The sequence below is a fragment of the Phaethon aethereus genome, assembly GCF_964289735.1.
Source record: "Phaethon aethereus genome assembly, chromosome: 2".
Classification (NCBI taxonomy): Eukaryota; Metazoa; Chordata; class Aves; order Phaethontiformes; family Phaethontidae; genus Phaethon; species Phaethon aethereus.
This window is the reverse complement of record NC_138582.1, coordinates 23,640,203-23,784,381: the sequence shown is the minus strand read 5'-3', so window position 1 is coordinate 23,784,381 and position 144,179 is coordinate 23,640,203. Positions and strand designations below refer to the sequence as shown.

At 40.9% G+C, this 144,179-nt stretch overlaps 2 protein-coding genes across 2 annotated transcripts; both read right to left on the bottom strand.

The window, feature by feature from the left end:
- Positions 1–8,345: 8,345 nt before the first annotated feature.
- RRM2B (ribonucleotide reductase regulatory TP53 inducible subunit M2B) lies at positions 8,346–32,301 on the bottom strand (the record flags this gene model as incomplete). Its single annotated transcript, XM_082015193.1, has 9 exons — positions 8,346–8,498; positions 8,968–9,081; positions 10,165–10,269; positions 13,459–13,592; positions 15,963–16,057; positions 16,977–17,110; positions 18,070–18,186; positions 19,843–19,998; positions 32,248–32,301. The coding sequence occupies 9 exons, from the start codon at positions 32,299–32,301 to the stop codon at positions 8,346–8,348; spliced, it is 1,062 nt and encodes a 353-aa protein (XP_081871319.1).
- A 7,783-nt stretch (positions 32,302–40,084) lies between these two features.
- Positions 40,085–129,380, bottom strand: UBR5 (ubiquitin protein ligase E3 component n-recognin 5; the record flags this gene model as incomplete). The annotated part of the gene is made up of 59 exons (XM_081996629.1): positions 40,085–40,297; positions 41,423–41,508; positions 42,116–42,260; positions 43,647–43,760; positions 44,165–44,320; positions 45,693–45,777; positions 46,176–46,351; positions 46,652–46,712; positions 46,946–47,076; positions 47,370–47,514; positions 48,036–48,147; positions 48,727–48,970; positions 49,241–49,339; positions 49,456–49,576; positions 50,188–50,408; positions 51,001–51,114; positions 51,214–51,386; positions 51,970–52,043; positions 54,073–54,303; positions 54,689–54,900; positions 57,097–57,365; positions 57,721–57,978; positions 58,894–59,021; positions 60,155–60,270; positions 62,058–62,181; positions 62,420–62,659; positions 63,184–63,344; positions 64,640–64,769; positions 64,870–64,996; positions 65,077–65,195; positions 65,291–65,437; positions 66,392–66,483; positions 66,912–67,060; positions 67,949–68,046; positions 68,384–68,507; positions 68,950–69,045; positions 69,440–69,591; positions 71,086–71,212; positions 75,317–75,527; positions 76,645–76,842; positions 77,759–77,913; positions 78,121–78,232; positions 78,328–78,471; positions 83,751–83,863; positions 85,415–85,524; positions 86,322–86,506; positions 87,363–87,480; positions 89,469–89,623; positions 90,410–90,520; positions 90,602–90,718; positions 95,313–95,524; positions 97,532–97,681; positions 104,464–104,623; positions 106,810–106,999; positions 110,012–110,131; positions 110,933–111,009; positions 111,180–111,261; positions 111,761–111,805; positions 129,319–129,380. 59 exons carry the CDS (start codon positions 129,378–129,380, stop codon positions 40,085–40,087), a joined length of 8,397 nt encoding a protein of 2,798 aa, XP_081852755.1.
- Between the last annotated feature and the right edge of the window lie 14,799 nt (positions 129,381–144,179).

Here is a 144,179-nt window from a genome sequence, read left to right as displayed (position 1 = left end):
TTTAATTATACGGAGGAATTGCTATCCCAAAGTGAATAAAAACAGAGAGCGGAAAAAAGAAAATGGAAAAAATCAAGACAGAGGGAAAAATACAATTATTTTTTAATTATACGGAGGAATTGCTATCCACTGATTTTCTGTTGCACACAGGCCATGTCCTAGTGTGAAAATGTCTGTGTTTACTCAGCAGCTGCCTGCAGTGTTTCCCCCTGGGTTTTGGTTTTTTCTGGCCTCAGCAGCCTACCGGGAGCTGTAAAACATCCCGCCTGTGCCGGATGCAGGATGCGCATCCCATGGCTGTGACCGCTGCCTTATAGCTCAGGAGGACATGGGGGACAAGGAGGAAGGCTCAGCAGCTCACACCTCCGCCCGGCCGCCATCCTTTCGAAGGTGACTCCAAAGGCAGGAGACATCCTCGCTTCACCCTCAAACCCTGCTCGGTGTGGGAGAAGCTGGGAAAACATTTTTGGGCCCTACACCCTGCTCAGCTAACAAGAGGAGTTAAGCAGACTGGTCCAGCTGCTTGGAAGGGGCTTTTAACAACGGGAATCTTGGAGAAACGAACCAAGAAATTATTTTTCCAGGGTGTTCATCCAAACACGTGGCAGATACAGTAGTGGCTGTAGGATGGAGTAGCTGCAGCCTGCCTCCACACACGGTCCCATTAGCCCGCAGAGGGATGAGTAAACAGGAGACGGAGGGTACCACGAGGAGCGAGGCAGCTCTGCCAGGGCTTGTCCTAACGCCTATCTCTGAAGCAGGCAATTACACACCCTACGAATGAAGTCATTCAATAAACACATTCAGTTCTCCCGTCAGCCTAACAGGCTGTAATTTACCTCTATTTCCCTTCAAATTGAAAGAAGAAAGAAATCCGTAACTGGCAGGCAAGCCTCTTCTCATATGGCAGAAATGCTCGCTATTACAGCTCTAAACCCCTACTCCCTTGCACCATGGCTTTTGTCATGCCGGGCTGCCCTGGGACCCCACAACCAAGATCTGAACAGCCTTTACGCACTAACCCGGCTTAAATTCATTAACAGAAACTCTTCTCCATAGCTAGCTAGACAGGAGGAACTCACCAGCCGAGACATATTTCAAAGAAGCCCCCCGTGCTTTCCTGGAGCCTCATTTAAAGCCCATTCTCCCCTACAGCTCCGGCAGCCCAGAACTCCTCCTACCAGCAGAGCTAAGATGTCCAAGAGAGAGGCAGGTGTTGGGGGAGTTTCCATGCATTGAAAGGTGGCCGAGATGTCTCTGGACCCAGCTCTGGTCTGGAGGAGCTGCCCCGCAGCTGCCACTCTCCCAGAGGAGACCCCCAAGTCCTGCCCCATGCCATAAGGAACAGGACACTTCAAAGCAAGTTTATGCTTGGAAAAACTTAACTCAGTAGCAAATAAACCAGTAAAGTCCCACAGAAATGCTTTTAAATGCTAGAGACCTAGTAATGAAACACTCGGTTTGGTAGACAATCGTATTTTTTCCAAAGCTGTAAATAATCTCAGTGACAGGATCTAAAAGCCTTCTGCCTCCTGCGTCCACCCGGGCTTGCCCGCATGCACCGGCCCTGCTTTGGGGAATGAGGGTCTCTCCACCGAGAGGGCTGTGGCTCGGAGCAGAGGGATCTCAGTCCTTTGCTATTGCCACTGCCAAGTTCAGAGTGGCGACAGCCACGGTGGGGCTGAAACTCTCGGGGCTCAGGCCTCCCCCTGAGGGGGAGAGCAGGTCTGCTCTGGGCTTCTCAAGTTTAACACTGGCAGTAAATTTTCCCAGCACTAGTGATTTTCCAGGCCCCCAAAGCTGCTTCTGCCATGACTTCCAACTGAGCAGATGCACTAGTATTAATATTCAGTACTATTACTGAATACTTCTTAGTCAATATTTGTGTTGTTCACCATCGGGTTCAGATCCCCACAGTCGGGGTGATGGAGCCATCAGGAAAGTGAGTGCAGGACACGAATGACCATAGGATCTTTGGGTTGGAAGGGACCTTTAAAGGTCATCTAGTCCAACCCCCCTGCAGTGAGCAGGGACATCTTCAATTAGACCAGGTTGTTCAGAGCCCCGTCCAACTTGACCTTCAATGTTTCCAGGGATGGGGCACCTACCACCTCCCTGGGCAACCTGTGCCAGTGTTTTACCACCCTCATTGTGAAAAATGTCTTCCTTCTATCTAGTCTAAATCTGCCCTCTTTTAGTTTAAAACCATTACCCCTTGTCCTATGGCTACTGGACCTGCTAAAAAGTCTGTCCCCATCTGCACAGGTCTGTATACGATGATCATTTTTGTCGCACGACTAGTAGGCATTTAAGCAATGAGGAGTGAACTGGCTGTCACTCTCTCTGTCACCAGCACATCTTCTGCCTGTCATATTTTTCCTACCCAAGGCATGTCACAGCCTCCCGGAGCCCCCAGCCCTTCCCTGGGTGGTCCCAGTCTCCTAGGACGTGGCAGAGGTGTCACCTCAGTCTGCCTTCAATTAATCATTTCAAAACTGGCTGTGCAAGCAGCCAAACAGCCCATCCCACCCTGGAGATCCCCAGGGCAGAGGCCAGTGAAGGTGACCACCATCAGCACGCAGTGGGCCCCGGACAGACCGTTTGGTAACAGACCTGCAGACAGGGCATGGGTGGAGAGCCTCAACAACCTCCCGTACCGTAGTGTCACCGGCTGTGGACAGCATTCTTGCATTTCCCCATAAAACAACCTGAGTATAATCTCTTCCGAACCACGTCCACGGGCTCAGAAACAGCAACGGGCAGCCAAACTTCTCCTGCAGCTCTCAAGCTCGAGTTAGCTTGCGGTGCCAGAGGCTTTCATCGGATGAGTAAAAACTATTTGCACGTTGAGACTTGTTCTTAACACTTCTCCTGGGTCTGCCAACTGACAAGAAAAAAAAAATCCCATCAACTACTCTGCCGTTCACCCAGAAGCTGCAGTGAGATTTTGGGAGCTTCCTCACTGTAAGGAGTAACTTACAGATGACCTGAGACAGGACCTTGTTTAGGGGGCTTGAAAAAAATCCCCCCAAAACCACACCAGCCACATGAGCGCACAGCCTGCTCCGAGCCCAGGCTGGGGCGAGCCAACACGGTTCTCGTCAGCATCTGCCCGCGGTTTGCCAGCCCCGTGCTTCACCACAGACCTTCCACCTGGCGCTGGCGCTGCGCGGGGCTCCCCGCAGGGCCTAGGGAGGGCCAGTCCAAGCCAGGCAGGGCTTCAGCCTAAGCTGCAGCTGAAAGGTCACGGCATCACCACGCCAGCCATCACGCAGAGTGGGCAGAGAAGCAACCGTGCAGAGCTGCTTATGGCGTCCCAGCAGCTTCGTTTCTTTGTGTAGCCACCGAGTAGGAGTGGTGGCATGACATTTAGGAGGGACTTGCAGGGACAGGCTTTGAACAGATCACATAGCAAGCCATCCAGCACCCACTGTGCCTGGCAAGGATTTTTTCTGACATTCACCGGACACCTGAGGGACTAGAGCCAAAGTCGGTCCCCACTAGTGAAGTCATGGAAGCATCCAAAATACCTTCTTTTCATCAAACCATTGACCTCGTTTCATCATCTGTTGGTGATGACCTCTTCTTGCCTCTGCAGCGAGAGGCACTCACTAAAGGAACAGGCACCTCCAAGGCGCAAAGGTGGCCTGTCCCCATGGCAGGAGTCGACACGTCACCCTTGATGCCAGGCTGGTCCACACAGCTCGCTGTGGCAACTCTCCTTCTCGTACTACGAGCTTACTAGAGATGCTGCAGCAGTTACCCAGGGCCATTTCCAGGGTAACATTAGCCAAACTGTGTGCTAGAGCAAAAAAAAAGGGATTGACGTTACGGATTTGTCCCCACAAACCCACCAGCAGCCACACTAGAGCCAATGCAGTGATGAACGGCACAGACACAGCGACAGCAGTCCCAGGGGAAGGACGTTTCTCGGGTAAGCCCTTCAAGCAGATTTGGGAAGAAGGATCTGCAGTGCCCCCAGTCAGCAGAACTCTGCCAGAAGCTGCGCTCTCAGCAGCAGTGCTGCCTGCCATAGAAATCTCATGTCTGTCACTCACAAATCCTCTTTTATTTCATTAGAAGGGTCAAAATGCAACACGGAATTCCCAAGCCCGTCCGCGCAGCTACACTCAACCAGCCAAAGACCAAAGTTACTGTTCTTCAAAGCAGGCACGTGTGCTCCACACTGGCCAAACACATTCCAGAGATTTACCTGTATTTTAAGCTGAAAAAACCTCAGCTTAAGATTTTTGTTAGCAGAGCACAGCTCTAGCCTCGTGGCTTGGGCAGCCTTGGTTGCTAGAGCCAGATTACGTATGATGGGATGGGAGAAGCGTCTGGCTCTGCCGCTGCCGTCATCTGCGCCCAGGTGGGCAGGGCAGGCAGCTGCCAGCAAACCAGGAATAGTATCTCTTAACAGCAACATTACACGGACAAGCGTCCATCTTACCCTTCTGCTCTAGGGAGAGGGTTTGCTGAGACCCAACGTTCAAAGGCTTCTCCCCTCAACTCTGCTTTTGCGTATGTGTAGTGTGTACGTCTATGTGTACTGGACATATACATCAGTGTGTACATATATAAAGTTTACAGACGCACATGCGTATTTCTGCAGAGCGCAGTGCGGAGAGCGATCCCTGGTCGCACAAGCACCTTCCTGGCAAACACATACTCTGGTACACTGTAATATTAACACATCAGCATCTCCGGCGGCTGTTTCTCTCCCAGAAGGAGCTCTAGAGAACATAGTGACAGAAACATTAATTTTTGCTAACTCAAGGGCTCCACCAGGAGGAAAACCAGCCTGGATCATGCCCTCGGAAGGGCTAGCGGGAAGGTGCTGCTCTGGCAGGCTGGGGAGCGACTCTCCTCAGGCAGGGAGGCCAGACTTGCTGTTTAACAACGTCCGAAGGCAAGGACGAGAAACGTGGCAGAACTGGACGAGCGCAGCGTCAGCCAGCCTGGGGATGGCTACAGCTCCAGGCGCGCTGCCGCGCGCATGGCGTCCTCACCAGCTGCAAACACCTCACCAGTCCAGCAACGCAGCCTGCGGGCTGTCAAGAAACACTGAGAAAGAGGTTGCTAATCGCCCTGTCTTCACTCACTTTCTTTTCTTTCCCAGCAAGGGCTGGGAATAGTCACTGATCTACTGCGCTCCACAATGGTTTCATGACCGAGAGCAGGGCTGGGCACAGGCTGTCCGCTTGTGGCCAGTGCTACCCAAGTCACGGGTTTTGCGAGGACCCATCTCTCTGCTTGAGTGAGAACAGCGGGAGGTAGAGAGGCTGTTCTGGATGTTAAAAGGTGGGACTCCCCTCGCAGCCCCCCCGAGTCAGGTTTCTGCTCACCTGACCATCGCAGACACATCCTTCACCATGAGGGGAACCCCTCCAGAAGCACCTTCGCCGTCCCGCTGGCTATAGAGGGAGTCATGCACCAGCTTTGGACTCCAACCCAGAGCACACAGACTATTCGTCGAAGGCATGCACCACAACTTCTCTCCCACACACACCCCCACATCCGGCTTTTTAAGCACAACGGCCACAGCGTGAGATGCGCAGAGCCAGACCCAGCTTGCCCACCAGAGCCCTCAGAGGCACATGGTTTCTGCCCAAGACCCAGCCCTGGTGGGAAGGGGAGGGACCTTGTGCCCTTCAAGCCAGTCTCAAGGAGGCACAAAGGGGCAGCAGGGCCAAGACTTTTGACTTGACAGCCCTGAGGGCGCGGATGCCATCATCAGGTGTGAAGCTCCGCCAGCTCAGACCCAGCGGCCCGGCGCTTGGCTGCAGGCAGGCCCGGCTGCCCCAGCTCAGGGGGATGAACCCCACGATGCTGCGCCCAGGCACAGTCAGGGCGCCGACCCAAGGGTGCGATGCCTTTGATATATCAGACACCAGCCACCAAAACCACATTTTCGGAGCGTTTCTTCTTTGAATCTAAGGGACTCCCAAGAGATTTCTCCTTGAGCCAGAAAATTCCAGAAAAATAGTGTTTGTTTGCTCCCTAGGCTGCAAACCCCATTCCCAGGAACAAGAAACAGCAAGCTGAGAGCTCACAAAGCGCAAGACAGCATATGGAGCACTCGTAAGGTTCTCCCACGACCCAAAAGCTGTGAACACCGACTTACTCTGGCATGGCCCAATTTCATCATTTTGGATTTCACAAGAAAGCATGTAACTAGCAAACAAAGGCATGCTCCTCTCCATGTTCAAGTTTTATTGAAACTACACACATTTTACACACAAATGGAGTGGGAACTGTTGTACCAGACTTTGGTATCTCTTACACATTCACAGAACCTGAGCACATAGCAGTCTCCTATTTGAATATTCTGTATACTCTCACCTTAATTCACAATACTCAAAACAAATGCTTTTTCATACTTTTAGCAACATAAAAATAGGTTCCATTCCTCCAACAGCAGACCCATTTACAACATTTTCTCTCTCTCCCTAACAAACATAGTATTTCCAAAAGGTGCTGGATTTTCTCTCCGAGTCCATAATTCTCTTGCAGTGGCAGGACATTAGTGAGGGACACCAGTTCCAGATTTTCTCTGTAGTCTCCAGGTCCTCCTCTGCCCTCCCCAAGTACCTTATACCAAATGATGCAGGCTCTTCTCTAGGAAAAAAAGCTGTCCTGTTTCCATGCTCATTACATACTCATGATCTTTTACTGAGACCAGACAAAGAGAGTCAGCTTTGCTGCTTATTTTTACACCAGGGACAACTGTTCACTAGGAACTATGCTAAGGCAGTGGACCTATTTTATGGAACTCGGGTACCCAGGGCTATGGCTGACCTGGGCTGGCAGGGAAACAACTCTTATACCACACCATCATCAATAACCCAGAGGTGTCAGCTCATCTCATGCCAGACACACCAAAAGCAGCACAAGATGTTTGCAACAATAAGACAGACATATAAAAGCTCTTATACAAATTACTGAACATTACAAAAAAAAATGCTTGCGTTTAATAAAGCAGAACCCTTTGTCTAGCTCATGTACACTCACTTCACCTTTGAAAAAAATGAGCATATCTTTTTGCAAATAATCCACCTACAACTGAATAGTATCCCTTCCATCTGTACCACTGCAGTGTTAGCCACTCTTCAATTGCTCCATTGTCTGCATGTGACATCAAGAAATTAAAAAAAGTTTTCAGGCACACACTGGAACACACAAAAACCAAAACGCAGTCCTTTGTAAGATGCTGCTAATCCATACTACTTCAAGATTTGTTTTTGAAAGGTTTAATACCTCCTCCAGAAGCTCTTCTGTGACAACGGTTTCAATGGTTCACATTAAACACATGATGTGAAGTACCGTCATACATTACTGGTGCTGCCTAACGGTCCAAGTAGTATGTTTGTAGCACCCCAAGGGATAATCCCTTGGAATAATATGCCTTCTCTCCCATCAATGCACAAGTGAAACCAAGAATGGGAGAGTATCATATCACCCAGCACAACAGAGGGAAGACAGACAACACCCAGAGCTGTCTGTTCATGTCAGATGCCAACTGCAATTCAGAGCTGCTTAATAAGGCACTTGTTCAGAAAAGCAGGGACAAACAGGCAGCACAAGCCAAAGAACTATAGGATATGTTTTTTCTCCATATTAACAGGCTTACCTTTTCAAAGATCATTCAAAGCCCACTGACCTGCTCAATAACAGCTGTAAAACAAAAAATTTATGTATTTGATTTAAACTCCTACCAACAGCCATAGGGTTTGCAACCAGAGTAAAAATGTTCTGAGACAGAATCCAGGTTAACAGGGAGATCAAACTATATCCCTGGGTTTAATAAGATTTTATAGTTCATACCTTATTAATGTCTACCCACATTCACTTATAACTCTATCTGCGGCAGGAAGAAAGGGAAGAGCTTTTACTCTAGACCAAATCTATAAAGATGAAAATAGAAACCATGAAAATAATTTATAGCAACATATACACATAGAGTGATACCTCATCTGATCCTCAGATTAAAATACTATAACATGAGGTAAATACGCAGTTTGCTTTCTTAAAACACTACCAGAGTCTTCAAAGAGTAGTAGTATCCAGGTAATTTTTAAAGACAGCAATCACAGGAGATGAGTCAAGCGAATCTTAAAAAGGCCATCCTTTTAAAAAGCCATATAAATTTTTTTAAAAAGGACACCCCTCCTTTTTTTTTTTTTTAATGACACAGAGAGAAATACATTTACTCCTCAGACAAACAACATGAAAACCCAGGAAAAAAATCCCAGTAAACTCCAATTCCAGGAAAGGAAATGAAGACAACTTCACAGCAGAAAGTGAGATGGGGAGAGGCAAACAGTCACTGTTAGTTTGCCAAGTTATCAAAAATCTGCATCCAGAGTGAAGACATTGTCCATGGTTTCTGCCATAACAGCAAAACGTTGATATTCCGAAACCCGCTTCTCAAAGAAATTTGTTTTTCCTTCCAGAGAAATATTCTCCATGAAATCAAAAGGATTTTCTGCATGAAAGACCTGGGGAAGGGAAACATTACACTGGTGACTCTGATAGGGTAACAATGCTTTAAAAAACCCCAACAAACAAAACAGCCAAGCCTTTTCAAACTAGACTTGCTGTAATATGCTGTAGAATCTATGGACATCTATGTAAGCAAATCCAGTACTGCCACTCCCCAGGAGTTTGGTCCACAGTGAAGACCCGCGTAAGGTGCTTATCATCCTTCAAGGACTGCAGCACTTGAGCACAGCATAAGTTTCCCATTACAAACCTGCAGAGCAACTGAAGGGGAACAATGGCCTAAATTGTTCTTCCTCTTTTAAATAGTGAAGCATATATATTAATGCTGTTGTTTCGTCTGTCACTCACAGAAAGCGCAAGTGCTAAATACAGCCTTCTCCCAGGCACATTAAGAGAGTGCTTTGTGCTGACGGCTTTTCTGGGCTGTCCTGGCAGGCCAGCATTTTGGGCACTTGCATCTCTTACCTTTGAGAACCCAAGCTCCATTAGTAGCCGGTCTGCGACAAATTCAATATATTGTTTCATCAAAGTGCAATTCATTCCGATCAGACCTACAGGTAACGCCTCTGTTAGAAACTCCTAGAAGTTAAAATACAGATGACATTTAGAGAAATTAAATTTAAGAAGAGAAAAGGAGACAAGCCACCTGTGTTCACAGTAACACAATTTCTGATATTCCAGGCTGCCCAAGCAGTTGTTTGAATAAATAACTTGCTTCACTAAACTCAACAAGTATCTTCTGTTTTCAGTACTTCTTTGATTCTTTCTTTATTTTTAGCATGTCTTTCCGGAAAAGGCACAATAATTTTTATTACTGCCCCACTCATCTGCCTTCCCACCCCCCCTAAGATCCCAAGCTTCAGTGTAAGCTTTAGCTCCAAGTTCAATAAAATCTACAGATCATACTAGTGGTAGGAGGAATAGATCTAGAAATTTCCAGTTTTCCTTGGCTTCCAGCCATTATAGAATGACACATCGGAGAGGATTGTGATATATATGAGTGCTGAACCCAGCCATGTATATGTTTAGGCACCGATATAATACCTGTCAATATTGTGAGGCAAAGCTGGGGCATTCATCATCATCACAGTAGTTAGATGACAACAGAAAAGAAAGACTAAACCACAATCCTAACAAAGACTTAGCAGTGCAGAAATTTGAAACTGCAAATGGGTAGCACTTCATGTGAAAGAATCTGACGGCAGCCTCATAAAAAGTCAGAACCCAGCACAGTACACATGGCCAGAACAGGCCCTGTCTTCTCCTGAGGACAAGCAGGGGTGTGTATACAGTAGGGAGAAACAAAGATCCTGAAATGACAGAGGTAAACAAACTCTTCTCTAAGAAACAGTTGCAGTTGGACTAGATGATTGCTGTAGGTCCCTTCCAGCTGGAGCTATCCTGGTCTATACTAAGACAGACAGCCTTTCTTCCATCAGCTGCCAGCTTCAGTTTCTCCCAGTTGCTTCACAACTGAATCAGAAAGTCTCTGACTCTTACTGTCACCATTAAGGAAGAGGGAAAGGATGGCATAATGCACCAGGGATCCATGCCCGAGCCAAGTATCAAATATGGAATCCCAAAAGTTAGAAGTTAATTTGTTTATTTTTGCACATAAGGCTGGTCCTGTGCTGCCCACGATGCTGTCACAGCCAGGCTTACCTGCTCAATTTCGACAGCATTAATGATGATCTCACGGACCCGCTCTTCTGACGGTCTGTTCACTAAATAATGGAACATTAGACAAGCAAAATCACAGTGTAGACCCTGAAATAACAGAACAATAAAAATAAGTCAGTTTTTCTCTCCTCCACATAGTTTGCTCTTACTTTGAGACAGCCTCATTCAGGTTGAAGCTTCCTAGCCTTCTGCTGCTTTGACAGTCTTAACGTTACAATGTGTAGCAGGCACTTTTAGTTTACAACCCAGTTAGTAACATCTGAAATGCAACACATGCCACCCATGCCAAAATAATGCTCAGCATACATGTTTCTCACATAATTATTTTTGGGAGCTGCTGTACTGTGATGAATCCTACACAGAGCCCTGCTGGGTCCCTGCCTCCCATCAGAGATTTTTTTGCAGAAAGACTTTTGCAGAAAGACTTTTGCAAGACCTTCAAAACTACCTGCCAGTTAACAGGTTCATTTGCTCTCCGCTGCGAGATACCTGTACAGAAATACTTAAGTTCTTTTAGTAGCATTTCTTCCCTTGCTTCTCTTCACAGCATTTTCAGAAAGGAAGATTCAAATTGCAGTCACCAAATCCAAGATTAACAAATCATCTCTCCACACAATGTGCAGTTACTGTAAGGAATTTGCTACCACAATGCTCATAGGTTTGTAATACTTAAGGCTACCATGCCCCAACTCAACCCACCTTCACGTTTCACCCTGCTATCCTGCACAAAGCCCAGTAAATTGCATTCACTCCCAAGATTTCCAGAAAAGCCTCCAGGCACCATAAGACAACATCAGGGGACGAGCAATCCCTCACAGTCTGAGCAGGGTACCAGACAGCTGCTCCAAGAAGTGCCTCAGTTTCTATTTGAGCTTGCCTGGCTACAGCTTGAGCCTCTGGCTTCAGCCATACCCGCTGCTAGACTAAAGGTGCACTGTGCTACTGTCTCTCCTCTCGACAGCAAGGTGCTGATTACAGCCTATAAGCACCATGAGGGCACATCCAGAGTGAAAACCAGTCAGAAGGAGTTGGCAGACTACGGGCTATGAGACCATCTAGTGCTGTGTTAACAAGGGTTAAAACAAAAAACCAAGAAGTGAAAACTTTTCTGGAAAGGCTACAAAATCCTTGTGCTGCAGGTCGTGAAACAGCCCTGAAACAACGTAATTTGGGAAATACTCCCTCTCTAGGGACAGCATCAGCTGCCTGCTGCAAGGGCTTCCCATGGTTTGTCCAGGGCAACATCACCAGCACGATGCAGGACGTGCCTGGCTTCTCACATCAACTGATGCACTCTGCTGGCTGGTGCTCCCAGCAGCTTTGCACCTTTAAGAATCAGAGATGCACCAGCTCAAAAAACAGCCTGGGAACAGAGTCTGCAGCTCAGAAAAACATATTGAGCATTAACCATTTATCTGTTCAGGTGCATCAGAAAACAGTTTGTGTAGTTTTCCATTGTGGATTCTTTTTGCTGCCAGTTTTTGTAGCAGCATTTCCTGGTTTTTGATGCAGGTGCTGTGTGCACCAAGCCTCACCCTTCATAACAGCTCTGCAGTTGGAATTATGCCAGCGGAACTCAAGAAAAATTCAGTCTTTTGGTGCTTGACTCTGCAGAGAAGTAGTTACACTGCTGTATAGAGGAACTTACATCTCTTTCACCTGCAAGTGATCCTTCTCACAAACAAATACTTCCTTGTTCGAATGGGTCAGTTCATAATGACTCACAGAAACAAGACACAAGGAAGGTCAAGGCTGAAGAACTGTTTGGTTTTACTTACTGATCATATCACTTTCTTCAAAAGTGTCTTTTTTAATTAAAGACATCTTGTAGAATGCCTCTTTTCAAATCAGTTTATCTAAGCCATGGAAATTATTTCCATTATGATAAAGCTCTTCATTCTTTCAGACCAGCTCTGGTAAGTTCAAACCACTAGCATGTTTATACTGCATACAAAACTGGTCCTTCCGCTTTTTCAGTGCTGACAGCGCTGTAAATTGTGCAGTGCCTTAAAGACAGGCCTCAACCGTAAGCAACTGCTGCCAACTGGCAGGCAGCGGTGCAGGAAGTGGTGAAAAGAAAAGGCACTTGTCAGCACGCAGCCTGTCACGTTCGGTGTGCTGCCGCACAGCCCCGCAGACACACCACAGCTTCGGCTAAGCAGCACTCCCCTCTGATGCAGACCTGTAGCTGCCCCCTCCCAGGAGATCCTATCACTGTGCAGTAACACACAAACATGGAGAGGAACGGTATCCGCTGCTCCTGCAGCGACCTGCCACAGCCGGCCAGGCGACAGATGCAGCAGCCCGCCTGCAAGCTCTGCGACCCACAACTAGGGGCAGATGGGGAGTGGTCCAAGGAGGCCACTTGAACCTGACAGATGCAGTTAAGGCAGAGCAAGGCTCAGAGTCACGTCCTAGCTAGGTCCTTGCCCAAGCCAGCCTCCACGGCAGCTGGGGACCGTGCAATTCCACACCAGTCCTTGGGCAGCCAGGCCTTTGCCTCCTTTCACAGCACAGGAAAACAAATATCCCCTTCTCTCCAAAAAAGTCCACCTTTCTGATCATATTATGCATTGGGGTATTGCTAATATTTATGTTTACTCCCTTTAAAAACAGTTATTTCTGGTGGGGGTCATAGCAGCACCTAGGCTTTAAGTTCATTAGTAACTTATAGCTAGAAGTCTGCTTTTCTCCCCTTTTTACAAATATTCTGGGAAGAGCCTGCTCCTTTGCAGGACTCCAATCTTCCTACACGTCAGCAGTTACAGCTCCTCTGTCAGGCTGCAGAAACAGGGTCGGGCACTGCTCTGGGGAAAGGAAGTCTCTCCTCTGTGCTGCCTAGGAGATGATGTTAAAGCAGATGCAGAAGGCTTACTGCAGGAGAAGCTCTAGGGAGCATGGCCTGCAGTTACCTGGCAGGTAACCAGGACCTCTGTCCTACCAGGACAGTGGACCTTCCCTGGAAAACTCTGCTGCTGACACTGGCTAGCAGAGAACCTACTCAGACTTCTACCACCTACTTGGCCTCCAGCACCATCAGCATTAAAAAGGCTCTGTTGTACCCAGAAATGCATCGCCTACTTGCTGACGGATTCATTTTTTCACTGGTTCCTACACAACCACTGCTTTCTGCCCTCTTAAACTTGCCTCCAACCCTCCCTGCCACCAAGAGGTGGGCCGCTCTGGCAAGACTACAGGACCTTTATGAATATAATTCTGCCTTTCCCCCGAAACTTACTTTCCTTCCCAGACAGTATGTAGGACATGACACATTACCTCATCTCTGCTTATAAGTTCATTGGAGAAAGTCAGTCCAGGCATCAGGCCCCTCTTCTTCAGCCAAAATATAGCAGCAAAGGAACCCGAAAAGAAGATGCCTTCAACTGCAGCAAAGGCAACCACTCTCTCACCTGTTTAACATAACACATTTTCAGTTAGACACAAAATAGTGTATTGCTTGTCAGCAAGATGCACCATTTGCATCAGACAGACCAATGCTGTAGAGGAACAATCCCCTTTGCAGCAACCAGGTGCTGTATCTGACCACATCTTTCAGCAGATCCTAAGGCATACAGGGTCTACACACGCAACAGCACTTAACCACAGGCAACCCCAGCAGAACTGAAGAACCAGGGCACCCACTGAAACTGCCACAAGTCAGAAGGGAGAGAACATAATTGCCCAAAGTGGCCAAGACATTAGTACTCCTTTATCTTTGTTTCCTAAAAGGCAGGAAAATGGCTGTGTAACTAATAGACAAAACTGAGAGAAGAGCCGATCTATAAATTAAACAAAAAACCCTACACCTTCATTTCTGCTTGTTGAGAATCTACATAAAAAAACATATTCTTACAAGAGTGGAACAACACAGAACATAACTCATCAAGACACAAATAATTTTATGTTACCCCACCTTTCACCCAAGGTGGGCATAGCGTTATTGGTCCCAGTTCTCCTTGTTCTCTACAGGAAGGTATTTCTTCAGACTACAAGACCATCTGACTACTTGGTGAAGACGCACCATTCCATGTACTCTATTTTAAACAATTTCACAAGATCCTTGGGTATATTCTAACATGAAGAGCTTTTGCATTAAGTGCTGGTGTCTTTTCCCAGTGAGAACTGCATAGAATTTTGTTTAAAAAACAAAATAACCCCAAAATAGCCACATATTCCACTTCCTCAATGAGATGCAAATGCCATCTGCTGGCTCATCTGAAGAAATTCAAGTTACAAAAAAAGCGTGAAGTTACTAAGGAAAGAATTTGTCTGGCAACACTAAAAATCTCCTAGGTTACTTCTAGAGAGCAGTGGAGGAAGGCTGCTCATACAGTATAGGTTTAATGAAGCACAAGACTGAATACCAATATGGTTTTTACTACATTCCACCTGACTAGCTATCATACAAGTGAGTTACACTGTACACTGAAACAAAAATCGCCCATCAGCAGCACCCCATAACCTGAGCACACAGTGGGAGGCTGAGACCCACAGAACAGATACAGCAACTGAACTCTCAGCATAAGAAATCAACCAAAGCTATGGTGACCCGGTTTGCAGGCCAGGTCCCCAAGCTGGAAGGAAACACCACAAACAAGCCAACTAGCCACCTTCATATACCATATCATGTAATCCATATCTGTAAGACCCAGGCTCCCCAAATGTTTTAACCTTGGGAAGTTTTCTCACTAAGATGAAAAAATAGAGGAGTAGAAATGTACTTTACAAAAATTTGGATAGGATGCATGAAGTTTGGGGGCAGGGATGGGGGGGAACATTGCTTTTTTAGTTAGGGAACCTTCTGATTCCTGGCACACCCCATGCTGCTGGGAGCCAAATGAAGGAGATGAAGAAGAGACTCCACACACAGCAAGCAAAGCCAGACTGGGGAGGCAGCAGGATGCTCCAGGACAGGAGAATCCACAGCTACAAAAAGAACCCCACTTAAACAAGAGCTCTGAATGACAGATGCTGCCAAGAATGATATTCAGATTTATTTTGTTCATCTGGCTGAATCTCTCCATCTCCTACACTTTCTCTAAGTATAGAGGATGTTTGGTTTAGAAAATTCACCAGAGTCTGCCCACTATTCATTTCAGCTACAACACATCCTTCAGAGTCAACACTGTGAACTGAATGCAGAACACCGGAAAGGATGCCCGGCACCATGCTGATGGCAGCTGAGCCAGTGTCCCAGCTCTGAAATGAGATACAAAAACTAGAAGCCTGGTCCCAACAGCAAACCAGAAAGACCAGAGATAGATGGTTCTTGAATCTTTTTTGCCCAGGCTCAGTCATACTGTTACAAAAAAAGGCTAACATCACACACAAATTTGTCTATATGAACACGAACACAGAAAAAGCCTGGGCTTGCAAGAAAAAAGCCTGGAGTTGCCCGGTTCTGAACACTGGAGTACAAAATAGGAGCCAGCTGGAAGTAATAGTTAGAAAACAAGGTCTTACAAGCAAAAACTGAAGAAACTAGGGTTATTTGGCATAAAGACCAAAAAAAAAAAAAAAAAAAAAAAGAGAAAGAAACCCAAAAGCATTCTTCATAACATGATTCTAGAGGGCACTGCCATTACTGTATTGCTTTAGCTGAAGATAAAAACATACATGCTCACCAGAAGTTACTTCTAGTTCTTTAGTTAAACCAGAGACCCACAAGCTACTATATCATCTGTGGAGAATTTCATCTCACGTTCCAGGGATGCAGCTCACTCCCAGAGGATTAGTTTGTGACATGTGTAACAGAAACAAGTTTTTAAGATGCTACACACCAAAAGTGGATTCTCTGTCTTCAATCCACTTCAGAGCCCAGTCTGCTTTTTTCTTGACACAAGGCATTGTTTCAATAGCATTAAATAAGAAATCCCTATGAAGAAAACACAGAGAAGACATCAAAACAATAAGAAGTGATTTATGTACATCTGCCCTGGTTGCCCCTACTGGCTTCACCAGACAGAGGAACCCATTACGCTAGGCTCTGAACTAACCCAAGTAATAGACTGTTCGCACCCCAAAGGGGTGATGATCTCTGATAACCAGGGCACAGGGAGGCAGATGTGCAGAAAGCGACAAACCCAAGGTCTCAGAGGAGGCGAGCTGCAGAGGTGGGAAGTGAACTCAAACGTCCCGTCCCAGGAGTGCCCACCGGCCAGACCATGCTGCCTCTCGTACTTCAAGCCAGATGGCAGCCGCTTCCTACCCACTGAGATAAACCTCACCTTGCCCAACTCCACAAAAGGAACTGGACAATCCCCATGAGCACAGGCTCTGTTCCCATGCTAAACACCTGAAAGGAAACCTTGCAGTCCTCCCACTGTCACCACACAGGATGCAACCGTAGGAAACCAAGCTCTGCTCGACCACCACCACGGTGCAGTCTCTGAGGGAAAGTGCTTCTTTTCAAATGTATTACCACTTGGACTAGGAAGCTCTCCAGACAACAAAGGTGATGGGCAAGCACCTCAGGAGCACAATAACCATAAGGAGCTTGTCTAACCTTTAACAACATTTCACATAGTCCACACTTTCTGCGATCTAAGATTTATACAAATATTAACTATTTATATTATTAACAAATATTGATGCTCCCACACAAGTCTGTTGGTCAGTAACACTCCTCTCCATTTTGGGGGTCAGGCATACAGGCCTTGAAAGCTTTAACAAACCGTCCCCAACTGCCCCAGTAAGTCAGTATGAAACAGAAGACAGCTGCTGCTGTCGAGCCACACTGCCACTGGCCTAGGTAACAGATTTCCCATGGGTCTGTAACACATCCAGAGGTTTACCTTTTCGCAGGATCTTTGATGTAGGTGTCTATGAGCAAGCTGTACATCTCTGAGTGAACATTCTCAATGAGAATCTGAAAGCCATAGAAACAACGAGCTTCTGGGACCTGCACCTCCTGACTAAAACGTGCCACCTACCAAAACCAGAAAGTGTGGCAATGAGTACAGTAAAACCAGTTCTGCATGACAATACTCTAAACAAGAGAGACATTAGATCTCTACCACAGAGAAAGGATGGGAGCAGTTCAGCCCTCCTTTGTTCACAGATATGTCAACAGGATAGGTGTGGTGCAGAAGAAAATAAAGCAAGCTAGCTAGAAGTAAATACATGTGCTGTGCATATCAGATGGAGAGCTGCAGTGAAGCATGAGGGCACATGTACACAGGAGGAGAACAGAAAAATATTGGAATAGTAAACACTTCATATTGAACAAATCCTCAGACTTTTTGTTCATCATTAAAAAAACGTAAACAGCGTGACATAAGGCATGTTCATACAATATATGCACATATACTATGACATTCTACACGTTACAGACATTCAAGATCTAAACTGGGCATTTGCCATCAGATACCACTGATAACCTGTGGTGAGACATTCTGCAGCCCAGAAATAGTTTCAGCAGAAGATTTCCCCACCTTTTTAGCAGCACCCACCTGCAGCCCTAAAAGATTCTAGGATGCCGTTCAGCAAGAGCAAAATGGGTATTACCAAAAGGAAGAATACAGAGCATGGCACAGCCCAAGCCCTCCCTACTTCTCATCTAACACAAGTACAGGAAGGACAGTGGCATTCTGTTAATTCACTAAGAAATGCAGATCAACACAGCCAGGCAGAAGGCCGAGCTTAAAAACTGTGTCCAAGAGTGATGTGATTTGGAGTCTTGCTGACTACAGTTGACCCAATTTAACTCAGTCACTGGCCCCAGCAAAACAAGCTGCTTATTCCCCTTGGCAAAGGTGAGATGATGGGAGGAAAAAAAAAAAAAGTACACATTTAATAAACTTATGCATTAATGTGAGAAAACCAAAATGAAAAGCCAATAAGCCAATAAAATGATAAGTATTCAAGCCCTCTGTAAAGCTTTCTCACCAGGTTTTCATTTACAATTCCATCACTGGCTGCAAAAAATGCCAGAACATGAGAGATAAAGTATTTTTCATCTGCTTTCAACTTGTTCCAGTGAGGAAGGTCCTTTGATAAATCAACCTAATGAAAAGAAAAAAGAAAACATGATTGCCCGTTTGAGTTTGTCATTCTGTAAGAATGAACGCAGCATAGTGAAGTAACTGAGGCAGAGTTTTGGTGTCTGCTCTCAAATCTTTACATGTAGAGAATTTAAATACATGTGGTTGTAAAAGACAACAGACACACTGCAGTATTGCTGTCTTCCTCTGCAACAGTAACATCACGTGTTTACTTCACAGTTTACATTTTTGTAATTTGGAATAAAAATCAGTGCCTATTGAACTATAAATAAATGAGATTGTGAAAAGAATTAGTATCTTCTTGTCATGAGTATGAACATGCCCCAACAAGCGGAGCTCACCCTGTGACACTTAAACCCTACTTGAAGTAAATGCTGATACTCCGAGAAACCTATACCCAGGTGTCCCAGAAGATGGACTGAGAAGACTTCTGCCTTTGGCAGGTGTTCAGCCTCCATCCCACCAAAGAATGGCATGGGGCGAATGCTGTGCAACTGCTCTTGTCTACCAGACTGAATTCTAGCCAAGGTAGAAAACCACAACTTCCTTGCATAGGCCTTTTTTGTTTGTTTGTTTGTAGGGTTTTCTGAACCACCGCAGCAGTTAAGTAGGACCAGATGTGAAAAATATGGAGGCCTAAAAACTTACATATATATATGTGTGTGCGTGTATATAAACACATACATGCACGAACCAATTTTAGTTAACTCTCCAGTTCATTTGGAAATGCACCGACAGATGGTAGAACAGTGGAAGAAGGAACCAGTCATATGGTCAAAGGGCAATGCCGATCAGGCAGGAGTTTAAAAGCCTTTTCTTTAGTAGCTTAAATCACCCCCTGCTGCAACAGGGCAGCAAGCCTCCCAGGCAGGCAATGGAATAGCACTTCTACAGACAGCTGCTCCTCGCCATGCCAGGCTGCTTTCTGGCCTATTTAGAGCCTCCCAGTGCTTTCAGCTCACTCCTCTGCAATTGCAGATCATTGCTCACAAACAAGCAAAGGCTGCAGAAGCTTCGAGTTGGAACAATCAGCTCAGCTGGAAGGTAATCTCTCCACATCAGTGCAGTGTTCAGAAGCCTCCACTGCTGCAAGCGTAGCGAGCCAAGTACTGCTAAGGTCTGGCTAACCAGCAACCTCAGGGAAAAACTTACAGCTTGCATTATAACATGGGGCAGGCATCTAACCAGGGCAATCCAGAGTCAATTAGAAAAATTTTTATCAAGTGTCCCTGATTACCACCATCTTTCTGGAAAATAGGTGCTTAACATTAAAGAACAGCATGCACATGAAAGTGCCCAGTACACTTTACATGGGCAAGGAATTAGTTGCAGATACAGAGACCACAGTAGGGTAGGAGCTATCTGATCACAAATCAGAGCTACCTGACTTAGGCTCCCTCTGTAACCAAGGACATGCCCCAGGATACAATTCCACCTTGTCCTAAACCAAACACCTAACCTGCTCCGCTGAGTCGCCCTGTGGAAGCAGCTTGCTTTCCACCATCCACGAAGGGAGGCCTGCTCTGGTGCAGGCGCCTCATGTTCAATGCAATTAACTCCAACCCTTACAACACAGACGCCAGCAGCAGAGCTACAAAGGAAGCGCCAGGACCCCGGTCTGAGCGCCTTGTGCCAACCCACTGGCCCCAGGGCTCACCTCTTCTGCCGTCCAAAAGGAGGCCTGAGCCTGTTTATACATTTTCCATATGTCTGGGTACTGGATGGGGAAGATGACGAACCGGCGGGGGTTTTTTCTGAGAAGAGGCTCCTCGTCAGTGTCCAAGCCATTTTCAGCAGCACTCGGAGAGGGGCTCTGAAGGTAGAACACAGTTCTGGTTAAGGCTGTCATTACGTATTCCTCCCCTTCTTCATATCCCAAAGGTGTGATTCAAAAGCCAGCCGTGTCACACAGACACTCACCTGCCCTCCTCGGGTGGCCGCACTACCCGTCCCCAGGGTACCTGCCCCCTCGCCCTCCATCCGTGCCGCCGCTGCTGGGGTGGCAGCGCTGCCTGTGTCCGCCTGGCTCTGCCCGGCACTGCTCCCACCAGCTACCCCCATCCCAGGTGTGCCGGCGCCAGGAAGCGCCCGGCGCCTGCGTGCCAAGGAGAAAGCCCTTCTGCAGCGCGAGGAGGAAGTCTGCCCCGGGAGACGACATCAGCCGCTGCGGTACTGCACGTGGGGAGGTAAGCGCAAGGTCACCGCACGCTGCCGCCAGCCCGCATCCAGCACAGCTCCGCGGGGCTCACCGCCCAGGTTAGCTCCAAATCATTCGCTTCACATCGAGCCACTCAGGCCTGGATGGACTTTCTTAAAAATGCCAGGAAATCACAGCAACTAATCCCGTTTAGTAGAGGAACAGCCCTGTGCCACAGCGAGTCTCTGCACGGAGGTTCTTGTATGCAACCCTGCGGTGAGCAGAAGGCAGCCCGCACACCCGTGTGGGGTTGGAGGCCACTCTGATGGAGGCTGTCCCTCAAGTGCCGCTATGAAGCTCTGTGCCTCTCTTTCCAACAGCAGGCAGCAAGAAAACCCCTGCCTGGAGTCACCCATCCCCACCCCGCAACCCCTGCACATAGCTCTTCTTCAGAGAGTGACCAGCCTGGCCGAGGTGGGCACAGCTGACTTTTAGGAGATGGGCCAGTGAGGAGCAGCACAGAGAGGGCACTCCATGGGCCCTCATCTCGCCTCCAGCTGCGGACATCTGCTCCCGGGATCAACGCCAGACAGCATCCCTGCTAGGTGCATCACTGAGCACCAACTGACGACAACCGTTGTGAAGAGCTGTCAGGACACCATGCCACAGCCTCTCCAGAAGGGCTGGCAACTCACAGTGATCGAGAGTTTAGCCAGCAGAATGCCTTTCTGCGTCGGTTCTGGGATCCTGCTGACACTGCTGTAGGGGATAACTAACCACAGGCAGTATACGAGGTATTACATATAATATGGCAGGGAAGGGGAGCAAAAGGCTTTGAATATCATTGGTTCTACACTCCTGGGAGATGCCAAATTCCTTTCCTGACCCAGTCTCCTAGTAACCACTCACATAATAAAAAGTAATCCTTTACTTCAATTTGGAAAATACCCTCAAGCAAATAATTCTACTCACATTTAAAAAAAAACAAACAAAAAACAAACACACATGCACACAGCATAGCTGGCATACGTACCACAGATTCCCAAAGAAAACACATCAGGAAGCACATTCTGGGTTACAAGTTTACCACTTTATTATAATTTTAAATATTACTCACTTACATGAGACAAATTTCCCAGCATCATCTTGTGGAGTCTCTGCTGAAGCCCATGAGAGTGCAAGACCTTTTGTATTTCCCAGGACACAGAGACAGTTGCAGTAACCCACTGGAAGTGTCACAGCGGAGAATCTGGGCCCAGCGGGGATGGCACCCTGCCTTAGCACACACCTTCTCAGGGCCTGCCATGCAGCTAGCATTTCCATCTGCTTCCGCACCAGCCGTCACCCTTGAAAAAGGAAACACCAGAAATCTTCCTTGTTAGCCCAGTGTTTTCCTTATCAAACCCCTTCTGTACTGCCTGGGGACCCTCCCCAGGTATTTATTTCAGCCTAACAAGGTGGACTAACAGTTACTAACCTCAGCCTTGATGTTCCTGAGCCATTCAAAAGCCAGCATGCAGGGCCCATAATGCAAGGACATAACTTGAAAAATACTTCTGGTATACAGAAATGAAGCAGAGCACAGGAAAAGCAAAGTTCCAGCATGGCAGGAAACTGGAGACCAACACTGAGACAAGGAGCACTCGATATTTTTCCAACGGTCTTTAAGAGCTGCCATGCCACAGGCCACAGAGAGAGGGGTCAACACACCTGAAATACTGTCAGTGCACAGTGAGACAGAAAGGCGAGAGAAGACAAAAAGGCCCATGATACAGCGTATATGCTCTGGAGAGCCCTAATGCCAAGAAAGGAGAAGGATGGTTTCTAGAAGCCAAGACTCAGAGTGGTGGCACGACCCTGAGAATGATCACCACACAGAACTGCAAAATTATAGAAGTCTTTAAAAAAAAAAAAAAAGTGGGTTTATTTTTTTTTTTATTTTAAAAAAAGGAAGGGCCAGCCCACAGAGACTACAGCATACTGGAACCTCCCCCTCGACCCACCTCCCCTAGCCCCTTCTGGGGACAGACAGGCTCCATTTCCAAGTTGTCAAGCAGGCTATGAATCAGTCCTGCCTTTCTCTGTTTTAGTTTCCTTTCCTCTTAGCTAAAGTTTTATCAGACTAATACTCATTACCTAGCCTGTTTATTAATGCAGTATGCGTCTTGTGATTTACCTTAATAGTGTTAGTGCATTTTAAAATGCTACTATTCCTCATTAGATTGCTGCCATTCTAAAGTTACACAAAACACAAAAATATCCTATGTTAAATCATCACACCAAGATCCCTGCACTTAAATCCTCTAGTCATAATCTGTTGAAAAAATCTGGGACTAGCAGTGGATTCAGCCACACCTAGACTCCTCTCTGAGAAGGCGTTTAGAAAGTAAAGGGGTCCACTCTGAACCTCGTGACTCAACAGGATGGTCTCCCCTATCTTCTTTCCCTGATCCACTGATAAATCACACAGCCCCGATTCTGACTTGATTTTCCTGACCGTGTGTAAATCATTCCTCCCAATCCACATGTACATCATTCCAACCCAAATCTGATCTAATTTCTAGTTATATGCTTCTCCATAACTAACAGAGTGGACCTTGCCACCGAATCCTGTTAAGTTGCACTTTTTGCAGATTCATATTAAAATCATTTGCCTTCTAATACCTTTGGCCGTGATTCTTTAAGCAGCCTAAACCACTTATCTGCAACAAACTGGCACAGCTGGCAGGATGGCAAGTGGTATAACCGATTACTTAAAAAAGTATGGAGTAAGTCTGAGTCCCAAATTCTCAAAAGAATGGGCTTGTGATAACTGGCATGATTGGAAAGCCGTGAAAAAACAGCTAAAGGAGGCCAGGGGCCACATAAAGGATGGAAAAGGAGAAGGAATTATTTGCAAAATGTTTTTGCAAAATTATTTGCACCTGCCTAGAAGCTGCTTGTCAGGATAGGGAGAACAATAAAAGGGAGCAGGACCTAAAGAAAGATACGGAAGGCAGGAAAAGAACTGAATTATTACTGTCCTTGAAAATTGAGCAGCTGCAGAAACAGTTACAGAATGAAAATGAAAAAAAAAAAAAAAACAACAAAAGTTGCAGGAAAAAGTTGAAATTATGCTTATATGGGCTCCCCATCCCCCTGACATTGTGCAGATTAGGAAATTCATTGTATTCCCTGAAGATTGGGACGAGAACCCATGGGGTGACTCCAACAATAATGAACCAGAGAAAAACTATTCTTTCAGTCCTTCAAATTCCCCTGTCTGTGAAGTCAAGCCCATTATAATAACAGAGGAAACCACAGGACCTCGAGGTGGAGCAGGAGATTGTACCCGAAAAACAATCCTATTCGATCCAACCCAGATGGCTAATTTACAAGAACACTACGGCCATAAGCCAGGCAAAACTGAGACTGAGTATTTACGGTGAGTATGTTTAACTGGGGGAGATAGAATCTTGCTAAATGGTAATGAGGCCAGAGGATCTGGGGGTCCTGGTGTCTTTTTAAATGCTGTCCCTGTACTCCCAAATGATCCCCACTCAATCCCAAGCAGAGTGGCATATTGGGCTGGTGGAATAGATATATGGGAGAGCAGAGAGCCTCTGTTAATACCCATCAAACCTTTAAATGATCTCTCCACAGGTATTACAGAAGCTGTCTATATCCAAGCTATGCATGAACATGGCCTCCCCAGTGTTCCTATATCAGCAGTTGTAAATCATGAAATGCTAAAGTCATTAATAAAGAGAGCCCACGCTGCACTCAAACCTTATGTCATTGCAAAATGAGGTGAAATTAGAAGAGATAACAGATTTCAATGCCCCATTAGACATAAGGAATGTTGGTGATGAACAGGAAGACAAACTAATACACAGAAATCTCCCTACCTGGTCAACACTTATGAATGGTATCATAAATCATGGGTGAGAAATAGGATGGGGTGATTTACCTAAGGAAAGCAGAACTACAGGTCGTAACGTTAAACAACTTAAACACCTCAAAATAGTTCCCAAGGATTGGAACCCATTGATCATCAGCCCAGAGCTCAGAGGTGGAGAGAACTATATGATCAATCATTAGCATTAGGCATCCTGATTCAAGCTACAATTCAAAGACAATCTACTAGCACTATCCAGGATCTAATTCATGCATTCCAGAGACACAATCAGAGAGGAAACACTCTTAACACTGAGACACCAATACCAGCTCTGAGAGGGAATGATAACTCTTTCCCCCCCCAAAACTAAAGATCAAAAAACAAATAGTTCCTGGATGACAATTGGGTCTGTCTGTCTAGCAAGTGGAACCCTATCAATGGATAAATAACAACAGTCCATATATTTTGATCCCAGTTGGTCCTTGACAACAATTAATAAAATTTCTAATAGATACAGGAGCACAAATTTCAGTATTAACACTATAGGATGCTGAGAAACAGGGTATACAACCCAGACAGCAAAGAGTTAAAATCACTGGCATAAACGGAGCTAGTGCTGTTTGCCAAACTGCCAAGGTCAATTTATGGCTCCTCTGCTCCCTTTTCAGTTAAAGATCACGATGAAAATATTTTGGGTTTCAATGTTTTCAATGGCTGAACCTGGCCTCTGCCAGACAGCAGCGTGTGGTCCTTCAACTGAAAAATCGACCCCAAGCCTGATAAAATGCAGAAGGCTACAAGTGTGGGTACTCCGCGCAGCCCCTGTGCTCCCAGGTTCAAAAAATTACTAACATCCCGCAGTATCCGATTCCTGCTGCAGCACGAAATGGAACTTCTGAGGTAATAGCAGATTTGGAAAAATGACAAATCATCTCCAGAAACCACTCCTCATATAATTCACCTGTTTGGCCAGCCAGAAAACTGGATGGGAGATGGAGATTAACTATTGATTACCAGCGCTTAAATGCTAACACAGCCCCACTAACAGCTGCAGTACCTGATATTGCAACTCTAACAGCCACGCTTCAAGCAGCCGCACACCTGTGGACGGCAGCACTAGACATAAAAAATAGGTTCTTTCTGGTCCTCTTACAAGAAAAGGATAAAGAGAAATTTGCTTTTACTTGGGAAGGCGTACAATACACCTTTAACAGACTCCCACAGGGATATAAACATGCACCCACGATTGCTCATGCTGCGCTTGCTGAACTTTTCCAGGCAGTCGTACTCCCTCAAGATGTGAAACTGTACCAATATATAGGTGATATTCTAATCAGAGGGACCTCCCCTGAAAAGGTGGGGGAAGCAGCAACAGCAGTGTGGCAAGCACTATACCAATCAGAAGCTGAAATCCCACCTGAAAAATGTCAGGGATCAAGCAGAGAAACAAAATTTTTAGGTACTTGGTGAACTGCAGGTAGCGCAGCAATTCCACTGGACACCTTAAATAAAATAGAAAAATTGCAGATGCCCCACTCTTGAAAAGAACTACAACAGCTTATGGGTACTCTAGGATATTGAGGAAAACATGTACCTGGATTTTCTACCATTGTTTGTCCACTGTACTCACTTTTATGAAAGGGAAAATCATGAAAATGGGACCCAGAACATGAAGGCAATCAAAACCTTAATACAGGAATTAAAAACATACCAGTCACTGGGACCAGTACACCCCCATGACCCTATTATAGCAGAATGGAGTTTTGCTGAACATGGTACTTACTGTAATCTACTCCAAACTGGCCCTGAAGGACCAAAGAGACCTTTCAGCTGGACTGCACCACGTAAAGAGACAGAACAGAGATATTCCTAATGGGAAAAGCAACTTTTATCTTTAGTCCAAGCAGTAAAACAAGCTGAGCAAATACATCAGGGACAACTCGTTCAGACTAGAGGGGCATTTAACCTGTTAGAAACAGTCCTAAAGGGAACTGCTCCCCAAAAAGGAATTGCACAGAAGTCTACAGGCAGAAAGCAGTATGCCTATTTGACAGGAGTAGCAGATGAACTGCAATTAACAGAAGGATATACTAAAGCTTCAAAATTACAGATTCCTATAAGTGCAGACCCACTAGCGTTACAACAACCTTCTAAACCTTCACCAATTTTAGATGCACCTGCTCTTATCGAGGGCACACCTACAGAAAACATTTGGTTCACCGATGCCTCAGTAAAAAGGATAAATGATAAATGGCAATACAGGGCTGTTGCATTAGAAATTACCACTGGCAAACAAATAATAGAAGAAGGTGAAAGCAGCGCACAAGCGGGAGAATTAAGAGCAGTTATTCTAGCAACACAAAACAGGGTGTAAGTCGTATACGTAGACTCCTACACCGTGTGTGCTGGTGCCACACAATGGCTCTGTCGGTGGAAATCACTGAACTGGGAAGTGAATAGATCTCCAGTTTGGCGAACTCAAGACTGGCAATTATTATTAAGTATAGCCAGGAAAATGCCATTCAAGATAGGATGGGTGAAAGCTCATGCTAAGGATAATAAACCAGCCACAAACTGGAACCAAAAGGTGGATGAGTTAACAAAGATTAAAAAAAAAAAAAAATCACCTTAGATTCTGAGTGGTATTGACTGGGAGAATGGTTACATCAAGATCTAGCCACACAGGTAAAGCAGTACTTTGCTGCACAAAGCAAAGGCCGGCCTATAAAGAGAAAAGCTTGTGGAACTATCCTTACAGAATGTCCCCAGCGTAGACTAAAGCTACAAGCAGATCACTCTGCTAAACCACCACCTCTACATATCAATGAAGGGAAAACTTTATGGTCTACATGGCAAATTGAGTATATCAGACCACTCAAATCCTCTGCAGGTTATCAATATGTCCTCACAGCAGTAGAAATACTTTCCAGTTTGCTTATGGCAACTAAGTGTCAGAAAGCAAATTGACCAAATACAATACGAGGACTATCATCCTGGTTCTCCAGCCTACCTACTCCTGACATCATCCAAAGCAGTAACAGCTCACATTTTTCATGCAAAGAGGGTCAAGAATGGGCAAAACAAGAAGGAATTCAATGGGTATTCCACACTCCATATTACCCTCAATCAAATGGGATGGTAGAAAGAGCTAATGACTTACTGAAAAAGGGTCTTGAGCCACAAAAGGCCCAATGAGATACTCAACTTTCCAAAGTGCTTCATCAATTAAATAATCGATATGGGCCCACTGGGAGCCCAGTGAGTCGAGCATTCTTTTCAAAGGCTAAGCCTAGTGCTCCACCTGCTGAGCAAAGAAAGTATCTGACAACACTACAACCAGGACAACCTGTAATGGTTAACTGACCACCCATTGGCACTTGTGCCCATGACTCTAATTAAACCTTGTGGCCTACATGCCTGGGAAGCTACTGATGGTAATGGTGCAAAACACAGAATTAGTGCACAATGGATTTATCCTGGATCATAAAAAGGGGTAACCTGGTCGGCCTTCCCCACCAAAACATTCTTTTATTTTACAGGAGAAAATGGACCTACCTCGATGGCAGCAACGACAACAGCAGAATGCTCTCAACTCAACCTTGCTTTCCCTCTTAATGGGGATAAGTATGATCTTTCCAACTTAGGCACAGAATCTTTGGGACAATGCACTACTAAACTACACTGGAAGTGTTAAGATCCAACCAAAAAATAAGACAGACCTGAATCTTGCTACTTCTGTCATGCATGGAAACGAGGCATATCTAGAGAATGACTGAAGATGGGAGACACTGCATAACCAAAATATTAAAATCTCTCATAACAACAATGACATTTGTCAAATATTATCACTTCAGGCCACACCAGGGGAAGAAATAAAAATTGGGTGTCAGGCAATCAATGAATCTACCCACAAAAAAATGCACTGAAATTAAAACATATTATACAAATTTTTCTGAACCAAAGACAATGAGAAATCTTGCTATAAGATACCAGAACCAGACTGCTGGTACAATTTCACTTTTACACAATCTATTCTCGCACTCTGCCTTTGGAGTAATCATGACCATAGAATCTTTGGGTTGGAAGGAACCTTTAAAGGTCATGTAGTCCAACCCCCCTACAATAACCAGGGGCATCTTCATCTATATCAGGTTGCTCAGAGCCCTATCCAATCTGACCTAGAATGTTTCCAGCGATGGGGCATCTACCACTTCTCTCGGCAACCTGTGCCACTGTTTCATCATCCACATTGTGAAAAAATTTCTTCCTTCTATCTAGTCTAAATCTACCCTCTTTTAGTTTAAAGCCATTACCCCTTGTCCTATTGCAACAGGCCATGCTAACTGTTGATGTTGATGCATGTGTTACACAGGAACAACAGGGATTTATCTGTGAAAGTAATACCATCAAGGCTCAAGACATCTGTCTTGATACTGAGCAAAATGTTTGCCATTTTGAAGTACACCCCAATGAAACCCCTGAAACTGTGCTAGTATATATTGCGCATAGATGTGTTTGTAGAAGAACCCTTTGTGATTCTATATTTGCAGATGACGCCACTGTAAAGAGAAGTAACCATTCAAACATTGTAACTTTTCAAAAATTATGGGATGATACTTTAATTATTCATCTCCTATCACATCTTATCAATTGTTACAATTTAATTATACATTGAGTCTCAAGATTTATTGCCTACCCCTATTGGAATAAATCTCACATTGGTGAGAAAACTGTTGCTACACAATGACCTACATCAACTGCTAGAACACCTCCGAAACAATGGACACAAAACTCTTAACCACCGTTCATCATGATGGGAGGAGATACACCGTGTCTTGGAAAGAGCGAAGAAAGATGGGGACGACCACCGGTGGGACACTCTAATGGTCTCCCACAGTAACTGAAACTCTGAATCGGATGCTACACCCCATCATGATTCTAACTTTTGTTATACTATGTTCATTGTCAAACATTGTTCTATACATCAAAACTTTGCACTTGACACATCAGATTATGCTATTACAAGAACCTCCTCATGTATACAATGCTGTTTAATACCTAACATAAAAATTTCCCTAAAATTACAACAGGAATATAACATTGCTGTGTTTATAAGCACAGAGGCAAGAGGAGACCACACCACCACACTGTGAGAAAGACGTGGATTGACTTCAGTCAGGGTGAGGACTGTGGTGGTGCATTTCTTCCCTCACCTTGCACGTGCAGCTCTCAATAAGCCTTGGCCTGGGAGCAGAGAGTTTGGCAGTTGAGAGCTCCTTGACGGTGCCAAGCACTCTTGAGTAGCTAAGGCAGACAACGGTACTGACAGCCTCAGGACTATCAGTTGCAGGAGTAACTAATCCTCCTCCAATAGCGCCAGAACATATTTTGTCTAATTGTCACCTGGACAGATCAGTGCCAGTGTCGCTGGAATTTCAAGAATTCTAGCAATTACCAGCAAATGATTTGTGGCAAGGGTGGAAATTTACTGATGCCTAGAGTCAACCACCTCCCGACCCCATAAACAGTGGTTCTCAGCAAGACCCTTTGCGCTCTCCTGGACCGCAGCAGGCTGTGACCAGCATCTTCCTCCAAGCAGGACACCTCTCAAGAGCTCATGAACTCTCAAGTTAAAAGTTCAGAAGACCATCACTCAAGACTGACAAGAAGACTGGGCTGAAATCCCTGCTCCTTGAGACTCAACCCTCACCCATTGAGAAATGCAAAGGCATTCAATGTGAGTATCTTCCTGAACTCAAGGGGAATTTTTAACAGGTATAACTTTGTATATATCTGTGGGTGTGTGTAATTAGAGAATCTTGTGAAGTTTTAACTAAGTTGCTGTGTTATTAGGCTTTATTAGACAATTATATAATCCAAGATTGTGATTTACCTTAATAGTGTTAGTGCATTTTAGATTGCTACTATTCCTCATTAGATCGCTGCCATTCTAAAGTTACACAAAACACAAAAATATCCTATGTTAAATCATCACACCAAGATCCCTGCACTTAAATCCTCTAGTCATAATCTGTTGAAAAAATCTGGGACTAGTAGTGGATTCAGCCACACCTAGACTCCTCTCTGAGAAGGCGTTTAGAAAGTAAAGGGGTCCACTCTGAACCTCATGATGCAACAGGATGGTCTCCCCTATCTTCTTTCCCTGATCCACTGATAAATCACACAGCCCCGATTCTGACTTGATTTTCCTGACCATGTGTAAATCATTCCTCCCAATCCACATGTACATCATTCCAACCCAAATCTGATCTAATTTCTAGTTGTATGCTTCTCCATAACTAATAGAGTGGACCTTGCCACCGAATCCTGTTAAGTTGCACTTTTTGCAGATTCATATTAAAATCATTTGCCTTCTAATACCTTTGGCAATGATTCTTTAAGCAGCCTAAACCACTCATTCGTGACAAGACTACACAATCTCTGTAAGCAACCTGTGCGAGCATTTGACCACCTTCACAATAAACAAGTGTTTTCTTACGTGGAAATGGAACCTCCTGTGTTTCAGTGTGTGCCCATTGCCTCTGGTCCCATCATGGGGCACCAATGAGAAGAGCCTGGCTCCATCTCCTTTATTCCCTCCATCAGGTATTTACAAATATCTATTAGATCCCCCAGAGCCTCTTCTTCCCTAGGCTGAACAGACCCAGCACTAGCAGCCTCTCTTCGTACAACACGTGCTCCAGTCTCTTAATCATCAGCCATTTGCTGGACACGCTCCAGTACATCATATCCCAGTTATTCTGCAGCTGCTAAAGATAACTCTGCTGGTGATGACAATAAACCCAATGGACAACAAAGACTGCCTAGTGGTACTGAAGCTCTTTCCATTAATTTCAAATTCATCAAACGAAGAAACAATTAATATATATACATATGTACAACCACTCCCCCACAGCAATAGCTGTTGGGCTACATGTGCATCTGTTACATGCCCTACATCAATAGTAGCTAAAGGCACTGGCAGAGACAGCACTCTGATGTAGCACATACCATCTCATGGTATGCGACCATAAGCCCTGGTAAGAGGCTGCATGTGCATCCCATGAGGTCCCAAAGGCCTCCTGCCAGCCCTGGGCAGCACAGGCCATGCTAGCAGTGAGACTGGGAACATCACCTGCACTCCCGGCAGCGATGCCTTCCACTGCACAGCAGCTGCAGAGCACAACGCCTGCTGCTTCTGCACGCCCGAGGGGATTCACAGGACTAACCACTTGCCTCTGGCAGGCCAGAGCAAGCGCCTCTTCATTGTGGGTACAGCAAGCCACTGCTCACAGAGGGATTTTTACGGCTGTATTTAACACAGCACACTCCAGTTTCTGGAAACTTGAGTACTGCTGAGACATGAAGCCTTGGGAAGATCTGATGGGTTTATCTGCCACAAAGATCCTTTACCCTCGTACACCTCAGCCTGGCTTCGCATGGTCGAACCAGAGAGAAGCCTGAATGGAGCTCGGACACCTCCTGGGGGCAGACTCTCCGGGCCCACAGGGACTGGGAAGACAGGAGCACCCAGCAACACCCATGCCTGCCTGCATGGCAGCTCGGGGCAGAGGGAACAAGCTCTGCCTTCCCCGCCCCAGGCGGGCACAGCTCTGCAAGCCCAGACCCCCGCAGGGCGGCAGGGCCCCGCGCCAGGCCCTGGTCCTGGCTGACTGCAGTCGCCCACCACACGAACGTTTCCAGTGCTCCCCGTGGCCCTCCGAGCCCGAGCGGCACAAGGACGCGAGGGCGACCCTGCGCCCTTTCCAGGGCTAGCCCAGGCGCCGCCACGGAGCCGTGCCAGCAGAGCCCCACGGCGGGCAGGGGCGAAGCCACGGCCGCCGGGACGCCTCCGTGCCGGCGGTACGGGAGGCCGCAGAGCCCAGCGGAGCCGGCGGGTCGGGCAGGGCCCCGGCCGGGCAGGTGTCTGCAAGGCCGGAGACGCGACAGCGCTGGGCAGGGCTGCGTTGCCAACGCCCGCGCTGCTTCCCGCAGACACCCGCACGCCCACGGCGCGCGGGGCCCCACCGCCCCGGCCTCCGCCTTACCCGCTCCGGCCCGGCCGCCTCCTGAAGGGCCGCTCGCCCCCGGCTCTCGCCCATGGCCTGCGGGGACTGGGCCGCGAGAGGGCGGTGCCGGTTGAAGGGGGAACGGCCGCGGCCGCTCCTCCTCTCCGGGGCGGGGCGGGGCGGGGCGGGCGGAGAAGGGCGGCGGCGGCACCCTGGGCTCCGCTGCAGCGCCTGGGTGCGGTCTGCCTCGGCCGCGGGCACTAAGGCGGCCGCCGGGCAGGCTCCGCCGCTGCCCCGTTGGGCTGACGGTGGTGAAGGGCTCAGCCGTACCCGGCCTCCAGCGAGGCTGTTCTGTGAAGGGGCAGGTGCCCGAGCCGCGTTCTGGTCCCGTTTGCGCCAGCTTGCCCTGGTCTCCGGGCCCTCACTGCTGCCCAGGCAGACGGGGACCGAACGGTGAGGGAGGCGGAGCACTGACTGCAACTCCTGAGCTAATGCAGACCTCAGAACACGCTCCAGTAACTGCGTAACAGACCTACGTAGTTGTAGCGCTCGCAGGGGCCCGCGGGGGCAAACACGGTCAGTGAAAGCACTATCGCCACTTCTTTCTGTCGTTTCTTGCAAGCAGAGTTTTCATCCAGAGCTGGGAACCATCAGAGTTCAGTGGTTTCCTCTTCCTTCCCCATCCCAAAGCTGGCCAGGCCCTTCGCGCCCCTTTCCTTTAGACGTGGGTCATTTACCAAAACAATCCAACAGTCCATAGGAAAAAAAAAAAAGAAAAGTGCCACCCACAGCCTGGTTTGTCACAAAGACCTGAAATCAAAGACACAAATCTAAAAGCAAACACCAGTGAGCAAGAACTAAAAGTTTATGAGCACCAAGTCAGTCGGGCAGCACAAGAGCAGGACAGAGCCGCTCTTCAGGGGCCCAGAGAAATGCCTGGAGCCCAGGGGGGTCCCTTCAGGAGGAGGAGGAGGACCTGGAGGCCTGGCATTCCTCAGTGGAGATGAGTCCATAGACACTGTGCACCATCCCCGTGACTGCTGCCCGGTGCTCCCCAGTCCAAGCGCTGGCCAAACACGCCCAACGGCCCCGCAGCCAGGGAAGGTACAGAGTGCACAGGTAGAGGCTTCCAGGGATTCTGGTCTCCTTTTCCTTGGCCCGGGAGCAGAGAGTTTGGCAAGGTAACCTTGGGTTTTGTTAGTTCTCTGTCACTAAGAATTTCAGAATTTTTTTTTCAAAGGCACCTGGCCACCACAGAGCGACCGAGACCTCCTCTCTGCCTATTTGCCGAGCATGGGAAGTGGGAGCTGGGCTCCTCCAGACCCATCTTGCCCCCTGCGGGTTTTTTATGCCTTGTGAGAGGAGCTCCAGCCTCACCAGGGCAGGGGGTGAGGAAAGTTAATTGGCGAGATCTGTGGAGCACAGGTGACCATGCTGGTCCTGAGCACAAGAACAGCTTTGTTTTTCTTCCATTGAGTTTTCTGAGGAGCAGAAACACGTGCCTAAGCAGCAAGTTACTAAACAGAGCACCAGAAACACACAAACAGTAAATGAGAAAAGGTGAGTTTACACTAACAACGTCTGCTGTTACCTGACTACTGCTCTTTCTGAATCAGCCTTTAAGTTTTATTACCCAGAGATACCCACACAAGTTGCTTAATATTCACATCCAACAACAGCTCCACTCGTTTGCATACCGAGTGCCAGGGACTACAGTTTTTTGTCCGGAGCAAACGATTAGAGGAACGCTGGCTGATGTAGAGCAAACCCAACTAACCCATTAACACTGACCAATTATATTGGTGTGTGTAATGCAGAGTGTGCTGGTGGTTTAAGAGGGAGACGCGGGAATTTCTGTGCCAAAAACAAGCAGAAAAACTCAAGCACTCTAGTCATATTAAACAACATTGACCTGCCTATCAATTATCTTAGCCCCCTAACCTGATTATCCTGGCTGCTATTTCAAAATTCCCCAAATAATGGATTGTCCTGCTGAGTATTTGACAAGGTTTAAGAACTACCACAAATTAATATCATTATTAATAGAAAGGAGTTCAAGTGTTTGGGGATAACTTCTTAAAGTCACACCTGCCCTTGTACAGATACACAGCAAACTTCTACTTACATGGTTCCTAAAGGTTAATATATAAAGGAAAAATACTGCAAAGGAAATATACCACAAGGATTAATGGAACAGCAGTTGGCTGCTCTAGCACCTCCACAAAAATCCACCAACTTCTGTTACCTTTGTTTTATATAAATTAATTACATCACATATGTGATACTGGAATATGGAAAAGCACTTGTGGAACTATAAACTAGTTTACAAGCAAAATAAACACACATATGAAATACAGCATTATGCATGATTTTGCAGGATTTCAGATGACCCAGCCGTACTGGCGATGTCCTATTTAGAATAAGCTCCCCGATGGGTGGTGGAAGCTGTGTTCACTGCTTAGCTCCAAACCACCCGGTGGCGTGGCAGCTGTCCTGCCCCGGTTCCCACGGCCCCTTACCCGCGCTCACTTACAACAAATGTCCATGCTAGGAGTTGTGGAGGTGTTTCTGCACGGGGAGGGACTCTAACCCACAGGGTCACCTCCACTGTCACGTCCTGAAAGCCTGGCGGCACTTCCTGGATGTGCAGGACCCTCCACAGCAGGGAGGGGAGAAGAGCCGCGGCAAGGCGGCACGCCAGAACGGGCGTTCCCGCAGGGCGGCCTACGGCTTCGCAACCGCTTTCTCACTCTGCTAATTGCAACTAATGGAGGTGCAGCAGCAGCACACACCTTTAGTACACCATTGGACAGACCCAGACCTTACTGGCTTACTAGCACAGCTTTGCATTCCCAAAGTTTGCTCTGTTCAACGGAGTAATTTTGTCCCACTCAGGAGAAAAGAAAAAAAAAAAAAAAGGAGCCTGTCATGTTCTTCTTTGGAAAGACATGAATCTGCAAGTTCATGCTGTATTTAGTAGTTCTGAAAATAATAAAAGCAATGAAAAAATGTAACCTATACTAGCATCAATTACAACTTTTTGGGCAAGCTACTCTTTCATGGCAAGGCAATGTAAGCTACTGATACAAAGTGTGTCCCAAAATTTTGTCTACTAAGACATCCAAAATGCAGTCATCACAACTATTAATGCCTCTTCCCTCCCTCCCCCAAAAGGTATTACTTTTTTTGGGAATACTTAGCTGCCTCTTAAAAACGCTTTATAAATACTATTTTTCAATACAAAGAATGCCATTTCAGGTAAATTGAAGAATTTTCATTTCTAAATTAAAGTGAAACAATCTTTTTCAGCTTAAAACTGTTCATTGTATGAAAATCAATTTGTGAATAGCTTTAGTATGTCCAAAACAACTATTTTCTTAGAAGAGTCTCCTTGCAGAGAAACCTTACCACAAGTTGTGGGAACAACCTATTTTCCAAGAGGTTCTCATGACTATAGTATTCGAACATACACATTTGTGTCGGCTGCCATTGTCACTGGCCAAGGGATACTGAAACATCTCACCTTTATGGAAAAAAGGTCCTGAAACACTTGGGAGCAACCGACTGCTTCTTGCTATACTAAATGGTGTATTACTGTAATAGCAACTTATGATATTTAATGACAAAGAATAGCTATTAAGAAAGCCATGGACAAAGGGAGGAAAAAGTCTCACTTGCAGTCTTGTGTTTCAAGCAAGACATGAAGTTGTCCTCTTAAAGACAACTCCACAGAAAATCCTTAAAAGATATATAAAAAATTAGAAGCCCTCTGTGCTTCTTAGTTCAGCTGATCTGCTCAATGCTAAGATACTCAAATAGCTGCAAATAAAAACCACAAAAGCAATTTCCAACTAGGAAAGGAAACATTGGTGCTCTTGATGACGCTAGGAAGTCCTGCCGGGCAATGACTATGCTGCGGTGGAGGCCAGATTCCAGCTGCGACGCCTGTTCGTGTCCTCCCCACGCAGACCACGTGGGAACTTCCAGCACTGTGACTTCAAGAAAGTCGCTGAAGCTTTCGCATGACCAATTCACCTACACATTTCAGTTGCGTGTGGACATTCAGACCTCGGGATAAGCAAGTGCCACACGCACCGAAATCTAGTTAATCCAGACTTGCAGAATTTTCTATTCTAGTTTGGCAGACTGAAGAGAATGTAAAATGGTGAAACCGTACGAAGCTCGAAAAGAGAAAGGGCATTCAGAGCTGCTAAGCTAGGTATCTGTAGTTTGCCCTAGAGAGAGGAAGCCAGAGAAATGCAAGTGTCAATGAAGCGAAGATACAGACACAGAAAAAGCTCAGAATGGCATTTACAGATTCACACACGGAGACATGATCCACAGGTTGTGAGGACACTATAAAAAGGGATTTAAAGGAGAAGAGCAGTAAGCTTCCCCGGAGGAGCTTATTACTAACCTACTTCTAAGTCTTTCACGTGGCGTTAAGAATGACGAGGCGTGCTGAATCTGCAAGACGCAGAAGGGCAAGGGAGGCGTTGGTGGTGACCGGGGTACTTCTCCCACTGCCCGCTAACGACCGAGGGACGGTTCATGCCCTGCTCTCTATGCGCTTCTCTTTGGGTGCACACGTGGAACTAAACTTTCAGAAGCAGGTCTGTACACAATCGTGCAACTTGTGCAAAGATAAATGTAGGTTAAGAGATTAGAGAAGTTTCCTTTCCTCTGCCTCCCTGAATGACTGCCGCTGTACAAGAAGGGTATTGCTTTTGATTCACAAATTTGCCAGTTTACAGCTTTTTCACTGCATGAGATGTAATGACCAAATGACTAACTTGCAGGAAAGAAAAGTCACTCCCAAACCACACAGGTCGGAAAGGCCACTTGAAGACGAGTCTGTACAATTTTTCACTTCTGGGAAACTTAAGAAAGCTGGAGAAAGCGATTTGCCTTCTGTGCTGAATACAGTTACCTAGGGAACAGAAACCAACGTCGAGAATTAGCCATGGAAGTTAGCACTAAGGTGTCAGTTTTCCCTAGATTCAGAATAGGAACTAGTGTAGTAGGTGGTAATAACGCTTTATTAGTAGCTACCTTTACCTCCTGTTTCAGCAGTTACGAACAGCTAAGGATTTGGACTATTAAAAAATGTAAACATTACAGAATTTTCCCTTAACTAGTTTCTCTACCACATCTTAAAAGTGAACTAACAGAAGGGCTTAAGTCAAAGGGAGATGAGGTGTATGATTTTAATAAACATTTTTCTTATTAAAATCTTGATATAGTTTAAATATACCATACAGAGGAAAAAAGCTATTTATAAAGCTACATACACATTTCAAGTCAATGACGACAGCATAAATCATTCTAGATTCCCTCTCCACTTATCAGAATGCCTTATGTGTGTATATATGGTGAGCTACTGTGAGTTATCTGCATTATTTTTGTCTAGCTATACATTACAGGACTTAAAAAAATGTTTAAGCTATATACAGAAATATATATACATATAACATATATTTATATGTTATACATACACATACACTTATATACATATACACACAATACATATATATATATACACACAGTATTTTACATTTATATATGGCCTTTCATCCAAGGGCCTTGGATACTTTGTAATACATCAAGTCTCACAAAGCTTTGTGAGGGAGGGAGCTTTATTTTACAGACTGTAGATTTGATGCCTATTCTAAACAGTTTCTGTTGTTGCTTTCTACTAACTTTACACATTTCAGTTAGAGGCGTTTTTGGTAGTGGAAGTAATTACACCAGTTAGAATCCAGGCATAAAGTATATGTTGCTTTGTACCTTTGCAACTATCCTCCTATGAGAACAGCCATACCAGTATAAATTTTCTCTATGCTAATACACCTATACTAGACTTGTGTAGCTGTACTGCTTTTTATTTTTCATTGATACTAGCATAGTAAAATCTGATACAGTTTTGAACTTCAGATACGCTGGAGGTCACAACAAGAAATCCAGAATAGACTCCAATCCTCCTACATTGAAACTATCCTCTTCTAGGATGATTGATTTAGGAAGTATTAGTACCTGCAGAAATAATTCTACATCTGTTTACTTGTTTTATCTGCAGTTTAACTACACAAGCCTGAACCAGTCACCCTTATTGAGAAAACAACAGTTTGGCAACTGGTGATCAGAACTTCTGATTTCAACTGTCCTCCATACCTCTAGCAATTAAATCAACAATGAAAACAGAGGCTTTTTTGAAAATCACAGCTGTAGATAACTTCTGGTCATCCTCAACTAGCTGACAGAAAGGAAAACCCAGTGGAGCTCTGGCAAAGATGAATTCCACTCAGATTTTGACGGAACGTTAGTTTAGCTCTTCCCAACAAAAGGAAGAAAAAAAACCCCAGAACACTAACATGGCCTGAAGGTTTGGAGAAGCGAGAAAGAGGGAGAACATCACCACCACAAAAAGCTCTTAACCTTCAATACTTCAGCCTGCTAAGCTTTCAGAAATTTGTTTTGACACAGAAGTAGCTCCTCCTTCCTTTATTAATCACTTCCTAACTCTCAAAAATCTCTCAAGCGTTAGGGAAGAACAAGTCCTAGGTTACGGTCAAAGACTGCCCTCCCCAAAAGCAACCAACGACTTTAAAAGTGAACATACAGTAGAACCCACTACAATGCAGTTTGAGAATTTTATGCTAACCTAATTACCTTGAGATTTTTCAGAACAAGCCACTTTCCCTTCAAACCAATTCTGTGAAAAGAAGCGGTTGCCTGGCCTGTTTCATTCAGGATTCTCTGCTAACTGTAAAATGTGGGCTGAATGTCTTCTGCAGGTCAATTTTTCAGTTACAAAATTCAGATTTTTAATGAACAACTATGTTTAGTGTATGCTGTTAGCTGAAGTAGAAATGGCTAAATAAATAAAAACTATTGTTTCTTCAGTATGACTTGGTATTTTGTCTGTAATTTCTTTATTAAAAAACTGTAACAAGATGCTTAAAAAAAGGCTAGATACAAAAGAAGTTAAGCTGCTCACGAACATTAAAGTTTTCCAAAATGTATCTTCAATAATCATGATCTTATAAACATTTTACAGTTACCAGAAAGTGCCCAGGCTGAGTTTACATAGTTAGATAACGTAGTACAAGTTTCAGGTTAGAACTAGTAGTGGAACAATCTCCTGACTGTCTGTTCACTGAAACAGGGATACAAAAATGTTGATTGTGAACTATGAAATACTGTGCATTGGCCTCATCATATGTACAAAAAAAAAAAAACCAATCAAAACCCAAAAAACACTAAAGGTAAAGATTACATGCAAAATATTAGTGACGGTATCTGATGCGCCAGAGTTCAATGCAATCGGAACAAAAATTGCAATGAAAGTGGTTTCATAAGTGAACGATCCCAACTCTGGGATCTGAGCTGTCAGGAACTTTTTACAAGTTCAATATACATGATACACAACTGCAGCCAACCACAAATTAAACACCATAAGAAAAGTTAAAATAAAACACAGAACATACTTAATTTTTTATTTTGAAATTCCCTACTCCCTCTATACAAGAACCTTTGCTGAAACACTTTCCACAAAGGCAGCAGTGAATTTTCTGAACATTTTACATATTTTCCCTCAGCAAAAAGATAAATCACAGTGTAAATTATATTGTTCTGCTGTCATCTTTGGCTGGGGTTAGGCAAAGGAATTATTGACTAGCAAACTGTTGCAATCAGATATTGCCAGTGCTCCTTAGGCCTTTACGTTACAAATTTAGTACAGGAATGTTTGCATTTAAATCTTTAAAGTACCACCAGGGGTATGACAGCATTAACTTTCATAAACTTTTATAGACAAATGGAAAAATCTACAAAACTTAGCTAGTAATATTACACAGCAATACACACTTTTTATACTCTACACAAAACCAAAATTCTTGGTCTTAATGGCGAGTAACAATTTCTGTTTCAAAATCTGCTTAGAGGAATAGAGTGGGACATAAAGGCGAGAAATACAAGTGTTTGCTGTAGGAAGATGTTGGTCATCTGGTGGTCTTATTGTGATTGATGGCATAGGCTGGAATCCCTCCTCACTGGCAGGCAATGATGGACTTGAGGTCCAAAAGTAAACCTGAAAAAAGACGACGGCATTTAAAATTTTGCTGTACAAGGCTAAAATTCATAATGCCTACGTGTTGTGTAGGGACAGATTAAAGAAGAACTGCACAGTCACAGAAAGTTTGATCATACTATATTCTGTTCACTAGGCCAACTAAACTCAATGGTCACGCTACATGCTTCTGTAGTAGCTTCCTTCACTTCCTTTCCTCAACTGCTCATTATATTATATACTTCTGTTAAAAACTGGTAAAAGCAGCACTCAAAATGATCCTGTATCAACAAATCCTCAGTAAATGAGATGTCCCGAAATCTATCTTGGAAGACGGTGACTGCCATTAATACAAAATGCATCAGAAATCTCTCACAAACCAGTTGGTGACTACACAATATAGTATTTGCACAAGAAGAAGGCAGCAACAGTGAATATTTGGTTTATTGTCTCAAGTGTGAAATACTGACTTGCAGAGCAGAGTCACTACCAAAGTGTAACCATAGATATTTCTTAACAAATGTGCTCTACATTTTCTGCTTTTCAGATTAGTCCTTGTTTCCTTTTAGCAAACTGTAAAGGAAAGATAGTACCTTCAGTAGTAAGACGTGAAAAAAAAAATAGTTTTAAGAAGCATACAAGGAACACAATTTACAGGCATATTTTCCAAAATGAAACCTCCTGAACAGTTCTTTCATGCTTCTCATCAGCTATTCCTAAAGGGCTTTGAGAAGGAGATGGTATCATTACTGTTTCTCATGGAGAGGACACAGATGTTGCCCTCAGGATACACAGAAGCCATGATCCAGGAAGAGAACTCAACCTCAAAGCCCTACTAGCCCACAACAGTTGACTAACCACAGTTACTCAGCTTAAGAACAACTGCACAGAGATTGTAACTGTGCTTCCAGAAGAGACCTGTGAATGTGGATAAGGACACACCATGCTTACTTTCAGTTACGGGAAGGTCTAGGATTCACACCTGATGATTCCAGAACTGAAAGTCTAATCAAACCCTACTACCCTGCTATGCTACTTTAACTCTTCACATACAAAGTCTCTGCAGGTAGACACAGTTAAAAACAGTAATGATGCCAAAGTTATCCCAGTTCTTCTGCATGTTTCCACTGGGAATGGACAACTTACTAGATCTTGTCTTTCTGTCATACTCATCTTCTCAACTATGGACCAAAACCAACGCTTGAATTGCAAAAGCTTCTCAGCATTTTCTCCTGTGTGAAATAAAAAAAAGATATATAATTCAGCTGGTACAATAAATATTAAGAGATCTGTTTTACATGTACTGCAAATTGGATCTCAGCTACAATCCCATTCATAAAGTCCTGATATTGGAGACACCAGTAATTTCAAAACTAATACACATACTTCTGAATGAAAAGATTAAGTCTGACATACCTCAGTACAACTCCCAATCTCTCCCTCCCCAAAAGACTAACAACAGCTAAATATAGTTTAAAAATTATGTAAGAAATATTAGACTGCATTAATCACATTTGTATTTCTAAAGTTAGGTCAGAACTTTCAGAAGGAAAGATATGCTACCAATAATGCAATTCTTGTACTTAACATCAAGTGACAGCAAAGTTGGTAAATGTGCTTCCCCCCAGCTGAAGGTAAACATTTTCAAAGGTACGTAAAAAACATAGTAATAATTTTATCAGGACTTTCAGTGACTTATTAACTGATGTCAAATTAGAAAGGGCAGTTTAAGTTTAATGCTGGTAACTCTGCAGAGAAACAAAGAGAGACTCTACACAGAACAAACAGTGTTAAGTTATCCCTGCAACTCTGTTTCTGAATGACCAAGTTATTTCATACCTGACTCATCATTGAAAGAGGTAAAGCTGATTAGCATTTGCACATTTACTTCACCACAGCCATTTACCAAAAGCCTGAAATCTTCTGCTGTCAAATCTTCTAATGAATTCTTTGGAAGTACATCCAGGAGACCCTTCCTCATTGCCTTAAGTGAAAATCACAAGATTGACATTATAGCCATATCACTTTCAGATTGACTTTAAATGCATTAGTGAAAAGTTGCATGTGAAATCCCCTATTAGCTCAAAATTCATTATTCTCCTAGCTGTTCTTTTCTTTCAAAGCTTTACCATCTGAGATGCAAATATTCTGAAACAAAGAACTGCACCAATCTGTTAAACCCCACCTACTATTGCTAAAGAAAGCAGTAATGGTTTGAACGAGTATTTCACCAGGAGCAGAAGCAAATGCATTCTCTTAACGCTAAAAAGCTCAGGTATTCTGCTGAGCTACACTGAATCTGATAAGAATTATGAAAAACATATGTTGCATGTTATTTCTACATTGCTTCCTCAGACACTCACATGCCATCTCTGCTTTAAAAATGTTATACACACACATGTAAGTAAGCAATATCCTGAAAAAATCAGAAATTCCATTTTCAAAATGGAAGGACATGAATAAATTTGTTTTAGTAAGCACCAAAATTAATACAAATGTTATGGTTTTCCACTCTTAAAATAAACAAGTCAAACTATTAATACAGGCAGACATGGAGATCAAGTAGCTTAATTGCAGGAACATGTTCCTTCTGTGAGAATTTTGGACTTAAACTGCACAGAGGTAATCTAGCAATCTGCTAGCATATCTCAGAAGTGCAGCAGGAAACCACAGTCAGCAGAAATGACCAAGTTTAGATGTAATATCATATGGCAGAGTAAGTGGTTCTAAGTACTGAGCTTTCATTAATTCCTTACAAAAATATATTATTTCATAACTTTTATTTAAAAAGGACTTCAAAAACCAAAGTACTTTTAATATTTTCTAGTCAATTGCTAGGTTTCTTGCCAGGCTAGTAAAATAAGAACAAAGTTGTATGTTTCATAACTGATTTTTCCTTTAAAAACAAGGACACAAGTCAGAAGTTCAAGGTGATTTATGTAAATATTTTGAAATTTCTTTTTAATCTTTGTATAAAGCTAAACAAATCAAAGGTAACAGATTATTAGAACAAAATAGCTGCTAAATGCAAAGCAAAAATTGCAACAGGACACATGCCATTTGAGCTCAATAAATGAACATATATGCTTAACCAATGAGATCAAGTTTCAAAGGAATTATCTTTCTATTAAAAAAAAAGAAATTGCTCAAAGTACTCAGTCTTCACAGTACTGCATTAACAGCTATACAATTACAAAAAATTAGAAAATGAAATATTATTAATCAAGCTGTCAATACTTAAAAAAGAAACCTGAATAGCAATACCATAATGAGGAAAAGAATTAACTAACAGATAAGTCTGTAAGACTTAAAAAAAACAAAAAACCAACAACAAAAAAAAAAAAACCACCACCCACCACCAAAGACTTACATGTAGAGGCTGTTCTGCTACTACCAACATTCGGTGTTCTGCGTATTTCCGGACATACTCATACACATTCTGAGGAGTGACTGGTATATTTACACCATTGGAAATAAGTTCAACCTACAGCAAAGTAACAAGGACCATTTAAAAAGAAGGAGGAAGAAAGAAAAAAAAAAAAGGAAAAAAGGAAATGAGATTATTATAACAGCCCCAGTATGCTGCACAGTGCTCAACGTATTTATTGCTCAACATTCCTCTAAAAACAAGCAAAACTCACTACTACAGGTTAGCTTTAAAGATTCCCTAGGATTGACTGTGCACTATCCAAGCTTTATGGTAGGCTCTACATCACCTCCAAGGTAAAAACCCCACATTTCAATGTTTAAAGGAGAACACTGTATTTGAATCTAGGAAGAGTACAACATTATCTTTGCCATTTGAGAAGAGCATGGATTATGTGTATATTACAACATGCATAAAGTGTCAAATTCTCAAACTACAGACACAGGTTTAGCTGTGCTTACCTGCCCTCCACCCTCCTCCTTACACAGGTCTATTGCAAAGGCTAAGTCCATTGCTGCAAACACTGCATCAGCATCTGTACTCTGGGAAGCCAGGATAAGTTGCCGAAGGCTTTCATACATAACCGGATCAAAAAAAGCAAAGTCATGCCAGTTTACCTATTAAAAAAAAAAATTAAAAAGTTGTTTGAAACATAGCAGTTGTTTAAGAATATATTCAAAATTACATGATCTGTGCTTAATCTATGCACTAGCATATAGCAGTGCATAACCCATGTAACAAAGCATACAAACACTTGGAAATATAGGCAGTCTAACTCCTATTTTCAGCCGGCTTTTGAAGGTATATTAGAATACTCAACTGAAATGCATTAGCAGAATGTAAAGATAAACCTGCAAAGCCTTTCCTTACCCTATTAAGGGTACAGAGGTTATAAAGAAAATTTGTAGGGCTTTTTTAAACAAATTCTTCTACATACCACCTAGATCAACAGAGATTTGATGGAGCTTGACTGAAGTTGGAAACAATTTGCATCAGTGCTCCAAAATGCTGGAAGTTCCCCTCCACTTAAACACATACATACTGCTGCTATATATACACACATTTGAATGACTGATGGCCCAGTAGCTCCATACCACAGTCTGCAACAATTCAAATACCAATGTCTACTTCTTGCTGTTTTCTATAGTTCCTTGCTTCTTTGTTCTTTATCATCCTGGAGAAAAGTCATCTACAAACTAAACTAAACTAAACTATTCTTTGACGTATCCAACTCTTAACTAGAAGGAATACATAGTCAAGAAGAATAAACCTGAAGAAAAGAATTAGAAGGGAATCTCTCTTGCAAGATATCGGGGGATATTTAGACACATATCTCTCTGCCATTAACCCTTTTTCATTAAAGATCATATCTATGTTGGATAACTGATTATGTGATCAACACTGTTTTTAAGGAACGACCAGCCATAACAAACCTTGGTGTAAGTTTGTTGCACCAGACAGAACTTAGAATGCTACTGACTAATGCATGAAATGTGCAGTACACAATTAGTGTTTATTGGGGTGGGGAAGCATTTTTGCAAAAAGTTTAGGTGATGATTGCTCCGAATAAAATTACACATACACCAGAGTCAGAATTTTAATTACAGTTCAATTCAATGAGTTCTCTCAAATATCATAGAAAATGCTTTTCGGTAAGCCGGGATGCTATTGCCTAGTACTGTGTATCTCTTTTGAGTCTTCAGTCTCAGGAAGAGAAAAAGGGGAGACAGTAAGCTGTTTCTGAAGAGAGTCAATGGCTCACCTATTACAAACCATTCCATCTTAGTCAAATACCTGAATTCTAGTACATCTACTCAGCTCAAAATCCAGGAAATGAAAAAATTAATACACCTCAATTTAAATTTAAAGGCACCCTTGCAGTTCCAATATCAACTGTTAGTCAATAGATGCATGTTAGGGAAAAAAAAGGGTTTTAAAGATGAGATTTTATGTAGTTAGAGGAAATTCAAATTTCTATGTTCAACTTACCTTTCTGCCAAGAAGAACTTTGATTACGTGTCTATTTAACGTGATGGGGCACAGTTCATTCTGCAACAAGCACAATCCTAGGATTCTGAAAATAAATGTTTGTGTTTTGTTTTGGTATGACAGAAATTACATGGGAGATCTTTCAGCAAACTCACATCAAAAAAGTCAAAATATTCTAAGAACCAAGCAGCAGCTAGCTTTCCAGCCCTATCAATCCCCAAAAGAAAATCACGGACATATATAATTTCAAAAAAATATTTCCTGCAGTATAAAACTTCCAAATTGTAAAAAAGATAAAAACAAAAATTTAACAGGAAAAGAAAGCTCAAGTTGACATGTGCACATTTTCCACTATTTAGCTCCAGGTGAGAAATACCGAGCATAAAAGTAATAAAAAAACCTTTTTGCAGACTGGACTCGCTCTGGTATTTTGTATGTTCATCTTCTACATTGTTTCAGGCTAGAAAGCTAATAGTAGCATACCTGCCAATGTTTCTGAAACAATTCAGCCTTGCTTCTGTGTTTTTACCAGGTCTCGGTGTATAAAAACCTCGTTTTCCAGGTTGGTAGAAAAGCGGTGCATTATCATCCCCATCATCTGTATCATCTAATTCCATGTCTACTACACTGCGGCTGGAACCATGTCGCTTTCTATTTTCCTGTTTTGAAAATCAGAACAGCGATTAACAAATGTACTTCTAGTTACAGACACATGTGAACAAGCTATTTGCTACTAGGCCCAAAGATTCAAGTTCCATTGGTTAAGAATTTCCATGATATTTCCTAATGGCAACGGTTTCTACTTTTGAGTAATTACTGCATAATCTTTTCAAGAGAAAAAAAGAAATAAAAAAAAAGATAACTCCACAAGATAATTCCTGCATGATAAAGGAAGGTTTTTAAAATTAACTGATACAACTGGATCTTAAGTAAATTTAATTTGTGCAACTGTTCATTACCTGCACTTTATCTGAAGAGTCTAGCAATCCAAGATCCAATATACTGTCAGCACCATTCTCCCTTGACAAGGGGAGAGAAAAAAAAGGCAGATTTAATTTCACAATAAGGAATTGTCATATTCTGAAACCAAACAGATGAGATTAAACCGAAGTCAGTAAGTCACTTGTCCGAAGAAAAATATCTAGAACAAAGCAAGGAATAGGTTGCATGTATCAGAGTTAGATGTTGCACAGTACATCTGCTTTGGCCACAAAATCAGTTTTCATTTCTTATCCAAATCCTTGATACTTTACCTGCCATGTGCAATAATAAGTTCCATTGCTTCATCAACTCTTGCTCTAAGGGAATCTTCACTAGCTAGTAACAGAAGCAGCTGAGCAGGGGACAATTCCAACAACATTCCTGTGATTTTACTCGCAAATGCCTGGGGGTAAAAAAATGATATGTCTTACTGTTCTATTCCAGCTTTCTCATTTTTCAAATATGGTTTCATGAAACTTTTAATATTTTAAATATAGAATGCATTACAACATACCTCCTAAGCTAAATGACAAATTACAGAAACAAAAACTTGAGAAAATTACAAAAATGTAAGAACAGACCTACATGCTCAAATAGTTTGTTATGTTATACAATAATAAACAAATAGATTAAGTTTTTAATTAAAAGATGACAAAAACGATGTATCATTAAGTGCATTAGATAAGTAAGTCTTACTGGTTGCATTGCTTGCACTCGAGGGTACAGCCTTTCTCCAAGGGCTTGTCTGTGTGCTGGAAGAGGGTCAGGGTCATCGCTAGGATTTCCTTCTGATGCCGGTCTAAAAGGCCGTGTGTCAATGGAAAGTTGTCTTCTAAAGTCCCTTAAGAAAATTAGAGCAGTTTGTACTAATTTCAGAGGAAATATGTGAAATTCCTCTGGAGCAGTATCGTGTGCACACAGATTCAAAATAGCATTAGCTTTTATGCTGGAATAGTAGTGTTTCTCATAGCTGCTTGGAGAGAATGATTCAGAATCAGAGAATCAAAAGGAACCAGAGATTTTAATACTACTAGTATTTTGGATACAGCAGTCAGACATGCCACCAACAGCAATGGCGTTTCTAAACCACCTCACATTTTTATTCTAGTACACAAGATTTTTTCATTCTTTTAGCAAGAGAGATTGATGGCATATGGTTGAGACATAATCAATGCTAAAGCAAGCATACTTATTCTTTAAAGAATTAAAGTATATGTTGATTTTCAAGAAATTACCCTGTAAATTGCTCCTGAAGGTGAAAAAGACACCTTTGAGGAAGTAAAAGTATCTTTCCTGATGATAACCAAGGCAATTATTCTATTTGACAACGTATGTCCAACAAATTAAAAATATATCACTTACCTATCCCTATCTCTCCGAGAACCAGCTCGTAAGCCACTACTTCTCCGCATTTCTCTCTCTCGCTCCCTTTCCCGATCTCTCTCTCCCCTATTTCGCAATCTCTGCATCAGACCTGAAGGGGAACAAACCTCATAAGCTTAAATATCTTTATATTTCTCTCTCCTACCTAAGTCTCAGTGTAAGGATGACACAGTTTTGGAAGATAGCTTGAAAGGCACCGATGAGACAGAACCACTTCACTTAAAGTAGCTATTGGGGTTCAGCCAAACTTAAGAAAGGAACCTGAAGTGTTTGTACCAACTTACAAACGCCAGAATCAAGAGTTTATATACGCTTTCAAAAACATTAAAATGTATTTGTGACCAAACAGACAGAGCAGTAATATTAAAATATATAAGCTCTTACTAGCTAAAATCTTCACAATTACTACCACCTACTGGAGAGGAAGACGCTCAAAAAAGCTGAGAGCATCTACAGCAGACTCTTGTTTTGAGAAAAACAAGAGCTTCCTGTTTCTAAAAGCAGAAAAAAAGCCCCTTCCTTGCCTCAGAGAAGTAACATGCACAATTTTCACAGTTCCTATGCTGAGCTAACAAGAGAAATCTGAGACGGTGCCCAGTATTTCAGTGCAAAAAAGCATCCAAGGCTTTTATGAATGTTATCTGTATATTAACTGCTGTGCGTCACTTACTTGTATGGGTACCCTTGTTGGCATTCTGAATACAATCTAGATTTGGCAGTTTCTCATTTGACAGAAAAGCCTGTGCAATAGCAGTGTAAAAGCTTCGTGCTACACCGCTGCCTTCTCCTGGCTCATCCTTAAAAGTAACTTTTACTCTGTGTACAGCCATCGGAGTGGTAGCACACCTGCGACCAAAATGATTGTTGAGCTGCCTCATGGTCTGCTGAATTAGAAGATCTCGGTCTCGATCAACCTAGTAAAAACACAGAAAAGTTTTCTTTTCTTTACCAATCATCATACCGAAAGAATTTCAGCTTCACAAGAAGCTTCTGGACACTTCTGCATAGACTCAGAAAATACCAATTAGACTATGAAAAATTACACAGTAACTGCAACATAAAGTAAGGTTTAAGACACCTGCTTGCAGACTCTGAAATACAACTTCTCCTATCAAGTTGTTGCAATGTGCTATAATTCAATTTTTAATGAAAACAAATTCAGAAGATAAACTAACATTTTTTACCTCCAACGTTAAATCCCTGGATTGCTGGTTTCTAAGTTTTTCCATCTCCCTGCGGAATTTGGATTCCTTTACTTCAAAGCCACCTAATTCAGTCAAGATCTTAAAATAAAAAAATAAAATAAAAAAAAAAAACCCACAAAACAAAAATTAGAATGATGAGGAAGGTTCACAATTTAGTTGTAAAAGAAACTGTCCTCACACTGGGAAATACATACCGATCCAGGCTCTGCTCCAACATCTTCCATGAACACCCTACCAAACAACTCTAAAGAAAGGCGCCAGCGTCCCAGCAACATGTCATGAGATATAACCATGCCCATGAAGCTACACTGTGGCCTGACAGGAGAGAAAAAAAATGAGACACAAGCAAAGTTAAGTTAAATTTCAGACACATTGTGTGTAATTCTGCTTTTTCTTACTCTCTGCTTTCAAGTTAAGTTCTTTTTTTCTGATCAACAACACAGTACAGTAAGTTTGCGGAAGAAAGCACATGAAGCTGTTTAGTTTCAGCTGAAACACAAGTATTGCTTCCAAAGAGAAATTACTCTCAAAGCACGTAACTTCACTGCTACATGGAATTCACTGTTTAAAAGAAGCCGTAATTCAAAGTGAGGGCAGTTCAATCCTTAACTGCATAAAGTGCAGTATTACCAGGCAACAGATAGCAAGCTGTCAATTCCAATTTTTAAACTTAGCTACCCAGGACATCATAGTAGGTCTGTAGCAGGAAGTCAGGTAGTAAAGGAATTTTACTACAGTTTGCACAGATCTCTTTGAAGACTGTTCAACTGTTCATTTTAAAAGCTATCCAACACAAACTCCAAATGCAAACTAAAGTAAGCTACCCATTTTAATATAAAAAGACTTTGAAGAGCCCCAAATATCCTTTTATAGGAAAGGATATTTATTTAGAAATATTTCACTGAGTAATTTTTAACTCAAACTACCTGAAAGATGTGAGGGGTGGCCCTTCACTTTCTGTCAATCCTATCTCTGCCAACAAGCTGCTTTTCAGTTGTGCTGCAAGATCATGAGCTGAAGGCCCTGGCTTTGAACTCTCAGATTCTTCTGTAGGCACATTTTGTTCCTCCCCTTCCTTCTTTTGCCGATTTTGCATGCTCATAACATTTTTTAAGTTGGCTGCATAAGACATTTTAGTTGGAAGAACCTAAACAAGGAGAAGTAAAATTTAATTGCACTTTCAAAGCAGTCTAGAAGGCTTTTTCAGGAGAAACATATATATACACACATACACAATTAATTAATTTTCAAACCACACAAAAGTGAGCACTATAATTTTCCTGTTAAAACACAGTAATGTCAATTATTTCAACAAATAAAAAAAAAACATTTTCCCACTTTACATTTGCATTTCATACGCTTGCCATTTATTGCCCAGTCTATAGGCAAGTCAAATCTACTGGGCTATAGGGAGATTTAATTCTTTTTATCACAAATAATTACATAATTGGCATTTCAAAATTAACTCCAAACTGTACTGAAGCCTTTAAAAATATTTCAGACCTTTAAAAATATTGCCTGAAATCCACTATAAATCAGTAATCGTAAAAGTTCCTGCATTAAAAAAAGCATATTATTTTTCATAAAAAGTCCAAGTCTTCACACTTACTTGGCTTTTAAATTATCATTCTGAAAGCTACTTAAAATTCTCTCGGAAAACATTACAGTGTCTTTTTAAAGAATTAAGGTATTAGGTTAAATTACCCCACTGTTTAAAATAATAAAACCTTTAAATCTACCTCAAGGCAGTTTCTATCCACTGTAACTTCCATTAAGCACTTCCCGCTGTTGGCAGAAGATGAATACAGACCCTGACTTGGTCGGCCAAACAGATCTTCTTTGCGAGCATTTGGCTGAAAATTAACAGAAGCATTCTGGGTAAATAATATACTTCAGTTAGAAATGAAAAACCAAACTGCAGTTTTCTTCCAGAACATCATCTCTGATGTCACCTGTAATAGATGGGGTTGGTCTGCCAGGGGGATGGCCTCTGCCAGAGGAACCTCAAAAGGATTGGGTGGAATGCAGCCAAGGAACGTCATAGAGTCCGATCGTCTGAAAAACGGATGGTTTTGGCCAGTCTCTGCTGGGAGGGAGTCATCATCTTTGTCATTGAGTGTAGCACCTAAATATCAGAGAAGATTTCAATTCAGTTTTTAGTTGCAAAAGCAAAGGATGTAAAATACCAAAGTTAATACACTTCCCTTTTAGCTCTCTGACTACGGGAGCATCTCTGCAAATTTAATACTTCTACAGGATGCATCCACAAATCCCGTATTTTTATTAAGTTGCTTAGTCATCATTTTCATTCTTTTTACTGTAACTAACTTTACTGAACATGCACTCCTACACTATATGTACTTAGTATAGAGTATACATTCTACCATTTTAATTTGCAGTTTCATCAGATCAAAAAAATCAGTTTAACTCTGATTCAGATTTTAAATTCTGTCATTGTGGAGAATGGCAAGTAACGGCACAGATTCTGCAGTTTAGAGAGAAAGGAGACAAAAAGAGGGCCCCAAAATGAGAACAGGCAATGGGAGAAGTGTGATAAAGTCACAATGGTAAGAAAATCTTACTAAACCCCAAATTTAATGGAACATATACAAATAGCAAAATTTATTCAAAGCCTTAGCTAAAGGGGAAAAAATTCTAAAGAAAGTGTTGCATTTTGGCGTACTACAGAAGTATTTCTGTATACTAACTTTGATTGGTGTCATCATCATTTTCATGTTCTGAATCTTCATTGTCAAGGCCCAGTTCCAAAAGTTCCCGAGTTCTTAAAAACCAAAGAAGAAAAAGAAAAAGAAAGAGTCAATCCTCTTGAAGAAAACATTAGGCAAAACATTTACACCTGTAGCAATCAAATAAAGCAAGAGTATAATCAGTAAGTGTACTGGAGACCTATACATAACAAGAACAAACTCACTCTAAACTTGAAGTAACTCTAGCGTACTTCTCATCACATATTCACTCACTACATTACTCGCACAGTTACCCTTATAGCCATTTGGCCACCTACCAAGTCTGATCTAAAAAATTACAGCTTCAGACAGTGATGGGTAAGCTTGTTTTTAAAGACAATATATGAAAAATAAAGTCAATATAAAAAAAAACAAGGAACCCTGCGTTACTGGAAGAAATATGTACATGAATACTATTCTAAAATTTACTGGTGTAGAATATGCTTAGTCCTATAAAAATAATGTCACTGATAACATTTCAGAAGGTAAGTCTGCAAGCTGCATAGTAGAGACATGGATTCCACTGTATTATAAAAAGGATCAAGAACTTTGATCAGTATTCATTCCTGGCAGTTTGTGCATTGTGAAATATGTTCTGAAACTAGACAACAATCAATAAAATTTTATTTCATACAGGTTACTAAAATGTCATCTAACAGAAGCAACTGACTGAATTTGGAGAAAAAGTCTTATGAGGAGCGGCTGAGGGAACTGGGGTTGTTCAGTCTGGAAAAGAGGCAGCTGAGGGGAGACCTTATCACTCTCTACAACTACCTGAACGGGAGTTGTGGTGAGGTGGGTGTTGGTCTCTTCTCCCTAGTAACTAGCAATAGGACGAGAGGAAATGGCCTCAAGTTGCACCAGGGAAGGTTTAGACTGCATATTAGGAAAAATGTCTTTCCTGAGAGAGTGGTCAAACACTGGAACAAGCTGCCCAGGGAGGTGGTGAAGTGTTAAAAAAAAACGTATACACGTGGCACTTCAGGACATGGTTTAGTAGGCTTAGTGGTGTTGGGTTGATGGTTGGACTTGATGATCTTAAAGGTCTTTTCAAACCTTAATCATTCTGTGATTCTGCAATTTGAACCACTAACCTTTAACTGAAAAGGTCTAAGCCTTGATAGTTTTATAAGCATTTCATGGGAATTTTGAAATTTTTTGATGAACGGTTATTTGACAGATTTCAATATGTGAATTTTTGGGTACAAAGCAGATTCCAGAAATATGTTATTGCATCAAAAAGGCTTAAAGCCACAGCTCTAACTACTCAAGTTGGCCAGCAAAAAAACTCAATCAGTTACTGTATTAAATAAATCATCCCGTGCTTGGGAGGAAACTACTGTTGACAACAACATCCTCTGGTATACATTTTGAGGTTATAACAAGCCTTACGTTACCAAAATATATTGAACATACCATTGGAACTAAAACAACAGTCCAATATATATCTAAAATATCAATATCTCGTATTTTACAGTTACTAAATTGGTAAAGAAAAAGAAAAAGTTAGGTTCCTAATACCTGTGATATTGAAAATTAGGGGCAGGAAGGGGCAAAGACTTGCATTTATTTAACTGTTGACTAGGACTGTTCGGGTACATTACTCAAAACTTAGTAAGAAATAGGAACAGATGGTGTAGACTACCAGTATGTGGACATTTCTATCATCATTAATTGCCATTTTAAATCAAAGTGCACTTCTAAAAAAAATAAAAGAATCTTACAACATTTTAAAAAGTAATAAATGCACCTTGTAAAATGCTACAGCTGAAGTAGCAGGGATTTTCAACTTAAGGACATTTTCAGCTATTGATTTCCCTACTGTGCTTTAAATCATCAGATAAGTCTCAAATATCCACAGGATACTGCAACAGGTGTATCAAACATACGTACATTATATACCATTACAGCTATTCTTTTTATAATATGCATGTCACTACACACACACATAGATATATAGATATACATGTATATAAGTTGCTGAGTAACAATGCTAATGACTGAAACAAAAGGGCATTCGCCACTTTTGCAGAACTTTTTGTATCTATGAGTCAGCATCGGTACCTTTTCCGTTCCAGCTGAGGAGTATCCAATGTTGTCTGTTGATTCATTGCTTTAATCCAATAAATAAGGGCTTGAAAAACATATGCTACGTGCTTTAGTGAACAGACATCTAGAACAGGAAGAACATCTGAGTGCTCATCATTGTGAGAACGCATCAAAGACAGTGCGTAGTTCAGGAAGTCACCACGTGCTGACATCATTCCCTGACGGGCACTGAGTAAAGTAGCACGCCTAGTGAAAGAAAAGGATTGAATATAGAGAAATTAGGGATCAGAGTAGAATGCATCCTTTACACATCAGTCTCTATATTTGAAATATGGATGTAAAAACTCAACCCCCTCTCCTCAAAACAGTGGGATAATAAGGATAACAATCATACTTTTACGCTTTACTAAAAGCGGCTCAGGTGCAGTATATTAAAAACAGTTAACACTTGAGATGAATCTAGTACTTCAGAATAAACCAAATAGTAGTAACAACACAGGAAGCCAACTTAAATCAAAACAGTAACTACCCTGCTGCATTACAAAATTAGATTCCTAAAACGTCAGCGAACAAGATTTGACTCTAAAACTGGTAATTCATGTCACATGCAGTAGCCAAACTATTTTCATACCTTCTTCCCTCGAGTGTTCTTAAGCTAGCTTCCTCACGGGCTGTCATCCTTTCCCTTCTGGCTGAGTTCTGAGAAGCATGGAGAGGATGATTTGGATGCCCAGGATCACCAGCAGATGCTAATGCAGAACCATAACGCAGCTGAGCTTCAGTAGAGTCCATGATACTAACCATCCAATTCCATGTAGGAATAAGCTTTTCTTCTACATAATTCTATAGAAAATGAGATTTAATGAGTTTTCCAAACAACAGAACTAGATTATAAGAATGCAATCTCAACTTAAGCCTCCACCATGGCTTTTAACAGTTACACCTGATTCCCTACAAACAAAGAGGCTGTAAAACCACACTCAAGAATGACCAATGAACGTTTTCCAAAAGCTCTATTGAGACTGCTGATTTACTGTAGTGGTATGCAGCTCTCATCACTTAACACCCTGGTGTCCGTTGAGCATTTTCACCACCTCTCTCCCCCTTTTGGGCATCTCTTCTACTCCCCACCTTAGCACCACCCAGCATCTGCCAGGTGCCACATATCTTGGGGATTTTGGTCCACTGACTTCCTAGTAGCTTTAACAGCCCTCATCCTGCTATGGCATCCACCAGCCAGATCTTTCACCACTCTTCTCCCCTTGCAATTTACTCAGTGAAGATGACAAAGTTAAGACCTGTATAGAGAACTATGTCTGCATATAAGCCTCTCCTCCTGGTCCAGTCTTTTCTTTACCTGTTTCCAACACGGGCTCTGGAGCTTGCTTTTCTTGCCGTTTGCTAACCCCATTGACCTGTTGTGGTTTTTTTGATCCAACAGTCTGCCTTCTTCATTCCTCTACATTCTGGTCTTCAAAAACATCCCTCACACTTCAACTGTTCTTGTATTCACTAAACTAACAAAATACTGTCTCAAGCCTGTTTCTGTACCCCAGTGAAACCTCTGCTGCCAAGCTTTCATGTGCTAACACAAATCTCTTGCTGCCTCAGCTGGAGAGCTCTCCCCTGCACTCATCTGGCAAAAAGGTAACCTTTGCAAAACATCTCTACTCAGCAGAGACAATATTTTCCCACTAAGAATTTGAGCAGTACAGAATAGAAACTGATTTTAGCCTCCGCCATAATAAAACTGTGTTTTCGTATTTATTCCTCTGCATATTTCCCCCAGTGTTTAATCCCCGAATATTTTTGTAAAGTTCCTCTCCCGAATCTGAAGTCTTTTTCTTCCATCGCACTGTGAATAACAGAGCCATAGAAATACTTCATAGCTCAATTATAAGTAAATATACTTTCACCCGGTTTTCACATCATAGCACACAGTACTACTAACAGAAAACTGCATCACTTGACTTCTTGGGCTGCCCAAAGCAGCAGTATTATTCTGCCAGTTGATTTTTGTACTAAATTCAGTACAGATGATTTCACTCTATATGCTATGCCCACATGCAAGTTGATACATAGTTTCTGAACACACTGAAGTTCCTCCCGTGTTTAGTTAGTCTCTGAAACTTCTTTCTATACATGCCAGATACCAGTCTTCGCCTTCATGTATTTTCTCTAAAGATGCACTTTACATATACTTCAAAAACCGACAGTCAAGAGCACTGTACCAAAAAATATGCATGTAACAGGGAAAGGATGATCATGTTCCTGAAAGAAGGGACAGCAAACAGTATATTTACCTGTACAAATCTTTTATCTTATTTAATTATTTGGCCCTTACTAACTTTCTTCTTTTATAGACTCAACAGTTCACATCAAAAAGAATAGGGCAAAAGATCTCTAGAAGAGATCACTAGTATCTCCAAAGCAGTCAATCCTGACTTAACTATTAATTAGATACCAGTCAGACTTAGCTGGGGTGGAGGGCAATAAACTGAAATTCCTTTTTTGAAAGAATTTATGTATACAAAATAGGAACAATTTAATGGAATTGGTAACTACAGCTACTTCAGCCTACACTACCTCTCATATGAGGAGACGCTGAGAGAGTTGAGACAGTTTAGATTCAAGAAACAAACTCAGGAGGATCTTATCAGTGTGTATAAATGTGTGATAAAAAGGTATAAAGTTTACAGAGCCAGGCTCTTCTCAGTGATATCCAGTGAGTGGACAAGAGGCAATAGGCACAAACTGAAATACTTCGAAACTCCATTTGAACTCAAGAAAACACTTTTTTACTATGAGAGTTGTCAAACACTTAACAGGTTGCCCAGAGCAGTTGTGGAGTCTTCATTCTTGGAAATACTCAAAACCTAACTGGACATAGTCCTGAGCAGCCTTCTGTTGACCCTGCAGGAAATTTGGACTAGACAATCTTCAGAGGTCACTTTCAACCTCAACAATTCTAAGATTTTACCTAAAAAACCCCAAGTGTATTGAAATTATGTTTCTCTACAGAGATTTGAATGTTCTTACCTGCAAGTTAACTGCATCTTGATAAGTAAGCTTCACTGCAGCTGGGATCTGGGAGTACACTAAATGATTGTACTTGGGAATCAGACCCATCAGATCAGATATCTGCCGTATCACAATACTGTATGCTCTTGCTAAACTGCTTGCAGACGTTAAATAGCTGCTTGCATTGCTGGCTTCAAGTGCTGCTGCTGCTGCTGCAGCACTCGTACTGATGGTACCACTCCGACGTAGGTTTGATGGATCAATGTAAATCAAGCCCGCTGAACTTGCTAAACATAAAAGAAGGTATGACATTAATGAATTTATTTAACCTTTGCTACGTATTTGTTGTATTGACTGGTATAATGAACATTTCTAGAAATAAACTCGTAAACATTACTGACATCACAACTGTAACTAGCAAAAAATTACTAGCTACAGCAAGCATACACGTATCTTCTTAACAACTGCAACAGATCCTTCCTTTTTTAAATTCAAAACCAGAACTGAACAGTCAAGATAGGTCAGCACTGTCCTTCTAAGACAGGTAGGTAAGATTTCATCCTTAAGAGAACAAACAAAAACAGAGGAAAGAACAAAGCCAGAGTTCACTGACATTCATGCGTGCAATTTACTCAGACTTGCCTGCTGGGGCTGATGTACTAGAAGGAGCAGTGCTAGTAGTCCTCTGGTTTTGGGTATTACGTACAGCCCATTGCATGGAACGGGGAGCTTGGGCAGCACCATTGGCATGTGAGCTATTTGTGGTTCGTTCCAGAGGCTCATCAAGCATGAAGGTCTCCTGCTCTATGTCATCACTCTGACTGCTGCTGCTATCAGAGTCACTGGAATCATTTGATTGAGAGTCATCTTCAGAAAAAAATGCTGGAACACTGCTAGCTCCTATTTAAGAAAATAAGCAATAAACAGTAACTGACAACTGCAGATCTGTCCACATATACATGTATCGTGTCAGCGTTGTAAACTTCTTCCATGAGAAGAAACTACATGTTACTAAAATGGTTCACGTACCACTATTGAAAATCTTTAATAAATTATCCTTATAACATACTGCTAATTTTCCATAGGTTTCATGAAAAAGCAGTAAGATTACTTACATTTCAGAAGATGAATTAAGAAATAATTTGATTTAAAAATTCTTCACTGTTTCTGCCCCCAGGCAATGAATTCTAAAAATTATGCTTCTAAACTGGACAGTAGAGCAGTTGCTTTCAAAAAGCCTTAAAATGATTGGTCAGGTTTTGTGTTTTGTTTAAAGCCATATCTAGCTTCTACACTAAAAAATGAGTGAAAACACTTCATTTAACTTCACAAGAGTACACAGTAATCTCTGGCTAACACACACAGAAGCTCCATAAGAGCAAAAAAGATAGGCCACATCTTAGCGCATCTCCTTGTCCAAAAAGTCTGCACAGTACCTTACAATTACAGACAAAGGAAAAGCAAAGGAAAAAACAGGAAAGATGGGGAAGGCGGAGGTGGGAGGGAAGAAGCTGGGTGAAGACAAAAAATAAAGAAAGGGAAGATAAGATTACAAGAGAAAGGTATTCATTAAGATGTCATAACCAGGTAGTTCTTGCTCTGTTCAATCTCGTTGTGAAGTAATTTCTCCAGTATACCTCTGGAGTGCTGGATGCAGTCCAGATCCAAAGGCAAAGAATAATACTTTTTAGGTGAAGCCAGTTCTGCCCTTCTTAAAGCCATATTCAGTTACTAATACATTTCTTTTTCCTGTACAACTTAATCCTAATATCTAAATTTAAACAGCTAAATTAAACACAGGATAATGTGACATACCTGCTTCTGACCCAGCAGTAGCTGCAGTGACAACACTTCTGCGCCCACTAGCATTGTCCTGATTACTGTGGTTACTCTCACTGTCACTTTCTGTTTCAGCAGCAGCTAGCAAATCCAACTCCATATCACTGCCTAGGAAAACAATACACAAAACATCTCATACGTAGAAAGCGAAAAAAATAGAATGATTGTAGTGACTCATATAAGACATATTAAACAAAGCCCTGATCCTCTTACTACAGAAGTTAATGGATATGCAGGGAGAGGTCATAAAAGCAGTGCAAACATGCAGCAATACTTGGAGCGTATTTTCTTATTTTCCAGTAATTAGCAACCCCTAGCCCTCTCACTCGGTACTGCACATATATATTCAATACACACACACTGAAAATTAAGACTTTAAGGATTCAGAATTAGTCACTGAAGCCAAAAGACTCCACAACTCTGCACGCACATGTATGAGGACAATTAATCATATGCTGTTTCAAATTAATATCTAAGGAACACCTGAAAACTTTAAAAAAAAAATCTAATTAAAAAATACAGGTCCTTTCGAAGTTTCAGTTTTGAGAACTAAATGTTCTGAGTACTCAGCAAGTGAATAAACACATTTCCTGTACTGTAAATGGGTTGACTGGAAACACAAGGCACAGAAAGAGAAGATAATTTTTTTTAAAATCATAGCTTTGGGCCATCTAATCCCAAGCTAACTAATACAACACAAGTCATATTAATGGCAAGACTATTCATACATAATGGATTAATTTGTCTACAAAATACTGAACTGTAATTTAATATTTTGTGATTGGTTTGAAAACTAGCTCATCATGATTCAGATCCCTTTTGAGAACACATCTACCATAACTGCTACTCTGTCATTAGCTATACAAGAGCTAAGCTATTTTTTTAATCCTTCAAGTAGTTTATGTCAACATTTTACAGTAGCAAATACAAAAGGCAAAATAGATATTGTTAACCAAGCATATAATAACATTTGGTTTTGTTTTTTTTGTCCTTTGGTACCTTAACATTTTCTTCTCATGCAAAAAGAGAAAAATAAAAATATTCATGTACTTGCCTACTACAAGTTATCTATAATTTTACTAATCTCCTTTTGTAAGATGCACAGTCTGAAACCCTTAGATTCTCTCTACTCATGTAAGCCTCCCAAATCATTATCATTAGTGACTCCAAAAATGCCTTTTGGTTTTGATGCACAGTTTGTTCATCCACGCAGTAATGTGCATGATATACATTATACGTACCATCTTCATCGTGCTCATCATGCTGGCCTTCTGCTTCAGCATTTTCTTCACCATGTTCTTCCTGTTCATCATGATGGTCTTCTTCACCAGCTACCCCCTCAACCACCTCAACCTGGAAAGAGCATTGTAATTTTATGCTAGAATATCAAAGATAATCTACATACTTTAAAGAACTCTGCGCAAAACTTGATTTAAAAACTAAGAAACAAAAACACACATGTAAGAAAGGTGACCTCACAACTGAACTGACGTGAACAGAAAATGAACTTACAGCCGCAGTAGTTGTAAATGATTGTACACTCCACAGTGTTGTGGAAAAAAAATCAGGCCCATAGCCTTGGACATTAGATTTTAATGCTGAAAGGGTAAAACTGACTATGAAACCTAGAATTAGTTTCTAAATATTGAAGACCTACCATCCTGATTTCCTTCTATGACCAGGTGACCCACCTAGTGGATGAGGGAAAGACTGTGGACATTGTCTACCTGGACTTTAGTAAAGCCTTTGACAGCGTCTCCCACAGCATTCTCCTGGAGAAACTGGCAGCTTGTGGCTTAGACAGGCTTACTCTTCGCTGGGTGAAGAACTGGCTGGATGGACGAGCCCAGAGAGTTGTGGTGAATGGCATTAAATCCGGCTGGCGGCCGGTCACAAGCGGTGTTCCCCAGGGCTCGGTTCTGGACAGGCTGGATCGATGGGCAGAGGTCAACTGTATGAGGTTTAATAAGGCCAAGTGCCGGGTCCTGCACTTGGGTCACAGCAACCCCATGCAATGCTACAGGCTGGGGGAGGAGTGGCTGGAGAGCTGCCCAGCAGAAAGGGACCTGGGGTGCTGGTTGACAGCCAGCTGAATATGAGCCAGCAGTGTGCCCAGGTGGCCAAGAAGGCCAACAGCATCCTGGCCTGTATCAGCAATAGTGTGGCCAGCAGGAGTAGGGAAGTGATTGTGCCCCTGTACTTGGCACTGGTGAGGCCGCACCTTGAATCCTGTGTTCAGTTTTGGGCCCCTCACTACAAGAAGGATGCTGAGGTGCTGGAGCGTGTCCAGAGAAGGGCAACGAAGCTGGTGAGGGGTCTGGAGCACAAGTCTTATGAGGAGCAGCTGAGGGAATTGGGGTTGTTTAGTCTGGAGAAAAGGAGGCTGAGGGGAGACCTTATCACTCTCTACAACTACCTGAAAGGGGGTTGTGGTGACAAGGGTGTTGGTCTCTTCTCCCAAGTAACTAGCGATAGGATGAGAGGAAATGGCCTCAAGTTGCACCAGGGGAGGTTTAGATCGGATATTAGGAAAAATTTCTTCACCGAGAGGGTGGTCAAGCATTGGAACAGGCTGCCCAGGGAGGTGGTGGAGTCACCATCTCTGGAAATGTTCAAAAAATGTGTGGATGTGGCACTTCAGGACATGGTTTAGGGGACATGGCGGCATTGGATTAATGGTTGGACTTGATGATCTTGAAGGTCCTTTCCAACCTTAGTGATTCTGTGATTCTGGTAAAAGACCCTCTAGTTCTCTAATAGAACCTACATAACAGCAACTGTGTCCTGAAAGACTTAAAAACTTTTTTAACAGGGAGTTATAATATAGCATAAACATATATATAAAGGAAGTGACAGATGTATTTATTAGTACTCTAAATCATACTGTAGTTCTGTCAAATGCAAGGCAGTTAGTATACTCTGAAATGACTAAATATTGCTGAATATAAAACAATGATTACAAAGCTCTGTTAAAACAAAATGTTTATGGTATGGTAGGGCTTCATGAAGTACTACTCAGTATCTTTTGCAAACTGGCCATCTTGATGCATGGATTTCTGGTTCAGAGGTTAAAGCATGTGCTAATGCATTAGGTGCCATACTGAAAAGGAAAAAAAAAAAATACAAAAATGAAAACTGACCTCTTCCACATCCGCTGAAACGATATCATCTTGTTCTTCATCCCTGCCACGAACTGGTTGTGACTGGCTGATTCGTCTTTGCTGAGGATTCCTTATGATGTAGGATGACTGAGATTGACTAGAACTTTAACAAAACACAAAACCATAAAAGTAGATTTGGACCTCTGGACGTTACTATGAACCTAAATTACTGCAGAAATCTGTCAGTAAGAAAGTACTTCCAAAATGCTTGGCCAGAACAAGAAGCCTCATGATACTTCCATTAATGAAAAGCTAACAACAACAATCCAAAACAAAACCACCCTTAAAAAGTCTTTGAAAAGAATGAATTTGAAAAATGAATGAGCTTTAGAGAACTTTACCTGCTAGACTGGTCAGATGATGGTCTGGGTGGCAGCGGCTCCACAGAAAACAGTTCTTCACTTCCCTGCATGGCATCTATACTAGTGCTAGCAAGAGTAAAGGGTGCTGTAGGACGTGCAATTCCCATCCTGACTGGAATAATTAGAGATTCTGCTACATTGCACAACTCTTCAACAGCATAGGGCAATAATGCCTGGAATACACGTTTACATTTTCCAATCGGCTGTGGAATAAAATTGCTAGAGAAAAAAATATAGGAAAATAAAGGTCAAATATGTCCCGTCTCCCCCCCCAAAAGTCAAGACAATTATCTTAAACAGACACATACATTCGTGGGTGTATAGTAACAATATGCACAGTTATTCAAGTCAGTTAAAAACATTTATCATTCAATAATTCAAGACTAAGGCTGGATATGTAAATCTATTACTGACAAACAACCACAGATTGTATTTTTCACATGTTAAAAAACCCTATTTCCAAAAATCCTAACATTTTAAACAGGAAGGTTCAGTATGAGCATGTAAGTTTAACAAGCGTGGTATTAAAAAGCTATATGAGATACCAGCAGCTATCGTGCAATCTTGAGATTTGCACCATTTGCACCTTTCCACACAATGCTGCCTACAGACTGAAAATTGAATTATTCAGACATTTCTGCCTATTGTTGATGTGTATCAACTCATTTAATAAGAAAATAAATATTTAAATTAAAAAAAAAAAAGCCAACACCCCGCACGTGTGCGCACACACACACACTTACTTTTTCTTTTTGGAGGAAGCCATTTCCACACTAAGAATGACAAACACTCTTGCCACAGAACGTAGGAATCTCATTGTAACAGCAATAGCTTCTTCTCTGCGTCCTGGTGTGTACTTGTTTTGTAATTCCTTTACCAGAGTACCCAGCAAAGTATCTAAGAGCTGTAGAAACAGGTCATTACAACCCAGTAACGGTGTGTAATTTAGAATCATGAAGCAAGACAGGTTAAGATTCAAAGGGAGACCACAGTTTGTACGGGGTTTGCATGGCAAGGTTTTGGTAGTGGAGGGGCTGCAGCGGTGGCTTCTGGGAGAAGCTGCTAGAAGCTTCCCCTCTGTCAGACAGAGCCAGTGCCAGCTGGCACCAAGCTGGACCTGCCGCTGGCCAAAGCTGAGCCCATCAGTGACGATGGTAGCGCCCCGGGCTAACAGAAACCTGCACGGGGCGTTTGCAGCCAGAGAGAGGAGTAAGAATATGTGAAACAACTCTGCAGACACCAAGGCCAGTGCAGAAAGAGGGGCAGGAGGTGCTCCAGGCACTGGAGCAGAGATTCCCCGGCAGCCCCTGGTGAAGGCCATGGTGAGGCAGGCTGCTCCCTGCAGTCCATGGAGCTCCACGCTGGAGCAGATCTCCACCTGCAGCCCGGGGAGGACCCCACGCTGGAGCAGGGGGATGTCCAAAGGAGGCTGTGACCCCATGGGCAGCCCACACTGGAGCAAGCTCCTGGCAGGACCTGTGGCCCCGTGGGTGACCCACGCTGGAGCAGTCTGTTCCTGAAGGACGGCACCCCATGGAAGGGACCCAGGCTGGAGCAGTTCATGAAGGACTGCAGTCTGTGGGAAGGATTCATGTTGGAGAAGTCCGTGGAGGACTGTCTCCCATGGGAGGGACCCCATGCTGGAGCAGGGGCAGAGTGTGAGGAGTCCTCCCCCTGAGGAGGAAGGAGCAGCAGAGACCATGTGTGATGAACTGACCACATCTCCCATTCCCCATCCCTCTGTGTCACTGGTGGGGAGGAGGGAGAGAAATGGGGAGTGAAGTTGAGCCCAGGAAGAAGGGAGGGATGGGGGGAAGTATTTTAAGATTTGGTTTTATTTCTCGTTACCCTACTCTGACTTGACCGGTAATAAATTAAACTAATTCTCCCAAGTTGAGTCTGTTTTGCTTGTGATGGCAATTGCTGAATGATCTCTCCCTGTCCTTATCTTGATCCACAAGATTCTCATTATACTTTCTCTCCCCTGTCCAGCTGGGGAGGGGAGTGATAGAGCAGCCTTGGTGGGCACCTGCCACCCAGCCAGGGTCAACCCACCACACAGTCATAACAGTGTAAATTCACAAAAACACAACTAACTTCAAGTTATTTTCAAATTAGTCTCCAAGCATGTCACCTGAGATACACTATAATATCACATTATTCAGAAAATCTGTGTAAAACATGGCTAAGAGTGCTTACCAAAATGTCTGCTGTACACTTGACAATAAGGCAGTGCGTAAAACAGTCCAAGCGGATAGTTCCACTTTGCTGATTAAGGTAAACTTGTTCTTCAGGCAGAAGATGACCTATCCTACTGCTTGCACTAAGACTTGGAAAAAACAAAAAGAAAGGAAATACATTTTATGTAAGCCAGCAGGTCTCAAATATTACATCAAACTTTACATTGACAACTATGTGTAAATACACACGGGTCTTTATTTTCCTGGGAGCCAAACATGATCATGGACTTCAGTGCATTCCAGTCCTGCAAAACACGTTCCAAAGCAAGCTGGGCAAAACGAGGAGGTTCTAAATCATGATCAGGCATATCAGAATCTAAAGAGACAAAAAAGCAATATAAGAAAGATGTACTGAAATACGGAATTTGACACTTATTTCAGTGAAACAGCTCTTACCTTCAGGATTTGCAGTTTTACGATTACGATCTTCCCTAATTCTAGGTGGTCTGTACTGGCAGTGTTCCACAGTTTGCCTGGCAACTGTCTGTACTAAAAACAGCAGCAAATGTTCTCCCCTGTAATAAAAATTTGATTAGTGGATATATTATATGCCACATATTTAAAAATAATAAAAATTGTTCTGCTCATGTCATCGCAAATATGAACTTGCCTGCTATTTGGCATGGTAACAAGATTTGTGGTGGTAAGCAGGCGGTAAAGGAGATCAAGGCGAGCAGACTTTTGTCCAGCAATTAGTGTTTTGCACTTGCACTTTTCCCAGCAATCACAGTAGGCTGTTGGAGATGTTCGTTTGAGCCTACAAGAAATAGAAAAGGTGAGCTGCAACACTGTTCAGTAATATACCAAATATTTTCTACACAGGCTGAGGGTGTTAGTGTACACATTAACATTCTTGCTAGTATTTTCTTTACTATAGCAGCAAGATGCCAAAACCTAGCTTAAAAAAGAAATGCAGAGTTTATATGTGGCAACACTTGACATTTGCTTTTCTCGTTTCCTATGCTCATTTTAAGAGCGCAGTTTCAGTATAGAGCTTTTCATAGTGCCTTAGTAAAACTCATCCGAGACCATTTATTCTTCCTCAACATAGCCTCCAGTCATGAAAGTTAAGTTGGAAATCCTCATGACACACAGTAAAGTCTCAGCAATTGTTACAATGCTGAGAATATCTTTATAACTGTATCTATTAGCTTATTATAGCTACAATATTAATGCTGTAACATTTACACCTTGTAACAGTGGCACAAAACATCTGCAGCTTCAAAGCTTTGGACAGGTCCATCAGAGACATCTTGACTGTTCATTTGACTGCTTGCTCTCTTTTCATTTTTATTACACTTGATCTTAGACATTAATATGCTACACTTCTTTCTAAAAGCAAGAATGACCTTTCACCAGAATTCACTGGCTTCAGAAAACTCCTGGAGGCACCCAAAATGAAAACATGGTATTATTTAGATACATTATTCTTCTAATGTTAAGCACTTTGAGGGTGTTAGAATTACTCATTTACTCTAAATGATACAAAGTTAAAAGTACAATACTGCTTCAGGCCACTCTTTCAATTCTGACCCATAAAATCAATCTCACAGAACAGAAGAAAAAGAAGATATTTTAAATATATTTTATTAATCTTCTGTTCTCTAATATTCGAACACTTCAACCAAGGGAAAAACCCTCTTAACTATTAGTGAACAAATGAAGCCACAAAACATTGATTTAGTTATAAGAAAGAGAAGACAATACTTACTTGCAGTCATGTCCTTTGTGACAGACTCTTGCACATTCTGTGCAACAACAAAGAGATTCCAATAGGCCACATGTTCGGCATTCAAATATATCCTAAAAAAATTTACCAAAAATATTATTCATAGTTTTCTCCCTACAGTACTTGCAATCTCACAGCAGTTCAGGTTACAATAAAACTGCAGTTGTTCAGACTGATGCCTTCTCTTAGAGGTAAGTCAATTCTAGAAAGTGAAACTTTGTTGTTAGAATATTCAGTATTTTCGAAGAGCTGTTTCCATCAAAATTTTTGCCAAAGCTGGCCAGAGGGGAAAAGCCACACCCGTAAATAGCCATATTCTGACCAAGACAGCCAGCTTTGAGCGTACAAAGCAATTATGGTAGGCAATAACTATACCAGACTTAAAAGTTACAGTAATTAAAACAATGCAACTTTAATAATTTAAAAATTAGATTAGTAGACTAACACAATACACATCTGAAACACATTCCTGTTTACTTAAAATGACCGAAAAAAGCCTTACTTGGTTAATATGTTCTGCACCAGTCCACGTAAAACTGCATGTATCATTGCAACACAAAACATACAAAGGAGAGTCATCTGGATTTGTACCAGAAGGACAAACCATTCCCATAAACACATCATCTTCTTTTTCACTGGAAGTTGCTTCAGCTAAAAGAAAAATAGAATACCAGTGTTAAAAGCAACCAAAAAACCCGCCACCAAACCCCCAAAAAAACATCAACAGAACCCATACTTGACAGACACTTGCCATTACAAAATCCCACACAGAATTAGAAGTTAGAATAAAGCCTATGTCAGTTTTTCGAGAAGGCTTTCTGCTTGTCACATTACAGATACTTCCTTTAGAAGGTGCTGCAAATTCCTGACAGAAAAATACAACCACAAACTCTTCCCCAGTTTTAAATTCACCGATATTCTAATCAAGTCAGTGGATCACCATTTTGAAGGACTAAAAAATAATTTATGGGCAACATTCTTATAAGGAATACACACAGGCCTATAGACTGTGTCACACCACAGTTCTAATCTGCTTAATTTTCTCCTTAAGTTCAACTTCACGTATTTGTCTTAAACAATTAAATACCAACATTGAAAGAGAGTCACAAAACATGTGTTTGTATAGAAGTCTTTTCAGGAACAGGATTTAGCTTGGCATACTACTTTATCATACCATTTTTTCCCAATTCAAAGAAAGACGTCCCCAGCGATACCTTTGTGCTACTGAAAAATAGTACCTTAATCCACTGACGTCTGTAAAGCAATGAAATGCTGAGGAGACTATAAAGAACACAAAAGCAATAATTCATAGAAATTTATCGTAATATGCACACTACAAAGAGGGAGATACTCCACAAAAGCAAAATTTCCAAAACATGCAGCAATATACAGTGTTTTGGAACGAGGTGTTACCACCATCACCAGTAGCTCAAGTACATGAGCAAAAGAAAAAAAAAGGCGCACTGTTAATAATGAATTCGCACATATGCCAGAGTTTAGAAGGAAACCACACACTAATAATTCCTGAAACTGGTGTACCTTTAGCAATTTTCTGTGCAGTTTCTAGAATTGTAATTGCAGCAGGATATGCCCGGCCGCTAACTGCTGACATAAATGGTGTCATGCCTCTTGCATCCCTAGGGAAAAAAAAACAATAAAGCAACAGACAAGTTAAAACACACTGAATTTTTTTGTTATAACAGGAGAGGTAGGAAACAAATATATGAAAACTTAGCACTGCTATCTTGTGCAAACAGATAAACCACAGAGTGAATAAGCACTCTTCAATTTATTTCACAGAAGTAAAACAGACCTAATTAAGGGATGGCAGGACACAAACACAGCCACTATTCTAACAGTCTCCATTTTAACTAATGCGCCTTTAAATAACCTTTTTAAAAGGGCTTCTATGTAGTAAATTTCAGGTGATACAACATTACAAAGGATAGTGAGAATTCATATGAAAATTCTTACTTAGCTGACAGCAATTCTCGAAGATAAGGTTGTAAAACAACACTATCACACAGTAATTTCAGTATGAAATGAGCATTTGCCTTCCGATCCTTTGATTCCACTACAGATGGTTCGGTAGAAGGACCTGTAATGAGAAAAAAAAATTGCCGAGAAAACAGTTTTCCTCAAAAAATGACTACCTATTAAAAGCAAATAATTCAATGTTTCATCGGGGTGATTAACCAGTAGCTTGACTATTCAGTGGTTTGCCAGTTTCAGTAACATTTCAGTGAAGTACTGTAAATTTCAGTTCCAAATTACATTCTGAAATACAGACAGTAATCCCAATTTCATACTAATTACCATCTTTTTACATATTTGTCACTCCCTCCCCAGGTAAAAAATAATTTTTACATAAAACACAGTATGGTGCTTCATTTACTTTCTGCACACTTGTGAAATTCTGCTTCAATCCAATCTTCGTCTGATAAGAGGCATTTTCATATACAGAAAGTCTGTGCAAGCAAAGACAGCTTTTGAGATCATTTTCCTTCTAAAGCATGATCAGATAAGCAGTATGTCCTCACCTGGTATCGTGGAGGTGCTAGGTCCTTGGCTGGTGCCAGTCGCTGCTGTGGTAAGAGATCCCACAGCGGGGGCCAGGATAAAATCAATGTCACCATCTTTCAGTAAACAGAACAGCAGGATGTATATCAATACATAAAAACATCCCTAACAACATGCTCTTTCTGCAACATCTATTACACTGCAGGTTTTCTGTATTTAATTGGTACTCTTTCCTACAAAAGGCCACATTCCTAGATTAGTAATGTAACAACATTACGAAACACAGTTCACAGAAGTTAGACACCAGCGTTAGAAAGACACATACTGGATTTAAATACAACTGTTAAGTCTTCAGTAAACTCTTAATGTACCACAATGACCTCTTGCTACCTCAGTGACATTAGGTATTTTAGTCTCACGCTGAAACCAAAGTGATTCACTTTAAAAACCACCAGTTCCTTTATTAAATCTCTCATTCTACAGTCTAATGTGATACATGAGCAGACTTACCCGGATCCATCGCAGGAGGATCTGGAACCCAGCTGGGAGGAGCTATTGGTGGAGAAACTGGGTCCTGGTGATCACTTGATGAAGCACCAGCTTCATGTCTGCCCAACCCAGCAGCTCTCAAGGATCTCCTCATCATTTCTCTTAATCTCAAACTGAACACAAAACCAAAGTAAAAATACGATCTCGTTTTCATTCATAATTAGAGCATTTTAAAGCAAAATTTCACACTGAAAAAGGAAACCAAAATCTTATCTCCATTTTTCTTAATAAGAATGAGCAAAGAGGTATTTTTCATTCCTGTATTCCATTTTGTTGCAACAGAATATAATGGCCTTTGAAGAAGAGTCAGACAGCAACGCATCAAAACAGATTTGAGCCCAGAACACATCCCTAGTCACCACAGCACTGCCTCTTGCAGGGAGCAGCAGCAGATGGGCATTATTACCACTATTTGACATTGCTTTTACCCCAAACTCATTACCAGGCATGTTAAGTTTGTGCAAGGATTTGCTCTCATTGCTGCTGTTTTTTAAAATCTAACTGCAAAAAGAGGTTGATGAAAGAATAAAAATGGGGTTTGAAAAGAAATTTTTGATAGGGGTTACTCATTTAAAGTTACTTAACATGAAGTACTGCTTTCCTAAGGACAGTCAGTAAACAATTTCAAGGAATTCTGTGTCATCTTACTAGAGGGAAAGGTGGTAGGAATAACATAGAAGCCAAAGAACTCAGCATGATACAAAGAAAGAGGTACAAACATGAAGATTGTTTCCTTTTTTTTTTAAATGCACTTCCTCTTAAAAGTAATGTCTCCTACAGAATTTCCTCCTACAGAAGGAGGGAAGCTTCAACCCTTACCCTTATCTCCCATATCAAAAAGATCACCGTGACGAGGATTGTAGCTTGGGAAGAGTAGAGACACCATTTTGTGTCAATTGCTTGGACTACAGAGCTAAGTAAAAAAAATGTACTATGTCCTCATCCAGTGCTCTGAACTGTCTAGAACTCAGTATAGGCACTGTCAAATTCTCTTGACACGAGCACCACTCAGTTACCATCATGGAAAGAGGAAGAACATCAATGTCAACAGAAATTAGGATTCTGGCAGGGTCAGAAACCTATCCTATTGAGCCACCTTGATACAAAGGACTCCCACTATAACAATGATTGCTTAGGATAAAAAGAACTAACTTAATTTCTTCCCCTCTGTTGTTACGTTGATCTCAGTATTATTTATCTGCCTAAGTGACCACACCTCCCTCAGACATTCTCTTAAAAGAACATGGCTGGGCACTATTATTAGTACTTCTGTGGTACTTAATTTGCCTTGGTAAAGAGCACTAGAGCTTACCCTCAAATTCCCTTTCCCCACAAGGAGTGTTTCCACTTTACAACTGAGAAGACAATGTCCCAACCCCAGAAAACAGAATTAGTTTAGAAATATCCCGCCTTTAGTTCTCACACCAGAAAAGCCTTTAAAAAAAACACTAGAGGTCTAGTTCGGTACTTGAAGAAGTTAAATCTGACTTTAAACTAACAATGGAGCCCATTCTTAAACGAGACTGAAGGAAAGAATTAGTAAAAGATTGGTAATTAATACGGAAATCAACATACAGAAAACAAGATAAAAGTGTTAGTCAGTTTACCTTCTGCTGCTTGATGATCCTGCCCGATTTCCTGGACCATTACTTGACACAACGGAGATTGCATTTGCAATAGCTTCCACGGCCGAGAGCCTTTCAGCAAATGTATTCCTTTCAGAGCGCTCTGCTTCTAAAGAATCAAGAAAAGTATTAGAGCCAAAATTTCACTTGGGAAAAAATAAGGAAGGAGTATAAACTATGAAATGTCACTAATCATGAAATGTTCCCTGCACTCTTTTTTTTTTTTTTTTTTTTGTTAAGAGATTTAGAGGGTCAGAGTAGATTCATTACAAATTTTTGTTTTGGAGGACCTTAACCATGATTCTGACAGGGTTTGGTTTCTAAAAGGCCATCAAGGAAGGATATTCAAGGCACTCAAATTCCAGAACAAGCTTTCAGTTTTCAGGATCATCAAGAGACAAGGACCTAGCATGTAGCTGATTCCAGACACTTGCTGAGTCAAGGCTTCAAAAGTAATGACAACAACAACAAAAAATCCAGACCAACACAAAAAAAACCCCACCAAAAACCCCCACAAAACACCCACGCCCCATCCACAAAACCCCACACTTCACAATGAACAGATATGAAAAACAATGCAAAGTTGTGGGCTTGTAAGATACACACTCCACTTATGAGCATGCTTAGGAAAACTGTTATGAGTATAAAAAGATAACATAATCAGTTTACATGAGAAATAATGAGCATTTCTTCTAACATCTAAAACCCTAAGCACCATACACCTAAAGGTCCTAGTCATAACGAGGACTGAATTGTGATCTGTATATATATATAGCCAAGCGCTATACAGAATATAAAAAATTGCCTAGTTATATAGTTACAGTACAACTTGAAGCAGCCAACTGTATCAAAGACCTAACATTTATTTTTCTGCAAGATAAATACACAGATAAAACGGTACAGTCAGCTGTACAAGGTCTGCACAGAGTAACAGTCATTGCTTCTTTAGGAGCTACTGACAATTAAAGGATCACATAGCCACTACATAGCAAATTATGAATCACTACAGCCATGGATCCAGAAAGAACTCAAAGAGAAGCCACTTTCAGCATGATACAGGCCAGGAAAGAGGTAATTTTCCTTTCAGAATGAAAGGCAATTTTTGGTACAAACTAGAAAGAAAAGGTATATTTCTGAAAAAAGAAAAATAATTCCTTAAAGTGACTCCAATTGTTCTTTCGGGATACATCCCAAAGTTGTTATGGCTAGTGCTCACTTTCCATTCAAAGGCTTTTCAAACTGACAGTCATCATCCTCTGCACACATATTTTCTCCGCTGGCAGTACTAAGACCTGAATAATTCCCACCCCCCCCCCGCTTTTTTTTTTAAACAAGAATGTACTATTCACAGAATCACAGAATCACTAGGTTGGAAAGGACCTTTAAGATCATCAAGTCCATATTAATACCTTTGAGTTCACAGAATAAGGTAATTTGATGGTGTTTGTCAGCTTTTATAGTATGTTTATTCTTTAGATCTTTCTACTCATCACTACCTGAAGTAGCAAAGTTTTGCTTGTTCTCAAGCACGTTCAGGTTTCTTAGCCAAAAATCACCGACTACCCACAGCAGACAACTATCAAGCACTTAGCAAGTATTACTCTTGTGCCCCTACTTCTGTACTAGTTGACCTATAAATGAATTGCCATTGTATTTGTGCTGTACTCCTTTCTAATATCCACTAGTTCTTTTAACTCATGACCCGTCACAGTCTGGGTCCCTCACACAGGGGTCACAGCTCTTGACAGTGATCCCTCAAGCAATACAAAGCAACACAACTGTTCTCTGCCAGAGAGATTTCATCTATTCTTGGACCCACAGTAAACTGTAACTGAATTTTTGCTGTTGCACTTATGAAGTTAGTATTCATTTCTGGAGACCCATCAATTGTAAATGTCCTGGTTCTAAGGCTAATTTGCTGTTCTGTTGTCTAATGAAATCTGTCCCAAATCTCTAGAAAAACAACTTTACTGAAGACCTACAAACTAAGGTTATCTAAAATTTAGTATCATAACTCTTTAATGATTTCACATGCTTTGGACATTTCTTTTGGACCGGTCTTGTTCCAAGATCCTTTCTATTGGTGAGACTGAGGAGATATGAAATCACAGAGAAACACAACCACCTTCCCCCAGCTTTGCAGGTCTGGGACATTTTTCCTGCAATTCATTTATCCAGTGCTGCAGGAGCTATGGTGAAACTAAGCACAGGATCTGAGTTTATCCCTGCCCTCAATATTCCCTTTCCAGCACTTAAGGAGAAATCTGAATGAAGAAAAGTGAAGGACCTCAGGCAGGTACTGGCTGGGAAGGGGCAGTATGTTCTGTAATTGTTAAGGAACATCTTGTCTGGAGTCTGGAATTGAAGCCTTTACTCCTAAATCAAACTTCTTTTACAGTTTAACAGATGACTTACAGACAGTAACATTAGTCACCACTGCCCTCCAGATGATGTACAGAAAGTAAGCTTGTCCTAATACCCATCGCTAACAGTTACAGTGGAAGGTGAATGTGATTTGAATCTAAAGATATGAATTCCCTTTTAAAACAAATTTTCTGAGGGGAAAGAGAGAGGCAGAGGGGTGTTAAAAGTCTATCAGGTTCATGTTTTTCATTTTTCAGAAAGTTAAATTACATCCAAATGAAGTTACTGAAAAAATGTCAAGGTTGCAAAGACAAGCACTCAAATTAGCAAAAGTCAGATTAAGTTTGCCCATGCATCCTTATTTCAGCTTCCTTGTGTGCTTAGAGTAAAACAATCTTCAGTTACACAGTTGGGTTTTGTTTGTTTCTTTTGGATTGTTTTTTTGTTTTGGTTTTTTTGTTCCCTCCCCCCACAACAAGACCCCTGCCTCAATCAGTGCACAGGATGGACGACACACTAAAGATGAAGGGTTGTACAACGAGCAAGCTGTTTATGCCTTGTTTGCTGCAACATTTGGAAGGTGTGTAGTAAGGCAGCAACAGCTTGGCAAGGAGCAGGGGAAGCATTGTCTTGTGCTTAATGCCACTGAACACCACTTTGGAGAACTGGAACATACTTCTGCCACATCTAACAGCACACAGAACTTTGTGAAACAAGTTTTTACAGATGATTATGATACATTTTACTCATTTCTGGACACCTAAAAGGTTCCTGACTCACAGAAATAACTAACATTCACAAAACAACTATTAATCCAGCTCTAGAATAAAGCGTTTTGAAAGAACACTACTCAAAAAAAAAAAAAAAAAGATCAGGCCCTAGGCTTCTCAAACAGAACCCTCAAAATTAGTTAATAGCTTTGAATACAGAAAAACTTCAAGCTATCATACCTTCAAGAGATAAGAAAGCTGTAGCATTACCCCCATTTTATAAATAGGGATATGAGGAACAATTAAGGTCTATAAATGACTAAAATTCAATGAGAGCACCATACAAAAATCCCACAAGGAAGTTCATTCATTATTCAGTGCAGGGTTTGTATGGTGTGCAATCTTAAGGAATGGGGCCACACACTGAATGATGAGGATAAAAAGAAATATTCAATAGCTACCCATTCGGTGAGCACCGTCCATCTTGTGCACTGAATGAGGTAGTCCTGTGGAAAAAATAGTATGACGGTGTAATTAAAGACCATTTCACAATGCATACCCATGTATAGCACATGGGTAAACTTAATTCTGGCATTTCCTAATTTTTGAGTGCTTGACTTAGCAACCTTGTTCTGTTAACATACTTTTTACATAACAGTATTTAATAGAAATTTTTAAATTGTGTCAGTAACTGGCATTAACAGAAGGTCATTCTTTCACATTTCTTGATACATGTCAACTGCAAGTGGCATTTCTTATTGGAGGCATTAACGTACACTATAACACTTGAAAAATATTAAATACCATTTCTCCTAAAAGTTTACTAGTGATATAATGGGGATAGTAGTGATATAAAGGTGGAAAAATACTTGTTTTCCTCTAAAATTAGCATGCAGATGTGAAAAGTTTATCTTTAACAATCAATAAAAACAGCTTAGTATTCTTAACTATTGAATTCTTATAAATCCTTATAAGAATAATAAAAATGTTGTCTCAGCACCTTCGAAAGGCTAGGGCACATTCTAGGTACTAAATTTTAAGACACCCATATATGTAGAATGCAGCCTTTATTTCAAATGTTCTTGAAAAGGCATAAGAAGTTCATTTTCAAAGTATTTTCATTATATTGTTGAGCTCACCCTCTTCCTCTTTTGTTTCTTTGTTGCTGGTTGGAAAGCATACAGACACACAAGCATGCAGAATATTGCGGTTTCCATCACATCTATGGCCAAGGAACGTCTGCAGCATTTGTGGATTCTGATCCAAGACAACTGCTTGTTCAAGATTCATCAGGTATTGTCTGCAAGCCTCATAGTCACATCGGAGAATGTGCTGCATTAAAGTTTGTTTCTGTACTCAAAAGAATAAAATATTTTAACAATGTAAAACACAAAAGGCAGACATTCAACTTTCCTAAGTACTTTTAGTTTTCCATTTTTTAAATTAATAGAAAGGTTTAAATCTAGAAGAGCATTGGCTGGAAGTCAATGCAGGAACTGTTGAGAATACGCATCATCTCAATTACAGCACTGTTAATAACAGAAAACAGCACACATTCAGGCACAGACAAGTTAAAGGAAAGGAGAGGCTTAAGCAGCAGAAACTATCAGGCTCACAAAAGTATGCCTTTGGCTTCATAGCTGCGGTCTTAAGGTAGCCATGAAATAGAAGTAATCTACATGTAACATGGGAAAAGTGGTACAACTGAAAAAACTAAGGAGTCTACTACATTAACTAGCTCCTAAGTATTTGTTTTAAACAAGCAATATACACGCTGAGGAATGAACAAATAGAAGCTGTTGAAGGTCTGGGAGGCTCACCCCATATATAACAAGCTTTTCCACAGTGATGGAATACTCCACTGTGAAATCAATCTCAGTCTAACAGGTACAAAATACCTCCTGGTGGCAGCACAGCACACAGCAGAGCTAACTAAACTGCACCAAATCACTGATGGGTTTATACAAGCATGATATATAAATTCACAGCAGAACAATTCATACAGCATCACAGATGAGTACAGACCACAGGCAATTCAAGTGAAAAAAAAATCTGCTTGACTCAATTTCCTAATGTATGGACCAAATAGAAGATGAAAAAAAGAAAAGTAGAAAAGTACTGCATTCACAAGAAAACAAATTGTTGGATCCCTCAGAAAAACTGTGCATCCATAAAATAAAATTGTATACTGGTAGTATACGTAAGAAGATAACAGTTTTAAAAGTAATGCCTGAAAAAAAAAATATTACTAGTTAAAAGCCTGATACAGAAGCCATGCACCTCCTCACTTTACTACCTGAATTTGTTTGTGCTTTCATGTTTCTAAGAGAATCTTTTGTTGAAATTAGTTTCTTTAAAATAGTGAAAATACAAATTGGTATCTAAACATGAGGCTGATTTAAGCATAACTTTATAAAAGCAAGAGGAAAAAAAGCACTTAATTCTGTAGTAAAGAGAATATTTTTACCTCAACAGCCATAATGATAATAGCAGCTTTCTTTTTGATGGTCGAGTTAGCAGGAAGATTTGTTAAGGAGTGAACACCCATTCCAAGACTACTAATAGGTGGAAGATCAAGCCAGTCAGGGTCTCGTATCCCACCCATACAATCTTTTGCCATTGGGTAGATTGTACCATTTCCATCTCTAAGAATAATAGGAGATTCCTATATTTGGGAAAAAAGTTTTATAAATAAGTTGATACAATTTATAAATATTATCCTTCCCAACAGGTCCAGTTCTGCTTGACTGACAACAATGACAACAGTTTATCTGAAATTCTCATTTACACCGTTGTCTCTTATCATTACAAGTGGCACAACATAAGACAGCAGACTATCTTTCTCAAATGCCTATGTGCTTAACATAGTAAATACTATTAAAAGTATCTTCTTTATGATATACATTCAATACGAAGCATTACCAACATATAGTACCTATACTTTTAGCTTACTTAAACGCTCCAAAGAAAGTTGAATATATTGAAATTCAACATTTGAATTCAGTTCTTTTGACAAAAATGTTTCCTCCAACTGTCCTAAGCAAAGTACATTGTGTTTGTTACTAAAATCGTTTTAGAATTTTTTCTCAGCCCTCCTCATGGATGCCTGCACAGTGTAATCAAGCTGTATAATCAGATAAAATAAGATACTTAACATTGGACAGTAGAAAGAGTTGCACAAAACCTCGATATACTATTTTTAGCATCAAATAGAGGGTTTTTTTTAACTTTTCCATTTATTCTCAAGAGTGGGTTTTCATCTGACCCAATTCCAAATACAGCTAGATAACAAGTTTACACTAACATAGGAACTACTCTGTCAAGTTCCCCCACCCCTTTAAAATTTTTTATTCAAGGTAGAATTTGAATACGATTATTAAAAGTGCTTAAGTGAGTTAGATTGCTATTCCTCTTGTGCTTTCAAAATATTAATGGTAGCAGCAAATCTTTCATAACCCATTTGAGGAACTATTTCTTTGCCAGTCTTTGGAAAAGCCTTACAAAAGGCTGTACCATCCCATTCAAAGATGACAAAAGTGAAGTGTAGTGAGGTTAAATGATTGAGGTGAAAAACCACACACCTGTCCAGCTGTAAAAATAGCAACACTTCTCTCATTCTGTCCCAGGAACGCAATGCTGCTAGTAGGGAAATTATTTTCCTGTTCAGCCTTTCCTGTGGCAAGGTCAAATATGCAATACCGAACCCAGTTCCCAGTTTTCAGAACAGCATGCACTCCTTCAAAGATACACAAAGAAAAGAGTTAATGTCTTTTACTGATGGCATCCAGTAGAAGAACTCCTAACTAAAGCACTTTGAAGTAATTACTAATATCAATGGAAACATGTGTTTATGTTCATTTGACAGCAGTTGTTTTCCACTAGAAAGAGAGACAGGTAATAAAGAAGCCAACAGAGTATCTCACAGGGTAAGCCGTCTACTTACCTTTTGAATCTACATTTACTGCTAGGATCTCTGTTTTTTCAGGAATACACAGCTTTTTAGGTGTCCTTTGAAAACAGTCAGGAACTTTTGGAGTTCCACCAGTTTTTACAACCTGAAAACACATGTAAAATTTTAAGATGCAATTAAGCACACCATGCTGACATTTCAAAATACTGGTTGTTTTCTCATCGTTTCACAAAGACATACCTGCAGTTCATCTATTCTGAGCAGCCTACAGTCTTGGAGAAGAGAAGAAGGATCAGGATCTGAATTAGAACTGCTCTGACAGTTTGCATTACTGGAGGTGCCTGGAAATTTCACAGCAACGTAAGCACCATCAACTTTTAGCACCTACAAGCAGAACATATTACAGTTTTACCAAAAGCTTCGAATAGAAACTGTTTAGGTTGATTTGCTTCAAAATAAATCAGAACTTTATCAGGAAAAGAAAAAAGGTTACAATAATCAGTGATAAAATTCTACACCTCTTGGTCATTAGCCTTATTATTTTGCTAAAATTACTGAAATCTTGAAAACTTGGATTTCTTAATGACTTCACAGGCACCCTGAATCAGATCAAAGGTCCCTCCATTTCAACATCCTATGTCCAACAGGAACCAACACCAACTGACTAGACAAGCTCCTACTGATACTTCCCTGCTAGCCTTCCAGTTTCCACCTACTGGGAACAGCGGGACAACTTCATGTTTAATAGCCTGGATAGATCCTTCTCTTATTAATTTGTCCAATCACTTTTGGAAATAAACACTATTCTTGTGGCAATGAGTTCCAAATATTAACGTAACAATTCAACAAAACACATCTACACTGAACCTCTTACTGTAAGTGCCTGTTAGTTCTTGTACTACAAGAAACAGGAAATCACTCTTTTGGTTGGGGTTTTTGGTTTCTTTTTTTTTTTTTGGCCCCATGTAAGAATTTTTAAAGCCGTTGCTGCAGAGTCTTAGTGCTCGTTCCTCAGAATGACTGTGCATAGTGAAAAAAAAAGAAGTGTTCGTTTATGGGTGTATTACCTGTTCCTTACACTTGATGATAAAGTTCTCCACTCAGTCCCTTACAACTGAAGGATACAGACAAGTCTATCCAGACATACTTCATGTATGTGTGTCTTTGCCCCGCAAGGAAACAGAAGTTATCCAACCCCATACTGACACAGTAATTCCTGAGACCATAAGCCTCTCTGAAGAGTTGCTGCCATGCATATCTAATCAGAACAGTCAAAATAGGTGTCCTTGATATAGAAACATCTTATGCCATCACCAAATAGCAAAGCCCTTTGAGTTCCCAGTTGAGACCACAATTTTCTCAAAAGGAAAAGAAAGCTAAGGGGGAAGGGAGCAGGGGAAGGACAGACATATGTTTTTAATTTGTGTAGAAATAAGATCTTGGTATGCTCTGAGTCTTGATCAAAACTAGATACAAGCAACAGTCAATCTTGATTAGGCCCTAATTTCTCAATAGTTTCCACACAGAAAGTGCTTACAAAGCAGTATTAAAGATCTAGGTGTAATCAACTCTATCTAAAACATCTCTGACAATAAAAACCATCTCATAAATTTTCAAGATATTGTAGGTAATAAAAATCTAGGTATTGCCATTTTTTCTTCCAATTTCTCTAGCTAGGTGCAGTCTATCAAGCGTGCTACAGAAAATTATATATTGACAAATATGAAAGTATTAGCATGTTTTTTGTAACAAAGACTATTGTGGACAGAGTCAGAGCACTTGCTCCCCATATGCTGAAACTTCACTCTAGGAGCAAAGTTCCTAGTTCTAGTAGTAGAGCATCACTGATGGCTTTAAAAATACTACACAAAAATTTCAAAATTCAGACCTAGTCAAAAGAGTCATGAGTATTAACTCCAATCTAGACTATACAAAGACAGATTTCTATCGAGACTTGCAAAACAACGCTCTAGGCAAAAATTATGATTTGGTCAAAAAATTTATCAAGGTACATTTAGATATTTAAGGTAATCAGACTAACTTGTAAGCCTGAAATCACATGCCACTGGTTCAATAACAGCTTCCAGTCTGACATGTATAATTTTTTTTTTTTTTTTAAATGACTAAATGTTGGTACAAGAGCTTTGTAAATTTGGGCTGCTTCTAAAAACAGAAGATTTTAAATGGTCAACATCTAGCAGAATGTATGAAATCTTGTTTATGGTGTTTCAAATTTGTAATCTGTGGGGGTGGAGCGAAGAAACACGCCTTAAGAAAAGGCAAAGTCCTTAAATATTTCATATATCCTGTCTCCATAACTAAAAGTTTTCTTCTACATGCTTTCTGGCTGCTCCTATTGTTACCACCGACATCACTTTTCAGGTGTTCAAAGAAATGCTGACAGTTTTTAAAGTGCTGGACTTCTATGGTGCCTCTTCAGAGTCCACATGCCAAATTTTTTTTTTCTTTCCCATTTTGTCATTCAAGAAGAAAATCCTGTATCTTTAAAAACTGGAAAATATGTTTACTTAGATTTGGTTGACAAGAAATTCACCTCTTCAAAGGGTACTTAAATGCAGTTCTTTAGTTAAACACTTACTACTACAGCTATTGGCTGTTACATAGAAAGAAAATAAACTATCCATTGATGTAGCAAGCCATTAGGAGCTTGAGTGAAACACTTGATAGCAATTGTACATAGAAAGCTCCAAAGCAGAGACGCGTTATAATGGGCTGGCACTAAACAAGATAAATAAGCAAGATCAATATTCCTCTCTAACGGAAATTATGTAAGTCTGAATTCATTGAAAAACGCACATTAACAAAAATAAAATGTGAGAGTTTAAAGGATTTAGACTATGTAGCTTACAGAACTAACGTACTTACACTGTTCATACTGCCAACGCAGAAGTTTCATCAATTAGAAACAAGCATTTTACAGAACTACATATACAATGTTTGCCTTATTAGGACTAAATTAAAAGAACTGAATCAAACAAATGAAAAAAGCAAGCAATAAAATGGAAGTTTAAAGATTTTTTTTCCAAAAGCAGAATACCTTTCTGGAACATTTTCAACTACAGCATAATGAGATCTGATTTTTTTTAATGGAAGAAAAAACCAAATTGATAAACTCAAAGATGAACATACTTGTTATCTCCTTTACCCTTACTATCAACTCATTGCCACACTCCTTTAAACCACAACACCAAAGCACGTTCATTGGCAGAAAACATCCAACCAAAGTGGAGGCAGGTCCTGAGCCCCGCTTCTTTGTTCCCTCTTACAGTTGTTCATTTAAAATCACATTAATGATAGGCTGAGTAGCCTCTACAAATATTGACTACCAGCACTCGAGCCTTTCAGAAGCAAACCTGTTTGGATCCACTGGTAATTTGTAGAATCTTTCCCTCTCCAGAATCATCACATTCTCTCTCGAGACACAGCAGCGGAAGACCAGGGAAATTACATATTTTATTTCTTACCTAATCTCCTTGTTGGAATGGAAGAAATTTTATCATCACAGAAAAGGCTTCTACCTCTACTCTCAAAGTGGAATGAGCACTTCCAAAGAAATATTGACACAATTTTTTAAATACTCAATTTCAAATGATTAAAACCAGATTCTTAATAGGGATTAGCTAACTCTTCTGGGATTATACACAGACTGAACTCTTTCAACTCATCCTTCTCATTGGAAGGCTTCAATCTCAGACAGAATTCAAACAAAAAATAATAAGTTCAGGTGACTGGCTGAAACAACACAATACAAAGTACAAGTTAAAGAACAAACTACTCAAACCAAATTTAAGTTTCACAAAATTCCTAGGACTTGCATAGGGACTGCAAAACTGGTACTACACAGAAGTCTCACCTGATTGAGGATAACTGATGAATAGAAGCAGTTTGGGAGGTCTTGGACACTGCCAATGGAAAGTCTCAGACCAAAACTAACCACAGCTGCCAAAGAAGAAAAAAGCCGCTCCCACCCAGCTTGCATACCCTTTTGTTCTAACAGGTTCCAGATACCATTTAAGCTGTTCCAGAAGAGGAGATCAAGAAGCTAATGTAAGTGGAATATCCCAAAGCGCATGGGATGGACAAAACCAGCTTCTACTCCTTTGATACCAATGAGCACTAACAAAGGCTTATTTCAGCCCATCTCTTTTCTAAACTACCCTGAAAGAAGACTCCATCAGATTTCTCACCAATGCAGACAATAGAAGAGACAAGTGCCAGGCTTCTTCATTCCATCAGTCTTCCATTAGGTGTGTAATCTTATAATCATTACCTCCTCCAGCTAATGACGGACTTGGAGGAATAAAGGCTTAGTTTTGTTCCAAGCCCATGAAGGATTTAAATTGAAATGAGATTATGAAGATAATATATTCAAAGAACAAAGCTGCCTAAATCCAAGAGTATATCTAGAAGACTTCTGCTCTTCATTTCTTTCAAGACTGCCCCAATGTAAGAACTTTTGCACTCTCACCAGTGCAAAATGACTCTCTGGTCATCTGTTACTTTGGCACCATAAGCAATTCACATTTACAAAGCAGCATGTAAAATACTGGTTGTATGATATGCTGGTATCAGAATAATCACAAGCAGTCATCTTGGATCTCAGCACTCAGGGCAGGGCTGTTACTGTATCAAGCTCAGTCAGAGCCCAGAGGGAAACAGGCATGTTAGAACTTGACACCATCAAACCTGCCCACAGTTATACGAACGGAACACAACAGTGGTCTTGGAAGGATTTTAACCAAGCACTTTTTGGAGACATCATAAGTTGTTGCATACAACCAAAAGTACAGAAACACAAATTTTCCAGGGGGAAAAAAAAAAAACAACACTATTTCAGGAACACGGGCTGAGCATCAGTACATCTGAACTAAATCCAGCTGCCTTCTACTGGTCAGTTATTTCCTCTTCTGGTAACTCTTTCTTACATCTTCTATGAATCAAGTAGAAAGCAATCCAACTTTTTCACTTTGTGGAAAACCTTTACTGGCTTTTCTGTTGCTCTTATTTTTGAAAAGCATAGCAGAGAACTGTCTAGATGACCTAATCCTTCCTAACATCGCACAACAATACCAAAGGAGAAACAGAGTATTTTCCTCTATAGTACTCTTAGTTGAAGTGAAGGTTTACTAGAGAAAAGTGAAAAAGTTACAAGGACCAGTAACAGTTTTTCTGGAGTAATAAATCAAATAACATTATAATCATATGAATGAAGCATGTAATTTCTAATCAAAACATTTCTGTTCTTTGCTTACCAGAACATGAGATTCACACAAAAATCCAGCTGTTGTGCATGTAAAAGTCAGTCACAATAGTGTAACTCTTCACAATCTCACTGGACATGCAGCAGCTGTTGCTCAAGTTGCCAAAAATAATCCTTTGGATAAACCACATCTCCTTTGCTTAATATTGTGGTTCAACTTAAAGTACCAGAATGTTATTTTTTAAGATTTGTCATGTTTTATTCACAAGACATTCAGTCTATTACTATCATTCTGTTATGGACAAATAAAAATGCAACAAAAGTCACACTAGTCAGAAACATTCTCAAGCATCCTCAAAACTATGACTCTTAACAGCTTAACAGGAAAAACTTTTTTTTCCTCCCTCCTCAAAGATGGTGGGACAGTGTATTTTATACAAACCTTGCCAACAGGAACATTCTTAACGTCTTCCACAAACACAACTTCCCTCAGAGACCACTGCTCTTCATTCACTTTCTCCTCTTCTTTTGGGGCAGGAGTAGATCGTCGTCGCTCTGAGACAAAAAAAGTTATTACCAAAAGAAGACTTGAAATATTTAACCAAAGCATCAAAATGCAATGTTCTATAAACAACAAACTTTTCACCCCAAAAAGATTATCAATGGACAAACCTAGAAGTTAAGAAGAAGTTAAAAAGAATCTGACTTCAGAAGTCAAAGCTACGTACACTGCACCACTTTCATGTTTTTCTATGAAAATAGTACTAATAAAGCCTATCTGATAAATAAAGCAATTTAAGGACATTTAAGCAAAACAATTAGAATACAAGAAATTGTTTTGGCAGGGCTCAGACATTGATACCGTAAGGGAAAAGGCTGACAATGTAAGACCCTTCATTCAGCCCTGCCACAGTGCTTTATATCACCCTTACAAAAAGTCTGCTTGTCCACTACGTATGGATTTTCTGGTAAACATCTAGAAGAGTAGCAAATGAGGCAGCAAATAGCTATGTGAGCTAATAGCAATTGCAATACAGTTAGATTTGCTGCAAAGACATTATATGAACAGTAACTGTAGCACACAGGATCAAATTTAAATACATAACATGGCTAAATTAACACTGACAAGAACCTTTGATTTCCTGAATTGAGTATATATAGTATAATTAATATTACCAACATATTTAAAGTAAGAAGCAGAGAACTCCTAAGCTAAATATGAAGTTAACCTCAAACACTAGTTCAAAATACAAAGCAAAGTTATAGTCAGTGAAAAATTATAGTTGAAAGATCTGCAAAAGAGAAGAAATCAGTAGCAAGACTCTACTAGTAAAATTAATTAGTACTGCAGATCTAAGCATACGAGATTGTCGGTCACTGAATGAGGCCATTTGATTCTCTAGGTGAACACTTCCTGAAACTGCAGTATGTGAACAATTAGAAGAAACAAGAGCAGAGAGAAGGTTTCTTCAAATTATGACATTGTAATTAACCCTTTATAAATGTATGGGTTTAAATGGAGAAAAAAAAAATGCTTAAAAGGTCAGTTACATGAATTCTAATGCAGCCTTTTAGGTATTTAAGTAGAACTTGTACTATAGAACTTGACTGCTTTTGTATGTTAGTAAAGAATGTCTAGTTTTAGACATCTTACGTAACAGATGACAAACTATTACTTTATGCACTGAAGTCCACCTGCAAGGCAAGCTGTACAAGAACAGCTTGATCTTAAAAGGAATTTCACAAAACAAGTTCAACTTCTGGGGTGTAAAGAAACTCACTATCACATTGCAATTAGACATAAACAACTTTATCTTCAGACTTCCTCTTAATCACCTCCTGAAAGACACTTTTGATTCTGAGAACTGTTATGCTTGCTTAGATACGTCAAGTAGTCACTGCCTATATGAACACATTTAAACTTAACACTGACAATTCACTGATTATCCAAAGACTATTACAAAAGCCTTTTACATATATTGCAGTTCAGACTGAAAGACCAAAAAGGATCCTAAAATTAGTACAGAATCCTTATAGAACTGGCTTTTATGAAAACTTCTTATCTACACAAATATTTTATGTTACTATGAGCTACACATTACTTACTATATGGCATTGACGCACTGCTTGCTATTGAAGATGCATCACTACAAGTGGAAGCTGGGGATGGTGGAGGACCCATCTCAGTTTTCACTGGTTCCTGTTTGCTTTCAGGTCTAGAATAAAAGGTGTTACTTAGAATGAAGAAAGAAAAAGGTGAAATCTTTTCCATGACAATGGACAAAGTGTCGGTGTGTCTCAGCCGTATTCCTTTAACAAGACTTAAACAAAATAAATCCATACTTGTGAACAACCATCCTAACTGACAAGGCTATACATCTGATGTTGGGAATGGTGCTATGCTGCTTAATCAGGAATTAGCTTTCTAACATTAACTCAGAATAGATACAATATTACAGAAAATAAACATCCTTAGATGCATTTCATTTGAAGACAGGAAGAATTATTAGCCTTATACAGTAACCTGAAACTCTAGAACTGCTAAACTTTTTCAAGCTTTTCTTGGAACAGTTTAAATCTGTTTTAAGAAACACTTAAATGGCAATTGCCAACCCAATAATTTTTTATTTTTATTTTTTGAAATGATTGAGGTCTCTTAATGCCATGAAGAAGGGCCTGAAAACAGATAGTTCCATAACAAAACCACTTTCAGTTACTCAAATATCAAAATCTTGGAAATTTTATGAAACACTGGAGGAAAGTCTTCATTTAATACTTCCTCTGCATTTCACTTTTCCATAATGGTTTCACACAGCTGAGAGGCCTTTCCTGCAATGAGTATTTCTGCACATTTAGCAGAGTTTATACGATTCTAGCTTTCTTGTAAAGAAGGCAAAAAGTTCAAACTGATAAAAACCTGACCTTCCTTGTTTTCAATTATTAATCAGTCACCAATTCAAGAGAATATAAAATAAATGTTCTATGTGTACGCGTGTGTGTTCTCAACACTTACTTTGCCTCTGTAGTTTTGCTAGCCTTCTCCATGTTTTTCAAGCTCTCAGGTGATCGAAGCTGAAATCGACAGCTATCATTCATGTTCCAAACAGATTCCATTAACACACCCACTTTAGGAATTCCAGCACTGATTGAAAAAGCAACTGCTCCAGCATGATAGAGGGGGTTATTCCTTAAACACACCTACAGATAGAAATATTTATTTCTATGAGAATAATGGATTATGCTGAGGGAAATAATACATGCATGCATTTTCTTGGTGACATATGTAGTTGTCAAAAAATAAGAAAACTTATTGAACGAGATGAGAGGAAAATCAGCATGATATACTATGCAATTTACTAGGGAAAAAAAAAAAGTCTGTTGTGCAATTCACAGCTGAAAGCAACAGCTTTAACAGTGCAACTGTTTAATATATAACATTGAAGTGCTCAACCGCAAAAGGAACAATTCATCCAGTAACAAAGACTCATCCCAGAGTTGATCAGAATGTATTGGGAACTAAAAGTAATGTGCTCCCTGGGAAGGAGCTGTTTTGTCTCATAGTAGTTCTAATACTAATCACAAAAAAAATCCTACACCTCTGTACCAGCTATTAACCTTTTTGGTTAAGGCTTCAAACCAAAGGCCTATCTCACTGAATAAATAAATCAAACCCAGACTCTAATACTGCAAGCACTTAAATGTCAAATAATTTACAAAGCTATGTGCTCTATTAAGAATCATATTTCTATACTTACTTTCAAAATACAGAATCAGTAGGTAAGTTAAAATGGAAATACTTTGTATGAGTACAGCTTGTTCATGTTTGCAGCAATAATCATAAAACAATAACAACACTAACCGGACACATCAATTTACAGTCATATAATTAAAACATGCTATTTTAATTCCATATTATTGATACAACTTTTGTGCATAACAAGAATAGAACCTAATTTGTTTTGTTTGTTGTTGTTTTTCTTTGTTTGTTTTAAGAGCAGGCTGTAAGCTCATCACATAGCACTGTAAAAATGCCACTTGTGACAGCTGCACTTGCCTGTGTTCCAACGGTTATGTTTGGCATAGAGGAGATACCAGCACTAGACTTAGGCTTCTTATTTTTCGCTCTGGCCTTTTCTAGCATTTTCTTCCTTTGGCTGAAAGGAACTACACCCCTGTGGAAAAAACGCATATTATTTTAAAAAAAGGCTATGAAAGAAATGCTTTGTTTATAACTTTGAACAGGTTACTCCTGCTTAACGCAGTCATGATCAAATGTACAAGTCTCTGTGCCACCTTCTCGAAAATCTCAAAGCACTGTAGAAATGACATCTTTTTCTACCTTCACCCCTCCTTTCCAAATTCATCTCAACTGGCCAATTTATTAGGAGGAGAAGGAAGAGGGAGAGCATGTAAGATATGTCACTGCCAAATGGCTTTCCTAGTGGTACAAAACGCTGCAAGACCTCTGTCACAAGATGGTATGTTCCAGTCACAACTTTCAAGTTGCGAGCTGTCCCCTCTGAACGTGATATGTTTCCCATGACTAGTGAAAATTTCCAAAATTTGCAGTCGTTGCGGAAGAGGATAAGCACCGGGGAACAGTATAAGCTTTTTTGTTTTTAGATTCTAAAAGCTTCATTTTATTTCTGGGGACATGACCGAAGGAATCTAGGACTCTATGACAGACTTAAGCTGCAAGAGGGGAAAAAAAGAGGACACTTCTTTTGTAATTGGATCCACACAGTTTAGCCAAAACTAACGCCTATGTACACAGTTAAGCACGCTTAATATTTTGATACTTCATGTTTTAGTCAATGGGTTTTAGAGTCAGATGCTTTTATTAGAAAAGCTCCTTCATGTTAAGTAAAACATGAAAAGCATCAGTCCTGTGAAGCACTGGAAATTGAAATCCTGCCTAGTGTACTACAGAGCATTTTAACGAAGGATATCCACAGTAACAAAAGCTTCTGCCTACATCAAATTGATTAACATAAAATCACCATTGCTGACATTTAACCCCTCCCAGAAATGACATGTTGGATAATAAATAAATTTCTTTCAAAGATTACATATAAATGCTAATAAGTCTTTTTATATATTGCATAATTATTCTAAAGGCAGTAAAAATGGCAGGTTCTAATAGCCAGGTATCTCCAGTGTTATGGCTTATTAGTTTCTATACTAAGAGTAATTACTCTACGGGAGGTATGTCAGCCATGATGTAACAAAAGGGACAAGAACCAGAGAGCTGTAGTTTTGAGATTTGGGACTAGAAGTTAGAATAAAATATACTTGTGTTTAAGTCTACAAGTCTAGCTACAATTCTACTTAAATATTTTCCAGAGACTTATAAGAATTTAGTGATAAAGCTGTTTTATAGAATGAATTTTCAATGCTCTGATTTCCAACTCATCATCAAGTATTTAATTCATCCATGCCTAAAAGCTACTTGAGCTTTGGGCATGATATGTAATGCAACAACTCCTGACACACTGACAAAAATAATGCATACCGACAATGCATTGGTAATATTCAATGCATTCACTCAAAATGGAAATTAATTTCAGAGCTCTTTTGGAAGTGTTATTTTTGAGGGTTTGGTGGATGGGGGGGGGGTGGTTTTGTTTTTTTTTTTTAAACATACGCTTCTTAATTATCAAATTGTTAGCTAAACTATTTTAACTAACATCTCATATTTTACAATGTTTAGAAGTGTTATATTTTAACAACAAGCTCCAGGGGAGGCATCTGATGTTATTTCTCTAAGATTAGGACACAAACTAACAGATCAAATTTTCTAACAGAGCCTGACAGAAGAATGTGGACCTCATACATGGGTAAGTTTGTTCCACATTTATAAGGGCCTCAAAGGCATAAAAAAGGTTATTCTCCAATACTGTGTAGTACTGACACATCTGAACGCTAAAGCATTTATGCACATCATCTAAAAGAAAAAAGATAAAGAAGTTATCACTGGATCCAAAAGCTTTAGGCATTAAAGAAAGGAATAAATATACTTTAAAAAGGGAACCTAAGCTCAAGTGCAGAGCTGCAGAACTCTGAACTGTAGTTCAGTAGTTTTGCAATGCTTCTCAGAGTCAAGGACATGAAGACATCTAGTGGATCCACACTGTTGTACATAAACACAGTATTTACTTACCACCAATACAAGTTGTTCTCTAGTTGGGCACACGTATAAAGAGCACAACAATGTAAAGAAACAATCCGTTCTCCCTGAAGCTCCGAGTATGTCTGTGCAGTGTGTTCTAATTTAGAAGCTACAGAGCTTAAAGTTTCATCTACCCATGTAGCAACCTAAGGGAGAAGGGAAGAAAGGAACAGAGAAGGTAGCGCGGGGTGGAGGGGGGGAAGAAAAAGAAAAATTTCACCTTAGTTGCACCTTTAATGTAGTATTTGCTGGTTTTGAAAGGGGAAAGAAAAAAAAAATCCATCCACCTAACAAAACACAAACAATTCCCTGTGGAATTTTATCCCTTGTCACCTTTTCTTTCCCCAGAAGAGAGCTTTTCCGGATTTTTCTCCCGCTCTATTTCCAGTCCCCAACAAAACCAAAAAAGGTCAAAAAAAAAAAAAAAAAAGGATACACAGAGAGGTGTCATAAAAACACTTAAACAACTGCATATACTTTACCAAACCAGTTTCAAGTTCACTCTTAACTGGGCAGAAAAGCGTGTTTAGATAACTTACCCTACAGCACTGAAAGCTTCAATGCCCTTAGTTTTTCTAGTAAATATATACAGAATATTAATAAGCTGCTCTATTGTTAACCCAGTGTCAGTTTCTACTGTAACAGCAAAAATTATTTCAGATAATAACGTAAAACAGGTATCTTTTCACTGTTTCAGCTGTAAATGTCAGATTTTTTTTACCTTTTTGCATTTTTACAAAACACCAGTTGGGTTTCTGATTTGTTTTTACAGCTGTACAGGTGAAAAGAAGTGGAATGAATGAACAAATTAAGTACTTTCTACTACTGATGAAGCTGAATAATCAACTTCTCTACAACATACTGCAAGTAATTGAAAAAAAAACCCCACAAAACAGCTTTGTCAAATTGAGCAAGCAGCACACATCTCATACCTTGTTATTTTCAGTGGCAACAGTTGCTCTAATACTATTTGCAGAAAGGAGCACTATCTTTTCATTGGTTAATCCCAAGAACATGGCTCGTGGATGATGTAGTGAAGGATTCTTTGGAAACAAAAAAATATATTTTAGATATTCAAAGCATATAAATCATTCCCAAAGTAAGTGTTTAAAGATGTACAGTACCTGTGCATTTCTGTAAGGCTCTGATTCACTCCACTTCCATTGATAGAGTTCTCCTTTACTGCTAACAGCCACAAGCTCAGAATACAGAGCTCCGATAGAAATAAACTTTGTTCCATCCTACAAATACAGAAATACAAAGTCTAAGACAGCAATATTATAAATGTATACATAAATGCAAAAAAATGAACTTGTAACTGTTTTTTTTCAGAGTTCCCATGAAAGCTGAACTTGAAAATGAAGATATATCCAGCTTGTCTCAAGCTCAGCGTGCCCTCAAATAAACACACACACAAAAAAAGCATTACTGCTTCTGATAGAACAAGGGGAGAAAGGAATAGATATTATTTTGCTGAAGTTTAGCAGGAACATACACATGGCAATTAACCTGGACAGTTTATCAAGAACTTCCACAATATCTTAAGAACACAACACTGCTCATAGAATTAAAGATGGGAAGATATCTTGACTTCTGAAATTTTAAAAAAAGGGTTTCCCTTTAAAATTCTGGCTTTTTGAAACGAACAAAAAAGCAACATAATTCCATTATTCCATTCCTAAGTGCACTCATGAAGGTATCTTCCAGCTACCCAAAAAAAGTCAATTATCAAATTCACTGCCTCATCAGTTAAACAATTCTTATATTTCACTTCTGAAGGTAAATAACTGCAAACAAGATCAAGTTTAAAAATAAAAATATCAGCATGCTACATGTCACATTAATGCATCACTATGACCTGATATATTGGAAAAGTTTCTAATTATGGGGTATTCCCCCCATCCTTTTCTGCTTGTTAACGTTTTACCAAAACTCATATGGCATCTTTCTACTACTTGCATAGTACCACTTTGCGCAATTGCTTCATCCTGTACTTTACCCAGATCTCACAGGCCTGTTTCCCCCCATGTTAGGTTTGGTTGTATATCAATGTTGCAGCAATGATGCAACAGTTACAACTTCATTTTTTCCAAGTTCCTGCTCCCCCTTGCACTGAAACAAATCTCCAACTACAGACCTGTGCATTTGAGTGATTTCACATAATGTTTATTTCTGTTTACTGAGAAACATTTGCAAGGCTCATCCATTTGCTGCTCCTCAGCAAGTGCAGCTATAGGACAACCATGTTGTTTCTAAACTTCTTTACTGCTAACAACTAAAAGTTCCCTTCCACTTAAAGGAGAATACAGCTTTTTAAAAAAATAAAAAAACCAACTTAAACTAGTATAAAATCAAATGCTGTCTTCTACAGCTACAAATCTGAAAGACCAGGATGTCAGAACTAGCCTTCTCTGTAGTAGTTATCTCCCAGATCAGTATCTTGAGCTGCCTCTCAGATTACAATATACAACATTTAAGCAATTCAACCACCTGATGGGAAACTGAACTCTTGTCAGACCATTAAGAAAAGCCCACCATCCAGTACATTTATCTGTCCCCTAAATTAAGAGACTTTTCTTTCAGCTACGGAAGTTTACAAGTGGAAACATTTTTTGTTTCATAAATGTTGACTCACACTTTTTTTTTTTAACCATTTTCATGCCCAGAAGTGCACATTTCAAAAGGTATGAGTATGTTCTTGAGTAACACAGAGTCAGTACATCTCTTACCAATAGCTCAAAATGTCTACCAATATTTTGGGAAAGAAGAGAAAGAAGGCAGCAGGAAAGGACAGAAGCAATCACAAGCAATTTTCTTTTATGACCTGATAACAGGATCTAGAATTACTTAAATCGTTAAGACAATTATTTTGCTCTGGAGGGCATCTACCAACACAGCACAGAAGCAGCACAAATCTAATCTGTGTCATGATTGTCGTTGTATAAATATTGCATATTCTGAGAAAGAACTGCCATCAGAACCTACTGTAGTCTAATGAGATGCATCTCTACTCCATCAGCATAAATGAATCATCATAAGTTACCTGGCCTAATGCCTCAAAATTAAGTATGGAAAGCAATTAATTTTTGCTCCATGACAGTATCATTATGGCTTTTAATCTTGCTAATATGTCTTACAACTTTTTATAAACAGTTTTATACCACAAGCTCAACACTAGAGACCTGCCATTCGAAATTTTTCTCTCCCTTCCATCAAAATACTAGCAATTGTGATCTAAATGCTACACAGGACCAATGCTGCACACACCTGCATGAGGCCATTCACAAGACGAACAGCTCAAAGATGCATGAACGACATGACAGCTCTGGTTCTGTAACTGGAGTCTTACATGTTCAACTATAAATTCCGACTTCATTCCAGGGAAATTACATACTTGGAAATGATGCAGATTGCTGACAAAATCTTAGTATCTCAATAGCTAAACAGAAAATACCTACTTGAACAAGCTGAAGGCTCAGCTTGCACCTAACTACAGTCTAGCAGGACAAAACCAGCCATACTTGCCATACTATAAAGTGGTTCTGATAACGCATGGCACAGTGTTGACACAGGGCAGTGTAGACTAATAGTACTCCAGTCTAACACGATTTGAACTATCAAAAGAATTCATTAATTGACTTGAATTCTTGAGCAGTTGATTTCACTTACTTGGTGGAGAAAACTCAATACCTAAGCAACATGTCTCAACATCATTAGTCTCAGATGGTGGGTGAAATTGATGCATTTGGGAACATTATCAGCTTTCCAAAAGTTTAATCCATTCCTCTCAGGTTGGTACCCATAAACACAAGTTAACCACCCTCACCATGGCCTACCGCAATTCTGCCTTAAATGCTAAATGTCAAAATAATGAAAAATGAAGGAAAAATATTTGCAAACAAGTTTGGTTATTTTGTAGTGATTCCTCACGTACTTGAATCTCTCCCCTAGGTTACTGTCTTTTCCATTAACATTTCAAGATCTCCTTTCCAATTCTCAAAATGGAAGAAACATCTGAACTGGCCTCTCAGCTAAATCATCTCCCTCAGGATTCACCTTGAAGAGTTTCTGTTGGAAAATACCACCAACAAAACTTCAGAGTGGGGCTATAGCAAGAAAGATGCAGAGCAAATTCTTATGAGCATTCAACTGAAGGACAGGATGAAAAGTAACTACTTTTGGATAAAGATGAAAAGCCATTCCAGTAAGACACCTTCATTTAACTGGAAGCTAAGGTTTATATGAGTGCATATGCAAACAAGTATATTAGAAGTTCAGTATATTTAAATTGAACAATTGTGCAACTAGATATCAGAGCAAGTTAAGTCCATAAAAGATGCCTAATAAGAGACTGCAATAGTTGTCCTAGGGCAGGATCAGCTGAGTTTGCAAATAACAAAAAGCCTCATCCAGGAAAAAAAAACCCACCCTAATTTAGTAACTAAGTTTCAGAGTCAGAGAGAAGAATGGGGTTAACAGGAAAAAAACATTCCTGAAGTAGTAAAGAAACAGAACAAAACAAAAAAACCTAACAGTATTAATGGCCATAATAATGTTACCAAAACACAGCAGTGGAAATAAAAAAGATAACTTAGTATTCCAAATCTAAACTACATTTATTCTTTGATGCTAAAACCCCTGAAATCTCTCTCTACCCAAGCTACATGACTCTCTCATTCTACCTTTGTGATAAACCAAGGGGGGGACACACAAAAGCTGCCAATTTTCACTGACACGGGAGTTCAACATTACTGGCTGAAAAAAGTAAAATCACAGTTTAGACATAAAAGGTCTGGTAGGGCTAACAACTATTAGACAAACATTCTTTTTAGGTATCTTCATTTCTCACTTTGAATGCCCAAATGAAGATGACAGCAGCTAAAGGTGAGCTGCTGCAGGATGAAATAAGCCTCTAATTCACCTCCCTCTTCAAGCTCTCTATCTATATTTAGTCTGAAAGGAAAAAACAGAGACATAGCAAAAGAGAGCGTGACATATCAAAATAGCAACCCCAAAGATACTGCGGACAGACAGAAATGGGAACACTAGAAAGACACCTCAAGTCCATAAAATTTGGTCTAATAAACATAGATTATCAATTCCATTCCTGGAAAGTTTCTTGGTTGGTTTGGTTTGTTTTGCTTTTTAAAGTCATTTCCCCAAGCATCTAGTTAATTCATAAAAGTAAATAACTACAGATACCCAGTTAGCAACATATACCTGGTGTTCCTATTATTCTTGTATCTCGTGGGAATTATTTCTTGCCTTGAAAATGGAATGAGGGTTACAAAGAAAACCAGCTAATCAAAGCCAAAGGGATGCTGAAGGAGCAACCAACACTCATTTAAGTTATTGGTCAACTCAAAACACAACTGCAAATGAATGTCAACTTTCACTGCTGTTGCTTAAAAGTCCAACCCTCAAACTGAAAGTACCTCTGGGAAGAATATCGCTAATAAAAAAAAAGGTTTCCTTGATGAAGTTTAAATTGTTTCATGAGTTTCCTATTGCCTATTAAATGCTTTGAGCACTTAAGTAAAAAAATAAAAAGAGCACCTAAGTAAAAAAAGAAAAAACCCAAACCTTGTGATCTACAGCAGTGCCTTCAAAACACATGGAGAAGAAAATTAAGACAGTAATAACAGAAGCACAGCTATAAGGGTGTAACTAGCTATTTAGAATTTTCCTAAGTGCATAATAAAGAATATGCTTTATTACATTATCTGACATAAACTGAGACACAATATTCAAAAAGGAAACACAGAGTATTTATTTGGAAAAAAAACCAGATCCATTGCACTGCATGCAAATAAAATAGTAAAAAAGTTTCAGTACCTTATCTGGCCACCACTGCAAGTCTTCTCCCAAAGAAACAGGACTTTGAACAGGTGTATTCTTCTTGTCCAGGTTTGTTTCCCCTTCCTTACTTGTAGAGCCTCTTTCATTATCAAATGAGGCTCCATCAAGCCACCTTCGTTCACGCAAACGTAAAACGGACTCACGTTCACGCAACAGCTCAGAGTCTCTCTCTAAGGGAAGAAGGAGAACTGGTATGCAATTGGGTCACACCAGTGGGATAAAAGTAAGCCACTCTCTAGTAAAGACCCTTCAGGATGCAACTAACAGCAGTTAAATCTACTCACACAGATTAAAAATAAAGTCCTGTCATGCAACATTCAATATATTAACCCTTTCAAGCATATATACTTTAGAATTGCTAAACATAAAAATAAGCTAGAAATAAAGAAGTCTTACAGTTTTGTGCACTATAGAAAAATGGTAAAGCATTTTCACTTACATCGTAAGAGGCCAAATACATTTAACATTGCAATTTAAAGTTTTATAGTAGAATACCCAGTTTTGTAGTATTGTTTTATCAATGTAGTAACCACAACAAAAAAAGAAATCGAAGTCTATATAATCTGTTAGATATCTTTATGCAAACCAAAAAAGAGTATTTATTAGAGAGTTTCATAACAACTTTCCCAAAAGAACATTAATTTGAAAAGGTTAAAGAAAGCAAGCATTAAAAAAAGCTCTTGTATACATGTTTGATAATCCAACCCCTTTTGTTTAAAGCAATATTCCATAGGACTGGATTTAATAAATTAAAGTGTATCTGTTTTGAGTAATCAAATGAAAACTTTTCAAGAGAGTCAGACAAGTTTTAAAAAGGATCCTTGTAGGAAAATGTTCCTTACCAAAATGCTTCCCCTCCAATTGGCCTACAAACTGTCTAAAGCCAGTACTCTGCAGTTCGCTCATGCAGATAAATTTTTTAAATCAGGTAATCAAACTAACTTTCCAAGAGTCAACTATGCATGGAAAATAAGGATTATAAAATTCGTGGTAACGTCTTATATAGAATAACCTTAGGAAAGGAAAAAAAAGGAGGAATTTAGAAGGAGTTATGTCAGATGCTGAATATTCGTACATGCACATAATGCATTTAACCTATTAAGTACTTCACTTATGCTCACAAAAATCAAATGGAATTACATGTATGAGATGACCACATTATTATATCATAGTTTCAACAAATTACGCCAAGTCTTGGGTCTTTTGCTGTATTAGACAAATGGGAAAGTTTTTACAAATGCCAAACACAACAGCTTGTCTTACAGATATAGTTCATAAAGTACTGTACTTATTTCCTAGCAAACATCACACTGACCCCTGACTAACAATTTTTAACAGGAACTTAAGTGTTCAGCAATTAATATACTAAAACATGTTCATGAAAGGCAACAAAAGTGTACCAAACAAACAATCAAAGCAGAGGTTGGATTAACAGTTTGGAAATACTCTAGCCATTTGCACAACAGTTTCAAAAAGACAGGAAATTGCTGCATGGTCTGTTATAAATCTTTTAAGTGTAATATGCTTTTTTTAAAAAAAAGCCCAACCACTAAAATGCCTTAACACTGCTCAAGGAGGTGTTTTTTGTTGTTATTGTTGTTTTTTGTTTTTTTTTTTTAATCAGCTGCCAATAATTGTCCTTATCCAACTACAAAAATGCTTCCAAAAAGTAAAATTCAGATTTCTTCTCCCTCCTTAGTATCTAAAGTTCCTCATTCCATAAAGGTAACTTCTGTCATGGAACAATTCAGGAAATATGAAGAACAGTGAACAAAGAGCAACCCAAAAGAAAGGGGGGGGGGGGGGGGGAAAGATTAAGAATGCTGCATGTCATCAATTGTTACTCATTTTTGAGCCAAATTAAATATTTGTAATGCAATCTATGTATTAGTAGGTACTTACACTACAGTTTAAAATAAACTTAACATGCAAGAATTTTATAACACCTTGCAACACCAATGATCAACAGTTAGATTTAAAATATATGACTATCAAGGTTCTTGCAGAACTTACCTGCTAATATTCAGAATTCATTAATAATTTTGATGAGTAACAGGCTATTTGTCTACTCTGTATTTGACAACATATCACAGTCTACTTTCACATTAAATCAGGATCTAAACCACCAGTGTGTACTATCACTAGCTTTTTCCACAGCAAACTACTTATTACAAAGAAAAAAGGTGCAAAATTACCTCTGGATGAGCCTAGCCTGGAAAGTGATGAGCGCCGAAAGGATGGATAACCAAAGTAACTAATATCTTCTGAAAACATAGCATCAGCATCAATAATGACACTTGGGTGAGCAGAATGTATGTCAGCATCCAGAAGAGACATAAGATCCTCTATAAGAGGAGACAAGGGTCTTAAGTGAATAATCAGCTACTTAAAACATCAGCTAGAGAGACCATCAACTAAACAAATATCAAAACAAAAAAATCCTATCTATTAATTTAATTTCTGCTCTTCAGATTCACCAGTGCAAACTCATGTGCCTCCTATGCAACCACATTTACAATCAAGCTTGGCGGACTAGTGAACAAAACCAGTTTCCCCTACAAGAACTGCTCTGTCACTTATCTAACCACATTTCCCACACAAGACTTGCCCAAAACACATTTTTCTGTAACCCAGAAATTCAAACTTTAGCCTGTCACTTGAAAGAACACAGCGCTAGAATAAGATAAATGCTAGGATAAGATAAATACATATACATACATGAGCACACACACTCATGCACATGTCGCAGAACTCCAAAGGTGACCTAGAATTGAGGGAGGACAGAATTGATGGCGAAAGCTGGCCTTCACAAAGCCACGTCTTTGATGTCAAAGACTGTACATTCCTCCATGGAACGTTTCTCTCGGAGAATGACATACTTGTTCAATTCACAGGCTAGTAGCTTGCAGCTCTCACTACAAAGCTTTAAATGGTAGCTACATTAAGAACAACAACAAGTTATCTGGAAAAAGCACCATTTTTTAATACCATACAGTTTAAAAAAAAAAAACAAAACAACCAAAACCAAAAAGATGAACTTAAATACTGTGACTGCCCTAGCTTCTGTTAGAAAACTTGAGTTTCTCTGGAGTACTGATCTTCGTTAAAAGTATAAAACAATTTCCTTCCATTTACTAAACTATAGCTACTATCCACATACAAAAGAGGCTACTGAAAATTCATGTAATTTATTGAAATCCAGCAATATGAATCGACAAGACAACTAAACCTGACTACCATCTTGCTACCACAGAAAAGGCAGTCCTACTTCCCTCCTTCATCTCTGTGAAGGCAGGCACCTCCTTGGGGAAAGGTGGGATTTCTAAGTCTACAACTAGCACATTCTCCCAGCTTTAAACAATACTTCATAGGGTATAGAAGCCAGGTGGGAAGCAATCTTCAGACTGACTTAACTGGGTAGTCAAACAGAGCCCCAGAGGTGGTGCCTCACCACATGCAGCAAAGCTGACCGGACACTACTGCTGCCAAAGGAGACAGTTCTGCCCCTTCCCAAACTTTCAAGCAAATCTGACTAAAACAACCAGGCTCCCCAAACTAAGTTTCAGCTAACCCATGCAGGCACACAAACCTCATCACCATGCAAGAGAATGGCAGGATAGCTCTTTCTGGCAGCAGGACAACCTCATCTGCTTAAACCAGTCGTGAAGCTAGCAGGAGGCTATACACAGAGTCCCTTCAAGAAACACAGGAGCACATATAATTTCAACACATCCAGTTCTCAACCTTTACCTCATCATAAGTATAAAACAAAATAGTGTCTAGAAATCTAAGTCTGAAGTTAAATAAAAGCATTCTTAACAGTAGGAACTGATTATTATAGGTCTTTTTCTCAGTGTCCGGAATGGTGGGGGCGGAACGGGACACAAAGGAGAGGATATCCAAAAACTGAAAAGGAGCCAGAAGTCCACAGTTAGAGCCAGTATTAACTCACTTAACTGTTCCACTTACTGATATTGAAAGTGTTAAGAGACTTTCACATCCCTGCACATCAGAATATTCATCCGTAAATTTCTAAACTCTAATCTCCAGGAAATGTAACACATACCAACTACAACCAGCTGTCCCCAGAAAAACAGCACTGTAACTAGTGAGCGCTGTGGAGTTCAAAGTAAGCAAGACCTGCACGAATGCTTTTTGCGTTAAGTAATCAATCCACTCAAGCGTAGTCTGTGCTTCTGAAAGCACACTATTTGGGACTCGATGGCTCATGTAGTACATTTTAGGAAGTCATCCTTGACAGACTGCTTGGAAATCCTAGTAAAAAAATCCAGATTTGGCAAACAGGCTCTGTCTTAGTGAAACACTTCAGATGCTTGGAGTGGCCTTATCCTGCTTGCTGCTTTATCTATTTTCCACTGGCTTTCCACAACAATAAAGCAGCAGTATACCTCTTCTTAAGAGTGTCAACTTGTAAGTACTACACTTCAAGATCTGGAAACACAGCTGGGACTCTGTTGTACCGCTCAATATTCACACACTGCTCCTCTTCCCTCCACCCACACCCACCACAACCATCTCTTCCTAGGTAAGCTCCAACCTCTCTTACAGTCTAGCAACTCGTTCTCATTGTTTTGGTCACTATCCAGACAAAAATTGCAAAAAACTTTTATCTCTTTTTAGGAACAGGATTGGCCAGTACAGAAAAGAACTCTGCAGCCTCATTCAAAACAGACATTACTTTTTTTTTTTTTTTCTTCTTTTAAGGTAAGCTAAGCTAGAAATCCTCTTGACAGAAAACACACATTAACTTGTGACACACACACACACCTTCCACCATGTTAGGTATCTTGAGTTTAGCCATGTTTCCAAAAAGGAAAGTAACAATTCAAGCCACCAGACTTAAGAACAAAAACCATGTGTTTTTTGGCTAATTGTGCATTAAGACAAGTGAGGAAATGAAGCCTTTCCTTTCCCTCTTACTTCAGCTTCAGATCAGATTTTAATTTTATTCCAATATTTCTGTAAGACACCCCCCTTCCATTTTCTATATCAGCAAACAAAGGTGCTAAAACCAGTAGGGATAGGAGCCAAATCCACTCCCCTTCAAATATCACTGGAATTTTTTTAGTGCTGTGAAAACACAGATACTGCAAGGCTACATTCAGTTTAAGAATCCAGGGGAAAAAAAAACCCAAAACATTCTCTGTGGCTTTATTTTCCTGTTCTTCAGAAAAATCCCATGGGATAATATCATTCATCCCTTGTACCATGTTAGATCAGAATCAGACTGCACCCTTCACATTTAGATGTGATAATTCTGATCAGCCTATTTAGGTAAGACAGTACCTATGATTCACTAGTAAATACCATTGAAAATGGGAAGGAAAAGGATATCCAGCACAGGGACACCGCCCCCCCCCCAAAGAAAACCCCATCAATTAAAAAAACCAAGTTCCAGTATGCGTGTAAGCAGCAATTCAAGTACTGAGAAAATTTTTATTTTCAATAGCTCCATGCATAGCATTATCACTGGATTCATTAACGGAAAATACTGCTTAGATCGATTCTGATCGCAAGTTGAGCTCACATTAAACCTTTTCCCTTAAGGGAACAATCGTAAGTTTTCTCTGCTCATCACAGCTGCATATTTTTATGAAATATTCAAGAATTCAATGTCTTCAGTATCTCCTCCTCTTTCAAGTTTGGATTAAATTGGCAAAACTGTGACAGTGAAGGGAGAGAAACATGTATTTTTGTTCCCTAGGAAACCAGACTCAAACAGAACTCCAGAACTCATTTCTTGATAAGATATATTTATTCAAAACATTACCCAACTTGAAGTTCATCTTAATAAAAAAGAAAAAAAGAAAAAAAAGAGGAAAACCAAACCACACCAACAAAATCAAAGAAAAAACATGCACCTAATTTTTTCCCCAAAGGCAAGTCCCCGAACTGATCCTACACTATGCTCCAGTTCCCATCTCCCCTCACTGCAGGCCAACACAGTAAGTACTGCTGCAATACCAGCCAGTATCCTCTCCTTAAAAAAAAAAAAATTATTTTCAAAACAAGTACATCTCATTTCCAAAATCCAAAGTAGTCTGGATGTTGCCAAACCTATGTTTCACAAGTCCCACTAGCAAGAACCCACTATATCATGCAGAAGTTACTGAGCAAACATGCACACATCTGAACTACACAAAGTATTTTAAACTTCTACAGAATCTCTATACAGAAGACTAACACAACATAAAGCCCAGAAGAAACCTCTAATACAACCTGGTATGAGGTGGAAAATTTATCTAGAGACCTTCAAGTCTTTCCTATGCTAAACATTCTTGTTCTATGTAGTTTTTACCTTGGTTATTTTCCTTATGTACTTGTTATATATCAAATGAAACCACATTCCTCTCTGCTAACTATCATAAAACAAAAAAAAAAAAAACACAGGACTAGAGAAGTCAAGAATTAAAATACATAAAGAGTCCAAAAATAAATATCTAAGGGACACTTATTGAAGGCAATCTGTACAAAGAAGTAAAGTTCTGCTCTTCACTTAAGACATTTTGAAGAATTCAGTAAGAACTGAGACATGTTTTTTATTACCTTAAAAAAATTCAGAAGCATAACCTTTACAATACTAACCAGAACTATCACAATTGATATATTAATGAAATTATGATTTATTAAACAAGAATTTATTAATTTCACAGTGGTTTTAAGTACCTTAGCTTTTTAAATTTATTTTTATTTTTAAAATCAAGTGTAAATTACTCTTAGTGTTTTAAAAAAAGCTTCTCTGCCTTGGAAGGCTTAGAGGAGTAACCCCTAAATTTAAGGGTCACAAAGCACCAGACATGCAGAAGGGAGAAAATAAAAATTAGCATATGCTTTTAATCAAAATGCAAGAGCCTCAGAAGTCCTGAGGCAAAAGCAGTCTTGTCATTTGCGCTTTTTTGTGCTTGGAAGGAACAAAATCAAAAAGTTTTAAAGCATAATTTGACATAATTGAAAAAAAAAAAAAAGAAGAAAAAAAAGTAGTTCTTTATCTTTCAGAATCATTTATAAAAAACTAAAAATTTAATGCATATAGCATTTATCAGTTATCTACAGCTTTCTTTTATGAACTCTGATGTTATAGTTCCAAAAGAGCATTCAGAGGCAAGATGACAAGTCAAAGTAAGAACAGTGCAAAGTTTCTACAGCAAAAGACTTAAAGTTTCTGTGTAGTTCTGAGGGACAGAACATTGGTATTTGTCTAGGGAGCTATAGGAAAGTTTCTCTGGCCATTGAGTTTTCCTGCAAATTAGCCTGCGTGGTTATGTGACACAAGTGAAGACTGGTAATTTGTACTATTTAATGTACTAACAGTAGAGTCATGACAGCACTGACTAGTGTTCAGCTAGACTTTCCCTACTGTTTTGATCATATTCAGATATCAAATTAATTAATTTCTGTGCAAAAAACTTATTTTCACCCACAAAACTGAAATAACTTAAAAAAAACAGAGAAGGCATAGCATGTTCTACAAATTACACCTTTGAAGACCAGAGTTAAGACATACTGAGTTTCATTTCAGTTCTCATTTCCACGTCTTTTCCCACAAGAACTGGGGAAGAGTTAGCCCAGGTTCTCTGTGGGGTAAAAGAAAAAAGGGAAAAAAACGCTAATATGAGGAGGTTGCAATCCCTTATAGGAAAGATTAGTTTAAACAGGGCAGAAGCTTTAAAAATTAAGCCAAGGACAAAATTGTTTTCTGGACAGCTAGTGAGGACAGTGAAACTGCATACTACTTTACCTCAAATACAAGAGAGTCACAGCATATAGTGCAGGCACCTTCAAATAAAAGTTACCAGTCACAGGTTGTCAAGAGAGTCCTTATGATCTCAAGAGGTATTAAGAGAATAGTTAATGCTGTAGAAAGCTGGTTAGTATGGTTAAAAAGAACTTCTACAGTAAATGATTGCTAACAGTGATTTATCTTCTGAAGGCCAGTTCTGTAGGAATGCATTCAGGTATACTTAGAGTAAGAACTCCTGCTTTGAGTACTTGGAAAGAGTTAGGAGAATTTACTTCCTCCAGTGCATCTGTCTAATGCTATTAAGCTGATCATTAAAAAACAAGACTCAGATTAAAGATTTTCCACCCCTTTCACCAGAGGACTCTTGACTCTACAGCAAAATAAAGCAGCTTGACAGATGCAACTAAAACTAGAAGAGGCAAAATGAAATACAAAGCCTTTGCTGCAGAACAAAAAAAACCTTTGTCTAATCACATGATTGACAAGATAAAGATGGAGGAAGCCCATGAACCTTTCTGGTGAACCAGATGAGCAGAAAAAAAAAAAAACATTTATTAGAAAAATACCAAAACGTCATTGTGACACACAGAAAGAAAAGCTAATATGTAGTCAGAGTTTAGATGTGTTCTCTTCATGCAGTGCACCTAACACAAACATTAGATTTGGCTGCTATGTTTTCAAGTATGTTTACTCAGCAAGCAAAGATTACCTGAATTATTTAGCCAATGCAAAAGAAGACTCAAAGTCTTTTATAAAAAGCAATTGTATGGGACAGACAATATTTCAAAAATAGTTGGACTTCATTACAGCATTTTACCAGTATAGCCAGAATACTACAGCATTATGAGGGGAACTTGAGGTGAAGAATAAATTCTCAGTCTAACTGTAACAACTGTAGCTGTTTCGCACCCACTTGAGGCATTTTGATTAAAAGAAAGCTGTATGATTTTTGCTCCAAAGACTGCTGTATCTTAAGAATATGTGTTAATAGTAAAAAAACATGCAAGCCACTAGAAGATTTTAGAATTAGCTTTTATGAGCAAGCCACACAGCAGTCTCAGCATCTCGTTGAGCAGCAAAATACAGACGTAAGTAATGCTTATGTTACAAAGCCTGGGATCCTAAAAAAAAAGTAACTTTCATGTCACCCACGAACATGGCCAACAGTTATTCTTCAATGCCTAACCTAATCCCCCAAGACATTCCAGTGCATCTTTTGTCTTGCACATCTTTAGACTTTGCTCCTATAAGCAAGAACTGTCTTCGCTGCATACCTTGCACAGCATGGAGCACACTGTCAGTGCTTAAATACAGCAAAATATGAACACAATGGCATTTTCTTATCAAAAGTTGCAGGATACAAACCTCCAGGAAGATATGATTCACTTGCTGTGTCATCCCCATCATCTCCATCTTCATCATCACGACTCAACAAATTATTTACAGCAAGGTTTACATCCAGATTTGTTCGCTGGAGCTCCCGAATAATAATACTTCTGGATTTTCCTTGTAAAACCACTTGCGCCTGTAAGAGCAGAGTATAATTGGTTACTAGTCATTCTCAGCTCACCAACCACCATTCATAAGGAAAAGAATGCTTAATTCTAAAAGAACTCTAATGAAAACCAAAAGTCAATCACAGTACATGCAAAGGCTCACATAGATTTTTCACTTCTACTAGATAGTCAGCCTTCTCTCAGTTCAAATCAGGCCACTGAATTCTAACTTTGGTGCAGAATTTCCTAATGGAATATTAGAATCTACTTCTTGAAATGCTTAACGCTGTACTTAAAGGATGTGGAAAATCTGTTTCTGAGAATGTTCTATATGTTTCTATAAAAGTGTTTAAACTTACTATGTCAATCAACAGGGTTTTGCAAACAAATGTTGTTCCAAAACTACACTTTAATCCGTGTCTTTTTGACACTGGTTTCTCTTTCCACTGCCCTTGAATATGTAACCACTTTAAGTCCTCTGTTTTTCTCATCATTCTGTTTCTAAAGGCTTATCTTCAGCAGTTTCTGCAACATTTAGATTTTTATTAGCAATGCAGAAGAAAAGCTTCCAAATGTTAAACAGATGCAATGAATTTACAAAAGCCAGAAGCATTCTGGTCTATCCCACTAACCCTAGGACTCAGAGCACTTTTGTTTTTCCACAGAGACTACCCTCTACTGAATGCCAGAGAAGATGACAGAGTTCTGGAAGATCACAAACTGTGTGAAGAAGGTAAGAAACCGGTACCGAATGTTTTCATAACACAGTAAAAATGAGGCACCAAATAAAATGGTCTGTTGACAAGGAAAAAAAGAAATGGACATTTTAACAGCACACAAAGGTAAACTTTTTGTCATAACATTCTATGCCAGAAGTTTACAGATTTTCAATACATAGTAGAATCTATGTTACAGAGACCAGCTGTGAAGATCTTTCCCATTAGTCTGCTTTAGAGTTATCCCAAAAATGTTTTAGACACCTTCTGTTTTAAAGGTAGACAAAGTATGTTTTTTTTTTTTAAAAAAAAGCAATAAATCACAGCAAGGGAAGCAAAGTTACAAATTAACCAACAAACCATACATTAGATTATAGAATGGAACCATCTGAACCAAGGGGTATTAGTCTGTTTTTCTGTTTCATGTAAGGTATCAACGATGTCAGTAAACACTCTCAAGAAAACATGGAGGTGAACAATGAAGTCCAAAAACCCCCACCAGTCCACAACTGAAAGACCACTAGAGGTCATCTAACCAAATCACCTCCTGAAAGCAGGGCTAACTTCAGAGTAACCAACACCTCCAGTTTCTTGCTCCGTGGAGGCAGAAACTCCCAGCTTTTACTGGGTTTTGAATTAAAAAAAGAGAAAGGAACTAGAAGCCAGTCTACCACTGGTGAGTCTGTAGATACCTTGCCCACTAGCTCCTATCTTGTGCCAGTCATGCTATAGGCCATTCAAAGCATGCAAGCAGATTATCTTTGGCCTATAGCATCTGTATTCTAAATGTAGACCAGCAACTTGTTTTGAACTAAGAATTTAAATGCATTAATTAGTCACATATTTTGAATGTATTATTTTCTTCAAACATGGAGAAAAATGTTGTTTTAACAAACTCCACTTAATCATTTAATGCAAAGCCTGTCAGCTTATTCAGGCTTTAGTGCATTAAGACGCAAAATCAGAGCAATTCATACCCAACATTCATCAGTTACATTTGTTAAAAAATAAGTAGAGGTGTTCATGAAGAAAAATTGTTAGTATTTTAAAGAGATTAAGTAAGTTTAATGCTTTTCATTTCAACCTAAAATGGATCACTCCTTCTATCAAACAAGAAAAAAAACCTCAACCTGCCCCCCTTCCTTATACCCCTTCAAGAAACTTTATTAGCCACATGCTTGATACAATTCTCAAATATTTGATTGTCTCACTACATCTTCCATCTGCAAATGAACAATGCATGACATCCCTCATCTAGATTAAGCACATACCTTGTCTTAGTAGAAGCTTGGGAAATGAAAGTTCTAGAATCCGAAAAAACTCTATCACTCCCACTACCCATTTAAGAATAAAATCAACTGAGCTAGAGAAAGTCAATCTTTTCAATTATATGACATTACTCCTTGGAGAAAATGCACTACTATTATAACACGTTCCTCTTCACATGCTGTGAGAAGCCCTCCAGGTTTTTGGCAACAAGCAGTTTCTAGCTCATGTACCTGTGAAATGAGTTCCTCTGGAATGACTGATGCTGGAATTACAGGTTGCGGTTGACTCCCCAGCAGTCCAGATCCTCTATCACGTCCTGTGCGTATAACTCTGGTCTGCCTTCGAGAATCCCGAGCTCCAGCAGATGATCTACCAGAAGATCCTCCTCCACTTCCACCAACCCCTGAACTCCAGCGACTTCTAGAAGATTTAGATTATAATTTTTTTTTCTTAATATAGCAGCATACTTTGGGGACTCCTTCAAGAAGGAAGTCTTTAGTTTTATTATTAACTTGTAGACAGTCTCTGAAAAATACTGCAGATTGAACACTATGAAAGCCTCTCTCAAAACTAGTAAGAACAAGAGCACCAGGCAATTGATAAAGTTCTGAATTACACAGAAGAAATATAAAACAGGACTCCAACTGGAAGTTGCACTCTCCTCTATTCATATAATTGTGTGGCTTTATACATACATAAACACATGCATGCACCAATACCCAGAGCTTCTAAAAGCAATAGTATCAGCAGCATAACATTTTACACTCAGCTGTTAAATTCCGACTATAAAAGCACATTATGCAGCAGCTTCATGGTCAGTGGACTCTGACAGAAGATCACTAGACTCAGATGGGTCTTCTAAAATTTCTGAGACTTGGTTTACATTAAGAAACTGCTTAAGATTACACTGGAAAAATCAAGTAAACTCCTTTATTGCAAAAGAAATCTTACACTAGATAGTTCTCCAATCCTCACAGATGGTTTTCAAGAGATACACTCTACTCTGGATGTATTCCCACTGGAGAAATCAACACCAACTGTATACATTGCAAAAACATGCCTAAACTGACTGAACAGTTTTTTCATTTCTAGGAGTCTGTATCAAAACAAGGGAGTAAAAAGGCAGTGATTTGTAGAAATAGACAACTCCCCATCATTACAACTTTCCACTTATCTTAACACCACAGAACTGTGTCAACTGAATGTGGCTAAAAGACTCCAGTCTGTTCTTAAAGGTTAACTAAACTTTGTTGTACAAATCTACCTTAAAGGCTATTGGATATGGTATTACTGCTATTTAATAATCAGTATAAGCAGAACATTGCTGCTCTCAACCACCCTAATCCTCAATCTCCTTTCAAGAAAAACATTTTAAATAAGACAAGAAGAAAAGGTATGTTCTCTGAAACAGTAATAAATTCCCATTAAAAGTATACCACATGTAGCTATAAAAGCTAATTAAGTACAAATACTTGTCATATTTTATGGCTTAAGTTGATTACTAACATCCGTCTCTCTTGTTGTTGTTTTTGTTTTCTTCCCCTCCTGACAAGACCATGCAGTCCCAGAATAACTCAAGCATCTGCCTAAGACGAGGCCCTGTCACAGAGACATCTACATTTTCAGGGTTCTAGCCAGCGACCACAAAGACAACAACAAGACAAAAAGCAATTCAACAATGGCTTTAGGAAAAGTCTTGTCTCATAAGTTAGAAAAAAAAAACCCAAAAACAAACCCAAAACAAAGAAGAATGTGACACTTTAAATAAAACGAACCAGTTGATCTGTTTCTAAAGGTGGGAAGGGGGCTGAGGGGAAAAGAAGGGGACTGATGGGAATTTGAATTCTTTATACACAAGAATTCTCAATTCAACTCTCAGCAGGGAAAATGTGGATTTAAGAAAAGGTTACTCATTAGATTTTAATACTTATTACAGATGCATTTTCTACTTTAAGTTATAAACTACCAATGACAGAGTTAAGACATCTAACAGTTAAAACAATTTATATTCATATAATTCAAATATTGCAAGTGTGTCCTAACTTGGTCCTGTTCTAGAGAAAGAAAAAAATCATAAGGACACAGCTATTCCTATTAAAGCTGCCTAAACCTAGAATACATATTAATATAGAATGGAAATCTTTCTGCTCACCTACTAGTTCTCCACATCTCTCCACTGCTCACTAGCATGCTAGCAATTTTCTAAATCCAGTGATCTAACCAAAGGGCTCCACAGTTTGAATGTTTTTAGATTCAGTTTATTAAGTTAGGTATTCCCTTCATTTAATAGAGCAGTTATAACGTCTACTGCTATGCTACTAGTTTGGTTTCAACTACCTAGGTTCTGAAACATGCAAGGGAAGAAATCAGGAACTCTTGAGGGTCAGTCTCCTAAGCACATAGCTTCAAACAATTTTAACTGGTTATGCTCAGGTAAAAATAACAAGGAAAAAAAAAAGTCTTACAGTTTCCACAGTAAGTTTTTAAACATGACTACCAGTTTGCCTTTAAAGTTTAACACATGGATTTTAAGTTCAGATGCACAAAGGTTTCACAAAACGCTTGGGGGGGGGCTATCTTTCATGCAACTAAGCCCCAGATGAAATTAGCTTATTTGGTAACATAAATAACAAATTCAATTTCGTGGAAACCCTATAGTTCCTCCCTTCTAACAAATCATTCACATGCAGAAACCACAGTTTGTAAATGCAATTCTCCTTACTACAGTTGGTAACCTTAGGAAGCAGCACTGTTCAACATGTCTTACAAAAGCATATAACGAAGAATTCACTGTGATTATGTAATGAAGATTAATTTACATTGCTATATAAAGGGACACCATCAATTTTAAAGCTCATGATAAAAAAATTGAATCTGTATAGTACATTTAGTATATAGTAAAATTTTTAAGGCTCTGAGCAACAATCTTTTTCAAATGTTCCCTACCTATTACTATGTATAAGACCCCAACTAACAAACTCTGCTCATTACTTGGGGTAGGGGAGAAGAAGGCACAATAAAACTGAGCACACAAAGGTCTGCAAACATAGACAACGAAGATTCTTCCTGTACAAATGCACTCATTTTGCTTTATGCTGCTAGCCTATCAGGGTTTAAATTGATAGTGTCCCTCTAAAAAACTGCTTTTCAAAATCAAGGAACTAAAAAACGTTCAAAAAAAGACAACACAGCCAAAACCAAGTTATTCTTCACACATACATGAAGAATGTTCCGTATCCTAGGTACTGAAGGGTCACTTGCAGATCTGTTATTTTAACGAAGTCAATAAAGGTTTTTTTATTATACCCTACCTACACAACTGCTGTAATTATACGTTCCCTTATACATACTGCATACAATTTATATATGTGTATACACATATACTCAAATATGGAACAAACAGATTGCAGCCTCAATCCTATCAAAACTTACCCAAGGGTGTTGCCTGCCAGTCTGCCCAGAGTTTCAGAACCAGACAGAAACCATGGGGAGTCACTAGTCCTGCCTGGCCTGGATGTCCTTCCTGCCCCTGAGCCACTGCTCAACTTTGAACTGAAAGTAAAAGATGGTAAATCAGTCACAAAACAATCCCAAATGGGTTAAGAACAAAACCTGGAATCCCAGGTCTAAATTCTCAGGGACTTAGTCTGGTAACATACCAGCTTAAGCAACACCCTTGGGGAATATTCCAAACTAATCTAACTGTATATTAAGAGGTACACTGGAAAAAGAAAGTGGAAAGCATGCCTAACAGATCTTATGCACATCAGCAATCCATAATAGCACAGTTGCAAATACATATTAAGCTAATTAGTGATTTGAGTTAGCCACTGCGCTAAGTTTTCAGTCAGCGTATACATACAAATTGTAATCACCAGGTGTTCTATCCATAAACCTGAGCCTGCATATGCTACTTGGATATTAAGAAGTGGTTTATATTCAAATATGAACCATTAAATAGTCCTATTAAGGGGGACTTACCTGGACTGAAGACACAAGGTCTAGAAAGTGAGCCTCTCCAGATGGGACCACTTTCAGAGTGGATTCTACATGAACCTTAACAATTTAACACAGTTTCTTTCATAAGGGTTATTTCTGGAGGGGTTTGTTTCTTCAAGTCAAAGAGATCCTGTCTCACTTCTTTTAGAATCACATCTGCTATTTATTCCTATACCAGTTTGTTGAGCTACGCTGTTTGGCTGCATCACCATAACCATTATGTATCTACTCAAAGTACCCATTCCAAAGGCAACCTAGTTTAAAAACAAACAAACAAAAACAAAACCAAAAAAGCAGCCAAGCTGCTTATCCAGTTCAAAAGAATGATGTAATATGAAGAAAAGCATTTCTTACCCATCATTGTTATCAGGTTTACCCAATTCCAATCTGTCTGGTTGAACTGAAAAACCAATCCTGCAGACTCTACCATCCTGTATTTAAAATAAAAACACCAAATGTCCAAGATTGAAATGTTAAGAAAAAAATACAAACAAAAACAAGTTTTCAGTTACTGAAGAATGTTGATCAATTTGATGATAGAAAAGTTAAAATTAACTTTATGGTTTCAAGTTTGTTATCTGAGCAGATTTAAGTAATTTACCTCAAGAAGAAATGCAGCATGATTTGGTCCCACCACACACTGTTTAATAGTGGCTTGTTCCAATACATTCAAAGGGGGGTGGCTGAAAACAGAAAGTGAGCATGTATAACATTTTTAAACTTTTAAAGTCTGAAAAAAATAAAAAACAAGAAGTATATAGAAGAAACAACGTACAGTGACTGTTACCAATATAAAAACATTCAAGAAAGACTAAGTATGTGCATTAGTTGAAGCAACTATGATGTATTTTTGGTCATTAAGCACAGAAAATGCAGAACAAAACCTTGACAGGTGATACAGTTTTCACTTAACTAGATCAGCAATAAACAACAGGGGTTATACTTCAAATTAAGGAATAATTTAATAAGGAGGGTATTTAATAACATAATTTATCATAACTGAAATCCTAATATTTTCTTCCTAATATAAGAACTGTGTTATCTGAAGCATTTCTGAACTATAGTGTTAGTACTATTGAGGCTTTCTAAGACTGTATCTACAGTGTAATCATTTGCTTCTTATTGCTGTTACAAAAATTGTACTTTCCTAAATGATTTACAGAAGCATCTGATATGCCTTACCTGTTTAAATTATATTTGTTCAGCTTCTCTGAAACTTCCCTTAATCTGAAACAAAAAGAAATGAAGCTGTTGATTGAAAGACATCTTCCACAATACACAAACATCCACTTCAGCAGCGTATTTATGACGTTATCAGAACAACTTACCACTGCATTTCATGAAACTCAATACAAATACTACTCGGTGCTGGGAGTCTGTATAATAACAGCTTCAAATCAGGTTTTTGTTTTGGAGAGTTTTTTGCTTTAGAGTTTTACCTTCACCTACTATCTTGCCACAAAACCTGTGTTTTCTTGCATTTCTGTGTGTTTTGCAAGTCACTATCAAAAAGCACTACTCCTGCCTTGTTACCACCATTTACAGCTTTACACACAAAATGTATGCAGAAGAAGCAATGAGCATTAACTGTAGATATATTTGTGTTTCCTCAGATAAGCTTAAACACAGTATCCCAGAGCAGACAAGATTATAATTTTCTAGGAAATCCAAGTACATGGCATATCAGAGCCAAAAATATGACAGTAAGTTCCCCAAACAGAAAAGACAGGAAAACAGATGCACAAAAGCCAGCGTCAAAAGGGACAAACAACAAACTTCTTCTACTAAGAAGAAAGAACCCAGAGAAAATTCACTACACACAGGGTTATATAAAACATCACCTTCACTAAAATGGAAAGACTGCTTCCAACAGTACTTCCATTTCACTTTCATAGCACCTTACCAAATGGAAAATCAGAACCCAAAAAAGGGCCAACCCACAGACCTCTTCTGCTTAGAGGGTATGGTGTCCAAAAGTGGAAACCAACACAGTAATTTCTAAGGCAATTTTTAATCCACTTAGAAAAGATCCTCTTCAGGTAGCAAAGATACTCTCGTAATATCAGGCAGGCATTGCAGGTGAAACTTGGTCTCCTTTCCTCCCAAAGATGACAAGCAATCTGAAAAAGCCCCTGAATAGATTCCAATTCTAGTTAGAACATTCACATTATATTAAGATACAAAACCAAGATGAATGCTGTAAAAATAATGCAAGGTCTTCCTAATTAAGAAAAAAAAAATACCAACTTTGGTACCATGCCCATCCTATCATTCCAGAAATCTCCTTCTTAAATTGGCAACACCGTTCTAAACCTAACAGAGACATGCACACCAGCACTGCTTTCCTCTGTCTGAATGTCTTTAAACCCTTTCTTTTTACTTGCTTCACTTCAGTTTCTACACACAGACTGCTATGCATAACAGACTTCAGTTACTTGCAAGCCCTGAGCATGAGAAAGGATACAGAATAGCGGTCCAAACAGCCAAATCCTAATGTTATCAACAGTGTTTAACTTTAAAGCACTTGTCCTGAGGGGGAAAAAAAAAGGAAAGAGAGATATACATCTGTTTGAGAAACAAGATAATTTATACTGATAGAAATAATTTCCAAGCACAAGAAGAAAGGACCACAGTGAAAGGACAGCAGGAAGGAAGTGAACGTGCTTAGAATTGCCTTTTGCTAGCCAAGCCAAGCTGCTGGTTTGTAAAGCAGGCGATTTCACACTCCCAATTTCCAGCCACAACTACCTCACCCAAGCCAAGAGTACGTACATAGGTAAGGTTTCTGCGAAGACAACCCACAAAAGAGAAAGAGAACACAAAGTTCACATGCAATCTGCGTGAAACCAGATTGTACCCCACAAAAGTAAACGACTACGGGATAACATGGAAAGAACCCTGAAGATGAATGGCATATATTCCACAGCTTACCATACGGTTCTATAAAGCAAGCAGGGCTCTGCTGCATAATATATGACAAGTTAAATATCCCTGAAGTCTTATGTCTTCGGTATATCACCTAACAGTTTCCCAGAGGAATACTGAGAAGTTTTCCATTAACATTTCTCCTCATGGCAAGCATGAGTAATAATTATAGAATAGGAAAACCTACCTTTATGTTCACTGTACTGCCTACATGAAAAGCTGATGGCAAATAAAGTAGTGCTTTCTACTGGAGATGATTACTAGACTAGTCTATGAGCAATATTTAAAACTTCCTTATCTGAGCATTGTGTCACAAAACCTGAGCACTACCAAAGAAATAGACATTTTTCAACTTGTAAAAAAAAATCATCATAACCCTTTTTTACTCGTAAAAAAACCAATGAAGTGATAGGAAAGAAATATGCACAGAAAGCTCTGACTTGCATACTCAGTGAATCTATTAGCAACACCAGTCTCAAAAGAGTACATCTAACTGCAACAAGAATAGGTCAAAAGAGGTCTAATGTTATTGAAAAGAGGCTGTTGTCAACATTTAAGGGGAGGAGCAGAGAAGGGTGTAAGTGACAATGCTGAAAGTACTAAACTCTCCTACAGAAAAAAAAAGGTTAAAAACTACCTCACTACTCAACCGTCTTGTATGCAACTGCCAAGTACTGCCTCATAAGCTTAGAGGTCCATGAGGACTTGAATTTGACGTAAAACACCACCGAGTGAAAAAGGAGTAGTTCCCGAGCGCCGCGTCCCTGCTGGGCTGCTGCTTTCATCCCCGCTCCCCCCCTTCCTTGTGCCGCCACCAGCATTCACGTGAACACCAGTCACAAAACTAAACCAGCAGAAAAACAAGAGTAAAGCGGACAGATGTGTTTGTATATTCTGTAGTAGGAATATGTTTGTGCAAATAAAAACTCTAATTTCACAAAAACGTTTCCTGCAGCAATCTAAGCCTTTCCACTTGCACAGTTGCATGGTATTGTACTGCTGACCCTCTGAAGTCAAAATACAAAATGCATATTTAAGATCAGGTTAATTTTAACAACACGATTCAGTAACTTCCACTGATGGTGCACTGGAGGAAGAGGTACAGGCAGGGATGCTTTAATCAATTCTCACATTAAAGAAGGTCAACACTTCCACTGAGACCTTTCTGTGGTAAAACAAATCTCCGATATGAATGCCTAGATAGGCTAAGCTTTGAAAAATTCTCATTAAAGGCAATTACACTTTCAAAGGACCAACTTCGAAGCAACATATATTTTGTTCACAAACAGATTTCTGGAGAAATGCACTAGCTTGCCATACTTTTAAAACAAAAAGTTTAGTGATGATGGCTCCTGTGTTAAGATCCACATTCTTTAAATGTCCCTATCAAAATTCATCCAGAAACAGTTGTGAGGAAAACAAAAAGTCCATTTGTCCAAGATACTACTTCTCTCAAAGTACATTTCTATTTCCAGCGAATTTTATCTGAGGACCCATCCTTCCACCACACCTTGCTTTATAAAACCAAATTAGGCTCAAAAATGCAAGAGAGCTACAGAGAAACTCCATTTCAAGTACCAAGTATTTTATAGAAAAACTGGACTTACAGTACGTTAAAGTAACTTTACCCTATTTAAACACGAGCTTAAATCCATGTAAGTAAAATTCTGGTTTACAATTTGTGCTTTTACCCAATTTCTAAGAATAAAAATATTTTGTTTTAAAGTAGGAAGGTAATCCTGAGAATTATTTTTATTTAAAGACATTCTAGACTCCTGTAATACATGTTCAGTTCCCTGCAGCAGTCTGTCAGCTGCAGTCCTACCTTGCCAGTCATCCTGCAGGAATATCCACCGTTCAAGTATTTCCATCATGCCAACAACAGTTCACAGACCAACAAACAAACCATAAGACACAAGCAGAACTTTCTTACCAGGTTTTAGAATAGTTCAATGAATGCATGGTCATCCTTCTCCCCGTGTGTTAGGAAACTAACAGTTACAAAAATAAAGAAAAACAAAAAACCCCCAAAAAAGCCCCAACACACCTACATCATCTACGCTTAGTGAACATCTGCTAGATGTTCTCAAGCAGACAAGTAACATGAAGAGCATAGAGCACTGTAAACAGAAATCTCATGTAGCAAGATTTACATAATTTTCCCCTCAAAAACTTTCTTGATGTTGAACAGAAACAGTATTTACAAGTCCTCATATCTAATCTGACATTTTGCAGCAGTGGTCAAATAACAGTACATGTAACACATTTATTCATAACCATTAAAACAATTTCTGTCATCTCAGAGATTAATTTCTGTAACGATATAAAACAATCTATTTTTCCTTTTTCTCTGCAATTTTAGACTAAATTTTTAAATGTCAGCTAGGTCTTTAGAGAACACACCATAAAAATCACTGAAGTTAAGCAATCCAAACAAAGGATTCAACTACAGAGATATAAAATAAAATGTTTGCATGCTGCACATCTCCAAAAGGAAGGAAGTCTTTCTGTACTCAGCAGGTGACACTACAGAGTCCCAGACACAATATTCAGAAGATTCACTTGGATTTTTCCTGAAGTTGCTCCTTCATGGCCTTAAAAAGTTATTTGTACACTTTAAAGTTAAAATATCAGGCAGAGGCCCGAACACAAGAGCTTTCCTTACCTCAGCACCACATGGTGATGTTAAGATCTGCAGAGGAGGAAAAGGAAAGGTACATTTAAAAAAAAAAAAAAAAACAAACAGCTTGGTATGATGAACAACTTCAAGTAGGGAAATGAAAAATAAAACTAATTTAGCCCTGGTAAATTTTTCTAAGTGATCAGGCTTCTTTAAGACAACTTAAGATGACAATGAAGTCTGTAAGCTATAAGACTAAGCTGTAAACTTATAAGACTTTCACACCAGAGCAGAAGGAAGTATACAAGAACTGATAGAATGCTTTTCCAAGGCAAGGCTAACAGTAAGCAGATACCCAAGAGGGGCGAAAAAAACCAGTTCAAGCACTGGAAAACAGTATTGAGTAACATACCTATCAACAGTTGAAATGTAAATGCAACCTTCACCTCCATCCCTCAGTTGAGACCCTGAAGTGTTCTCAGCACAGCAAGCCAGACCCAAGGAGGCAGCTACGTGGCCAATTCACGAGTTCAGCCCAGCAGAGCTGCACAGCCTCCAGACCAAAGCCCTCTCACACCTATCTTGAATCACATGGAAATAAACTCCTGTCTATTGGTGTCATAAGAACAGAGCCTCAGAAATGGAGAAAATGGATGCCAATGAGAAGCTTAAGCAAATACGTTCTCTTTGTTTCCTGATCCCGGGATGTCTTGGACACGGGACACTGTCATTGATGTAAAGTCACATCCAGCTATCTTCCATGTCAAAATACAGCACACAAAAGGATCTCACCCCTGCCTGCCATGTCCTACACTAGAAAGCAGTTTCCAAAGAGGCAGCATTCATAGTTCCTGTACCAAACACCTTTCTCCTAATGGAATAAATTAAGAAATAAAGGTGAAAAAACTGTTTTCCACCAATGAGCAGGAGGAAAGGGTGGGGAGATGGGGAGAAGATGATTAAAGTGTGCTTTAAGTCATTCTGGGTAGTTACGAGGGAGCATCTGTTAAAAAAAAAAAAACACTGAAGTACCACACAAAATAGTGCAACAAGATTATCTGCAGAAAATAGGAAGTAATGCACATAAGAAAAAATAAATCCCAAGTGCAAGTACAAAATGACAGCCTCCAAGGTAGCCAATACTACTCAGCAGTGGGGTGGGACAATATGTTTAGACTAGAATACACAGATCACCAAAACAAACAAGATGACAACGAAAGTCATTGCTCCACTCACCCCGTAATCAGGTGTACCACGGCTTACACTGTGTCCTCTCCCCATTCCAAGAAATATAAATTAGGACTACTTGGTTATTACATACTAAACCAACACCTACTGCTCAGGAAGCCCCTGAGCTGCAAATCCTTAGATGCTGGAAAAGCACCACTGTACATTTGCCCTATTCTAACACTCTTCCCCCGTCATCTAGCACTGGTCACTTCCACAAACTGGAGGAAAACATGAAGGACCTCTTGTTTGACTGTAACAGCTATTCTTATGTTCCATGGTATCAACTAACATGGGTTTACAGAATATAGCTCCCAAACTTTATTTTCTATTTCGTAAGACTGTCAGTTTGGTTGATAAATTTAGTTCTGACCATTTAATAGTCCTCTCTGGAACAATGGTAATACACTGTGCTGAATCAGTAAGTTATAGTAGAAAGCTAATATGGCAAACAGCGAATTAATCTCTTGAAAACAGTTTTCTGCAATATCACTGAAAAGTCTTCAGGTAATACAATGATTACAGAAAGTAAATGCCCTTACAGCAGACCATTATTATTTCATGATATAACAACACTGATATAGATAATGACCTATATCTAAAGTTAGGTATAAGCTAGCCCACAACAAGGTTAAAGCAGGACAAGAAAAACTGGCAAAGACAATATAGTGGCAATGACATCAAAAGGTTAAAGATACCCACCAATATCTAATATTCAGAATTAAACACATACTGCAGAGGCAGTAAAATGACTTGCCCATCTTCTTCACCCTACAGAGAGGATAAGCATATATTTCAGTTCTGGTTTTAGGAAAGCAAAGTAGATTTCTTATCACTGTATAGGAGAACAAGAGGAAAGCAGGGGATATTGTCTGCCTAAACTTTAGTAAGGCTTTTGACACTCTGTCCTGTTAATATCCTTACAGAGAAGCTCATACATATATCCATACAGAGGAGTATGGATGCACGAGCAGACAGTGAGGTGAACTGAAAACTGTCTGACCGGCTGGGCCCAGAGGGTGGTGATCAGCAGCATGAAGTCTAGCTGGAGGCCAGTGACTAGCGGTGTACCCCAGGGGGCAATGCCAGGTCCAGTCCTGTTCAACATCTTCGTTAGTTATCTGGATGAGGGGGCAGAGCGTACTCTCAGCGACCTTGCTGATGACACCAAACCAGGAGGAGTGGCAGATATGCCAGAGGGTTGTGCTGCCCTCCAGAGCACAGGAACTTCATGACGTTCAATAAGAGGAAGTACAAAGTCCTGTACCTCTGGAGGAACAATCCCACACACCAGTATATGCTGGGCACTGCCCAGCTGGAAAGCAGCTTTGCAGGAAAGGACTTCAGAGGCCTGGTGGACACCAGGTTGAACATGAACCAGCACGCCTTGCGGCAAAGGCAACAAATGGTATTCCTGGACTGCATTAGACAAAGTGTTGCCAGCAGGCTGAGGGAGGTGATCCTTCCCTTCATTCAGCACCAGTGAGGCCACACCTGGAGTTCTGTGTCTAGTTCTGGGCTCCCCAGTACAAGAGAAGCATGGACATACTGGAGAGTGTCCAGCAAAGGGCCACAAAGATGATTAAGGTACTGGAACACCTCTCAAATGAGGAAAGGCTGAAAGAGCTGGGACTGTTCAGCCTGGGGAAGAGAAGGCTCTGAGGGGATCTTATCAACACACCTAATAGGAGGGTGTAAAGAGGACAGAGCCAGACTCTTTCCAGTGGTGCGCAGTGACAGGAATAGAGGCAATAGGCACACAAACTGAAATGCAGGAGGTTCTGTCTGAACATCAGGAAACACTCTTCTACTGTGAAGGTGCCTGAGCACTGGCACAGATTGCCCAGAGAGGTTGTGGAGTCTCCATCCTTGGGAGTTACTCAAAAGCTGTCTGAATACAGTGCTGGGCAACCAGCTCTGGATGGCCCTGCTTTGAGCACATGAGCTGGACCAGATGACATCCAGACGTCCCTTGCAACCTCAGCCATCCTATGATTCAGAGGGCTTTTTGCTTTCAGGGTGTGATCTTGACTCTCTGACTTGGGGGCATGGCAGCAAAAAGATGTTTTTTGCCACTGAAGAGCTAGGAGCTCATGCTTTGCTATAGAATCCCTGTAAGGGCGGTAGCTTAGAAAAAAAGTTACACCAAGCAGTCAGGGAAATGTCTGAGAAGTATTATTTAGACATTGAGTAAAAATATTCACAGGTGCTAAAATATCCCAATGGAAGTACTCTGTTTCTCTAGCAGGAACAGAGCCCTTCCAGCAAGACCAGGAGACAGTCACCTGTAGGACTTGTGAAATGCAGCACTGGGTTTGCCAGAACTAGATGCCTCTGATTAACAATGAATTTCTAGGCTTTCAAATGCTATAAAAACATTTTTAAAAGTAAGAACTGTCACATTAATAAATACTTTGTGTCTTGGACGGAGAAAAGCAACAGTGTATTTTATACAAGTGATATTATTAAAAGCGAAGTACAAACATGACACTGAATTTTAACTGCTTTGCAGTAAAGTCCCATGTGCTTATTCACATGCTGAATTAGTTTTAGCAATAGGGAAAGACCATTTAGCATGTACAGCCCTTTACTTGCCAATTCCCCCAATTTCAAGGCTTGAAGTCTTCAACAGAAACTCCAATATCACAGTATTATCTGCATGCCACGTCTTCAAACTTATTAAAAACTGCCTTTTATATACCATGGACTCCCCTCCTCACACTGCACTGTCTTCTACCGAACACACATGTTCAAAACCTTCCTCTCAGACACTGCATCTTTGATTTAGATAGTAACAGAATGAGGCCTGGCATAGGGAGTAGAGAGCAAGTGCCATGCCAGAAAAACAAGCAGCCAAATTGCTTTGTCAGATGCACACTGCAGGCAAAGTAACTCAAAAGAAACCCCAGCTTTTGAGGTGCATAGCTCATCACAATACTTTTTTGCTTTGCCGAAAAACAGATCCTCTCTTTTCCATCTGTCTGTACCACAGCCACAGAACTCCAGGTGCTTCCCCTCAGCGTAACTAGTATTTTGGTTCCTCTACAAGAGCTCATGAAGCAGCACGTTGCGTACCTCCTGCTTCACATTTTGCCTACGGCCGTACTATTTCAGGTAACAATCCTGCCAGATACAGATTCTGCACCACAAGAGAAAGAAACAAAGCTTTAGCTATTCCAGCAAACAGCCTGTTATCCCCCTACGCCATCTCATCATGAGCAGGGCAATCTTAGCCAGATTACATTCTGCCCACCCAATCTGCCCCACAACAAGAAGATGCTATGATTTGTACCATTGGAATCTTTTATTAAGGACCTTTAAATCTAGAGACAGATACATGTTGCTGAAGTCAGCAAATTGCATAAATAGTGCCTTAAAACAAAAAGAAGAGAGAGAAGGAAAACTGCTGTTACTGATGTACTGAGTGTAGTCAAAGCTGAAGAACAGAGTTTCAACAACATAAGAAAGAGATCTTCATTAAAGGTCAGACAACAATAACTCAATTGTATTAAAAGGAAAAAATATAAAATTGATTAAAAGCCATAAATCCTCTTTAGAAGAACACTTCTTGATATTTACTAAAAAGAAAGAAAAAATGCATCTCTGATCATTTTCAGGCTGGATAGAGAGCAGCAAAACTTCATACCATAAATGAAAGAATAAACACTGAGAGACACATTTAAGAAAATTAATTTTGCAAGATGAATGAGAAATTAAAACGATACCACACTTACTGAAAGAAGTGACAAAGCCCAATGACTTCAAATGACAACAGAGTAAGGCCTACAGCTTTCATTAAATTGCATCAGCTTTCATTAAATTGCATTCACATGGGTTAAGTATTTATTTTCCAGCTAAGTTTTTGGTAAAAACGCTGTAGCACAAACATTTGTCCATATGAAGTCAATGCTAGACTCCACGCTGGAAACTATATAGTGAAATTATAATCTTTAGTAGAATCCCGAGATCCCAATCAAGATCCATTGTCATTGTATCAGAGCTACCTATGTACATGAAGAGGTAACCTATCCCAAACGCAAAAAAGGTGAGAGTTTGAGAAAACCTAATGGACAGTAGAGAATGAAGTATAATGAAAGACTAAGCAAATTTTTTAAATGCTGTTTTAACACAGGCTTGGCTTAAACTACTCAACTACTACTTCTTCACAGTGTTAAAAAAAAAAAAAGATAAAAATTAGCATCCACCTTAACTAGAGATGATGGCAAATATACTGCAGAAAGTAATACCATCAAGCCTTGTGTACAGAGCACAGAGTTTCTTTTTGGGCTATTTTCTACTAAACAGGCAAACTACAGCTGCATGGGTATAATCACCCTAGATTACCCAAGATTTTCCCGACTGTCCACAATACTGATTACTTTGAGTAAAAAGCAAAAAACCCAACCAAACAAAAACCACACCCCCTTGAATGTGGTCTTTTTTTGCCAAAGACCAATTTCATAAGATTACTGAAGTCTCCAGCAGCCTTCGTGCTTTAATCTGTCCAGTTGCACTACCGTTGTCACAAATTAAATCGGCAGACCTCATGGCTGGCAATAAAACAACGATAATGACAAGTTCCACCACAGTTAGTGTCCAAAATAGTACTAATCATGTGAATGTTTTAAAAGTTTTTTATTCTGCATTCTTTAATAACCACAATGTAAAATTAAATCAGAAACATGAGGGACCAAAGCTATTTTGGGGCATCTTTTCTAATAAAAGGTAGCAACCAGTTTAATCAAGAAAAGCTGTTCAAAACAAAACTAGAGGAAATACACATTCAATCTCTGTTGTGAATATAAACAATTTGAGAAATCAGCAAGAGGCATCTTAAGGCATAACACCAACAGGCTTGGGATTACAAAAACTAGCCAATGAAACAAACCATAAGATGCTATGTAAAAGATCATGTTTAGAACTGCAACAAAATAAATATGCTGGGGTGTTACAAAAGGGTGGCAAATGAATATTCACAACTTTTCTGTACCAACATGGATTAGTACTGTAAAACACATTGCACTTTAAACCACAATAGTTAAGATTTGCTGAAAGACAGGGTGAAGCATATTTACCCTGAGAAATTGCCCTGACAAGTGTTGGCAGTAGCAGTGAGACTTGAGAGAGGAAGACAAAATTTTCAATGATAGCAAATTCAATAGTTACATCACTCCTCAATTAAAGCCAAACTGGCAGTTTTACATAACTGTAGATTACCAGTGTGCTCACCTTACACCTTTCTACTCAGTTTTACAGTGTATTTGAAGAGTTTAAAATAGGTAAACTTCATACCTTTGTATCAGTGAGGTGGTACATGTTCTCTCTCAAATGTAACAAAAAGCTCTTTAAATTGAAATAAACCAGTTAATTTTCCTTGGAGGGGAAGGGTAAGAGAAAAGGAAGCAGTGTTGGCTGACTGCTTTTTTTTAAGCACAGAAAGACTTCAGAAAGTAGAGGACGGAGTTTATTGTCAAAATAGGTCTATGCCAGAAAGAGAAAATAATTAGGATCTGAAACCTGGATAATCATTGCTGTAGTGGACTAACTAGTGCTGTGACCATCCTCATTTAAACTGACAAGCTTACAATTCTGCACAAAAGACATGCGCACCTTGAAAATTACATTTGCACACTTATTTCAGTATTTTTTTTCTCCTAATTGTCCCTCCCAATTTAAAATCCTCTAGCCACTACAAGTAGGCCTTGTCCCCGTGTTTTCTCCGGGGAATATACAGATGCCAACTACTGCAGTCTTCTATGTGAAGTTGTTACTAAGAGCCAAATCCTTAGTGGACTTCACTGAATTCAAGCTTTAAAAAAAAAAAAAGTTTGTGCGACTGAAAAGCACAAGTAGTTTTTGTATATGGTTTTCTTCTGCCTAAGTGGCTGCTGAGTTGATGCAGGGAAAGACAAAACAGCAGCTTTTACAGGGAGCATCCTGCAAATTTAACTGCCTAGATTGCTGTTAATAATCACAAAAATAAAAGCTACCTTGCAACCCCTTCTCCATCTCTCTGTAATTTTCAAATACATACTACCATCTATTTCATTTAAGTCATGAACAATTAACCGTGCCATAACTGTTAAAAAGGCAGCTACAACACACTGCAGAGCTTGCCATGCTTGGGTACATCCTTGGTTGTTTTTCTCAAGCATTAAGTAATTTTTCACATAAATGTAATTGTGTACCAAACAGTTATCTACTTAAACTTTAAACAGTTTAAGAAAGAAGTGTCATACTCTTTACATCTATTTTATGGCTTAATTACAAACTATTGACAAACACCTTTTTACAAAAGTATCCTACATGGCAACTAGAACACTTAATACATACTATACCAAAATTACCTTAAAAGTATGCTATTGATTATAGAGTTTAACTTTTACCAAGAATTAGCACATAAATGTTGTTGACTGATACCTCACTGTTCTTAGAATTAAAAAAGGTTTATGACAGCTCTGATTTGCATTGCCAACCTTAAAATATGGCTATTAATATCTTACTCCATTAATCTTATTTTATCATTGCTCTAAGAACAAATATGCTCAAACTTCACAGATAATTTTAAAGGAAAGAAAAGGCCACATTTGTGCCCCAATTACTATTTTACTAAATTCCTTGTGACAGGTCACAACTACTCGCAGCCCGGATCGCATTCACAGTACAGTTTCACATTACAGTAGCCAAAATAAGCTTGCTGTTTTCAAAATGGAAGGAACTCAACCCTGCTTCCTCTTCCCTATTCTTCACTCCCAGCTCTCCCTCCTGCAGCACTTTTCAAAATCCCCCCTTTTTTATCCATCTGCTCTGATGCTTACCGAACCAGGATATAAACCAGGTCAACTTCCTAATCCACAATATTTACTTCATTTTATCAGGGTTAGCTTTATATCATTTTAGCAAATTAAGTCAGTTTAATGTGGGATCAGGCACTTAAAGTTAGTGCAAGGTAAGAAGTGGGGAAAACAAACCTCCCTCCTTCAGAAGAGAGCAATTACTTTGCCTTACAACATCTCAGGAAAGTTTCAGTAAGAACATTCACAGACAACTACATACATACTCTCTGAAAAACAGTGTCTGGTGCGTAGCAAACTACTGAAACCAGAAGATGACCCTGGCAGAGCAAAGTCCAAAAAGGTCTCGACTATTGCCCTGTGTGTACCTAGCTTTTCACATTCAACTATATACGAAATGATGCTTATAAGCAAGTGCTGATGTTTAACTTCCAAATTATCACCCTTAAATAACAATACTGAAATAAGGTCAAATCTTAATGCACTGCTTCTCAGTGTATGAATCCTAAAATGGTCTGTATAACCACAGTGCTGGTGCAAACCTTTTCGTGCAGCTACAACATTTTATTTTTAAAGCAACACAGATTACGTGAGAGTAACAGCAAAATTCATGCTCGGGCTGCCTTCCTCTCTACAAGCAGACAGATACTCTCCCAGCATGGCTGTGAACGTAGAAAAGGGAGTTCAGGGCTAAACAAACACTTCCATTATCAGGAGCTCGCTCTCCCTCTCCGTGCATGGCTCCCGCAGACGTGTGGGGCCAGGACACTAGCTCCACATCCCTGCTGGCTCCCTGCACAAAATCATACCACACCCCACACCAGCTCCTTCCAGCAACATCTGCTTGGGATTTTTAACAGATTTGCTCATCAGTAAATGCAAAGGGGGAGTAAGAAAATCTGCCAGAGTAGCAGCCCACATATCCACTGATCACTTACTGATTACCTTAAAACAATGTTTTCATGTACATAGGCTATGAGAAACACAGACAGAGACTAAAAGGGTATGTTCTTGCTAAGTACTTTTTCCACAGAAATCATCAGAGGGTGTAAACAATGCGGGCAATGTAAAGTACACTAGTTAATTTTTCAGTTCGGGCATGGCCTAAAGTAAGTAATATTCGAATAACAGAGAAAGGCATTGAATATATTATTAAGGAAAACCAAACTCACCTAAGAAGGAGATAATCCTTTCTTCCCCCAAAGCTGACTGTACATAAATACTCACTGAAGCTTTGAACAAACTTTTGTCGATGTTTCAAAGAGCTTACTGCAAGAAAACTTACCACTACTACTTACCACAAACTACATACCACTTCTTAACACTCATCTTAAATTCAGAATAGCCTCTATTTAACCAAATTCATTACGTCTCATCCTCAAGAGGAGAAAAAAAAAGCACACTCACATCGCGTCAATGACCACTTCAAAAATGAAATCTTACCCTATGCTAGGACTTAAATGGCTTAGCTGACAAGAATTTTCTTAGTATAAGGTTAAAAACAAAGGCAAAGCCTTGAGACAAATCCTGTCCTGAAGGTTAGTTCATGTATGGGAAGCCATTCATGTCATTCATTCTACAGAGTAGCGAGTTAAAACTGCTCCTGTGAGGTTTCGTAACAGCCAAGAAATGGTTATTTATCATGGTTACACCCACTTCCTAGCCCAACATAAAATTAAGAAATATACTAAGAAGAATTTACTAAGATTGACTTCTCTATGAAATTGTGTGTCAAACTTCTTTCACAAAGCTCATAGTCTCTAACCCTGAAACATGCATGAAACAGGTGGATAATCAACAAAATATATCTGACACCCACTGCAACAGAAGCTGGGCATCTCTTTTTCAAAGATTAAAGCCATTAATTATTTACATCCCAAATACTTCATGGAGTTGTTTCTCAAACTCCAGGACATACCAAATTTTTCTCCCATTAAACTTTTCTTATACAGTTTGCAGAGAACAAATTGCTTGGGGGAAGAATTCCAAGTTACCCATCTTCCTAAACAAACTTACCAGAAAAAGTTTAATTACCTCAGTTCATCCCAATCAAAGTTTAGCCTCCTATCCATTTCAAAAAATGAATCCTAATACAACAGCAAAACTAAACATAACCTTGTCCTCTATGAGCTTTCTTCTGTGCAACTAGCTTCCAGACACCTGAGTAAATACCATGGCCAAGCCAACACTGCTTCAACTTATTTGAGAGAGGTCTAATAACTACCATCAAGGTACAATACTAACTAATATTTTGAAAAACACTAGTTAAGAAGTAATTTCAGATGATGAGTAGGTGTGCTCAGGAGTCTTCCCAATTATTTGTGGTTCTACAGTTACTTTTTCCTCTTTTCTTCAAAGTGTTTTACCATTCTCCAAGCTGCTGCATGAATAAGAGGCATAACAATTACACAGAAAATCTAATAAAAACTGTAAAACAGAGTGACACAAACTGTACCAAACCAAACTCAAAAAAAAAAACTTCCTCACATTTTGAAGGCTGATTAAGAGCAGTACAATACTTCTGGAGAAGGATGTTTTCCAAACTCTCTTCATCCTTTTCACACATCTATGCTGATTATTAAGCATAATATATCAAATACTTTATTATAAAAATTCAGAACTGTCATGTACCCTGAGCACACAGGGATTGCACCAATAAATCCCTTGTGTTTTAAAATGGCATTATTCCTTAGATGCAGAACACAGATCCATTACTGAAAGCGATACAACTGATCGTGTTCTACGTACACTACAAATGAAAGCATACAATGCAGAAATATGGTCCCAAAATCAGATTTTGAGAAGCAATTATCATTCAGAATGCAGACAGAAAAGAAATAACTTGGACTACTCACCACTGTCTGCAGCACAGACTCAAAAAAAGCCTATAAAGTGTGAGAGGGGAAAGAAACATCATAGAGATACGACATGTTCCAAGATTCTAACATCTATGAGCATATATATGGGAATTTATTAAGCTATCGAGATCCTGATCTATACTGACAGAACAGCAATAAGCAGCAATGCTACTGTTAAAATTGAACTGGCATTTCCAGCATGTATGTGTGAGCCTCAACCCTATTTATGAATTATTCTGATTTCACTGCATTACAAGTTCTGATACACAGCTACCACACTTCTAGTAAAATTATATATATGAAGTGGAAATTTATGACTTGCAGCTCAGATCAAGGAGCCACTTGATTTTTCAGAATAAGTCACTACTTCATAGCACTTCTGCAGTTTACTCCATATATTAATTACCACACATTATGAAGCTTCCTGTATCAAATAGAAGTTGTAAGAGCTGCTGCTGTGGTAAGAAGGGAAAAAAAAACCCCAACATTCAAAAAATTAGGAAGCATTATGAAGACTGTAGGAGCATCATATTTAACACCAGTAAGTCAACAAAACAGGTGATATTAAAGAAAAAACAGATGAGCTCTCTTACTCTGAACCAAGTGTGATAATTACATGCTAAATGTTTTCTAAGGCCCTATCAACATAAAAAAAAAAAAAGAAAAAGAAAAGCCACTGGGGTCCTTTCAAGTTCAAAGTCCTAGATCTTACTCTAAATCAAAACAGTGCAATGAGGAAGTGGAAGAACTCCTAGTACAGCATCACCTCTCAGTTTGTCACTCTAAAGGAAGATGATGTATGCCAAATTTGAATGTATTACTGTGGAGAAAGCCAACCAACCCCTTAGGAATGGGTAGGCCTCCTAGGAAGCAGGATCCTGTAAAATGTATTATCAGATTAAAGGAAAAAAATACAGTCCACACTAACATCCTTCAGGTTTTGGACCTATTTCATCATTAGAAGTTTCTTTTCCCTGTTTAAGGGCATGGATGACGTAGTTGGGCAGAAATGTTATCTTTACAATGACCTATTTTTCTCATTGTAAGCCTTCAAACCTCAGCTGTGTTTTAATAGAGACATCTCAGCCTCAGTCTAGGAAAACTAACCTAACTACAAGCAATAGCAAAGTGAGCTGGGCCCTGACCTACTCTGGTACCTTGTAAGAGCAAAACCGGAAGAATATAACCAAGAGCCCATACTTTTTAAGATTTATTAATATTTAAATACTACCTATAAAAATTAAATAACATTTATCTATTGCATTGAAAATACGGAGTTTTCTATCCAGTGATGATTAAAGATCTTGATTTATTCATGCATAGATTTATAAGAAATTAAAGATGAATAGTTACACGGTTCTTAAGAATTTCTATATGAAAGAGCACAAGTAAAATTTGCAAGCTATAACACATACCACTAGTAATTGCTACAGAAGAAATATTTGACAGCCGCACAGAGCGCTGTCAAACACATATCAAGCAGCAAAGAAAATTCGGTTCGTGGATTTATTTTCTCCCAAGCATTCTAGTTGCTCCCCAGCCTGCAATTTCTCTTCCCCAACCCACCATAAAGTTAGCTACGAGGTTTGCAAGCAGACTGCGCTTCTGTTCTAGCTGTCATTCCCATCCCAGCCAAGCCGCACTCAATCATTAATCTGGAGATCGAGCATCCCTTCTTGTCCAAAAAAAAAAAAAAAACGGGGGGGAGGGGGCAGAGCACGCGGGCGGTACGTGCGCGTGTAGCACCCCTGGCGTACGTCGCCTTCATCCTCGCTCCCATCGTTCTCCCCCCACACAGCGCGACCCGCACCCGCATTGTCTGCCTCGCTCCATCTCCGATCAATATGGACACAGCCTGGCTCCCCTCGGCCCCGGCCCGGCATCCTCGGGAGGAGCCCCTTCACGTCCCCGGGCAGACGCCGGGACTCCCCTGGCAGGCCGGAGTCCCCACCGGGGCGGCGGACCGCGGCGAAGGTCACGGCCCCCCACCCCCGCTCCCCTGGGGGTCAAAGTTTAACGGCGGCAGCCACCCGGAGAGGCGGGTGCGCGCGGCGCGGCCCGCGACGCTCCTCGCCGCCGGCCCCTGCGAGAGGAAGGCGCGGGGGCCCTGCGGCTCCGCGCTGCGGCTGCGGGACAGCGGCACGGCGAGGGATGGGGGGGGGTGCCGGGGTGTCCCCGCTGCCCGCTCCCCCGGGGCGCCCCCGCCGCGCCGCGCGCCGGCCGGCCGCCACCAGCCCCTCCCCTCACCCACAGGGGGCCGAGCCGCGCCAGGCCGGCCCCTCCCCTCCGCCCCCCGCCGCACGGCCTGCCCCTCACCGGTCATTGAGCTGGTCCTCGGTGCCCGGCAGCGGGTGCACCACAAAGTGGATCGAGGTCATGTTCCGCGCCGCCGCCGCTACCCCCCTCGGCGGAGGGAGACGGGCGGGCGGGGGCCGGGCACACAATGGGGGCGGGGGGGGCGGCGGGGGAGGGGGCGCTTAGCCTCCGTCCCTCCCCCGGGGCCGCTCGTGGCCGCCGGCGGAGTCCTCGGCTCACCCACTGCGGCGCGGAGCGCGAGGAAGAAGGAGCCCCACCGCAACGGCGCCGGGAAGAGGCTCAGCCCGCACCGCACTCACACACACGCCGCCATCTTAACTTCCAGCGGGCCCTTCTCCCTCCCTCCGTGCGCCGCGCCGGGGAGGGCGGGGCGGCGGCGCGCGGCCGCGGTGTAAGCCTCGCGCTGACTGGCGCGCGCTCCGCCGCGCGGCGCCCCTTCACTAAGCGCGCCGCCGATTGGTCGGGGAGGCCCCGCGGAGAGCGGTGACGTCATGCGCGAGAGACGTAAAGGACCACGTGCCTCCACGAATGACTCCTCGGCCGGCGGGCGGGGGCGGGGGCGGGGCGGCGCGCGCGCGGGGGCTCCCTAAGACGCCGGACGGCGAGCCCTTCCCCCTCCCGCAGCCGGCCCCCGGCGGGAGTGGAGCGGGACGGAAGGGGCCGGGCGTGCGCCGCTGCCCCGCGGCCGCTGCCCGCTGCTGAGGCTGCTGTCCCGGCCGCGGCGCCGGGAGCGCTCTCCGGGCACAGGCCGCAGTGCCCTGGCCCGTTGCGCCGGCCTTCCCTGCCGCGCTGCGGCCCTGCAGCGCGTATGAAAGCCTTCCCGGGGATCGTAGGGGCAGCGCGGGTCGAGCCGTTCCCCGTGAGCGGCGTGTGTGCGCCTCGGCCCGCCGCATCCCCTGCGGCCGGCAGCGGCGCGAGCTTGCGGCCTGCCGGAGCGGCTTCGGGGGTGGAAGTAGGGGAGCGGGTGCGTGAGGCCGCGCCTGCCTCCGGGGGGTCCCGAGTGAGGGGCTGCAGCAGGGCTTTCCCCTCCCTGGTGCACGGGTGGCCTCAGGTGTGCTGCAAACCCGCTGCCCTTCATCACCTGCTCTCCAAAGCCGGCTGCTTGTTTTGTCTGATAGTTGGAAGTAGCACAGTCAGTCTTTCCTCCAACAGGCAGAATTACCCATCCTTTTTCGGGGAGATTGGTGCTGTACCAGCACAAAAAGTTCTCGCCCAAGCCGGTGAAGCATGATGCCACACTGGCTGTGCACCCTCCCTCTGTACAGCTTTTAACCGTAGTGTTCCAAGAGAGCATACCTTGCAAATGGAGCTGTTTTTAACAAATTAACATCTCAATTTGCTGAAAGTTAAGTAACAAAGACAATAGAACAGCTATTTGTTTCTATAGAAACTAATACTTAGGCTGTGATTGTATCAAGATTTGATTTTATTTTTTTTAACTGGAATTTGCTGCTTTTGCAGCCTGCTCTTGCTTATTTTCAGGAAATGAGAAATTTAGAAAACTGGCTTGGAATTTTTTAGCATGTGAGAAATGCTGGCAATCACATGATAATGGTACCAAAAAAAATTCTATAACTCACTAGTTCAGTGAGTTATTACTCATTTCTGAGGCTGTGTAATCATAAACCCTAGAAAACTCAATTTGTTCCTCCACTATCAAATCTAAGGAATTTTGCAACTTGACATCTTCCATTCCCCTTTCTTCCTGGCTCCTTCACTGGTAGAGCCAAAAGCAGCTAACAGAATAATCAGCTGATGTAGCTGCTTGCAGCCCCAAGATTTAGGGATTTTGTGACAAAGTTGGTTTTTTTCAATGCAACCATCATTAACACGAGGAAATGTGTTAAGGAGAAGAAATACTCAGTTTATGTGTTCCAGGTTTCTTATTCTCAGACACTGTTTCCCCATATTTTCTGTTCTCAAGTGACAGTGATACTCAAATGGATTCAGGAATACAAATAAGTAATTTAGCTTAGCCTACAAGGAAAATCCTAACAGGTTTCTGAAAATACACAAGGCATGGAATAGGAGTCATTCTGTTCAGTAGTGAGACAGTGCAGTAGCTGTGCTTTTAAAAATAGGTAGATCCATGATTTGCCTTTTTTTCCCCCCCCCCCCCCCGTTAGGACAGAGCTAAGAGTTTTTGAATGATTTAGTTTTGCAATTGATCATAGCAAAGTTAGTTTTGCTATGTTTTTTCTTTCTTTCTTTTTTTTTTTAATGTCTCTATGCTTTTCCTGAAAGCATTTGTGTTGTATATTGCAGTGGGAGATTCTTCTAAGCTGTCTCAACCTCAGTCATTTTCTCAGAATCACTTCCATGTTTTGATAATCACCTGAAAAACCTAGTTGATCTAGTTGATTTTTTTTTTTCTGGACAAAAATTGAGTATTTACCTTTGACAGTCATTCCTCTTTTCCATTGAACTGCAGGAAGACGGGCCACATGAAGTCCTGCAGTAGGTCTTGTTGCATCCTTGGCAATGCTTTCAAGAATTTTTGGTAGGATTTGGGAAGCTCCAGATAGTTGTTTGCTCTTGGGATCAAGATCTAGTTCTCCAAAGCGTTTACATTTCCAAATAACGTGACTTGTTCACTGGAATTCTCTTAAGGGCTAGGCATAAGGAAGAGATTTCAATTACTCCTTTCCTTCCACCCTTCACACGCAAGCTTTAAAAGTTAACAGGTTATGGAAACCTATTAGGAAAAGAGCTGGAAAAGCCCAAAGGGGGCACATGTCTGTTAGGGCTCAGCAGTCTGCTGCTGGCATTTCCAAGTAATCCTTTTCTGTAGCTTTATTTACATTATGACTGAACCCCAGTTTTAGCCATTGCCTGTGGTTGTGCCAATGCAAACACTCAGCGTAAGCAAAAATGAAAAAAAAAAAAATTAAAGTTGATTCCACTGGAACTTGCACTTGGAGCCAGAATAAACTTGAGTAGTGCAAATGTCAGCTTTTTTTCACACTAAGAGTTCCTACTGCTGTCTAAAATGGCAACTAGTCCTAAGTGTAGAAGGACACAAAACCAAGCGTTCAGACGACTATTTTGTTATTCTGGCAGGAGTTTGTAACATGGTGGAAGTTTCAGCGCGCTGTCAGGAGCGCCCGTATTTCTCCAACAAGGATGCAAAGCTGCAGCTTACTGGTTGACTGTTGGGGTATGGGTAAGTGATAACACATTGAATGCCTGTCTTGTCCACTGATGCGTGCGTTTGAAGATAATCATGCAGGTAACAGACTTTGATGGTCCTTTAGTTATCTGAAATGATTCCAAATAGAATTGCTTTCTGATGGTAGAACCGCTCATTCTTACAACTTCTGTTTTTTTAGGAACTTCAGAATAGAAGACTTTTCCGAAGTTGTCTGGATTGTCTAAGTCTGTTGGATGACAACATCCGATATGGAAATAGTATTTAAAAATTTGCATTTACTAAGTCATTAAAAAAACCAAGGCCACAACTAGATTTTCTTTCTTTACAGAATGTAGCTTTAAGACAGGACTTCTGTCTTGGCCTAAGAAATTTAGTTCCCTGTGTTGCACAACACCTCGCTGTATAGATGGTGCTATTTTCAGGCCTACTGATAAAGCAGCAGCTTCCATAGGAAGGTGCAGCTATAAATACACCAACACCCAACCAGCAGAACAAGTTCCTTGCTGGTATACTTGTCTGTGCAAGAATTTTTACCAGCTTGGAAATACCGTATAAAATAACTGCTGTGGGATCGTTGCTATCGTGTCTGAAATTGAGTTTTGGGGAGCGTCAGCATTTCCTGACGTTTTCAGACTGGTAGAAGCGCTTGGGTTGGAAGGGGCCTCTGGAAGTCATCTCGTCCAACCTCCTGCTCCACACACATCCAAGTCCAGTAGATCAGGAACTTTCCCATCGGGAACGGTTTCCTAATAACGTGCACGGGGACGACATATTCCCGACTGCTTGCTAAACTCACTCAGCAGCTGCAGGCCTGGTGGTTTGGACAGAAGTCTGTTAGTCCTAAGGGAGAGGACCCGCTAGAGGTGGGAGGATTAGGGTAGGAGCACTGCAAGGGACTTTGCTCTGTAAACAGTGCAAGCAGATGCTGGCAGGTGTACCCCAGGCGGCTGATGGGGTGTGCTGAAGTCGGGGAGGAGACCCTGAGCAGAAGTAAAGGCTTCAGGCAGCTAAAGAGAGCCCCAGTACATGCTTTCCAGGCTGTTAACTGCAGATGTCAAGAGAGATGACATCAGGCTGGCAGCATAAGATTGTATTTTGCTGTGGAAGAAGTGAGGCCAGCATTCCTGGAAATGTCAACAAGAATGCTGTGCAGAAAACTGCAGCTTCTAGATTATTCCCAAGGCTGAGCAGAAGTTCCTGTAGTGATCAACAAAGTACATTGCAAAGAAAGAAGTTTTATTTCCAGCACCTTGTGCCACAAACTGAGGCAAAGCACGGGCCTCGCTGCCTCTTGGCAGGTATGGCATAAGGGTAGTTTGTTTGGAGCTGGGAACACCAGGCTTCTAAACCACATCTGTGTGTTTTGCAACACAAGTACCTGCATAGTTTGCAAGTTAACACTAGAAACCTAACAATTCCAACTGAGGAGGACTGCACTGCCTGACATTTGCTTTCTGCTGTCCTGGGCTACGTTTTGTCATGCTCATGTCCCAGGTTGTCATAACCTGATATTTTTAATGTGTTGCTTGTTTATGACAGCTGAAACTTCATCTTGATGCCAGGTATTAAGTGTTTAGAATCTCTTATTTTCTAACTTGCACCTGGCTGTCAAGTGAAGAGGTCACTGTAATAGAAAAAGCATTTGTCTTCTGCACAAAATGATGCTGGTCATTAATAAGTATTGTTTAAGACCACAAAAGATCAGGTAGATTAGTACGGTTCAGACCTGATGAAAACTTGTTTCCCATAGATTTTTTCTTAACAGTGAGTGCTTTGGTGTCTAATAGTGCACATACCATTTCTCTCTGTCCTGTGGATTCTCTAGCAACTAAAACAGGTTGAGCTCGGCTGCAGTCTTTCCCTTTGCTGCAGTACTAATCGCTTCTCCTGCCCCCTCTCTGATCCTTGGGTCAGTGAAGCTAACAGAGACCTCTGAGACCAGAACCTCATGTCAAAGTTTGGTTGAGAGAGACTTGGATGTTCAGAAGTTAATATGGTGAGCTAGACACTTTGACACACAGCCTGCTCATATAACAGTTGCTACCGCACGCAGACTGAAATATATCTGTTTAAAATCAGGCAATACTGCAGATACCTGATCCTCCTTCCCCTTTCTTGCCTGGCTCTGCAATGAAGGACTCCTGGGCTAGAAATTATGATTCTGCATCCATTTCTTCTAGTCAGGGTTACTTTCTTCTGGTATGGAGAGTTTGCACAGTATGTGAAGGATCGAGGTGACGTCTCCGCGAAGTACTCATTGAGATCCATCAGTATCTGGCAGACTGAAGTTTTGTTTCGAGTCCCTAACCTTTTGGCAGATCCCTCACTTGACACTGCTCCTTGCCCTTGTTGTAGCCCCTCACCTGCATCCTTCTCTTCCAGCTCCCACAGGGACACTTTTGAACACCTCTTCTTTCAGAGTATGCATCCAGGACATCTCTCCTTGCCCAGGCCCAGCCACAAAATTTACATGATGGCTTTTGTATGTGTAGAACAGCCCTGTCCACTGACAAATGCGGCTGAGTTTGGCAAGAGGAGCTCACCGGGCGTCCTGGGTACCGTGCAGGAGCTGAACGTCCTGGTAACAGAGGCTATGGATAGCCACCTTGTGTGACCATCCCTGGAAGGCAGCGTGGGCAGAGCTCGCATGCACAGTGTACGTGGTGGGTGTATCTCTGAGGCTTTGTGTCTGCTCTGTCACCTGGGCAGGCATTCCTGTGCAGGCAGCTGAAAAGCAGAGTTATGCTAGTTTACATCAGAGCAGCTTCCTATAAGCTCCTGGTAAGGAAAGACAGAATTTGTTTGAACTTTAGCAACCTAAAAGGGGGGCATGTGGCCCTAGCAGGTTGTCTGGGGTTCTCTGTGGAATTGGCTTCTCCTGCTCGTCTGTCTGGAGGCTGTCAAGGGAGCCTGGGTGATTAACTGGGACAAAAAAGGGGTTTTATTTCCCTGTTAGTTCCATTCGATTGGGTTAGTTACTCTTACCTTAACCATATTTACCTTCCAAAGTGGCAGTTTTGAAAAAAAATTGCCTTTATAAATTGTGAGGGTGAATTACATTCACAGCAATAGTTCTCTATGGCCTTGATTCATGTACTACCTTCCAAAATTATTGCAGAGTAAATTTGTTTCTGGCAGGGAAAGGAGTGGAGACCTTCCAGGGCAAAAGCAAATGAATTATTCCATGGACTCCAGTGGGGCAAGGATTTACCTTCCTGTGTACTAGCCTGCTTTCTAGCCGCTGTTCCTCTGCCATCAAACAGCCACCTGACATAGACAGCTGTTGATATTACAGAAAGAAATAGTAGGTAGTTCTTGCATTTGGTTTTCATTCCACTTGAAACATTACAAAAATTCAAAAAACTCAAGAGGAGTCAACTCTAAAGGAGCGGGTGCTGAGACAAGTTTTGAGCCCAAGCTCCTGGTTTGAACACTAACACAGGCACACAGAGAGAGAGCTGAGCTGCTCGTGAAACAGCTCTGAAGCAGCCTCCACGTACAGCTGGCATTGTAAACGAACCAGAGGCTGTGTCATTTGAGAAGTGATAAACAGTGGCTGTTCAGGAGAAATTTGGCCTGTGCCAAATGAGTGTACACAGAGGCTGCAAATTCAGCAGCCCCTCTGAAACAGCTCTTCCACGTTTCAGCAGCCAGACGCTCCCGTCACGGGTGCGCAGGCAGGGTTTCGAACACAGTTTTCCAGGAGTGAAAACCTTCTTATCTCTTGGACTACCCGAGTCCCTTTAAATGATGGGCTTTGCTTTCAGGAAAGATCTCACCATTCTGCTAAAAATGTTGTGAGCTTTTTTCTTCTTTGTCTTCCTCCCCTTAAATCACTCAGGGCTTTTACATAGAATAGGATGGCTGGTTTTTAACTGTTCCTCCGTGTCCCTATAGCGTATTCCCAAGCTGAGAACATAATTGCAGCAGGTCATCACAACCCGTTGTGGAAATGATTAAATGTCAGAAAACATAGATGTTGACTACATGTGGAGAGAAGCAGCTCTAACAGATGGAAGTCCCATGAAATAAGGTTACGGGATTTTTATGGTGATGGAGCTTCTGTGCTGAAAGGGAGAAAAAAAAGTGCAATGGGGGCAGTGGGCAATAGAAGATGCAGTACATGGAGTCCTGGGTTGGGAACTGCTTCAGTAGTTAGCATTTAGCTTCAGTGAAACTAATGGAGGAAAGCAAGTATGAGTAAATAGTCTGGAAGGTTTTTTTCTATTGCAGTGTAAGAGGAAAGGGACACAGTTAACTGATGGATGAACATTTTGTTGTGAGTAACAGCAATTACAACACTTGTCTGTTGTGTATGCCTGCGTGTGTGTTGGTGTGTGTATTTATATAGATAAGTAGGTAGTTAACATGAAACTGCAGGCAGATTTGCAAATACAGAATTACTTGCTGCTGACTGAACATACAGGTAGTTTCACTTGCAATGAATGTTGCCTACTGCTATAAACCGAGATGAACTGGGGTGTTTGTAAATTTATCAGGCTTTAATTATTGGTCTGAAATGTTTAATACTGCATATCTCCCTTTGTCTATTCTTTAACAGACGTGTCGAGTAAAAGGTTCAGCTATTGCAAAAGGCGAAGGTAGAAAAAGACGGCCCTAAATCGTCTTTGAAACATGTTATTGAAGACCATAATGACACTAGAATCTGAAGGAGAGCATTGAGAATATTACTGCTTGCAGGAAACTTCAAAGTTCACCTGAATTTGGGTTATGAGCACTGGGCAAAAGAAAAACTGAACTAAACATACCAGGTAGAAACTTGTTAGCATTTGACAGATCTGTTCGCTCAGGATTACAGACCTACACTTGTCCTTTTCCCCGTACAGCTTGTACAAGCTACCTAGACCCAACTAGATTTGCCTAAAGCTTTCCCTGACGCGGTGCGCCCGGCTGGCAGGGGAGGAGGCGGCAAGCCCTCCTGCCCTTCCTGCCCCATGGCTGCTTTGCTGGGCAGAGCGCCTGCCAGGCACGGTGCCGGCGAGGAGCTGGCATCGAGTGGGAAATGACTTCTGGTGTCGCCTAGCTTTTGGGACTGCAAAGTCAAGAGCACAAATGCGTTGTTTTGGGACGTCCCATTTCGAAATTTTTTTAGCGCAGAAGTTACGGGTCTTTGCCTGAGGAATGTACAGAAGTTTATAATATGTAAGGCACTGGGGTGGGAGTTCAGATAGGCTTCAGTCATAACGACAGGTGAGTTTACTGTTAAATATATCTTATCCATTTGGCTTCCTATTTCGTAGGATTTATTCTGCTGCTCTGATAAACTATGATTTAAAACATGCTGAAGTGCCAATTCAGGCTAATAGCCCCTTCTCCCACACATCACTGCAAGTAGAAGACACTGTGCTTTGTATCTCTCTCCCCAAACGAGGGAGAGAAGAGCTGAGAGGTACGGGGCTCAGCCTGCAAAGTCGGACTCACAGGCTGTCAACTGAACTCGGAGTGCGAATCAGATCCAGACAATATACCTGAATTTAGGTGTCTAACCTCCTACTGTAGTCAGTGGAGACTTAATTACGGCAGTCAATGGAGCAGGGAGCGTGATTCAGCTGATGAAACATAGGTATCCGTGCTCTGGTGAGCTGAATCCCTCATGGCAGTGGGAGGTGGGACACTGAGCTCACACGGGTGTGTGCCGACACCTCTGGCTACACATCTGGAGCCTGGAGGTAAGCCCGTCCCCAACAAGGACGCGCTGGTGACAGGGATGCAGTCTCCAGCTGCTGGCATTGTTTCTGCAGTTTACTGAGAAGGATGGGCTGGACTCCCCTCCAAAGGCTGGAGCTGCTGAGCCTTCCAGATGGTTTGAGCGTGCAGGCCAGCGTCAGCCCCTCTGTGTGGGGTGGGTGAGCTTGTTAGACCTTATGTAGGATAGTCAAAATGGCACCGGGAAAGAACGCCCAAGGCTCTGCGATAAAGAAACAACATTGCCCTGTTAAAATTGTGTTTACAACCTCAGTTGACGAGGTCAGACAAATAGCCTTAACCGAGCCTTCTTAGTGTATGAAACGTTAATATCTGCCACTTCTTTTTGAAGCGATGTTTTAGATTTTATTTTCCAGACAAAAGAGTCATTTAAAATTATGCAAATGAGCTGCCAAACGCAAGGCATTATGCAGATTAGTGGAGGCAGGCAGCAGAGCGTTAACCCTCGGTGGTGCGGCTCGCTGCGGAGGGAGCACCGACGCAGCAGCGCCGAGCTCGCTCGCTCGCTTCAGCCCCTGCGCTCTCTAATTGCAGCGCTCCTGCGGCAGGGCCTGAGGTGCGAGGCTAACCCTCCTGCACACGCCTGATTAACAAGTGGGTTTAGGTTGATGGAGGAGGTGTATTTGCTGCCATGTTCACCTGGCAAGCTGTACCCAAGCCCAGCCCAGGCGTCTTGGAAAGGACAAGCGTCGTGCCTGTCGGCCGCTGTTTCATACAAGTTGTTTTCCAGAGTATTTGAAGTGACTGTCACGGGAGAAATATTAAATTGCTTTTCAAATGTCAGCAGTGCAGTAACACTTCAAAAACAATTGACGCTGTCAGCTAGAAGTCCTCCTGGCTCGCCGGGCTGGCTGGCGTACACAAGATGTGGCAGCAGCCTTGACTTCCTGGAGAGGAAGGCTATTAAAAGAGCTACATGTTGCGCTAATTTGTGGGTTCACTAGCTCATTATCCCACCCAGCTATAAAGGTGTTGGGAATGACTCTCAGCCAGGAACAGATGGGTTTTGATAGAAATCCAGGGCCTGATCTGCTCTGGCAGTTTGCCCTGATCCCCGCCACGGATGCCAACAGCTGACATAGCCGCATTGGTGCAAACGCTCGGGCTGCGCAAGAGGTACGACGGTTTGTAGCAGTGGAGTATGGCAAATGGCAGGAGCTGGCAAATCCCCAACACGCACGAGGGTGTAAGTGCAGCTTACCTCTGGGAGAGATGGCTGGTGCTGGGTTAAAGTAGTCGTGGTGGCAGCCAAGCCTGGGGAGAAAGGGAGGGAGTTCACGTAGGGTGGTTTTGGAAGGGCTGGGTTTGTGCCTCGGCTGGGTCCAGGTGGGATGCCAAGCCCCGTGCATACGGGGTCTGTTCAGCATCCGGCAGGGATGGATCCCACTGAGGGCAGGAATGAGTCTGGCTGCAGCACGGCGGGACTTGATTCCACATTTCCTCTTGCACGTGGGTCGCTCACGGCTCTGAGAGCTCACAGAGCAGCGCAGGTGCCAAGGAAAACACCGAGGCACTTGGCATTCGCTTTCCAGTCGCTAAGTTGGGGGGCGATGGCTAATTTTTTCCCCTCTGCTATCTTTGGAGAAGTATTTATTTGTGTAATGAATGACTTCAGTAAGAAATAATGTCTCAGTGCTGCTCTCGGAGATGGGGATAAGCTGGGTTCCTTTCCTGCATCCCCTTACACCCAAACTCTTTCAAGTTTGCACAACTCACCAAATTGCTCCTTCACTTCCTTTCTGGTTAAAGGGGTCGTTTCAAGCTGACTGTCTGAGCCAGTACAAAAAAACTGAATAAACTCTTCAATATGTTCAAACCTGGATGCTCTCAGTGAATTTACAGACTTAAGTAAAACCTGTGGCAAATTTTTTACTGCGTACACATGCATGCACATGGAGGTTAACACGGTTTAGCTACTTTGGTTTTGCTTGTTTTTAAGAGCATTTTTGGCCCAGAAATTTGATGTCTCTCACGTATTTGGAAAGAATTGTCCCAAGCACATGATCAACATCTGTTGGTTTCAGATGTGCCAGAGGAGCTCAGTAAGAATGTAATAGATACAGAGATCAGAAAAAATGTTGGTCCTGTGTCTCTCTTATTTTTTTTTTTAAAGATGGATTTGGAGCTTTCCTGCCGCTCAGCAATTTGAGCAACAGATTGGTGATCTGCTTAGTGAAAAAAAAAAAGCAAGGAACCCACCTATGTTAGTTCAGGTTTTTGTTAGTTTTGGAGGGAATAGCTGAAGAGGATATAAAACAGACACTGCTGCTGTACTGTGCTTGCCTTGCCAGCTTAAAAGAACGAGTTTAAATAGGCAGAAGTACTGTTTTATGATGCCCCACATCTCAAAACAAATCTGAGCACGAAGACGGTGGAAGGAAGTTGCTAGGAAACCTCCCAGTGCGCTGGGGAAGTTTTGCAGCGCGGGCACCTGTAAGAGAGCCGTCACCACCTGCCAGCCCAGGCTTTTCCCAAAAACTGCAGCGCAAATCTGTAGTCCACGTTCATTTCCAGAAATGAAGCATCAGGAAATGCCTCACAATCCGTTCTAAATCAGCGCAGCTTCGGGGGACTGTAAGCCGTTCCCGGAGCCATCCCTGAAGACTTGACACTAAGGTCCTGTCCACACTACCGCTGAAGCCCTGACCTCTGTGTTCAGGCAAGTCTGCTTTGCTAGCACGTGTCTGCAGGCATCTTAACTAGGTTCTTAGGACTGAGCCTTGCTCCCTGGGCTCTAGCCTTGCCTGCGCTGAGATTTCAGTAAGGTAACTGTAAGCCAGACCAACCCTCTGGAGGCAGGACCACCCAGTCCCATCTCTTTTGCCCTTGGTCGCAGGGTGGGTTTTGCCAGCAGACATTTCAGGCAGGCATGCTGCCACCTCAGGCAGTCTATCTGCATGGGGATGCTCCAGAAAGCTGAGGTGAATCAGCTGAAAATGTTAAAGCTGCAGGTCCACAGTGACAATGTGCACATGTTGAAGCCCCCCTTTCTGTACTAAGTATCCATAACTGTGATATCTCAATCCTGTTAACACTTGGTTTCTGTCCTATGGCTACTTCATAGCTGACCACAGCTGTTTCTAGAAGGAAACTGGTAGCGGAAAGATTGGGGGATCATCAAGGACATGTTTTTTCATTTGTCATGGACTCACCTGTCAGTCCAGCTTGTGACTAGGATAAGAAGTAAGGAAAAGACATCAGGTATAGCTAGGAATGCTTGTCTGTACACTTCCTCAGTAGCTTTTTCAAAAAATGGGCAATGTGAGGCACAGTGATGGAGTGATGGCTGCTGTGAGCACGATGAACCGAGCAAGTTGGCCATGGTTTTAGAGTCTCTGTGAAATTCCCTCTGTGTGGGCATCCCCTCATGGTGCAGCACTGGCACATTCCTGCCTGCCACCACCCTTCCTCACTATGTCACAAAAGCCGGCGCAGCACATTCCCCACTCCTCCCTGCCCACCTGCCAAGATGACCCATCATGGCCAAAAGCCATTATCACTCAGAAGATGGACCCTGGGATCGCCACTCCTTCAAAGATGTGCAATAAATTGAGAGAAACCAGGAATATATGTTCAGGCTGAGGATGCTCCTTTGAAGAAAGGTTAGTTTTGAAGCAGGGATTCATTGCACGGCAAGGGGGGCACTCCAGAGGAGATGTGATGCTGGGATGTGATGCTGATACTTGAAGTGTGGCTGTTACAGGAGTTTCCATTCTGGTTTATCTGCTCTCTTGACTCAGAAAAAAGGAAAGATCCAGACCTTCATTTTAATTTTAAAAAAGCTCTTAGGAAATCCTTTTTTACACAACATATAATTAATGTATGGAGTCAGCCCTGGATATTCCCTGCAGGTTTAGACTAGCTCTGCACTCGATGGTCTAGCAGTTCGTCAGCTGTGTCCCCTGAGAAAGGGAGAGCCCTTGGAGAAAGGGCTCCAAGACATTCTGTCATCGCAGAAACTCAGTTGTTAATTTAAATAAAAGTGTTTTCTTCCAATACAGTTTCTGGAACAGGAAAACTTTGCAAGAGATATAGCAATATTTGGAGCTTTCCTCGTTCAGAGCAGGTTTTCTGCATTTCAGAAAGGATTACGTACCCGCACAGAAAGCATTTCCCGTGGTGTTAGCTGGAGTAAGGTTACATCCAAAGCCTCTGGGTTCCCACACTGTGGGACTCAACAAGCAGCACCCATTTCACCCGCTTTTACAGTATGGGTGCCCACACCTGAGCTAGTTCCCTGCACCTTCTTTGCGGCCAGTGGAGAGAAACGGGGACCCGACGGACTGCGGAGCTGCTGGTGGGATTAACCGTGCTCTCTTCTCCGCTGGCTGCAGAGGACATTTAGAGGGGAGTAGCTGTGTTTGCTGTAGAGGTTTGAAGTGAAGTGAGTGAACCCCACCACGGTGCCTGCTGACCACAGCCGGGGAGCCGTCGGCCCGTCCCCGCTCCCAAGGCAGCACCGCCCCGGACGGGGCGCCGGGCGCCTCGCAGGTCCCGCTCCGTGTCGCAGGGCTGAAGCAGTCGCCTCTCGCAGCCGCTCACCCTGCCCCTTGGGTAGGCACAGTGGCCCTCGAGCAAGGATGTGCTCCTCCTGTGAATCACCTCCTCAGCCGCGGATGTTAGTGCGTCACTACGTGCCTGTTGGGTCCCTGCTGCGGCCGCGGCCATGTGCCTAGCGCCGGTGCGGAGCAGAGCAGTACCCAGGCAGGTCCCACTCCGACGCAGAGCTGCTGAGTAGCGAGGAGGAACAGGAAAGGCAAGTTCAAAGGCGGGTGTGACACAAAGGAAAAGGTGACGGCAGTAACACCAAGCCGGCAGCGACAGCGGCTGCTGCACGTGGTAGGCACGGCCCCGTGTGACCCGCTGACGTCCATTGGACCCCTCACATCAGGACGTGCTGCAACAACACCGTATCTCCAGCTGGAAATGAGGGAGGGTCTTCTCCAGGGCATCCAGCACAGGTAGGACTGTTAGAGCTGTGCTCATCACCACAACATCCATGGGCATAGGTACTTGCCTCTTCCAAAGCAGCAGCCCTCTCCGACCTGAGCCTGGGAGGTGCACAGCATCTGCTGACGTATGCCCTGATGTATGTGGGCCACCTCAGAGATCAGTGCTTCTAAAAGAGTGTGATCGTTATGGGTCATGAAAGCACAGGCTTAATTTTAAACTCCTCAGTAATACAAGAAGGTACTGTCTGACCCTGTCTCCCACCCTACCAGTGCTGCCAAAGGAGGAGGGGAAGAATGGAAATTTTATGCAGTGGCGTATGGAGGGATTCAGAATTCAACTGAAATGAAGATGGTGAGAACAATGGCTTTGTCTGGTCTTTGATCCCTTTCACAAATACAACCACCTGGATGTGGTTCGAGGGGTCTCGTGCTGTGACCCGGGGTTTTTGCAATCACTGCTGGCTGGAAGTGCTCATCAGGCCGATTCGTGCATTTTTCCAGTTTGTTTTATAATACAACCGAATTACAGTTCCTGCGTTGTAAGAGATACTTCACAGGTTTCTTGGGAGAGGATGCCAAGTCCCAAGGCTAACTTTTTTTCTCTTGAAGAAGAATTTTGCCGATTTTAACTCTTAAACCATTTAATTTGATGATTTACCCCCAAGAGGATTCAAGCAAATCTTGGATAACAACACCTCACAGAGATGGCTTGCGCTCTTCCTCCTCCGTGTGCAGCTACAGTTCAGTGAGGTGTTTGCCTGTGCTACCATCGGCTGCGCTGAAGCTCCAGCCCCCGTTAGTAAGAGCCGTTGTGGCTTCACATAGCTTAGAGAAGTTTACTTGTAGCTTCAGAACTGGCTTCGTTTGGGGATGACTCAGTTTTTGTGTTCAGGTGTTCCCCAAATCGGAAACCAGTGATGGAAAAGTGGAAAAATAGGATGAAAGAAAAATCCATAAATTGAGGAACTTCATATTTCACAACACTTAACTGGTGTAAGCGTCTCTCAGAGAGAGGCACGTCAGGACGTACC